Genomic DNA, 143,364 nt, shown 5'->3' on the forward strand with positions numbered 1-143,364 from the left:
CCTCACAATACTTAATTGTACATATTATGCCCTTGAATCATTGAACCTAATGATAACTTTCCTTACTGTATCGCAAAATTTCACCGATTTCAACCTAGCAGACGATAATAAATCATTATTTTTTTTAAAGACCACCAATTCGGATAATACGAAAAGATATTCAAAGGATATTCTGAGCCAGTAAAGAATATCGGAAACATGAAAAAGATAATCGATTGTACGCAATGCACTTAACGCCAATTTAAATAACTATATACTGTTAATTAACTCAAGCGTATCCTTGTTCATACTACTATCTACTATAACTGTTATGTAGGATATTTACCAATGTTTACATCTGCCTTACTTATCCTGTGTGGTATATGTAGTGTAATATGGATTGAAAGTTGTCCATTTTGCGGTGTTTATAAGTGTTATTTATTCAGGGAAAAAAGGATTTAAAATGAGCGAAAAGGAACGCTTACTAGGACTAGGTCCTGAGGAAGCTCCAGAGTACGGGGCTTCGGATTCTAGAGTAAACACCGCCCATAGGACGAGTTACGACGTGATAGGTATCCCGAGGGGTCCGCCTATACAAGTAGAGGAACTTACGTTTGAAATAGCGCCTCATCAAGTGCATATACCTACGTCACAAGCAGACACACACGTGAGTATGAATATTGTTATTATATATTACCCAAAGAAATTAGAAACGTATCCCCCACTCCCGCTGATATCGATTTATGTAAAATGTTAATATTGATTCATTTTGCCGATTCAGTCAATCTTACCATTTAATATATATACCGTCTGCACTTTTTGAAACTTATCCAATTCAACTGTTTAATGCATAACCTCATAGGGCTTCTCTCGAGGGAACCCTCTGTGATTCAACATATTCAATATTCTTAATAAAGGAATATATAGATTTTAAACCAGATAACAATATTATGCGACATATATAGTTAGAATTTATTAAAATCGTTTCAAAAGCGTTACAAACGGTTTACATCTTTTCGCCTTAATGAGCAGATCAGTATGTTTATGTATCAATAAGTAAGAAGGAATTCATATGCCTATACCCAATGTTGTGTAAAATATGTATTTCTTTTTTGTGTAGACTTTTTGTCTCAGTTATTCTTTCCTGTAATCACGCCCGTGTGAAAGTAAGTTACTTTAACAACATGCGAAGAAAACAATCCGAGCATAAGTAACATTCAATTCTTCCATTTCATTTGTTATTGTAGGAAAAACAAAACAGTAATATTGATCGATCTTAAAGTGTTATGTATAACATTAAAGACAATTCAAGAACAAATAAACCTAAATTATAAATCCTGATAATAATAAATAATTGGGATTTAATACAAAATAATCAAATCAAACATCACTCCGCGGCACATAGTCGCATAAACAACTTACTTGTAATCAAGTAAATAAATAAATAAATAAATAAATAAATAAATAAATAAATAAATAAATAAATAAAGAATGAATGAATGAATGAATGAATGAATGAATGAATGAATGAATAGAAAGAAAGAATGAATGAATGAATGAATGAATGAATGAATGAATGAATGAATGCAAGCAAGCAAGAAGAAAGAAAGAACAAACAAAGTAATATTTTCTTCTGGTTAGCAAAAAATGGAACAAATATAAATAATGTACGTTTTAACTGTTGGTTTTATTTAACGAAAGTACATGTTTTTTTTAAACATGTTGGACTATCGACATACATTTTAATTTTGATATATAATAATTACATTTTGATAACACGATAATTAATTTAATTTTATCAAAATATCTCATATTTACTCACCGCAAAGCATTGTTAATGTTGACCTGATATAAAATTTACTGAGATAATAAGAACTGGGTCAGTAAAACAATTATGTCACAATGAGATGTTTGGAAAGTGTGTTAGGATATGTGGGGATTGAATCTTCAAGAGTTATAAAACTTTCAACATTCAATTTGTGCAAGACAGACAAACAGAAAGACAGACAGACTGGCAATTTATTTCACTCAAATAAGGCTTATAATTATTCGAGTGAAATATAAGATCAGTATATATTTGGTAGTATCGGTGTTTCAATGTATCCTTCCAACACGTCCGTGGCCGAGTGGTAAAGGGCGTTGACTTCAAACCACTTGTCCCTTGCCCGCTGTGGGTTCGAATCCCGACAGGGACTTTGGATTCTTTCATGTGAGCTGGCTTAAGGAACGTCGGTGGCTCTACTCTGGTGTCCGAGTTCGTGCCTGAAATAATGCACGGAAGGGCACCTGAGGTCTTCCTCCACCAGTAAAGCTTTAAACCTTTTCTGTGTCGGTATGACGTAAAACCTTATAAAAATATCAAACTTTCATCAAAATTTATCCTCCCTGGAATGCTTCATAATTAGAGGTACAATAGGCAATAGACCTTACTGTAGTGGTTCAGAATATATATTTATGACAATGCAACACGTGATTTGAAATTTAAATCGTGATAATGCTACAATAAACTATTATTTATGCTATCTATAGCTCGATCATATATCATAAAATTATTTCCTTATTTCATAATAGCTATACTGTATTAGATAGAGTATATAATACACGTATTTCCGTTAAGTATTTCGTTTAGCAACCTAACTTGATTATTTTACTTCTCATTATCAATCTAAGTCAGGTTATGTAATTTTATTTTTCATTTGATAATCTATTATTAATTAGGCCGACCACTATTATAATAAAGTGGTAGGATTTTTTTTTATCACGCCACTATTTTATATGTCATACGGCCACTTTAAAGCTGAGATGCCTCTCCGCGTTACGACAAGTCCCCCACCTCATTTAAGTTAGCATGGTTGCTTATTACTCACACAAAAAGTCATAGTCACTTGTGTTATTGAAGGACACATCGGTGTGACGCAAGCAATTTAAATTGAAGTCAGTGATCTTAACCGCACCAACATGAGGCTCCTTATAAAATTTTAACCTTGAATACGATACAACAAAACAAGTAACCAACCTCAGGTAGTCTAGTACTGGTGTAACTCTCCAGGAACGATAGTTAGGAAACCGACCGCCTATATGACTGAAATACTGTTGGGAAAAGGCGTTAAATGAAACAAACAAACAAAACCAACCTTATAACTTACGAGAATATGCAGAGTGACTCCGGTGTGTACTTGAACTATTCTTTTTTGTACCACTTAAACCTATAACTCAATATTCCTACAATTAGGAAGCAGTTATTAAAAGGCTTAAATTTGCAGAATGTTATATAACTATCAAAAAAAATAATAATACATGACAGAAGAATACTTTTTTGTTTACAGTAGATAGAAATGTACAGTGGCACAAAGGTGACATGTTAGTGTGTTTTTTATCTAGTGCCCACGAGATACTATGTCGTGGTCACGAGTTAGTAACGACTTGGTATATCGTGCCCACAACTGAAATATTTTGTGGCCATGACTTAGTAACTCGTGCCCACGACATAGTATCTCGTTACCACGACTTAACTTTCTCGTGGCCACGACTTAGTAAATAGTGGTCACGACATTGTATCTCGTGCGCACGAGATAAATGAAAGCACACACATGTCACCTTTGAGCCACCGTAGAAATGACACTTATTTTATACAATGAAAAATGACACTCATGAAATTCAAGCTGGCAAATGACAAAAAGACTAACAGTCCAAATATTATAGATATTAATCTTTACCTTTCTGCACGTTAATAATCATAGCTTTTGTCACCAGTTAGGAACTAGATCAGTCTGCAACTCCGGGCAGTTTGGCCAGGCTCTATACTCCTGGCTGACAAACTTTAAATTTTGAATTTGATATCCCAAACAATTGATTAAGAACAGTTCTAAAAATTGAAGCTAGTCAAGTGCATTTTGGAAAATCAGTCAGTAAGGGGTTACTTGATTTTATTTCCCTAAATATTTTTGATTTGTTATGTACATATCGTCACTGAGGGCAAATAATACGTGCGAACTAGTAATTCGTACTTAAAATAGACATTGACCGACACGTCATAAAGTTAGAAATGGTGTTGATGGTATGGTGGTGGTGTTTGGGGAGGGGGCGTGGGCGATGAGTGGACGTTGATGCCTCCACCTTTATTGAAGGGCAGTAAACCACTGCACTAGACAGGGAAGGTTTACTTTAGCGTATTACTCGTTGCAGGACGTTGAAACATAGCCTTGCACAGTTAGGAACGCTTCTATGTCTGCAGCCCGGGCAGTCTTAGACTCTATATCTGTCTAACTAACTTTAAATTGAATGTGATATCCCATGATTGACGTTCTAAAGTTAAAGCTGGTCAAATATAACCCAATTAAAAGACATATAAACATTTAAAAATGATGCTTTTAATACCTTATAAACAGTATATAAAAAGCAGTTATCAATGTGTATGGAGCTAGAACTACGTCCACACAGCACCATCCAGATCATCACAAAAGAAAAGTACATTACATTGTCTTTCCATTTGATGAAAATATAAATAAAAATATTTTGCAACAAAGCAATGCATTTAAAATAGGCCCCGAAGTTTTAAGCTAATGCACGTGAATGTGTTAATAACTTGCATTTTATGGAGAACCTGCAAACTAGATAGTGCCGTTCCGCAAGAAATCATGTTTCTTGTTCAAAACTATATAAGGCTTTGCAGCCGAATAAAATATAATGTAAAAAACATCAAATCTCGTCTCGGAAAAGGTAGTATTACACTTTTTATTATTAAAATGATAATTTATAGATTCAGTATATGATTGACAAGCTGAAGAGGACAATGCGCATTTAGATAAAGATGTCTTGTGGACAATGTCCAATTATAATAATTATAATACATTATAATATATGATTAATATATACAAATAACTACTTGATATGTACAATGACCCATCGGTACAAACGCACTAAAATATACTATCTACATCACGTGGTCAATGATTGTGCTGTCAACAATAGTTTCATTGTGAATACACTATAACAGTGGTCCAAAGTCTTTATTTTGGATAAATATGATCATTACCACTCTACTATAGGATGTACTTTAAACACCACGATCCCCTCATATTTGCTTACGTCTAAAGTACTTTGAGTTCGTGTGAATCATATGTCACAGGGTGACCAAGACTTGAACCCGGGACCGAGGAAATACCGCTCCGCCGCTCCATGGACTGAGCTTTCTGGCTGCTTACACAATTTTCCCTCTAAATACCGTACAGTCAACCTTGTCGTGCTGCCCCGCTACATTGAAACTCGTCATCGAATTTGTATGGTGGCTGATTTGGTACACTTTGCGCGTTGCGTTGTCAATAGCAACAACACAACCTATATCGCTATCGCCTTTTTGTCTTGTCGCTAGCGAAGCACGCCAAACGGCGCCTTTTTGCACTGTCGTCTTGTCGTCCTGTCCAAAGCACGCCAAACGCCGCGTTGTCGTGCGGCGAGTTGTTCCTATGTCGCTTGGTTTATAAGCAAATCCTTCGATTTGAGCGGTGCGACAATGTAACATCGCGATTACACGCCGCACGACAATGTGCCGTTCGGCATGCATTGTTAGCGACAGGACGACATACGAAAGTCCGACAAATAGCCGTTTGGCGCTTTGTCGTGCTGTCGCTAGCGACAACAAGACGCACAAAAGCGTTCCAAATCAGCCACCGTACATTTTGCAATGTGAATGAAACTCTGTGCTGTATTCAGTCTCCTCCCCACCCGTTAGGATACACCATATGTCACTGGGTAAAAAGTTAAACTTAAACCCAGGACCCTCAGAATTCCGTCCGTTGCTCTACTGACTGTGCGGTCTGACCTGGACTCAAGCCCGGGATCCTAGGAATTCTGTTCCGCTGCTCTACCGACTGAGCTATCCTGCCGCTTACACATTTTCTCCCCTGAATAGTGCAATTCTGAATCGCGATACATGGATTAAGGCTCGTATTATTTTGAGTAACTTCGTCTCTTCTTGTGTCGAATATATGTTTGTAAAGCGCTTACTTGACAATATTTCAGATTGCTTCTTGTCTAAAAGACGTTGTTTTGATTGTTTAAGACATTGCTTATGGCGGAAAAAGGCCGAATATTACAAAATGATGGCGAATTTATTATCTTTAGTCGATATAGGCTGCAATCCGAATTGTAAACATTACATTTAATAGATAAGTCAGCGATGACCGGGCTACTTTAATGAAAAACTGACCCTTTTGCCCATCTGGTTACGTCATGTAATGATTGGCCGTATGTGTACAACCGTATCATTCTGAAATTGACGTGTTATGATATTTAAAGTATCTTTAATAGTTAACAAAAGAAATAATATTAAAGAAAAATAAATAAATAAATGCGTTAATTTATTTACTTATAACAAATATATGTGATTTAGATGTCCACCAAAGAGATCCTTATTTATAAAATAATGATAATGTCGCTGAATCGATTTGATTGTTCCCTCATTAGCTACTACTGGTGTATTTAAATATTGAAAATATTTATATAAACATAGAAAAAATAGGATTTTTTTTTTAAATATTAAATACAATTTTAGTCTTTTTTCTTAATTTAAAATACGTGTTAATTAGAATTCATTTACCAGCCGAGAACACAATCTGATTAAAATCAGCTCCTTAATAACGCTACGCATTAGGGAATAACAGATTTGAACTTTAGTCAGATTGAGGGAAACGATGAATAACATTACATGTTTAAACTAGTGCATACTACTTTGGTCAAATGACAGTGGACAATTCATTTGAACGGATTGTTTTTGTATAATATGACAGTGAAATAAACGGATATTAATATAGTATTGTAATGGACTTATCGAGCTTAAAGGATAATGAAGTAGTTCTTTCTAATATAAGTGAAGAGGTTGATCACGTGACGGAACATGAGGCTAGGAAAGTGTCACGTGATGATAAACCTGTCCTTATAGAAATACCAGCCAGTGAAAGAGTGAGTTACGCACGATTATACGTTTTGGCAGAGATATAGATAACAGAGTATATACTCCATTGAAATATCACTCATGCCTATCAAAAAAGTGAAAAATTAGGCATTTTGTAGCAAATAAAACTTAATGGATGTACATTTGATCCTTTTCTGTTATACACCATTTAAAGTTAAATCTTTTATCTATTGCTGTATGTTAAAATATTGGTAACTTTCCTTGCATTTCACTAAGAAAAACATAGCAGAACTGAGCAAGTTTTTTCGTCATACGAATAGTTATTAACAAAAATTAATAAGTAGTTTCCTTTAAAAATTGACGTTTCATTTATTTAAATGGGAACTGTAAATATTTTTACCTGCAGCCATAGAAAATTGCATAAGCTTTCAGAAAATGTATTATTTTAATGATTTTGATATCTGGTTAATAAGTTTTACTTGCTACAAGTTTTAAGTTGAACAAGCACGTGTGATATCTGAACTGGCTAGGAAGTTGCCTATCTCTGTTATCTATGTCTCTGGTTTTGGAGAACACGTTTTTCAAAGATGTTTTCCTTTTATTTTAAATGTCTGCATGAAAAATATGTCTTTTAAATAAATAAATAAAAAAAAAATAATAAACAAACAAATAAATAAATAAATAAATAAATAAATAAATAAATAAATAAATAAATAAATAAATAAATGCAATATTTAAGCTATATTTAAAAAATTACCATAATCATCAACTATTTATTAAATGTTTAAGAAATAAACAAGTAAGAGTGCAGATCGTCAATATCATAATCATGTTTATATAAGGGGTCAGAAATGATTACATGCTTATACAAAGGGGTCGAAATTATTATATTTTATATATAATTTACCTGTTCTCTTGTTTAACGTTAACTTTCAAGAAACATATTTCAGCATTGCTTTTATAGCACTTGCTGTAGTCTGTAAAATATGCATGATATTGCATCCTGATAGAATTTATATTGAACTATCTCATTGGTGGTAGATTGGAAGTTTATCTTTGGGGTCACGGTATTAAGCCATTTTGAATTCACCAGAGCACAGTTCATCCATCGTATTGTTCCTGGGCAAGCTGTCTACTAGTGCCTCCACGTTCACTAGGAACTGTTAACTTCTGTACATGCCAGAGTAGAGGTACAGTGCGAATGAGCGTAGAAAAGATTTCATGATCAATCACAACGAAGGTGACCTGCATCATTCGGAAATCGAACCCGGGCCGCCCGATTCACATCCCAACGCTCTGTCTGTTAAGCCAACCGAACAGTTTGAAGTATCTCAATGCAAACGAAAGCATGATTATTTTGTATTTACAAACAAGCGGGTGGCGCATGCGCGAAATTATTGTTTAAATATTCTTGAATATTTTGTAACGGTGTTCATTTTATTCCGGTTTCATATTTAATTCTTGTACAAGGAACAACAGGAACACCCCTCCCACCAAGTGTGACTGAAACAAACTTAAAGTACAGTAGAAAACCTAATAAATCCACCCCGCAAGTAAGACCAGCTTGGTTAAGACCCATTAGTTGTCTTAATAGAGGAGGGATTTTACTGTACACTTTTTGAACCTTAACAGTAATGTTTACAGTTATACCTTTTTTTACATCCTTTAAATATCATTATACGCGGTTTGTTTCAGACTGGGTTCAGTTTTAGGAAGTTATGGGCGTTCACTGGTCCTGGATTTTTAATGAGTATAGCATACCTGGATCCTGGGAACATAGAATCAGATCTACAAGCTGGGGCCATAGCAAAATACAAGGTAACTAGAACAACGACACCTTTGCCTATCTTGTAAAACGATTGTATATTCAACTTTTATTACATTGTATTACAACACTTCCTTATATGCGCATATGAATGAAAAGAAATAAAAAAATAAAAATGCTTTTAATTAGGTCGATGCTAGCGAAGGTAAAGGATGTCCAGTTTTCTACAGATCACTGTTTTATATACCCTTTTGACTCCATAAAATGATTTCAGTAAAGTTAAAATTAAGTTAATGATAATGGGGCGTCCGTGGCCGAGTGGTTAAGGCCGTTGACTTCAAATCACTTGCCCCTCACCGCTGTGGGTTCGAATCCCGACAGGGACTTTGGATTCTTTCATGTGAGGAAGCTATCGGTGGTTCTACTCAGGTACCCGTTCGTGCCTGAAATAATGCACGGAAGGGCACCTGAGGTCTTCCTCCACCAGTAAAGCTGGAACGTCGCCAAATGACCTATACTGTGTCGGTGTAACGTAAAACCCAATCACAAAAAAAGGTCGATCAAAAGAATCTGAAAGTTCGATCTCAATTGGACATCAACAATTCACATAACAGTTCGTATGATGTACATGCATATAGTAGCTCATTCTTATATTGAGCCTGGACCAGTAGTATACAAGTTGTCGTTTGAAATAGTATGCAGTTCCATGCACGTTTCTGGTTTGTACTGGTGGAAAGAAATTAACTAAAGCGCTCTCTAGTCAATATGTTTAAGGACAAACCAACCAACCAAATTGACATCCGTTTTACCATTATTCTGTCACAATTCTTCAAAGCAAACATCTAAGTCCATTTAAAAATGGAATGACAAATGACCATGCTCATTTTTTCACACAATCGAACAAATCCATTTATGAAATCTGTTATATATATGTTAAGATATCTTTTAAAACATTAACTGTTTACATTACTATTTCAGTTGCTATGGGTATTGATGGTATCTACGATTTTGGGACTGGTATTGCAGTTGCTAGCGGCAAGACTGGGTTGCGTCACTGGAATGAATTTAGCCGAGGTATGCCGACTAGAGTTTCCAAAAGTCCCTAGACTGGTATTATGGATCATGATGGAGATTGCTATCATTGGCAGTGATATTCAGGAAGTTGTTGGATCAGCTATTGCAATAAATCTCTTGTCGGCTGGAAAGTAAGTGTCTGTTTGTATAATTGGTGTCCCAGCAAAAGCTGGCAGCTTGATGCACTTGTTTGTACCGCAGTAATAGCGAGGGCAATATATATTAGTGAGAGTATTCTTTTTATTTTCAATTTCATTTTATCATGATCTTTTATTAAAATCATTAGTTTTAGCATGGCTATAATAGTTATATATTAAAAGTAGAGCTACCCTTCTTATCCCGGGGTAAGGGTCACACTTTTAAGATTTTAATGTTACCCTTCTTTTCTTCTATATCATTTGAGGTATTGCTTAGTTGCTGAAAGTCGTCATTCCCACTTCAACTCATGAAGACATAACTATGTCATGAATTATGACAACATTATGCTCCTTCCTTTTACATTGTATTTCGGTTACGGTTACGTTTCTATTTTCCTATACTGTATGAAGAAATGCTTTGAAACTTTGGATACTTGTTAGTGACAACAAATTCACTTCTATGTATATTTTTTTCTGGGTTTCATGATCTTATTTCCAACATGTCGCTTATGTTTTCAGAGTACCTATATGGGCAGGAGTTTTGATAACAGGGGCGGATACTTTCACATTCCTTTTCCTAGAAAATTACGGATTAAGAAAATTGGAGGCGTTCTTTGGTGTTCTTATAACCACGATGGCCTTGACCTTTATGTATATAGTAAGTGAAATATACAGTTAATTTACGTACTTATTCTTTTCTGGAGAAGCTTGATCATGTCTGTTGTTTTTATTATTGTCAAACGGCGCATATTCAACGTATAAGTGGGACATCAATACGACATGGTATGTTCATTTATTTTTTGTCTTTTCAATTTGAATGGTAGATACCACTTGCCCCTCACCGCTGTTGGTTCGAATCCCGACAGGGACTTTGGATTCTTTTATATATCAAGAAATTATCTAACTAGCTCACGGAACGTCAGGGATTATATATGTACTCAGGTGCCCGTTCTTACCTGAAATTATGAACAGACAATGTCCTAAGGTCTTTCTCAACCAGTACAGCAGGAACGCCCCTATATGATCTATACTGTGTCCGTGTGACATAAAACCCAATCAAGTAAACACATGCTAGGTACCCAGCAAACATAATATATACGATCCATATGCATAAAAAATGTTGCTGAAATTTCGTGAACAAAATACGTTTAAATTATTCATACAATCTTAAATTTGTTCGGTACTTTTCTGTAAAATATGACACTTATATGTTGTTTTTCAGTATATAACGGTTGTTCCAAACCAAGTGAGTATATTAGAAGGGTTATTTATACCATGGTGTGAAGACTGCAATAGAGACGAAATTCAACAGCTAGTTGGAATAGTAGGGGCTGTCATCATGCCGCATAATATATACCTTCACAGCGCCCTTGTTTTGGTAATAAAATATGTTTTTATTGGATTTAATTCACTGAAGTGTTGGAGCAGTAAATCAAGACGCTTGCAGAAATCATGATCACACAAAGCAGAAAAATATCGCTTTGAATTTTTCGCCGATTCTTACAAACCTAGATTTTAGCATGAAAGCGCACTGTCCGGTATATATCGGAATACGGTATTTAGTGTGGTGCTCCAACACTTTTTAAGTCTCGCTCTATTCTGTTTGATTATTGCATAATGTATGTGGTTTTATTGTTAAATATTGCACATTATGTTTATAATAGACATATGTGCATGTATGTCAAGACCATCGTTAATTTGTCATTTGACTGGGACAACCGGAAGTTAAAGATATTTGAGCCGCGTCACGACAAAACCAACATAATGGGTTTGCGACCAGCATGGATCCAGACCAGCCTGCGCATTCGCGCAGTCTGATCAGGATCCATGCTGTTCGCTTACAAATCTATAACAAGTAGAGAAACTAATAGCGAACAGCATGGATCCTGATCAGACTGCGCGGATGCGCAGGCTGGTCTGGATCCATGCTGGTCGCAAACCCATTATGTTGGTTTTGTCGTGACGCGGCTCATTTCTATTTAACGGCAGATTAAGCCTCAGAAAATGAATAAATTGTTACTACTTTAGCAAGGGGATCCATGACCTTTTTAACATTAAAATAATGATTTTAGAGCAAGTGAGATTCTTGTTACCTGAAGGAAGAAGCACTACATGTGAAATGTTTTATCACAAAAAATAGCTAAATGTAAACAAAGTAGTATTTTGCCTTCCATACATAATACTGAATCACTATAATTGTACAAATTACCTATGAGCGACAGAAGAAAAAGAATGGTTTAGGTAATTGGTAATAGGTAACTTTGCAGAAACTATAGAAGTGCAAAAAAGCTTTGTAAAAAACCTTAAGCACTTCTTGGACATTTACGTAATGAGATATAATATGCTTGGATTACTTTATGAAGTTATTTATATAATTATTGAATATACATTGTGCACAATGCGTTTTTTTTTAATAATAAAGGGTAATAATTCAGATGCCAGTTGTATAAAAATGTATAATTATTTTAGCATGTTTTGCTCAACTACTTCAAATATGTTCGAAATTTGGCCAGTCAACCATATGCATACGGATAGACATGAGACTATTAAAATAAAATGTTCATACTCATTTTATGATCATGACTTGCTTTATTACATCACAGCCTGCGTAACAATAGATCATAGAGAATGTCTACATTGTGTGTGTCTGTCCATACTTGCAGTATATTGTAATATGTTAATGTATATAATGTAAAAATGATTTTAAATATTTCAGTCAAGGGAGATAGACAGGCGAGATAAGACAGCTGTTAAAGAAGCAAACATGTATTATTCAATTGAATCAGGTATGAAAGAATTCAAACATATATTCTAATATAATAAAATAAACTAATACCAACATTATCTGTAAAAATTAGCATTCTCTTTATTATCCCCCCAAATCCCGCCAGATACGTTGTATTATTTCGTTGCAATGTATAATGTAAGGAACCTAACCATTAAGTTAAGAGAAACGGTGGCCTAGTGGTTAAGGTGTCTGCCTCTCAACCGATGGATCATGGGTTCGAGCCCTAATCGGGTCCCGACCATGTTTCTTCATATGACACCAGTACTGATTGGTACCAGGTAGCGGACTCGAAAGTGATTAATATAAGTTGTGAGACCTTGTTTCGAAATCAAGCTTTAATAGATATGTTTAAATTAAAAGGTTTATGGTTCTATGCTTAGGTTTACTTCTGTTTAAAATAATGCGTGGAGTAGCACATCAGGAAGAAAATCAACTTTTCCGTTAAGTCGGGAACATGTTTTTTTCCTTGATGATTTGAAATTCAGAAACTTTAAGTCCAAAGGTCTACCGTCCGTCTGTGTTTGTAGAAGAGGCAACATTTAGTTCAAAAGAGAGCTACATTTCAATTCCTGCAAAGATCAACATTAGAATGTCAATTAAGTAACATGCAAGTTTATGCTGAATAAGCAAAACAATATTTTAGCCATTGCCATGAGTACAGCGTCCAGTCACCTTGTACATTCACGCAACGTTGCCAGGCTCTATACTGTAATAGCGGCTTGTTTATTGTATTTGATATTAGAATTCCTTTAAAACAATATAAGAAACTATTCTAAATTCACAGCTAGGTAAATTCCTTTCACTAATTCAATATTTAATATGTTCGTTTATAATATTTTGCAGGTATAGCTCTGTTTGTGTCTTTCCTTATCAACTTATTTGTGATGGCAGTATTCGCGGAAGCTTTTTCGGGACCGGATTACTCGGATGCCAGTCTCCGAAAAGCTGTGAGTACTGATTTCTGTATATGCATGTAGATAGTAAATTTGTCGGAAAATTTGTTTGTAATGTTTCTAGTTAGCTCGACTATTCGAAGAATATGAGAGCTATTGTAGTCGCCCCGGCGTCGGCGTCGGCGTCGGCGTCAGCGTCCGCGTCGGCGTCTGCGTTGGTTAAAGTTTTTTGTAAAGTCAAATATCTCAATTATTGCTTGAGATATTCAATTGAAACTTACAATACTTATTTATAGTAACAAGGTGCATCAGATTGACAAGTTGGATAACTCTATCTACAATATTGCCAGAATTATGCCCCTTTTTAACTTAGAAATTTTGGTTAAAGTTTTTTATAAAGACAAATATCTCAATTATTGTTTGAGATATTCAATTGAAACTTACAATACTTATTAATAGTAATAAGGTACATCAGATTGACAAGTTGGATAACTCTGCCTACAATATTGACAGAATTATGCCCCTTTTTAACTTAGAAATTTTGGTTAAAGTTTTTTTATAAAGACAAATATCTCAATTATTGTTTGAGATATTCAATTGAAACTTACAATACTTATTAATAGTAATAAGGTACATCAGATTGACAAGTTGGATAACTCTGCGTACAATATTGACAGAATTATGCCCCTTTGAAACTTAGAAATTTTGGTTAAAGTTTTTTTGTAAAGTCAAATATCTCAATTATTGCTTTAATTTACAATACTTTTTTATAGTAACAATGTACATCATTTTGCTAAATTGCATATCTCTGTCTGCAATTTTTGCAGAATTATTTGCCCCTTTGAAACTTAGAGATTTTGGTTAAAGGTTTTCAAAGATATTTACTTGAAACTTTACACATGTACTTAGGGTTATAATTTGAGGGTCATAATTGTATGTCACTGACCAAGTTCCATAACTCTATCTTGCATTAAGGCTGATTCATATCTTCTTTTCTACTTAGTCTCTTGGTTAATGTTTACATGCAAGTTTTACATATCTCAATAACTATTAAAGATATTTATTTAAAACTTCACATATGCATTTAGGGTCAGAATTGTAGGTCACTGACAAAGATCCATAATTCTATCTTGCATTTAGGCTGATTTTTCTTCCCTTTTTCAACTTAAAAAATTCATGGTAAAGTTTTGCTTGTAAGCTGTTATCTCCATAACTACTGAAGGGTTTATGCCTTTTTTGGGACAATTTTATGCATTCGTAATAATAAAGCAGTGATTTACTTGATAAAACATCTTAATAACAAGCCTTTGTACCTAATTTCTGTCAATTTTATGTATTCATAGGTAATTAGTATTATTATACTCAATAAAGCACCCTTGTGACATTACCTTCCAAATATTCAAGGCAATACTGTATAATTAGACTCTCTCTAAGACCTATAACATGAATTTATAAAAAAAAATTAGCCCTTTTGTGAACTTAAAAAATTTAACATTATCAAGGCTCTTTTACTATCAAGCAATTAGAATAGTCGAGCGTGCTGTCCTACCGACAGCTCTTGTTTTAAGAATATAATTTATTATCGCCTCGGTCAATATGATTTTTACCGGTGAATATCATATTATATTCAATGATTCAGTAGTCAATAACTGTATACTGACGAATGATTTTTTTTCAGGGAACCTGGCTGTATGACAAATATGGTTTAACAATGAAAGTTATTTGGGGTATAGGTATACTTGCGGCCGGACAAAGCTCAACTATGACGGTATGTTAAGCAAAACATATTTAAACTTCAAATGTACTTACTGATAATTTCTACATGCTTCAAATCACTTGCCTTTTAACAAGTTAGGGCATGAATCCCGCCAGCGTCTCTGATTTCTTTTTTATATATAAAGGGATTGTCAAGCCGGCTTATCGGAGGTAAATGTATCAACTCAGATGTTTTGTTGTGTTTGATATAATACACGCTTTGCTATTTGACATCATCAATCACCATTCGAGCTTTTAATGTCCCAATATGACGTTGTTGACGGTGTCAATGTGAATAATTTCCATGCCAAAAAAGATAGACAGAAGAGGTATTTTAAATGTTAGGAAACGTGCATTACGTCTCCAATAGCTACATTATGTGAATCTGTTCCTGATTTTAGGTAAAGATTAAAAGCCATTTTACATGTAACACTGCCGATTCATAGTCAATACGTCACAGTTTATATCATATGATGTCATGGAACATATAATTTCAAAGCAGACATATTTTATCGCTTACATTTTCCTGAAATCCATGATATATTTTGCAGGGAACATATGCTGGCCAGTTTGTAATGCAAGGTTTTGTGAACATCCAGTGGCCGAAATGGAGAAGAGTTTTGCTGACCCGATCTATAGCAATGATCCCAACGATTGTCGTTGCTTTACTGGCAACAAAATACCTTGACCTTATGAACAATTGGCTAAATGTGTTACAAAGTGTACAGTTACCATTTGCTCTGTTACCAATACTGCACGCCACAAACAGCGAAAGAATTATGGGGGATTTTAAGAATGGAAAGTAAGTATCAAAATTGATATGTGATATATATCTATAGTTGTTATATTAATAATAATGCATAGAGGATATTCAAGTTTTTTCTATAAATACAGGCTATATTTTCATCGAGTGGTACAAAATTTAATATTTCATGAGTAGCGGTAGCCACAAGTAAAATATGATATTTTTCATACCACAAGATGAAAATTAGTCACGTATTTATAGAAAAAACTTGAATTTTCTTTTTATTATATCATTTTTCTCTTTTTTTGACCTTACAATTTGAAATCCTTTAATGCAAATCTGCAAGACACCAGTGAAAGTACGATAATACTGCTGTGAAAAATATTTTTTTTTTCAGTGAAAAAAAAACAAAAACAAACAAAAACAAGCAACAATAACAACAACAACAACAAACAAACAAACGGAAATGAAATGAAATTGAACGAATTCAATGGACAAACTATAATTTTAAACGCATAATAATTTTAAAGAAATAAATACTAAATCCAGCAAATAAGATATGTTAATATCTTATCGTATGCATGTTTTTCCATTCAATTTGCATTTCAGTGAAAAAAGTATTTTAAATGAATCATTATCTTTGTTACAGGATAATGAAAACTGTGGTATGGGGCCTAGCTGGTCTTGTTATGATTATTAACTTCTATCTTGTTATCCTATTTGTTGTAAGTATATGAATTTAATTTCTTGATAAACAATAAGGTATCCACAAAAGCCTGTACCTGACGGCACGGTGTTAAAGAAACTAAGTATTTAATTTCTTAAACAGCAATAAGGTATACAACACGGCTCGGTGTGAGGGTACACGTTTCCACCTAATGTTTTCGACTTGACATCAATTCTCCTAATTGATATTAACATTTCAGATTTTTTATCCTGTATAAATTGTATATTCCCCAGCAATAATAAACTGAACTTATATACAATTTGAGCTTTACACTGTGAAATTGGGGTAGCATTGAGTATACAAAAATGATATATTTTTGCTGGTTGTTTCAACATTTACTGATACGTCATCTGCTATTTATAAAATATGATACCACCGACAATCATAAATTCTCCCTTAATCATTGTGGTAATCAGATATATATCATATATAATATGTTTGATATGATTAGCGATTTTAATTGTCGTATTGCATTGAAAACGTTATAGTATAGTTTGGGGTATTTTACAATAAGAAAATACTTTTTCTTTCAGGGTAGCGGTGATGCGTGGTATATTTATTTCATCACGGCTATTGTGTTATTCGTCTACAGTTGTTTTGTGTTTTATATTGTAAGTGTTATCACTGTTTAGATATTAAACTGCTAGTATATGTTGCGTATCCATATTAGTACGATCCTAAAGTTTTGCTAAATCTACTGATACGGTACTCCCTTTTGCATTAGCATGTCATTCAGTGGATAATAACTTCAGAATTAGATTTGTTATTGAGCTTGAAAAAAACAAAACTTTATTATATTTTACATGTTATCAATATATTAAAAGTCAAATAGTTATTGACATTTATACATGGAATTCTTATAATATTTTTAGGATTTTTACTTAGTAAAAACACATAATATTTATAATGTGAGATAGTTTGTTTGCTCAGTGCTGAACATTTTGTATTTTCCAATTCAAAAGTAAGAAATTTGTTATCCCTGTCTTTCTTTGTACAGGCTGTAGGACCAAGCAGAGTTCTACAAATAAAGGTAAGATGCTGATCTTGCTAGTTATCATGCATTTAAAATTGTTGTATTAATACGACATTCAATTTTAACTCTTATCAGGGTATTTAAATAGAATTTTGAATGACCTTGCTCTTTTGTTGAGTTTCTCTTATTGATTGGTAAAATGTATAGTTAAATTATTGTTTTTGCGTAGTAATAATTTGCTTGCTAATTTTGTGCTCACCATATAAATAATTTATTTCAAATGACAGTATAACCTGGCTGGGTGGGGAGTCATATCAATATGTTTCCCTCATCCTCGGTAACCCGTACTCGTCGTGTACACACTTCATTCGCATTTTGAATGTAGTTCATCTAAATCACGTGGGTTACGACGATGATTTTCCGTAACTGTACAATACCATAACTGTCCATGACAATAAAACCGAAACAGAAGTTGTGCTAACTGCTTCAAAGAAACACCCGCAACTGACAACTTGTTGGGGAAAAACTCTAAAATCAACCGATACTCGAACTGTTTGTATTTGTTCTTTTAAATTACGTCACTATTTTGACGCCATACGACTGGTTTGGTTTCCATGTAATATTAGATCAATTGCTGTTTGTATTTCAGTTGGCTATATTATCAAGGATCCATAGTGATACAACTCATATAGAGCAAGAAATAGAGCATCGTAAACATCTAGAATATATACCTAAATGTAATGTTGACAATAAAGTAAACGAGCTAATGGAGGGAGACAATATGGCGATCAATCAGGAAGCGGTGTCTCACTAAACTACACGCGAGTTTTTGTAACAGATACTGATGCATTTGGTAGATGTACAAATACTTTGGAAGAAGCATTTGTCAGTGAGGAAAAAAACAGTATTTTGATGTTGAAAACTCGAGTAGCTTATTAAATATGAAACTTATACTGTGATATGCATTAGTTCCAGTTTTCAACTATTTCGAAGTGTGTGATATTTGTTGATAAATTAAATAACTATGGAATGCCGTGTGAAAGCAACACACTGCAATACCAAAGGTTACCAAACGGTAAAAGTAATAAGCATGCCATGACTATTAATTACAAACACACGATGGGAAAGTAATTTATTAGTTTCTTTATATATTGTGCAATATACATTTATATTTGTATATTTGTTATTCTATTTAATATTGTGCCATTGAAATACTTTCTTTTATACACGTTGAAAATTGTTGATATTTATAATTGATTTATAGAAATTAAACAAATTAATAAACACATATTAATTATGCTGTTGTTTAGTTAATTCGAGAACAGATCGACTTAATGGTTCATAAAAGCTTGTAATTATTGGGCTATTAATCAATATCATGGCATATTTCTAATTCGTATTCCGTAAACATCAAAATTGTTCTGTAACATTTGATATTAAATTAACTGTACTCCGAAATATTAAGAAGTGGACGTAACAATTCTCAACGCTTTCAAATAGAGTCGTACTTTCTCTACTCTGAAATAATAAGTTACGGAAAAATATACTCTAAAATCGTTCATTCAACATCAAATGTACTCCTCTCTGGAGACCCAGAGACGTTAAGACAGTATTAGGTGTTCTCCGTTTAACAATATGGCCATCCCGCGTGGCTTAATCGGTTGGAACGCGAGACTTGTAAACTCGACATTGTGGGTCTGATTGCCGGACTGGCCAACTAAAATAACTAATGCCTACGTCACATTACAAGCGGGGACCGGCCGGTATAGAAGGATCGATTAGACACCGTTTATAATTTGAGATCAGAGAGAAATATTTCAATCATGTCCGGGAAATAGTGGGCGGTCATTCGCACTCTGTGGTCCATAAGGTATTCGGACGGTTTCCGAAGGGTACTCGCCCGATCACCCGGTGAAAACCCTTAGCATCTTCTTTCCTGACACCGGTCGATATTCTAAAGGGAATCGACAGACTACCGTACGATAAATGGCCAATTGCCTTCCGTTATCTGGCCTATTCGCAACAATCGTACAATTTATCACAAGAATCAAGTATCACAATTGCAGTTTGTCACAAGAATCAAGTATCACAATTACAGTTTGTCACAAGAAATAAGTGTCACAATTACAGTTTGTCGCAAGAATCAAATGTCACAATAACAGTTTGTTACAAGAACTAAGTGTCGCGATTAAAGATTTTCACCAGAATCAAGTGTCACAATTACAGTTTGTCACAAGAGTCAAGTGTCACAATTACAGTTTTCGCAATTATCAAGTGTCACAATTACAGATTGTCACAATTATCAAGTGTCACAATTAAAGTTGGTCACAAGAATAAAATGTCACAATAACAGTTTTTACAAGAATAAAGTGTCACAATTACAGATTGTCACAAAAATTAAGTGTCACAATTACAGATTGTTACAAGAACCAAGTGTCACAATACAGATTGTCACAAGAATAAAGTGTCACATTTACAGATTGTTACAAGAATCAAGTGTCATAATTACAGATTGTCACAAAAATCAAGTGTCACAATTACAGATTGTCACAAGAATCAAGTATCACAATAATAGTTTGTCGCAAGAATCAATTGTCACAATTACAGTTTGTCGCAAGAATCAAATGTCACAGTTACAATTTGTCGCAAGAATAAAGTGTCGCAATAAAAGATTTTTACAAGAATCAAGTGTCACAATTACAGATTGTCGCAATTATCAAGTGTCACAATTACAGATTGTCACAAGAATCAAATGTCACAATTACAGTTTGTCACAAGAAGAAAATGTCACAATTACAGATGGTCACAAGAATAAAGTGTTACAATTACAGTTAGTTACAAGAATCAAGTGTCACAATTACAGATTGTCACAAGAATAAAGTGTTACAATTACAGTTAGTTACAAGAATCAAGTGTCACAATTACAGATTGTCACAAGAATCAAGTGTCACAATTACAGTTAGTTACAAGAATCAAGTGTCACAATTACAGATTGTCACAAGAATCAAGTGTCACAATTACAGTTAGTGACAAGAATCAAGTGTCACAATTACATTTTATCACAAGAATAAAGTGTCACAATTACATTTTGTCACAATAATCATGTGTCATAATTACAGTTTTTCACAAGAATCAAGTGTCACAATTATAGTTTATTACATGAATCAAGTGTCACATTTACAGTTTGTAACAAAACTCAAGTGTCACACTTACAGTTTGTCATAAAATATCAGGTGTCACAGTTACATTTACACAAGTTTCACAAAAAATCGCCTTTTCCTTTGCACAAGATCGATGTTTTTAACTGGATAAAGTGTACTATTAAAAATAAAAGGATGAATTGTTCTAGATTTCTTACGCATTGTTCAGTATATACGTGTCAACATTTTTTTATGAAAAAAAAACCCCAAAACCAAATAACTAAAAACAAAATTAATATATATACGTACTGAAAACGGGACAGTTCCATTGTCAAGATCCCAACCAACTGCAACATCTCCTGAAAACATGTTCCCATTTCCGGACATCCCTAAGCCTACCCATCCTAGCGAACACGAACAAATATTTAGGTAGATGTAAACAAACATGATCTTACCACACAATGGTTTCTCATATCACAATATATTCATCATAACAGTGACTACACAAACGTTTGCTTATTATTTCATCAATAAATTATTCAAAAAGGAAATAAAATAAATAATAATAATAATAATTATAAAAAATAAAAATAAAAAAATATAAAAAATTGAATAAAACAAACCGTAAGAATTTCCAAGAAGTTGTAAACTAAGAATTTGAAACGACAAAACTAAAGTCTAATTTTTTGACGTGTTTTACATACAGTGTGACAACTGCTGTATATGAAAACGGTTGTTTTCTGGTAGTTGTCTTCCTCGTATATAGTTCAGTATAATAAATATCCATTTTAAACGAGGGAATACATACTGAAAATTCGTTCAAATCGTCTCACTTGGCATTTTCCGTCTGCGGTAATTATTCGGAGTACGAACCATCATTAGACGCCGCGTGCACGTGACGGTTAGTAGATAATATTATGCTGTCGGCTATTCTGCACTGGGGGAAATTCTAGTTTTGCTTTTGTGTATATTTTTTGTACATGTATTAACAAAATCACACTGTTTTAAAATAAACGTTTGACTGAAGTAAAAGTGCCATGTTTAAATATCATATTCTTTTTATTATCTAATTTTATTTACCTAATAAATAATGTGTCAATGAGCCAGTCTATATTCTAATAACAAATTCGGACAGGGAAGAAGCGGTATGACTAAAATACGCAACTGGGATTTTTTTTGCGCTACGGGCACAACTGAAATGTTTTTTGCAAAACAGGCAAAACGTATGCTTATTCATGAAAATACGTAATTATTACGTTATAGTTATGGACCTGAAATATCACTAGGAAATTATTACAACCTAAGTAAACACGTTAATGCACATATTTTTAAGGTCAAAAAAGAGAAGTACATTAAACGTCTTATTCTTGTTTTTAGCCGGAACTTTAAAACATTGTTTATCAAACATTTTCCATCTTTGTTCATGATAATTGAAATATAACAAGACAACAAAAACCAGCAAAAAAGTCATGTTATCTCGATATCTCGAAAAAAATGCTCGAGCTATTTGCTTTAGTGATGATGTCGTTTACATTGCTGTTGCCGTCTACAAACTTCAAAAAGTGTCATTTTTTATTTCAAACATTCAATTACGGAACAAAAGAATATTTTAGACAAAACTGTTATGGTATTTCAAATAAAAACAAGTATACTTTTGATTTATAAATGACATTGACTGTCAAGTTAGTATGAAATGTTAATTAATTTTTCGGCCGGGGTTGCACAGGTTCAAACCCGGGTTATTGTATGCTAAATGTCGGGCTTCAGGGGGGTGGGTGGGGAAAATATTTCCGTAAGTTTTCTCAATCTGTCGCTCATCCACTTTCTGTTTACCGACTTAGTTTAATTTAAATTTAATGGTGAATGGTAGGAAATTTTCGTAACAGTTTTCTCAGCAACTATTTATCACAGCCTCTTGATATTAAGTATATAGCATTTACACACAGTCCCATACTGCGGTATTTGATTTCAGGTCTGTTGCTCATCCATTTTCTGTTTACCGACTTAGTTAAATTTTCAACATTGATGGAGAATGGTAGGAAATTTTCGTAACAGTTTTCTCAGCAACTACTTATGAAAGCCTCTTAATATTTAGTATACAACATTAGATGTGATTCCATACAGTGGGATTCGATTTCAGGTTTGTAGCTCATCCACTTACTGTCTACCGACTTAGTTCAACTTTTGACGTTAATTGTCAATGGTAAGAAATGTCTGTAACAGTTTTTTTCAACAACTATTTGTCAAAGCCTCTTGATATTTGGTATACAGCATTAACACGTAGTCCCATAATGTGTTATATGATTTAATATCTTTTGCTCATTCACTTTTTGTTTACTGACTTAGTTAAATTTCCTACAAATTTTCGACATAAATGGTAAATAGTAGAAACATTCATAACATCACAGCCTCATATTTGGTATACAAATGCAAACCGACCATTCTTTGACCCATTTTTATAAAAGAAGATGATTTTTTTTTAGAAAATCCATTGTAAACTACAATGTTCATCCTATATTGGCCCGCTTGCAGTTGCTTTTGTATTGACAATTGATGCTGGGTCTGAAAATGATGTGATTCAAAGGCTTTCAAAACGATGTTAGTTGCATTTAGACAAAACAGATGTTTTGATAAAATTTATCGAACGTTTCGTGTCATGATAAGTTTGTATGAAATCCAATAAAAACGTTAAGCGTAAACATCAGCGTCATCTACGTGTGCTAGAGGAGGGGGTATGAGGGATGTTGCACATTTATAATCCCTCATGTACAGACTCAATCAAATCGAATCTGCAGTTTTCGTGTGGTTTTGTTGTTTTTTATTCTTCCGAGGGATCACCCTTTTTCAAGATCTTTTCCCGATGTGTATCGTGACAAAGTCGATATCACCTAGTTATGTTCAAGACAAACACAAATTTCCAACATTTACCGATTTTTGAAGTTTTACATGTCCTTGTCATATAATAACGGACGTTAATGGAAATAATAATAAAATGCCATCAACCAAATTATATATAAAAGTCGAACGTTTACAATCTTTCTCATTATGATTCGAAATGTTGAATTCATTCATCGGTTCTATTTTATTGAAAATATATAATAAAGTCTTCATCACGTGAATAATTTGAAGTTAGAATGCACCGCATGACCTTTATAATTTACAAAAGTACAATATTATTTTTCCTCTCTGTCTATATTGATAAGACTGATTCTAATACTTCAGCCAGTTTTTGGGGCTGTCGCTTCTATCAGTACCTCTCATAAACAAAACATTATCAAACCTAATCTGAAATTTCCATCTTTTATTTTTTTGTATATTTTGCCCTTAGGAGACCTAACCTTTGTGAAATATTCTTTTCACAATAGCATAATACTTCCCTAATACATATGTACTTCATATCAGTGTTGCTATAGTCCGTTGTTCCTTCGGAATCTCTGATCGCAACATTTTCAGTAGTAAGACAACATATGCTAGGGGATTGATAGAGGTTTCCGATTTCATTTCCTCATTTCAAATGAATGAATGGCTTCATTTCATTATCATTATAATAAATCAGATAACACCAATGGTTAAATGCTGTTTGGCACCTGTACACGTATGAAATGTTTTATTCTTAAATGTTTGACATTATTTATGTATCAATGAAATCAGCGGTACTCGACCCTTAAGGCTTTGACATTAATAATATAAAACTCCATTGAATTAATTGTTTTTAAAATAAGCGCCTATCTTGTCCATCTGTTGCTTCAAATATCAGAATTAAGCACTAAAACTATGAATGTCTACTTCAAGTTTATTTACTATATTTCGTAGTTAAAGCAAAAGGACGAATATACAATTTGATTGTGATTTGTTCTGTTAAAATGCCAAATTTACTTTTTCTATTTTAAATTAGTAATGTAAGAGAGTAGGTTATACATTAAACACTAAATTTAATAAAAAAAAAAACATTTAAACAGTTTATGCTAAGTTTGTGTAAAAGACTAGTGGTATTGGTCTACTGCGCAATAATACATTCGACATATCTAAGCTCTAGGCCTCCCAGTTATTGACAAGAGGTATGAGGCTGTGTAAATTTAAGCGACCATCAAGCGACGTCAGCGTCAACTCTAGGTTTAATAAGTGAACAAACTATAAAGCTTAAGCTTTATGTCTTGTTGGTTTTGGAGAAGAAGATTTTCAAAAGTATCACTTACAAAATCCATTTTTATTGTCTGTGACCCAGAAATGCAATAAACCGGAATCATTTTCCGAAACACTTTGGCAGAGCCTCTTTCAAGGAATATAGGTGGGTTTAATAAATTTATGCCATGTGTTTAAAGAGAAAGTTTAATTTTAAACAATTGTAAATGGTGGTCTGGCGATGGACAACAGACAACCAACCGTGTAGCTGTGTTCGGTTGTAAGTCAGAATCACATAACGACTTGAGCCCAGCTAGAGTGTCGGAGGAGACAAAGGTAAAATATTTACATCAGTAAGCAAAGTATATTTGTCAAATCGCTACTAAGAATTCACAATAAAACAAAACTAATTTACAAAACATAATAAGATTATTATAGGGGCATGCAATAGTTTCATAATGATAAAAAACGAAAGCTGCATAAAAGAAATTGTTTAAACATGGTATGATCTTAGAATATATATATATAAAATAAAACAACAGAAACATTTTAAGCGTACACAATGTAGGTCATCGAGCTAACTTTGAATTATCTGCCCTAAAATTGGAAACTTTGAGTCGATATTTTAAATCTTAGGACATATTCTATACTAAAATAATTTATAATGTCAACGAATAACTTACATTTGTTTGGGTTCTTAACGTCACACCGACACAGTGTAGGTCATTTAGCGACGTTCCAGCTTTACTGGTGGAGGAAGACCTCCGGTGCCCTTCCTTGCATTATTTCAGGCACGGACGGGCACCTGAGTAGAACCACCGACGTTCCGGAAGCACGCTGGATAGCTTTCTTACATGAAAGAACCCAAAGTCCCTGTCGAGATTCGAACCCACAGCGGTCAGGGGCAAGTGGTTTGAAGTCAACGACCTTAACTTTTATTTATCTAACCTATAAATTCAATATCAGGATCAGTTAGAAGACCTTGATGTATATTATTATAAAAAGGGAAACTGTAAAAATAAAAACAAACGAACAAAGACTTAAAACAAATATTAAATAAGTTACGTGACCCTAATTTATACAGTGATAATAAAGTGTCATCAAAATTTTCCTTTAAATATTTTATATCAACAACAAACAAAAAAAAATAAAATAAACACAGACAATAAATACAAAAAAAAAACTATTAAGTAAATTTACATTACGAATAATCCAATAATACAAACACACATTATCGTTAATAGTAAAATCATGTAGGCGAATAGATTATTTAGATAAACGGACATATGAGATCTTTTCAAGCACGCAAGAACCGTCACTATAAAACGAACAAAATAATGACACCTTAAAGACTTGAACTATGATCAGTCTGTGACACCATTAGTAGTAATAAATACTCACAACAACATGGTTTAGAATAATCAAAAATAAGAATACGAGCAACAATACTAACTACGTTTATAACAACAAGACAACTTAAACAACACGTTTACTAACAATAATCTTAAAACAATAAGTTTTTTTTCTACATTTGTCAGCACTATACAGCATGTCATGATAGCTCGCACACTTAGTGTTAGCTTTATTTGATTTTTTAGGAAAGGTTCTTTTATTTCATTTCCTTAATCTTCAATATTAAGTATACTTCTATACTTCATTCAACAGACCTTTACATGTTATTCAAATATATCTTTCTTACAAACAATATACACACGTTTTTGTATTTTTGAACTTGTTCGGAAGCGTTTTAGTCTTTCGTTTTGCATCTTGCGACCATCTTTCGAAGCAGACATCCATATTGATATATATTCTCCGCTTTCTTTTTATCGTCGTCCACAAGGGTCATTTTCGTATCCAGAACAATAATTGGTCTTTTTGCCTGTGGCGATAAAGCAGATGATTTAATGATCTTAGTTTGTTTAATTGAAAGAAGACATCATAATGAAAGTTTTAGTAGTCTTAAAAACAATAATTCAAATGTAACGCATCGAGAAAATCAGTATACTGTTTGATTAATGTCTGATACACACATACATAAATACATACTTATCATTCGTCTATGCATCCATCAGAAGATACTCTTGTGAAGAAATAAAATGGCTCAATTTAATCTAGGAAAATTACAATAAATAATTCCTTTTACTTTAGACAGCTAAAGAAATATTTTCAACTCATTGCGTGTGTATGTGTTTACTTTTCGTTGAACAAAAACCTGCTCAACGTAACATTTTGTAATAAAAAGTACTATAATTTAGAACCCAAATGTTATCGCCTTACTAGGCTCTATACAACATGTTCTTGATGGCATTATGAGAAGAAAACGAAAGTAGAACCAAATAAGCATCAATTTGAAATGTGTATAAAAATATTGTATTATGAGATAGATTTGCATTAATTTTTACCCTTACCTTTTTGTTTCTGTATCGGATAAAAGTGTTGGTTTCTGAAAGATTCTCAACGGTAATAGATGAATTATGTAGAAGATCTAGATAATTGGCAAGTTGATAAGATATTGCAGTTACACTTGCTACAGACATGTTTTCATCAAGAACATCCTTGATCTTTCTTGTCTTCCCACCTGGCACAAGTTCTCGTTTAGTTCTAACCGATCGACTTACATCTGTGTACTGCAAGATAGCCGAACCTCTTTCTAAAAAAGAGATTTTTTAAAACATTTTTTTTTTAATCTTGTAAATAGGTTTTAACATTCCTCATGATCAAATCAAAATTGTGCAGACTTTCAGAAAAAGAAGTTGCTTATTTTCCTGATAGTTTTAAAGTTCTGAAGGAGCGGGTAAAAGAATGATACTGGTTGCAATCGTGCATTTCTAAATTCATAAAAATGAATTAAATTTGCCGAAAACGTATCTAACTTTAGCGCGACAGTTCGAAAAATTCCAAAACTATACGATAAAGTGATAAACGGTCAGTTTTTGAGTAGAATTTTAAATGACAATCATTTGTGTCCGGTTGTCTGGTTGTCGACGCAAACACTTGCTAGAAAAAACATTTAAACAAGCTTAAAAAGCTGGATAAATATACATGAGCAAACTGCGGAAAAAATATTTGTCTACAAAGGGTACGAGCGGTTCTGGTCGGAAGACCTCGCACGCAAGTCATTGTTTTAAGTACAGCTGTATGGAAATGTTAGATAACTGCAACAGATGAATGGTGTGATGCATTGCAGATTGACTATCTCTCTGATATTACACACTGCAGCTTATTCTTACATACATAAATTGGTACGTTTGCATAAAATGTGTGCGACCACAGTTAGTGATAAAGTCGAGAAACAGGACACTAGACTTTGGCAATAAGGTGACGCCACGTATGTTAACGTGCTTCAAGTACCACAGAGTACCGATGTTCAACGTTTTATTAAATTCTTCAATATGTCTAAGTAATATTTGATTTAAATGTCAGTTGTGAACAAATATATCTCCTGTACCTGCCAGTGTTATGTCTAGAAACATAGTTATTCAAATATAAATTACAGATCTTTTATTTTTTATCATTTTTAAAGATCTTGCTTTTTTATATCGCATTGTATGAACGTCGTCAGGACGTCTGTTATATTGATACTTTCTTTAAATAATTGCATGTGTTCAACTAAAAATTAAAAAAAAACTCTTTGAATTTCTATGAAGCATGACGATTATACTTATGTTCACGTATTTTATATTTTAAGTTTGTGCTTAAAAGTTAATAAAACGGGAATTCAATAATAATTCTTTAAATAAATCTACAATTATATAGAATTTACATCACTGTAGATGATATTCAATTGCTTTTGAGTAATGGCACATACAGAAAAATTAAGTGATGTGCACTTTAAAACATAGACTTAAAACTTCCCATAATATCTCACAAAAATAGAATCGAAATAATGTCTTCATAAAAGAGTAATTACCAATTTATTAGAGAAAAACAAACATTTTTCAAGTTACGCAAGCCTACCTCTTTCAATTTCAATTCTGCTCTGCTCCTCTATACTTGGATTAAAAGTCTGAAATACATCAGTAGTAATTTCAATGTTCAATACATACAAACTTGTAATTTATGACAAAAATCTGAATATTTGTCATACCTACATTTCATTCTTTAAGTCGAATCAATTTCCATATAAGCTCAAGATTCATAAGGGTAATGTGGTACGAATTCGGAACGTTTGTGACCTGTCAAATAAATCATCGTTTTGAAGTTTTCCAGCAGTTAAGTTTCAACAAAATGTATTTTTAAAAATCATTATGAATTAACACTACAAATAATAATATCTTATAAAATTGGTACCTTTTTCCCAATTATGGCCGAAAGTGTGTATAGAAAAGGATTTAACGCCGAGTTCAAAGGAAGTATGAACACTGCTGTCCATGCATAAACATCACCAGAGATTGAGTATCCATTCAATGAAATAATCCCTGGAATATAGAGATAATCCGTCGCATTCTCGTTGTTTTTTTATGAAAAGAAAAACATTTTACCAATCCTATCAAATATAGGTGATCAATATTTCGATTTTGATTCGTTACCGAAAACGAGATGTTATTTGTGAAAAAAATTGAAAAAAATTGAACATTTCTCCTACCTCGAACAGTTTTCGAAAAAAAACAACATTACATTTGAATTGACGACTTTAATAAAAGGTCATTAAAAAGTTTCGTAATAAAAAAAATTAATTCGGTTTTTGTGAATTAGATAAAGTGATATCACACTTCATTCAATCAATGCAAATTCATCTAAGAATTTTATGAATTATACCAATTGCATTCTCAAAATAACATATTTCGTTCAATTCGATAGGGTATATAGTTATATCGTCAATTTGAAAATAAATAACATATATGAAGTATTCTACCTTATTTGCATTAGTACGCTGTGCAGACATTTTAATTTGCATTGTGTGCAACTTACAAAGCAATTTATCAGACATTATGAAAACAAATACATGTTCTCCATATTACTGATTGATTAAGGTCGATATTATATATATTTTTATAATATACGTTATAACACATCATTTCATTTTCTAAACAGTAAATAGAAGTCAATTGGCATGCAGCTATTCTTCTTTAAGTAGGGTTCGCGATAAAACTGATTCTATGTTTAAGCAAATATTTAAAAAAAACTGTGTACAATTGACAGATCCCTACTCTGACCTTTTATTTTAATACCAACCACAAACATAGACATGGGCTCTATTGTTCACAAATATGTTGTGGTAAAATTCTTATTGCATCCACTAAATTGATAATAAGAGTTATACAGGTCAGGGACCTATTCATATCCGAACAAAAAAAATGATAGTTTCATAATTGTGAGAATAAGCATTTATTAACTGGCATAAAACAACGAGGTCGTTATATACTTATTACATTACCCATTAGTCCTATTGGGAACCAGCAAAGGAAATCGGTTGTTGCAACAAGGATTAGATTTTTGGCTACTTGCAGATCCCTTTTTCTTGATTGCTGTGTTTTCTTGACACCCATGCTAGATTTTCGAAGTTCCAAAAAGATTGACAACTGACCAAATGCAACAAGGATAAAGGTTCCGAAATTTAAGCCGACAAATATTGACACGGAATACATCCAGCCCGGAGGTTTATCACGTGACAAAGGTAGTGCAATGCATACTCCAGATCTGGAGTAGAACTTGTTTTTGAAATAGCTTGTGTAAAAAATAGGAATAGCCGCCAGAGTTGTTGCAATTAACCAGCAAATGCAACAGCAAATATGCGCGCTCTTTGGTGTAAACCTTACGTGTCCAAAAGGATATTTGATTACAAGAAGTCTATCAATTGTTATAAGACACAAGAAAAAGACGCTTGCTTCAGAAGAGACGGTTGACAAAAATCCGGTCAGGGTACACCATATGCTGTTTCTCCATTGGTCATCCATGTAAATATACCTGTTAAAAAGATATTTCAAATGAAAAACACTTTTTGACAGGGGAATATAAAAAACAATTTATACAAATAAAACATATCTTTTTCTATATCTTAGCTAGACAAACTTACAAAGAAAAGATATCAGTTACCTGCTTCGATAAACGGAATCAACACATGCTATCACTATAAGATATACACCCATTAAGAAATCAGCGGATGCCAAATTCGTCACAAATATTCCATAACCTATCTTTAGTCTTTGTCTGTCGTACACAATTCGATAAACAATTGATCCGAGATTTCCGAATAATGAAGCTAGCCCGACCAGCCATAAAACTGCCTGCAGAATTGGATGTCTCATCAGGTCATCGCAAGAAGAAAACTCATTTTTTGGAGGATAACAGTTTCTTTCTTTGACGTAACACGGACGTATGCAGCAAAATTTATACGCCGGTGTACGTAATTCGTTTAGTGAAAAAACATCTTTAAAAATGAGCTTATGAAATTTGATTATTTTGTTACCTTCAAAGTTAATCTTATTAACAGATGTATTGCTAAATGCGTAATTTTCAATTTCAAGAATGTTGTTGTTTGATATATCAATAGTTTGCAATTTCAAATTTGAGAATGTAAGTGTTGAAATTTTCTTCAGTTTAGTTCCCGATATTCTTAATGCTTTAATACTTTGTAAACCTTGAAATGCTAAAGAAGATATCTCCATTAATTCGGAATTTCCATCGAGATCTAGCTCGACGAGATGACGAAGATCTCCAAACACATTATTCGCAAGTGCTTTTATAAAATTGTAGCTCAAGTTGAGTTTCAATAAATTATTTATGTCTGAAAATGCCATATTGCTTACAAGTTCTATATTACAATATGAGACATCTAAATTCAACATGAAAGGAAAATGAAGATTTTCCGTGGATAAAACATCCTTGATTCTAATGTTATGACTTAGGTCTGCACTTCGGGTTCTTCTTGACAGAGCATGTATCTCTAAAATAGTTAAATTAACCTCTCGACATTCCACAACTCCGCCTCCACACTTGCATTTTTGATGACATTCAAAATCGCACATGTGTTCATCGTCGCGATTGATACATTGAGCTATTCCGTCACATACTTGGTTCAGCGGGATACATTGCTTACTGGAGTAACATCTAAATCCACCAGCACATGGCACATATGACGCTTCTGTACAAAAGAATAAAAATATATCTATAAAAATTCATTTCTTCAAAACAATAACTAATTCATTTTTGCTAAAATAAATATTTTAGATGTTTTAATGGGCATGAAGTTATATTGGATCGTAATTGATACTTGGGATTTATATCTTTATCTTCAGAATTTACTATTAGAGTAACTTAGTTGAAAGAGTGTTGATTGTTAAGGAACGTGTAATTTTGTTTCCTTGTATGGTTCTTTGCTTTTTAATTATTGTGAAATTAATGTGAAATCTATCTGAAGTAAAATTCGTAATTCCCCCTTTTTCACTCTGATATGAAAGTTGACAGTCTTTGAGTTTATGTTTGATATGAATTTCTTTCTTAAAAGAAATACCGCGCTATAACAGAAAACTAATAAAAATCACGAGCACGTGATAAGTGGTTACAGTATCTAAATTTATATTTACCGGAAATACTTACTATATATAAAGAAGCTAGTAAGGATACCTGTTATAAATAAGCTTTTATCTTTTGACAGTGATATAATGGAAAATGCCCATATTTTAACAAATCTACCAACCTTTGCATATTTCTGGGAAAAGCCTATATCCTACAGCATGTAATGCATTCCATCTGGAAATGCGAACATCATTCACAGAATCATATGTTCTTTTATTGTCAACTGAATAACTGAAGTTTTTAATGACACGATACATTTTGAAAGCTTGATTAGATATATTAGAAAACATGATCTTAGCGACAGTAGATGACTCTATGCTATCTTCTATGAATACGATAGCCTTCGTTTCTCGTTTTGAAAATTGTAAAGATGGAAGTATATTACGAGCCATTGTTTTATAGGTACAGTCAGAACTTATTGCGTCGAAGTCCAACATATACTTTTCACGTATTTCTAAAAGTCGGTGTATAAGAGGAAATTTGTGTATTCTGGGTTTCCCTTTAAAATACAGTAACCTAACTTCACTGTTTCCAGACGAAAATTGCTTGGCCAATAGTTCAGCGGCTGTTTGACTATGTGTCGGTCTCTTTGTATCCTCTATCATTATAATGATGTCTCTATCTTTACTGTCACATGCTGAAAATTATATAACAATAAGCATTGTACAAGTTATATTATATTTGTGGGTTGAACAGTCTCTCATAAATAAACAAAACAATCTTGCTGGCTGCTTATATTTATTATGTTATCTATATAAATAACTTTAAGGGAAAGGCAATGTAAGGATGAACAAATGATATCAGAAAAAGAATACTTTTAATAATAAATCTGCAAATTTACTGCGTTCAAATAATAATATTAAAACAAAATTTAAATCGCTAAATCTCCTATTTCTACAAATCTGTAGGCGCTGCAATGTTTGTGCTTTGGCCTTATAAAAACAGATGCGCATGATGTCATAAACCCACATATTTAAATTTTTGATAAATAATGGTCGAATCGTAGCAACAGATAAAGATATCATTAAGTATTGACCAGACAAATTAATTTTAAAAAAAGTTTGCAGAGATGAAGATTTTTGGTTCAAAATTCGTAACAATATCCAAGAATAAAACAATCAATGATCTACTTAAGCATCGGTCGCACCACTTCAGACCGAGTGATGCGCGTTACTTCAAACAATGCTATGTTTATTGAAGTCTCGTTTTAATGTAATTAAACACTTTTTCACAGTTTTAATAAATGCATGTGTTATTATTTAACAAAGTCTTGCACTCAATTGATGCAATTAAAGAAACAAAGGAACCAACGAATAATGGCCTGTTAATGATTGAATGGCAATAATAATAATTATTATCATAGAAATCTTACCAAAAAAAATTCAAAAAAAAGGGACTCCACTGAGGTTTATAAGCCTAAAACATAACATTTTAATTTTTCACATAGATAAACGCTTTTCAATTTTGGGCCATTTTCCACTATAATAATAATTATTCTGGAAAAACGGAGCATGCTTATGATCTGAAATTTTGCACATAAGTTATAAGTATAGATCTAAATCAAATAGAGTAATAATCTCAAAAAAAATATTTCCAGTCCCGTCTTGTCCCTTTAATAGTAAAATATTAAATTATTGCAGTTTGATTCTGAACTTCAATTAAAAAGGTGTGAATATAGAGTAAATTGATGAACACATTTAAACAATATAAGCTACTCTTTTGAAAAATAAATTGTGCACAAGTATGTCGTTGCTGCGTGATATTTATTAGCATCAGAAACTTTTCATTGTTATCGATGATATTTATAATTATGTTTCTTAACACTGTTATTATGTTGTTAATTGTAGTTAATGACATAGCATGACAAAGGTTATGTATTTGATATATATTAATGGATTTATACACTGAAAAAAGATACATAACCGGTGACGTACCTGAACACGCATACAAAGGACAGCTTGTCTCGCGAAAATTAAGTTCAAAATAAAAGCATTTATTGTCAATTTGAAGGAGTTTCTCTCTCATTTTAATTGCAGTACCCAAATTAAATCGACCAAATAAATAAAATGGTTTATCTTTGCAAATAAAGCCTAAATCATGTGGTCAGAAAACATCGGCAAGTTTGATCATCGGACAAATGATATAATTCATGTCGAGGCGTATTCAATAAATTGATTAAAGCATTTCTGTTTAATACGATATTTTCATATACTTTATTGATTATAATATATAAAGGAAAAAAATGACTTGAAATACTTGTAATGGTAAAGTAAACGTAACAACCATCCATTATCGGAGAAAAAAGCATCCATATTACATGTATGTCCTAAAATGCGTTTTTTTCAATATCGGTATCTATGTCAACTTCTTAGTTATACTTTTGGAGTCAACAAACTTGTCAACGCATTTTTTGTAAAATCATTTTTATACATTCATGGTTATGAATGAAATTTATGTAATAAGAATCAAGTGGGGGTAATAGTCATAATCTCGGTCTCGTCTGTCTCGTGAGAGTGAGAGAACACCAAAATGGCGGCGCCCATGACGTTATTTCTCAGCTAAAAAATACTGACTTTAAACACAAATTTCTCTGTCATACGGTTGATTTCAACAGATAAACTGTCATTGTACCTCTGTTTAAAGGATTAATATTGATATAAGACAGTCATCAATCTATCCGTTCCTATTCCTTTAAATTAGGTATGTTTACATGTATAATTATTCGCATTACTTACTACAATTATGTTCATCTTGCCCACCAGGGCACTGGAACCTCCCATCACAAACAAACCTTAGGGAAATACAGTAACTATTTGGACATTTTACTGTATTTCTAGGACAGTCAAAGTCGTCTGAAATCACATAGTACTTAATCTTAATGACAAATACAGAAAACTAAAAAATACGAGTACACAAAGCTGGAAACGGTATTGTATACATATATACGCCAATTGAATTTGCAAGTGTTGGTAAATCTATAAAGGTTTAACAGGAAAATCATTTGTGGTTAGTTATTTTCAGATATCAGATTTTAAAAACAGTGTATCTATTTGAAGACATAAAAAATGTCTTTGTATGCTTTCGTTGTTGATCTTGTAAATCATATTGTGTAACATATGGTATAGAAAACAAGTTTTGTACTGCATGCAATTTTACGAAACAGATCACTTATTAAGGAAACAATAAAACATTAATCAAATAGATAATCATGTTCTGTTTGTTTTCGTCCTTTTCTTTCTTCAGGCTAAATATAGAATTATATTTCGACTTCTTACAGTTTCTGTTGTCCGTTTACATGCAGAGTCAATCAAGTCTGATTGCCTCTATTGGTCTTTTAAAAGATGAAATGGATAGTTACCGCAGTCCTTTACACTCTACAGTTCTATAAAAGGGATAAGATGTTTACTGATATTTTGTATCTTATTTAGACCTATAGATGACCATAGATTTCTTGTATAGCTGTTTTCACACGTATTTATCTAGAGGTAATATTTTGATAGGTATTTACTTATTGTAGATTGACTATAATTTTTGTCATAAAGTTTATTATATAGTGTACATTAGTACATCAACAATATTAACGACATAGTTCTGCAGATCCACCCGATATTTTATTGACCATTTTGTTTCCAGATCTACGGGAGATTATAATGTTAGTTGCCGTCTGTTTCTTACAGGAGTTCAAAAGAAGATGCATTTTTTCTGATCCAATTTCTGTCATAGGCTTACTGAATTCATCTTCTTTTCTCTCTATATTTTCTCCACTCCGTTCTTTTCTGCAGTAGTAAGATAACTACTGCTATCATAGCTTTTTAATATAATTCTGAAATACGGGCTCGATGTCTTGGTTGTATGTCTATATATTCTATACCTAATGAGGGTCTACAGGCCTTTAAAATACAAAAGGTACGACTCCGGACATGTTGACCTTAAGGAGCACAAATTGTGAAAATTCACCACCGTGTTATATCTTATGAGTATTTCACAACAGATAAATTTTTGGCCGAAAAATGTCACATTACATAGGCTGAGAAGACCTACATCGAAAATAACCTGTAATAACAATGGAAAAAAGTGTAGCCTGAAAAGGGTTAATATACCAGTTTATGTCATGTCTTTGAAGTCATTTTTGCGTTCTAAGACCTCGCGCATTTTTTCGTCATTCTGTCTTTTTTGTAGTCAGTACAACCCCATTCCCCGGCCTGGATCACTACAACAGCAGATAGTGCAAAGGATGCAACCTTAGATTTCTTTTCTCGCCTTTTCGAGTCATCTATGTCTTCTCCTGATGCAAGTGCCTCTCCACGTGAAAGCAGAGAGAGAAAATGACTACCAATAGTCCTTAATGAGCTAAATATATTCAAATAAAATCGACGTCCATTTCGATGTTTTACTTACCGCAATTTTGCAGATGCATCCCCGACCTACATCCTATTATATAACCTGTTGCATCTTCATCATATATACACAATTGAGATTTTCTTATCTTCGTGTTATCTCCGTTGCAATCATAAAAGTCTTCATCAATTGCCACGGAGTAATCTGTTTTTCGGCAATTTGTTTGTTATAATAATATAATTTATTCTTTTTTTTTATATTACAATATAAGTATTTAACAAAGATAATATTTTTATTGTAAATGGCATATAAACGTTGTCGTTGTAGAAAATTTGTAAATTGATCAAAGCGTTTTAATTAGAATTATTTTTCAGATGTGAAAGGCATGTATGACTGTTCTTTTATAATGTAATCTTTAAATTGGTAATCTAGATATTTTTACATTAATTTTGATGGTTAGAAAAAGATTGTGGAAGCGAAATGTCTATTGACAAAATCCTTTGATAATTCCTAAAATTTGGTAAGTTAGAAAAGTTTAAAAACATTTTATATATCCAAAAACAAAACATACTATAAGCGCACGAAATCTGGTTTAATCTGATGTCAATCGGAACTGTTCCCTCCGCCACGCTTGGATCAACATATAATACATTTTTATCCAAATTAAATGCGTAGAAGGTAAGGTCATAACGAACCGTTTCATTTCCATTGCAAGATGCCAGTTGTTTGTGCTCCGTATCGTGGTCTACTAAACTTCTAATTCTACAAAAATAAGTTAATTTATTCATGACATTAATATATTTCTCATAAAAATCTTTACTGTTTTAAGAAAAATTAATTGAAAATATCAATCTCGACAGGCTTACTCGACAGGCTAAGTATGATCATAAGAGATATGTTAGGTGTAACATTGCTGACTCCCTTTTAACGTTCATATTAAGTATTAAAATCAAAAATCTTGAATAACAAAAATGATATAACAGCACATAGCTAACGATTATGCACCTTTTAACAAGAAATATATAGCATGATACTTAATTTGCCTGAGGTCATCAGATGATTTAATATAATCTCCAGTTTGACCTGTAGAAACATCCTATTTTCTCCGATAAAACCTTAAGATAATTCATGTGACAAATGTTCTGTTTTATTTGAAAGAACAATTATAAACAATTGCAAACACATACACGCTTGCGGGCTCGCGCGCGCAAACACACACGCACACTCACGCACGCAATCACTCCCACTCACATGACTTGGGACATTAAATAGTTCTTTTTTATTTCAAACTCATTAAAAAACGTAAGATTAATCTAAATCTTCTAGTGTTTGATAGCTATATAGGCCGTTTTGTTTAATACTTTTTTTCTGTTATAAACGAGAGTGTTAATATGTTCTATTTAAAAAAATTGCAAATGTCACGATCGCTTATCTTTCTTTGCAGTTGTACAATGTTTCCTTTACATCATACACGAATGCGAACAAGGTTTTTCCGTGGAGAGATTGCTCTGAATCGAAGTCTTCTAGGTGTTATATTTAATATAATGTAAGTCTAAAATGTAAAAACAAAAATACCCTAAATTCTTTCCAACGAAGCTACGATAGTGTCCTTCGACACCAAAGGTAATGTTGGCTAACATAAATGTCTCGATTAAGCATTGACAAGTTATATTAGTAGCTTGTTTATATTTCAAGTCGTAAATTGATGCAGCGTATTCTGATAGGTGACATGTACTTTGGACCTATACAATGACAAAAATGAAAATATTGTCCGTAAAATTGTAAAAAGAAATCAAGTGAAATATACCGAATTCTTTTAAAAAGGATTAACATGATATATTTGATATAGTCACATATCTTCTCGTTTTTATTTTAAAAATATTTGATCTTTCAAAAAATAAATTAAAGGTAGACCGACGTTTAAACACATATATTTTGCTTTTCGAAAACATGTAATTTCAGAGACACTGTAATTTTATACTTTTGATAATTGATCTTTTAAATTAAACAAATGATCGAAATTTATTAAATAGATGGATACTAGTATCATTTTCATTATTTTTAAAAAAGTAATATATGTATTTTTAAAACAATTTTAATTTTTGAAATGATTGTTTATGATGAACTTAGCAAATCAAAGAAAGGGTACAATGTTTGTCATAAGAAGCTAGAAAAGCAAATCACGAAAAAAACCTTTAACTCACATCCATCGTGCAAATACTGTTGTTCCTAAAAAACAAATCGTTGAATAAACCCCGTAAAGTTAAATACAACGGAAACGTTTCCTCGGAAGTAAATGTGTGTATAGCAGCATATCTGGGATCCCAATCTAAATTTTTGATTTCCATTGTGATTGATCTAGATGTCACTCCTGTTAATCTATAGTCACAGTACACATTTATACCGTCTGAAAAAAGTATTGCTTTTTAAGTTTATGTTACATTAAGATTAAATGGCATTTACTTTTACTCGATGTGTTATTTATGTTTGCATAAAACGTCAGATACAACAAGTCAATTCTTCATAATATCTGGTATATAGATACGGTTTATTTCAGTACTTTAAGAATGAAGAATGAACGCCACTGAAAATTTTCTGAATATGTAACCGGCGCCACGGTAGGTCCGAAGCCCGAATGAGGACAGGCAACTATTCCCTGCAATGCTTACACTTGCGACGGAGACGACTTCAAGGAACAATTGTGAGATTAACAAGCCGACAGCAAACCTTCTGTGATCAAAACTAATTTTACGAGTTGGCTGCTTTTCGTCGGACCGAGTCTGCAGATTTAATGTTATTTTATTGTGATAACTGCTTCCGAGGGATCACACTTTGGTTAAACGAAAGGTCAGCTACCTTATACTGAAAAAATGTCAAGGAGGTTATGATTTCTGCGAGACAAGCAAGAGCATTTACACTTGGCAAATTGGTACAGAAGGTTGATTAACAAAAATAAATAAAAACCGTCAAAATATAACAAATACAGTGCTAGGTTATCATGGACCAAACCAAGATCTTGATGAAAAAAGTCACAAGACGGTGCACTAATAACAGAAATGAATGTAAAACCGGAGAGATGGAAGATGGAGGTTTTTTGAAAGGATCCTTAACCGAACTGATCCATAAACACTCGTTGACATGAGGCAGAAACAGACCGCACACTCCAAAACAACTGCAGCGTATCCTTCAAGATATATAAGACAACAAGGATATGAAATATCGTCAATATGACCTCGCAAAGAAATTGATTCATATTATCCAATACCTCTTCAAACTATTTTATAATCGTGTGGCATTAAGCAATCAGCTAACTGACCCCCTTAACGTTTAAATAGAATATATCCAGGCTGTATCGTTCGCCCTTTCATCTGTCCAATCAACTGGACTAGGAGGAAATTGACACAAAAATACAGGGTTTACAAAGAACATTGATGACTAAGACTATGCCCTTTGTCTCCTAGCAAAACGTCACCAAGACATTCAACAGTAGTAGTCAGAGTTCTTCAGTAAATAAACAAGCTAGGTTTCACAATTGTTATGTTGTATGGATAATAACAAGATTCAAACTATTCTACTATTTATTATAACCATTTAATACATGTTGTTAAGACCAGAGTTCAAGTGAGAATGACCAGGTATCAGAGAGGCATGATCATATATATAAAATAGCACTAATGAATATCAAGTAAAGGGAAGTACATTTGTAGTCCCATTAACAGCACAACTAAACATGTAAAGAGTTATCTGATCTTGATATCATAACAACAAACAATCAAAACCAAAAAAAACACAGGTCATAAGGATAAAAGCAAACAACAGCAACAATCTAGTTTTGATAAGAAAGCACAAGAAAAAGACAAAGAAATAGATACTAGGATGGATTACCGAGTCAAACCAGGCATTGACAATTTTAAGTCCATATGAAGGTTTGCATCACCAGAAGGACTTTTAGATCATACTTTGATATTCATCATGAACTCCTAAGGTCGTGCTCTTTAATAGATTTTTTTCAGTGCCTTTCTGTACGAATCAGAGTGCAGGAATACCTCATTTTCGATTGAAAATGAATCCTTTCCACGAATTCCCAAGATTTATCTTTTGGCACAATATTATTTCAAACGAAGAGGTGCACAACTAAACATAGATTTCAACCATATCAGAAGCCATCCAGACAAGACGCTTGTAATGGTTGAACAGGTACAACACATGCTTTATAACTCGCTGCCTACGCTTGCTCTTCCATAGAAAGTTCCCAAGGCAAAACGAACAAAGTCTTACCAAGAGAGTCGTTGACGTGAACCAATCAAAAGAAATAGCACACTTAGTCGATCAAAATCGCTGATAAATATCAAAATATAATCAAATAGTCCTTATTTTGAACTATTGTTTACGCACTTATGTCCTACAAAGAGTTTTGAGCACATTAAATAAAAAATAATATGTAAATGTATGCGTATTTTATACAATAACACAACATTTTATTTTATCATAACAAAATAAACTAAACAAATGTTTCTATACTGCATACTAAATTAATAAAGAATAAAAATAATTAACAATATTAATAAAATTGTGCATAAAAAATGAAAAACATTTCTTAAAGGACCTTCACATGAAAAAAGCAACAAAGGATGATATCTATAAGTCAGATTTAAAGTAATACGTATAAAGTATTCATTACATTTTATTATCCTTTCTTAATATTTGTTCTTAGCTTGAAAAATCAATAAAATAGGGGAAAGGTTAATTTCTGTATTTTCTAAATGTTTTACAAGCATGAATATAAAACAATCTAAATTTGCCTATTTTATATGAGGCAGATTTGAAAAGTAAAAAATAATAATAAACCGATTAATATTAAGTTAAAAATTTCATCAGAATGGCAGGTTAATGTATTCAAGGCTTCAGCAAGTTATCTGTGACAACAACATATTTTCTCTTGTAAACTACTAAATTGTAAATGAATGATAATTGCTACATAATAAGATTACTGACACTATACAGACCAGCATCTGAGAGGGCAATGATATCTTTAGTCTGGTATTTCTTAGAACGACATGATGACCTGACAACTGAGCAAAACTGCTTGAGTTTCGAGTTTCCTTCATATCACCAACAAGTCGGCATTGCTACATATCTTTTATAAACACTAATAAATCGTTAATATGTGACAACGTTACCAAACTAGACTGAAAATGACAGAACCGTTGGGTCAACTATCATTTCTAACCAGATTTTTACATTTCCGTGTTTAACTATTTCCTTTACGATGACACTAATTAAAATTGATTTTCTCATCAAATAGGCACACATGAGGTTTGCGACAGGTTTAAACTCCCCAGAAGTGTTTTTTCTGCCTACTATTTCAAAGCATTGTAATTCTGTGCTTCTTGGCGTATGCTTTGTTTTCTATAATATTTATGTTGTAATAGGTGACACCTTTTGTTGTTTTTTGTTTATCCAATATTGCATATGTCGTCAACCTTAAGTATTTCATGTCGCTCCCCGACTTAGTATCCATCTTTGTCCCAGCCACATTCAATTCCATGCCCTTTAACCCAGTCCTTATTTCTTTATTTTAACAATCTGTCCTTGTTAAGACACCCTTTGTTGGTCTCATTTGACTTCCTCAATTTTTTTAATCAATATTAACAAATGATTCAATCCTACCCATCCTCTTGTGCACACCCCAAACTTTTCCAAACCCTGCTGAATGATATACCGATGATTTGCTCAAAATCAGCTAATTTGGTTACGGTCGGTTACTAAGATAATGTAATAATGTCACTTTTTTTAATCCAACTCCCGACCATAGATACCATTCGCTTTGTCTTTGCACGGGACAAAAAGAAACAATGTTTGATGAATAATTATGAAATTATATCGTAACATATAGTTTACAAATCAGAGGAATATAAATAATTTTACGTACCTATAAGGTATTGACCTGACTCATGATATCCTCTCTCCCACAAATCCCCGCATGTTAAAACGTGGTTATCCGTACAATCACTTTCGTCACTACCGTCTTGACAGTCACGCACTTTGTCACAAACCAGTATATTACTTATACATCTATCAACATCGCAATGGAAAGAGTCTCTACAAGACGCTTAAAAAGAAATATGCCAGCTTTTAATATAAGTCTTTAACTTTGATAAGTGTGGGAGCAAAGATTATGCATTCATGAGCACGTTTGTGAAACTCTAAAATCGCATGATGACTTACCACATTTTATTTCGTCGCTACCATCTATACAGTGCGGCACTGCATCGCAACTCTTGTTGTAAGGAATACATTGCTTGTTATCGCATACATATTCATTCAGTCCACAATTCCGAAGCTCTACGCATGTAACAATAAAAACATGTATGTAAAACAATTAAATATTACATATTTACTACGGTGTTAAGAACAATAAGTTATAACATCGTGACTCTCTAAGGCCCTTGATGTGCAAATACATAGTTACGATATAGATATAGCTGGATAATTCAAAATGTCTTAGCTAGCATTTGAACGCTTAGTTAATATTTCAAAAGGGAAAACTCAGAAAACTCTTTCATCAATGACCTTTAATATGTCAACAATACAATTTCAAATGGATTTTCATATTAAACGTTATGCCAATTTTATACATCGATCTACTTAATCGTTATTCATCAATTGTCAAGTTGGGCTGAATTAATTATAAATTTCAAAAGATTTACTGTTATAATTGTTATTGACCAACAATTGATATTATAATATTTAAAATAAAGCATAGATCTGTCAAAAATAAAACCACGCCACTGGACAATTTGATTATCTAAAACCGATATGGGGAAACATTATCATAGATTTACGTTACCAAGTGAGAGAACATCACATTTGTAAAATGCATACCGTATAAATAAAGTTTATGTGTTCGTTTTTAAAAGATGTCAAACTCTTAAAAGATTTCCCTTATAGTTGTTTAATACCAAATATCCACGTTTTAACCTTTAGCTATGAAACCGAATTTCAAGTCAAAATAAATTTCACCTTAGGAGAGTAATCATTCACATTAATACTTTTACTTTTTTGTCACATTCGACATTTAATGTTTTAGTTCATTGTACAGAAACTGCATTCGATTAAAATGAGACATTTTCTTTTTGAACTACATATAAATTCATCAAGCAAAACACTTGATACAATAAAAAAGAATATGATAAGGTTTGCCAACTTTACCACAGAATTCATCATCTGCATTAGTGCAATCTGGTTTAAAATCGCAGACTTGACCTTGTTTTATACAGCTTCCATCAGCACAAGCAAATTCGTTTTTGTTGCATCCTAGTATATTAAAAATCAATGTATAATACTTTATAAGTATTAAAGTAACAACATTAAATATACAAATCAGAGAAAGTCCGTGTTTTTGAGTTTTAAAAAGGAGTGCGTCATTTCGTTATTCTCTTGAATCAGAACCTATGAAATAACCATTCAAAATTTAGGTGTTGTCATAAACACATAACAAGTTAAATATTTATACACCGGCAGTAGAATTTTTGTTAAAGTCAGTTATTGAAGTTACACAACTTGTGAAATATGTATACAGGAAGGGCCATATCTAATGCAAGAAAAAAGGAATTCTAACTTCCTTTGATCTTGCATAGTTACGTGTTGTGGCGATCATACATGAACATTTTATGTACACGAGGTCTCGAAAATTGCACTGTGTGTATATTATGAACAAAATTTCGAAACACGAAATATTCCCCCTCTTCATACATTATGTGACCTTTGACCTACTGATCTTAAAACCAATAGTGGTCATCTGTGAATGGTGATCAACTTCCCTACCAACTTAAATGATCATAGGACAAAACATACTGAAGCTATCATCCAAAATGGTCTTGACATTGTATAACCATGTAGATTATCTTGCTTGATTATTTACGTACAAACACGTGTTGTCATTAAATATTCGCACCCACTTTTATTGACAGTAATCACGCGTTAATCCCTTGTGTATTGTGTTTAATTGCGATGAAAGAAAACTTCAAAGTCAGTGTTCAGTTTATTAAATTTTAAAAATTCAATTTTCTTTCTACATCTATATAATTTTATAACACGAACAAAAATCATAAAACTAAAATCAAAATTGATTTTGCGTTATTTATTTTCTTTTTTGGACTTATTTGTGTGTTGTGTTATTTGTGATTCCTACCTTTATAAACGTCATATAAACTTAATTCATATTTTTTCCGAAAGAAACAAGTAATCTACGAACATTTCTAATGATAATGTACTGAATGAATCGGTTTAGTTTAATGGGGAAATCTTTTAGTTAGGCATTTTTCTATATTATTCGCAAGACATTTTCATCATCACCATTATAAATGTAAATTCTTTGAAATAAATTAATACTTAAACATAAATTTGTCGATAAAATGAACGCAATGTCACTTAAATATATATCTGATACATTATTGATACATTTACTTTGACTTTGACTTCACAGTGACGTGGATATTTCAGTCATTTTCAAAGTTATATGAAATTCGACCCTAAATGTTTCTTCATCTTTTTTGTTGACAACTTTCCAAATGCAATTTAAAGATTCTACATGTTTATTGTATAATTGAATTGATAAGTTCTTTAAAAGAACGGCTTGCTGTAATCGAAGGACTATTAAACAAATCATAATTACTGAATAAACAAACAAAAAAAAGGTGGGGGCCATGGAAGAGTTTCTTCACGAGGTGTGGCCTGGATGCAGATGGGATATTGAAAATGAATACCAAACCGTCTGTAATTGAACGTTCTTGAACACAACACATATAATTGGATAAATCACTATTTTTTAAAGTTTTACTTTTAATTAAATACTATAAATTTTGGATAATATATGTCTACAAACTAAATACAAATTTTAATTAAAATGCTATATTTAATAGTTTTACAGTCACTTCCGCTTCCTCTTGCATAAGTCACTTTCGTATTGTCTGATGTGAGCGAAAATAAGATATCTGAACTTGTATATGGAAATACATGGATGTTAAACCATTATAATGATTATTTTCTAAAGCATCTTTTATTCTTGCCTGAAAATATGCATCTACAATTTGCTTTATTAATCTAAATTCGATAAAATCCTATTTTTGATATTTTTAAAGTCACTTTCGTATTTTTCAATGTGAGCGAAGATCTCAGAACTTGTGTATAGAAATTATGCAAATAAATGGGATATAAATCATCATTATGATTATTTTTGACAATAAATATTATGAATTTCTGACAATATATGTCTACAAAATGCAATTTTAGTATAAATTTCAATTTCAACGCAATAGCTAATATTTTATAAATCACTTTCGTATTCAAGTACTTGTGTATAGAAATTATGCAAATAAATGGCGATTAAATCAATATTATGATTATTTTTTATAATAAATATAATAACTTTCTAATATTATTCGTCTGCAAACTGTAATTTTATTGTAAAATTATATTAAAACGCTACAATTCATATTTCTAACGTCAATTTCGCTCCCTTTCGTTAATAAGTCGGCAAACTCCGCCACATGGTTTTAATAACGCATTTTCATTGGATGTTGTTTTTCTTGAGCGAGAACTTAAGTCATGTGTCTAAATCAAAGCAATTCTTTTTCATTTTAAATTATTTCATCACGTTTTTTTTTCTCAAATAACAATTATAACTTAATGATATACTGATATTCGTTCATGTTTAAAAAAAAAGACATTTTTTTCATTCACATGAGATTAGGCAAAAAAAATGATCTTCCAGTACCCTGACAACCCTGTATTTCCGCACCTATCCTCGAACATTTTATTGCAAAAATGGAGTATCCTTTAGTGTATATATATCTGAAATACATTAAAATTTGATAAATTCTAGATAATTTTTTTTCCCGACCTACCTACTCTATTATTTTTCAGCATATTACCAGAACCTCAAGATCATTTTGTTTTGGCCATATGATGCCAAACACCCAGACCAATTTTTCGCCATGTTTTTTTTTATTTTATGTATACCATATCACACGCCGGCCTCGAGGCGTGTAATAATGCTAAAAAATCATGTAACGAATATTGCTTTACTATTCAACAGGATCACCAAAATAAAAACATAAACATAGTTACTTTGGCAATATTTAGATGTGCAAAAGTTAAGATGGACACATTTCGTGACAAAATTTTAGATATCTCAATACTTTCGATGCTTCAGGAAATAACATATTACATTCATGACATACCCGTGGCGCTTTTACGACTCCGTTAAAATGATAATGCATGGCGTGCATATATTTTGACCTGAAGTCATTTGCTTTATACCAATATAGCGTTCAGTCGCGCTACTTGTTAGCGTTATATTATAGGTGCGCCAATGAAATGTTTCTTCTTCAATTAAAACGGTCTGTACGTACTATTGGTATGTGATACAAATGAGTATTGCATTCGTGTAAGTTCATTACTGAATTTGTAAAACTCGTCGAAAAAAATAATATTATGAACGCCAGAGGCGTAACATGATTTTATCCAACTCATTAAAAAAATTTAGTATTTATTTTACAGTCCTCTATATGAACCTTTCTTATGAATTTTAAGAATAGTAGAAATTAAATTAATCTGATTTCTAACGGACGCCTTTGGCAATGCTGTTGCATTATTTTGCACTATAATTCTAACATACTTGCTAATTTGTGTTCTAACTAATGTATAGTAAATTTAATTGGGCGAAAAATCTACTAATACACAAAAAATAATTATTTCATTTACGCCAACCTCCAATGTTTTAAAACGTTTACGACTATAATGAATCAGCACGTTGAAATAAATTTTATTTTTAATTTCTTGCGTTTCAAGCAGTTGAAAGAAATATGAATTAGTTATGCTTATTTTAATAAATTTTATGATAATTAATCAATAGTTTACTTTCCTTTTTACCATTTATCACTTAAAATTGACTTTAAAAGGTTCAGCCAATCACAGAACACAATCTTACATGATTTACATATGTACAATGATATTAAAAAAATTCTGGGAAGGCTCAAATTACCTGCATTATTTCGCAAACAATAAATTTCATCAGATGCATCTAAACAGTCTATTACAGTATCACATTTTGCAGCTATTGAAATCCATTCCTTACTTCCACATTGGAAATAGGATCCTTCCTCAAGTCTCTCAGGAAAAATTGTCGGGAACAATTCAACGTCCTGCACAAGGCCATGTTCTAAATAGGAGTAAATGATTAAATAGATTCTTTGTTATTATTTAAACTTTTCAAACATATTCGTCATCACAGTTCGAGTTTAAATGTTTAGTGCGTTCTTCAGTATCTTATAATATTATGTCAGTGTATAAATAAATACGTGTACAAAACAACAACAACAAAAACATTAAATAACAACAACAAAAACAAAATACAGCATCATGTTTTTCAATGGAGTTAATTAAGCATGAAATGGTAATCACATGACAGATATGTGATTTTACAATAATGACTGTTTAAATAACTTAAAATTAAAAAAGGAGCTTTTACATTTGGTCCAAAAAATCGTGAAATTCCGTCCGTAAATCAAATTCAGGTTGTCACTTATGAAACTTCTTGCATTGTTATTGTTTCTTTCTTTTTTTCGTCAGTGAATACTTGTTTATTTTTTCTTTTATAAAACATCTATAAAATTTTAGATAAGTTTTAAAGTGCCGCATCATGCATGTTTCACACAAAATTAATTATGAAGAATCTGAATCTCAATAAAAATAAATGCATATAACATTACTTATTTTTAAAACATCACGCATGAAAAATACAAAAACACTGATTCATAATGTAGTTCTTACCGTTCATAGTGCAATTCATTTCGTCGGTTTTGTCTTCACAATGGAACGATTTATCACATTTATTCACCAGTGGTATATGGCGTCTCGTAGAGTTGCATGAAAAATGGTCACCAAAACTCTCTGTTATCACAGACACGGGATCGGCTTCTTGAAACATTATAAATATTGGTGAATTTACATGAAATGGTTTGTTAATGTTTAAAAGATACAGTTTTGTTCATCAATTGATTTTTAATCAATAATAGAAAATTTATCTTTTGATTTGTTTCTTAAATTTAAATCACACTGTTTACCAAGTTAATTTAAATATATATCTTAATGTTTAAGAGAGAGGGAGAAAGAGAGAGAGAGAGAGGGAGAGAGAGAGAGAGAGAGAGAGAGAGTGTGTGTGTGTGAGAGAGAGAGAGAGAGCAAATTCATTTAAGAGAATTTAAAAAAAAACATGAAATGAAAATCAAATAAAGAATGTTACAGGGTGACATCTTCCAGTGTGACATCATTGTGCATTATGAAGACTAAAACAGACATATTTTTCAAAAAAAATAACCAGATATTTTGATCTACTCATACAAAAAAGAAACTGTATTCTACAGTAAGATAAAATGTTTATGTCCATTCAATACAATACGTGAAGTGATTATAGAGTAGGCCATTCAGTCACTTTATATTTGCTATTGTGAAACTAAGGAACACATAGAAGTCGTTCCATATCATCTTACTAACAATTAATTATGTTTCTTGACGACGCCATGTTTGGTCCAGCTTAATATCTTTAAGTCGTGATGATTACCTTCTCTATATTTGTTTTGCAGCGTTTTAAATAGAAACAGAGTCGCTTTCAAAATTATGAAAGGTCGCCCATGATCGGCTGTTTGTAGAATTGACTCCGTATTTTGTGATGGTCAGATCTAAATGCGGAGCGTTATTTAGAGTTGATTTTAATCAGATTGCAATGAAATATAATAACAATGGGCACGAATGAAATTAAAGATGCCTGTAAGTATGTTAAAAAAAGCTTCATAGTTACTGCCAAAAGTTAATAAAGTCAATTTTCTCACTGACAAAAATGCCAGGCTTTATTAACCCTGATAACCATATCACAATGATATCAAAAGGGTCATCTTATACAATTCTGCGAAATGGACGAATAACTGCCAGATGGATACCTTCTTTGAACGAGTTAAATGCGCTAAAAAAACTGAAAATGTTTTTGCAATATGACTGTCACCATTTTTTTATATTTTTATAAAGGAGATTTTACTCATTTCAATTCAATTCAATATGTTATTCGACAAAAACATTTTAATGTTCATCGCCAATTTAACATATATACAATTGCATACAATAACAAACACAAAGAGAAAAGCATGAAGTCTTATTAATTATTTAAAGAGATTCGTGTCGAAAATAGCAAAACAATAAGATACTAAAGATGATCTATAGCATAAATAAAAAAATATATAATACTAGTTTACGCCAATTCGCAATTGCGAAGCAATTACCAAGTGTCATCGATACAAGTGCAGAAATGGATTATGTTGGGAGATATATCAAAAGAGGACTAAGTTGAAACATTTAAAAATTGGATTAAACATCAGAAACGTTGTATTTTAGTAGGAGATTTCGAAGGGTTATGGTAAAAAAAATGTAGAAAATATTTTTTCTTTTGTTATTTTGTTTTGGCCATATTGCATTACATAGTGACCGATCCTCGTTTATCCCTAACAATACGTACGTGAGAAGAAGCATGGTTCCCACGATATCACAGTGTTATTCACATTGCAACCAAATATTCCAGAGTCAGAGGGGTCTTCACAAAAATCAGAATTTATGTTAAATAAATCCTTGTCTTTATCAACTATCAAATGGTTATTTTCTGTTAAATTACTCCATCTTTGACAAGCCTTTCCAGAGTAGGAGTAACTGATTTTAATTTTGTTTTTCTTTGACAATGAGTTGCACATTCCTTTGTTGAAAACGTTTACTGTAGAAGAAAGAAAAAAGTTGCATTTATAACAAATTTATCAAAGAGTAGTAGTCTGGACAAGCTACCGTGTAGCTGGCAACACAAAAATCATTAACAGACCAAAACACCCTTTTCATTCAATGACCTTAACCCAACCAAACATTATTCAAGCAGTACGAATGTAAGTTTATCTGTATTATGAGAACGTTAGCATATTGCTTTTATAAGAATGCGTCATTTTTCTTTCGTACATATTTGTTTTACCAGAGTCATGTAATTTCTTATACTAGAATGCGTGCACAATTTGTTTTATTAGAATTCGTACATAATGTTTTTAACCAAAATTTCATTTTCTAGAATGCATGCAAATATCTTTTAAAAATGTTAGTACAATGAATGCGTGACCATTTACTTAACAAAAATGCATATATCTATTTAATAATGAATACATAGCTCTTTTCAATTTCACCGATTGTAAACACATTCATTTAAGCCAAATGTTGGCTTATGTCTATCAGAATGTCTGCATACCTTTTCCATTTTTTTCGACTGGCATTGAGAAAAAAACATTATAGAAAGTTGAAAAAGATTTGTGCTGAAGATATTACATTTTCCTTTTTCTTCTTCAGTCTGGCAGATAAAATAGTCTGCAAGTTCATTTTTACAATCTTCTGTCTCCCATGTTCTGTCCGTATTAAATGACCGGAAGTTTGTCCGAGTGCAGTCTCCAACTGATGGCTGACCAACTGCCCTGAAATGTTTTGAATTTTTTTTAATGAATGAAATGGGAACGTCAATAAATTAAACATCGATCGTCAAAACTAATTACTTTGAATTTTAAAACTTAAACAAAATATTTATGAATAAAAAGTAAATAAGAAAAGAAAATAACAACTTTTCTTTTTCACACAAAACCTTTTATCCGAAGTTTGGGTTGCATTGCGGAATGTAAGTCCAGTGTAGCATTGTCAGGTGAGTATAACGGGTGACGAACTTCATCGATCTCAAATATGGCTTATCTGTCAGCGGTATGACGCGTTTTTTCTGGTGGAATGTTTAATTCTCGATGTTGTTGTACAGGGATGAGCACTTTTGCGAAATGTGTTCGCGAGGTCGAGCAGTAATGCCTGTTTTTTCACACATTTAATATCTGCTTGTTGTCGTTTCAAAGTAATCTTACAGGTCTCGTCTGTGGTGTTGAAAGAGTTCAGAAATGTGCTGTTACTTTCAACAATACAAAGAAATGTCTTTGTGGCTGAAATTCGTACCTGTTTTTCTTCTTCCATTTAGAACCAAACTAGGGCTCACATTCGATATTTTCTAAAGATCAGTTAGCATCAACTAATCGCTTGTTTTACTTATCCCATTCTACTAAGATACTTTTCTCATTTGTGTTACGAATATCTCTCTCAATTACCTCTTTTGTTGTCTAACGGTATGCGTTTTAAGTCTAAAATCACACAATTGAAAAAAAACAAGGCTTCTCAAGACAAAGCTGTATCTGTTAGTAAATTTAAGTTTCTTGCAAGTGACTGTCGGACTGCACACCGCACTTCATCGAATTTTTTCTTCTTCTTACGCCGTCATTTTCAATAAGTTGTAAATAAAGCCATTCTTCAAAATGCGTCTGATCAAATGACATTTTTAAATTTAAAATCTTCTTAAATAACGTTTTCCCATCGTTGCACACAGACGAAACATTTCAGCACTTAACGTTTAAGTGACAGAAATATTGTTTATTGGGCAGTTTATGCACACATCGTACATAAATGATGCACAAACTAGGACTATTAAAGGAGGCTTATATGACATATACTTAGAATAAACTTGAAATGTTTTAACCGGCTATAAAATATGTTTCAAGTTTTGGAAAAAATAATTTGAAATATTCCTTAAGTTAATTAATCCGATTTGCCTGCAATAACATGCATGCATTAAAAGCTTCCTCTTCAAAGTGATCCTAATTACACCAACTTGACATCAAACCACAATGTCCCCACCTATATGTTAAAACGTTTAAATTGCAATATGCATCTGTTGGAAAACGGTAAATATGTCCAATTTAGGAAGAACTTCTCATATCTTCCACATTCAGAAATGAAATTCAAGCATGGAGAGATGTGGCGGAAATTACCAACTAATAAATATATCTCAAGATGATTTAAAAACGAATCTGTTTAATAAATAAATAAGATAACTGATTGAATTTTATGGAATTTTCATACATTGCTGAGTACAATACTGACTTCTTTTGGACAAGCACACAACTGATAAACCAATATTGGACAAGGCCCTAGTCGATCATGATATGTTTTGCATCTGTGTAGCAGTTTAATAGAATCAATATTGTTCTAGACCATATCTAATTATCTCTTTTTGTACATCACTATATTCTATCTTTGTTACCAAATTACAATTATAAAATTATATGGATTATGTTCTCTTAAGAAAATGAATATAAGGCTAGATAGGGTGCGATATGGACTTTATATGAACGTTTAAAACTATGGAAATAACAACAAAGCTAAATGGAGTGTAATATGGACTGTATATGGACATTGTGGACACTGAAATTCAAACCAAAGCTAAATTGATAAGATTGGACCAATAATATATTTTACTGGAACATCACGTGGTGTAAATGCAGAAAATGCATTTGTTATATTTGATAAGGCGCAAAATAAAAAGAAATAGTTCACGCTTGTTGATTATATCATTTCTCATAATGTAAATGTTTAAATGTTACCTACCATGCAGTAAAAGTGACTTCATGACTGTTTACCCAATAAAATCCATTTTTTTTATCCGTATCAATGCTCCGCAATAACCCTTTAAACAAATGTTTTATATATTAATTTTAAAATATTAGCAATTATATCAGATCAATATGATGTCAGTGCATCTCTTTCCTAAAATATAAACGAATGATTTTGTTAATTCATCAAACCCCTTGACGCCCCACCCATTCTGTATCTGAAAGGAAATTTAAGATTATACATATCAACGTAATAAGTAGCTTATCAAGTCAAACTTGTATATTTTAAACTTTAAGGGCTTCATTGAAGTAATCTTAAATTTTGCTACTTTCGAAAAGCGTAGTATCATTACCAAACCCATTGCAGGTAGTTTATTCTATCATGCGGAGAAAATATCCAGTTGCTAACATGAGGTTTTATCGAAATGGTGCGTAGATCTCGGTCATCCAGTAGAAATGACCAAAACAAAATAAATAAAAAAATAAACGAACATTAAACAAAACAATTTAAAAGAGCATTTATTAAATCTAAGTGTCTGCTACCAATTTTAGTTTGCATTTATTGAATGAGCAATGCAAAACCTTATGTTAAATCTCGAGAGTTGAAATTTTGTTTAATGTCTGTGACTAACCTACTAGTAGAAATTCCGTGATGAACTGACTCATTTCGTGCTTTCTCGGGTAAAGGACATACCAAAAAATAATTGCAGGTCTAACCAAAGCTTTACAAAGAGTACTTATGAGACAATTTTTAACCCACGTTGTAGTCTATGATATGGCCACATAGGTACATTCACGTACAATTAAAAAGATATCTAATTTTAACAGCGCCACTTAGTTGTGAAAAAATAACATTTGTGACAATAATTGACACAAATAAAATGTGTTAAAAGTAAAACAAAACAAAACAAAGCAAACTGAATCAATGTTGTTGGTTACTGCTTAGTATTCTAATGGAACAAATTTGCAACACACATTTAACACATGAGTCATGTTTCAGAAATTGTTTTAAAAACTGACGAAAACATTTCCAAATATAGAAATATTTCCTTGTGCCCTCACAACTCAAGGTTTCTTTCGACACAATTATAGATCTGAGCAATGCTTGTTAGTTTGTCTGGTTTTATGGTCTGAGCGAAATATCATAAGGTTTGAAATGGGTAATGAATTAATAATTTCACTAATTATTACCCATTTCATATACATTTCTAGAAACAGAATAATGCGCTTATTCTTTTAGTTTAATTTTGGAATCACATGTATTTGCACCCAATAAAATATGGATAAATCGAATCCCTAAAGAACGTTCAAAACAACAAAATTGAAAATCTTGCAGGCTCGGTTTGATTGAGCCTGTCCAAAAGCCTTTCTGTCTTGAAAAAATCAACATTATGTCCCTTATGCGTGTGATATGAAAATTGATTCGCATATGTGCTTTGTGGTTAAAACAATTTTGATAATTTCAATTATTATGAAAAAACTGAAAAAGTAATGTGTTCATTATAAGAAAGAAAGAACATCTTTGTTCAGCTTGAAAAACGATCATTGTGAAAATTATAATTTCTAACGTTTAACATGCTTTTGAATTACTTCAAAACTAAACATATTCGCTTAAACACTCACCTATGTGTGCCTTGAAACTTTTTGAATCATATATGCCATTTCTTTGATCTTTGTATCTTTGTTCTCGAAGAAGGTAATTTATATACAGTAATTCTTTTTGTGATTGTATTGTTATAAGATGCTCATTCCGTTGCCAGCAGACATACCTTGCCTCATACCAGGATATTGATGATTGAAATACAGTGTAGCACTTTCTGAATTTCTTCGAACAAACTGTTAATTTAAAAAATACATAAGTTTCTTTATCCAGTTTCCTTTTCTTGCCTTAGGATCAATTTTTTTTTTCTTCAAAAGTATGAAGGAAAATTAATCGTTATTGACGACGTTATCAAAATCAGTTGATACCTTATAATTATAACTGCACCATGCGATAATTTGATGACAGTATAAATCACACGTATTACGACATTTAATATTTTTCCAAGTAGCTTTATCATTAATGCATCAATGGTGTTTAACTTTCAAGCAAAGATGAGGTATTGTCTTCCACACTTTGTCAAATTTGTTTTTAGTCATACATGTCAACAAAATATTATACTATCATTTGAAGAATTCATAGAAATAAATAAACGCACTCTGTAAGCTACGATACGTTTAAGATAATCATATTTTCATTCATATTTATTTTCAAAGAATAAAATTGGTCTATAAATTCTTGCAATGATAATATCTAATATCGGTTCTAAAACACAGGAGTTGAGCTTATATTAGTTACTTTAGAGAGCCAGAAAAGATACGTATTTCTTTATAAAGGATCGGCTTTTGCTACAGGCACAATATGCCTTCGAAACGAATACATTTTTCCTTCTTTAAGTCTTATTTCTGAGTCTTATTACTATAGAAAAAGTTAGATGCTTATCACACGAGGAAAATAGCACCGAATGAGAAATAATTTTGTCATTAGAATAGATCAAAATAAATCAAAGAAGTATTTAAGCTTCCGTACATAATACTAAATTACTATAATTGGTCTTATTGCGATAAAGCAACAGAAGCAAAATATAAATCAGGTAGTTGAAAAATAAGTTTCTTTTTAAAACCTTAAACAGGACACCGAAATAAAAAATCTTTGAGAAAAGAAAATAGCAATATAAATGAGGCACGATGGGTCTTGAATGCTATACAGACCAAACAAAATCTAAGTATTATTGTGATCATGAACAATGTAAAGACAATTTCGTAATAAATATGTGGCTTTTATAAAGCAGAGATAAATCCCTTCATATGGGTGTCCGTATTCAGATTTATGAATAATGACAATTGTTTACCTTGTGTAGCCCTCATCGATTTTTGCAGAGAATTGACATCTAAAAAGAAGCACCATTTTAATCAGCATTTTATCAAATAATAATCTAAAAAACATACTTTATAGATTTTTACAGAAATCGTCGTTCTTTTTTGTGATGACAAAAACGTTGTTATAACTATTTCGTGTGCTATACTCTATACACCATTTATTTGTATCGCAGCAAAAGGAAACGAAACAAAGGTTTTTAAAAGTCGTCACGTTCACCTGTTAGAAAACAACAACAACAAACAATGTAGCATCAGGGCAATCCAATATCATAGAGAAAATAAGAATTCCTAAAGAATGTCCAAAACGGTAAAACTGAAAATGTTGCAGGCTCGGTTTGATTGAGCCTGTTCATGGACCGTACTGTCAAGTGCAAACTACCATCCACATCCCTAGCATCGGCTTAAGCAGAACATGAAATGGCCAAATTTTGAACTTAGAAACATCCGAAGATGTGTTCATACGGCGGTTACCAATGTGACACAGTAATGTCATTCCATGAAAAGCGGCGTATGGTCCCAAAGTAAAAGAACAATGTGGCCATACCACGTGACTTTTCGGGTACGGAACACGCCGATTTTTCCCCCGATTCAGATATGTTTTTTATTCATAACTTATTTATTACTCAACCGATTTTGATCAGATAAGGTGCAGAGTACCCGTAATTATATCAGCTATCCACGGTATATCAAAATTCTGAAAACCCCTGAATGGGTTTTGAGAACATTCGAGTACAGTTTTCTTTTCATAGCCTGGGCCGAGGGGAACGGTACACACTCATTTGACATAACAGGCGATTTCTAGCAAGTTATATGTTTTTTGACACTATTTCATAGAAAAATACATGTTAAATCTGATATATTTACTATGTCCAATGTATTTAGTGAATACAGTGATGTTTTAGCATATTTTCGTAAAGTTATGTTGAAATGATACGGAACACACAGTTATTTCAAAAGATACGGTACACACACAATTTCTGTCTTTGAAACAATTCTAAACTAAAATATGTAAAAAAATTAATTTAAATTATAATGTGAGTGATTTTTTTCATAGTTATACATTTTATTAATTTAAACGAGAACCCTGGGACCTGTTTTGCAAAGTATCATTATGCCTACAGTTTTATGTAAACAGGATTATTCAAAAAATAAAAGAACATTTTGAGCAAAATTCGATTTTATATGTTGACCAATTAATATTTGGCTATAAAATGTTAAAATTTTAGGGAGGGATACGGAAGACATTCAAAATTTTGTTTTGTTTTGATTTTCATTTGAAACAATTAGGTTTATTCTTTTGGATTATAAAACGAATTGTGAAATTCATGGACATCTGTTATGTGCGATTATTATTTCTTTTAATTTGTTTGTTCGAATATAAAAATGACTGTCTAAACATAGTATGAATATATAAACAAACAAGAAGTTAGGAGTAAGTTGGAAATATATGTTCCTTGCAAAATGTTGTTTAAATAATAGAATTTGGAGAAAAAAACGCTGGTTTTGATGTAAGTGGATTTTTTTAAATCACGGAAAGTGTAAAGTTTTTTCCGGCCACATGATATTTGGTATGAATCATCTGCCAGGGTCCCAAACTAACTGCATGTATCTTAATTATCAAATTATCTACATATGGACAAATATATTTCGCATCAAAATTAATAATTTGATAATTTGAAGAACCCATATGGGAACAATGCCTGTTATATAACGTAACGTAGTTTATACAAGGTAACCTTGTTACATATACATGATATACATGTTAGGAAATTTGGTGAAATTATGCCTATCTTGGACTTTCATTTCAAGATGCATTTAACACTTGAGTTCATGGATATGTGTGCTTGCGTGTTTGTGTTAAAAATAAAATGATATTTTAATAATACCCATTTTGTCAATCAAATGCTATGGATTTTGGAGACTGCGTTCTGTTTTATATACTACATGAAGTAGGTACGAGACCACAAGTGACTTCGATGTTTTGATTTTTTATGTGAGAAAGTTTTCTTACTACCGTACAGAATGTCGGTCGTTTTACTCAGGTGCCCGTTCGTTCCTTTACTGATACCCAAAGGGGCACTTGTAAAACTCGAAAGTCGCCACATAATAATGTCAGTTTTATGAGACGTAAAACCAAACCAAAAATGACCTAATTACCTGAATTAAAAGTTATTTTTAAAGATTCATGCCTTTAAACATTAAAAATTTAAGCAATGGCGACTACAGTTTTATTTGTTTGGGTCGTCAGACCAAACAAATAATGGTAGCGAAATTTCAGGCTCTGATATGCTTATTTGCAAAATAAGAAAGTAGTCCGAACCCCTGGAAGCGGTTACTTACCTTTATATGTACTCTAACGCTGAAAAAATAAGGGGGATCACTGTGTTAAGATTGTCAAATGACGGGCGCATTAATTTTCAAGCCTTCTCGAGAGAAGAAAAAGTAGTTTCCGATTGGTCAAAGATTTCAAATATTGTGTAATTCTTTACAGATATACATGTAATATTAAGCTCCATGATTATTTACATCAGTGTCAAACTAAATTAATAAGGGTTCCAAACCCTAATTTAGAATGATATGGTTTTCTTCAGGCTGTTATCTTATAACTTCCCCGTGGTCGAGGGGTTACACACTCGTTTAGGAAGAGAGCTGTCCTGAGTTCAAATCCAAGTTAAGGCAACTCATGTTGTTTTTGTTTTTTTAATTTTTTAAGCAAAATAAACAATGAATTACATATCAGTGTTGCAATAAGCCTTATAGCCAATTTACTACAGTTATGACACTAGAAACAATTTGATTTAATTAAACATGACCATGATATTGCAAAACTGTACCTAATGACTTGCTTATTATTAATAAAATATAAATATATATAAATTGTTATCAAGTAATGATACTTTTCAGCGATTTAGGTCATTTTTTCAGGATGAAGCAAAAAGACATATCTTACTTTACTTAAACTAAAAGAAATAAATAAAAAAAATAAACAACAATAAACACAGCATTTTATAACAACATTTTCTTTCTATAGAGCGCGACTACCTGATTCTGTGAAGATCGAAGTGTTTAACATACCCTAGGTGATTTTAAATAGGACAATTACATGGAGGTTGTAAATGTTAAGCGTGATCTCTTGAAATATAGTGCACAAATACATGTAAACATTAAAAGTAAGCATTATGATACATTGCAAAACAGGTCCTGGGTTCTCGTTTTAAATTAATAAAATGTATAACTATGAAAAAAATCACTCACATTATAATTGAAATTAAATTTTAATATATTTTATTTTAGAATTATTACAAAGACAGAAATTGTGTGTGTACCGTATCTTTTGAAATAACAGTGTGTTCCGTACCATTTCAACATAACTTTATGAAAATATGCTAAAACATCACTGCATTCACTCGATACATTGGGACATAGTAAATATATCAGATTTAACATGTATTTTTCTATTGAAATAGTGTCAAAAAACATATGACTTGCTAGAAATTGCTTGTAATGACAAATGAGTGTGTACCGTTCCCCTCGGCCCAGGCTATGAAAAGAAAACTGTACTCGAATGTTCTCAAAAACCATTCAGGGGTTTTCAGAATTTTGATATACCGTGGATAGCTGATATAATTACGTGTACTCTGCGCCTTATCTGATCAAAATCGGTTGAGTAATAAATAAGTTGTGAATAAAAACATACCTGAATCGGGGGAAAAATCGGCGTGTTCCGTACCCGAAAAGTCAAGTGGTATGGCCACATTGAGAATGCGAGTACCCAAGACGAGAAAACAATGGGCGCAACTAAATAAAATTTATTTTGAAAGGGGATCTGAGGTTATGAACAGAAGCCTGCATATTACAAACAAGACGTAAAAAGACAAATTTAAAAAGCAGGCAACATAACCTAAGGATGTTTCAACATTATTCAAGTAGGAAAATTGGAACCAACCAAGTCGAAAAAAACAAATAGTTGAAACTAAAAATAATATCACAAATACAACAATAATGTAAATAAAGTTGACTTAATGACTGTAGTCATGATATTTGCAAATGTAATAACGTGTTGTACTGATCATGCGCTAGAAAACAACAAAATATCTTTATAGTAAAAGATCGCATAATTTTCAATATCATTTTCTTTATAAAATTCCATACAACACACAATTTAATACATATCCATTTTCACATTTGTGGAAAATAAAAAAGAGGCATCACATCATTTTGTTACAATTTCATTTTATGGTATATGTTTACATGTTTTATAATTAAAATTAACTGGTTATTTTCATTACATTTTCTAAAACCTGACTGTTCTACCCCATCCGTCATCAGTTATCAGAATTTGCGGCAGACCGCCTTAGTTACTACACACATTCTTAACGACAGAGATGTTTCTGAGCCAATTTTACGCTTTGTTTAACTTATGGGCCATACGTAATGGCATTTACGCGTCACATTCAAGGTTCCATGATAACCGCGGTATGAACACATCTGCGCTTGTTTTTAAATTCAAAATAATATTATTTCACCATGTTTAAATGTTGAATTCTGCTGTAGGGGGCGTGGACGGTGGTTTGCACTTGACAGTACCGTCCATGAACAGGCTCAATTCATATCTACACTCTAATTTATTTAGTTAATATAATGGCTAGGGTGGAAAGTTTTGGGGGTATCTGGTGTGTGAAGTGTCTTTGGGAAAATTTTCTATAATCACCGGCGATGTGTCCCAATAATTGCTTGGCATCATTCTTTTTGCTAAGTGACATTTTGAGTGTCTATCATTCAAAATCGATTGATTAATAGACTTCAATTTCCGTACAAAAAGGATGTGCTAAACAGGCAATTTTAATTCATTATTAGTCGGCCGTTTCGGATCTTATATCAAGTCGGAAAATGAACACCAAAAGCTTTTTAAAACGTTCAACTTATTTTTATATTTATCTTAATTTTTGATCATATATAAATGTATAATGCAACGACATACAAAAGTTTTTAAACCATTATGTTATTAAGAAGAATTCATTCCGAATTTTGTTCTCTTCGCACGCATTTTGTACTCAATAATTTCGTACCAAATAATGGACAATTAACTTGCCGGAACGTTTCGTAGGTAATCCATCTTTTAAACCGATTACATTTTTAAAATAAGTAAAATGTCTTTAATTATCTTGATTGACCATATACAGTTGATTGAATTTGATATTAATTTCAAAATTTCACTATTGTAAAGTAAGAGATATGAATTGTCAACACCATATTTAAATCACTTATTGTAACTGAAATATGTAACGACGTTTTCCTATCATCTTTTAATATTCCTTTAAGTTAGAATTGCAAACAAAATGTGTTCTCCCGTGTACTTAAATTGTTGTTGTTGTAATTTCGCTTTGATTTTTCTTTTGAATTCTATTTACAATCGGACAATGCAACGACGAGCTGTAAAGTGAGTGTCTCTTTTTTATTATGTTTTTAACAGTATTTATGTAACACGGGGTTGTCGCTAATAGCACTGACATTGCTCTTGTCGGAAAAAACTGAGTGAAATTTAACAAGGTAATTCAGTTGAAATATGAAGCAAACTGAATCATAGCTTCAACTATTAAATTAGAAAGGAAGAAGACACACAAAGCATATAAAACTTCATTTCTAATCAACGATTTTATTTAAAAAAGAGAGACCTTGTTTACTGTAAATTTGATATGTATAATGCATAAAACTCATAAAAATCTAGAGCATTTGTTTCTTTGATGCTAAAACTCTGTACGCATTTTGTTAGATCTGTTTAAATTGAAATAAACAGTTAAATGTATAAAATATCAAAACTTAGATCATGCCTGTACAACAGTATCCCGATAGTCATAATTATACTTTGTAAAACATTATAAAACGATTGATATATTTTGACATGAGAATATTTTTATATTTTGACTTTACATAAATGTATTTGAAAGAATTACTCACTTGTATCCGTCCATTTTTCTAACGTAAAACTTTTTGTCCTGAATTGCAACCTAAAACCTTCCCGTCCTAAGAAAATCTGGCTGGGTTCATCATATCTTCGAAACACAATATGGATATAATTTTCCTCCGAGTAGACAATCTTCGGAGGTTTATTTGCGTTGCAGTATTCTTTTTTACCATTTCCTTCAATCATTGCGAATTTTGAGCGAATGTCCGATGTTCCTAGGATTTCAAATATACTGTTAAACAATTTAGAACGAGTGACAGACAAAAAGGGCATTTTTGTTATTTCAGACTGCAGTAGGTAAGTGAATATATTCACCCAAGAGATAAGATAACTGTGTTTAGGAATAAGGGATTTTTTCTTGTATTAAAATGACGTTTGATACCAGACAAAACTAGTATACAGCTATTTCAGTGGTGTTTGTCGAACAGTCCAAACTGTTACCTCGAGGTATCAGGGATGACATTTGGAACTACTGCCAGAGGCCGTCAACAGGGATTTAACAGTTAAAAAATATTGACCGGTCAACAGTTCATTTCATCACTGTGCATGCACCGGATTTGAGCGGTTTCATAAAAAGGCATAAGATAAGACTTGCTTTTATTATTAAACAAGTTGTTGAACGGTTATAATACAAGTATATGTAATAGGCTTTCAACGATGTCGAAGAAAAAACTGACAAATAAAAACCATATGTTTTCAAAACAAATACTTAAATGAAACTGATATGTATTATTCCAGAGATTTCGCTACCGTATATAGAGGATATTTGTTTGTTTTGCATATAAGATTGAAATATATTTCACTCATTAAACACCAGATGCAATATTTTCACGAGTGACGTAGCCACGAGTGACGTAGCCACGAGTGAAAATATAATAGATGGTGTTCACGAATGAAATATATTTCAATCTTATATATAAAAACAAATAAATCTTTCTTTTTTTCATGTTTTTTTCAGTGACTTTAAGTATTTTTGTACTGATTTTGCCCGTAACGTAGCGCATTCTCCTTTATGACGTCATCACATCATGACGTATCATCACTAATTTTGAAATATAGTTGTAACACTTTTAACATGATGCATGATATGTATCAACTTTATTTTCCTTAAGAAGCAAAATTTACGTATTACGGTATTTATTTTTGCAAGTTATTCCTTTTAGTTATGATATTCTCTTAATCCGCATTCAGATATAGTCCGGCTACAGAGAAAATTATATTTTATAAATTTCACTAGTGGTTAATCAGAATATAATCATCTGATATAATTACAGTAAATCACTGGGGGCATTAAATAAGGATTACTTAATGCATACTCTGTACAATTTAATACTGTTTTTGAATATTCTCCTTTTGCCTTTATTGTATGTTGATACTCCGTTTTGCTCCTTTGGTTTGCGTGCCAAAGTCTTAAAATATTACTTTGTTCCCGATAATTTGTCCGCCATTTAATTCCCGCCACGCACATATTTATGCGCTTTTCGTGATATGATTAAAATATTAACACAGGTAAACTGCAAGTGATTATCCAAATTATGACCATGAAGGTTTATACTTTATGAGATTTTATCTTCGTTTGACTTTATAGCACAGTAAGTAAGACCGCTTATTGATATGAAAGTGAATTCAGCCAGTAGGTTCGAAACCTTGTGGAAACTGTTCCATTTTATTCAAGTTTAAATTCTTTATTACATTACTTACCGTTTGACAAACAATATATGGTTACGCATATAAACTAAAAGATATTGTTTTTTGTCTATTTTTTGTTTCTGCTCGCCCATATAGTTCCTATCAGGCGGCGAGGGTAAACAAACGCAAACACACACAATCACACATTTGGTCTCTTTTAAAATTTGTAAAAACTATTTATACGTTTATAATAATAACAATAGAAGAAAAAATGTGACAGTGAAATGAATGAGAGAATATTCTCGGAACATAGATAACAACAAATCAAAAAAAAAACTAGAAATGTGTCCATAGGACACGGGTGCCCCCACCGCGCCACTGTTCTTTCAATCTTATGACTCTAGGTCAAATAATTTTTGAAAACTAAAAATCTTTTACTAAGTAAAGGGCAAGAAATTTACAAATACTGAATAAATCCACAAGCAAACCCCAAGGTGCATAAGTACACATGCTGACCAACATTCTTGTAAACTTTCAGGCCTACAAGTGAAATATTTTTTGAGCTATGCATGAAAAAGTTGAAAATTGCAAGTTTTTACTACTGTAAGTCAATGGCAAAACTGAAAAAATCTACATGCAAAGTCCTGGGTGCATAGCTTCACAGTGATGTGAATCATTATTCCTGTATTTTAGTGATGTTGATCATAATTCCTGTACAGTTGGTTGATTCTAACTCAAGCACTCAAGGAACAAATAACAACATAATGAAACAGTTTTTACTAAGTCAAGGGCAAAAACTCTACAAATACTGGATAAATACACAAGCGAAACCCCAGGTGCAAAACTTAATATGCTGAGCAACCTTCCCGTAAGGTTTAATGACTCTATGACAAATCCTTTTTGAGTTACATGCGACACAAGTTGAAAATTGCTAAAATTTTCTAAGTCAAGGGCAATAACTCTAAAATTACTAAAAATATCCAGACGAAAATACCCAGGTGCACAACTACACATGCTGATCAACATTCCTGTAAAGTTTCATGATTCTATGTCAAATCCTTTACATGCGACCCAAGTTGAAAATTGCAAAATTTTACTAAGTCAAGGGCAATAACTCTTAAAATACTAAAATATCCAGACGAAAATACCCAGGTTCACAACTACACATGCTGATCAACATTTCTGTAACGTTTCATGACTCTATGTCAAATCCTTTTTGAGTTACATGCGACACAAGTTGAAAATTGCAAAATTTAACTAAATCAAGGGCAATAACTCTAAAAATGCAAAAAATATCCAGACGAAAATACCTAGGTGCACAACTACACATGCTGATCAACATTCCTGTAAAGTTTCATGACTCTAGGTCAAATCCTTTTTGAGTTACATGCGACACAAGTTGAAAATTGCAAAATTTTACTAAGTCAAGGGCAATGACTCTAAAAATACTAAAAATATCCAGACGAAATTACCCAGGTGCACAACAACACATGCTGATCAACATTCCTGTAAAGTTTCATGACTCTAGGTCAAATCCTTTTTGAGTTACATGCGACACAAGTTGAAAATTGCAAAATTTTACTAGATCAAGGGCAATAACTCTAAAAATACAAAAAATATCCAGACAAAAATACCCAGGTGCACAAGTACACATGTTTATCAACATTCCTGTAAGAGAACTTGATAGATAGCTGCATATTAGGGTATTGTAATCAGAAAAATAGTTGTTATTAGTATTTCAAAATTGCTTTGTCTTTTTAAAGCTTTTACATTTAACATATTTCATTATTTCTGTTTGTCATTAGTTTTCACGACCCCGGAAATCAGATGAAATAAAATATTGTAGAGGTCTGTCATCGCTATTTTCTAAAAATGTTAAGACATCATTTTTTACAACATTCCTTTTTGTTTACAATAATAATTTATCACAAGGAAATACTTATCAAACAGATTTAACAAAAGTATTTTAAAATTATAGCATAACTCAGCAAACAGAAACTAAATATCTACCCGTCAAGTCAGGTGTACGCCTTACAATTTTATCTTGTTGATAGCTGAGGGGATTAAGCAAAGAAGGTGTGACAAAATTTTAACAGTCAATTGGTATTTGAATTGTTATATCATAAAAATATGAAACTTTATAAAAGTGCATTTTTTAGAATATGTGAAAGAAAAAAAAACGAAAACCTGGCAGACATATATAATATACATTTTGTCAAAGCAGAGATGTAGATGTTATCTTTGTCTCTGGTCAAAGTATGCGTTACAGAAAATAAATTCATTCTAAACTATCACTTTTCTTCATGACTGTCCATTTGTTGTATAAAAATGGAATGGTAATTTTGTAGAAATTTGCAGTTTACAGACTCAGATTTTGACACACCTTTAATGAAATAACTCCTTTTGAACACTTCATATTGTTTTTCGATTGATTAACTGCTAACTTGACACCAACTTTTAAGACTAATCTAGTTAGAAGTTACACTAACTCATTTTTGTAAATAACATCCACCTTTCTTTACCTTCGAGATGTATCAAAAATTGATAAAATACACCTCTTCCTTCTTTAATTCCACCACCACCCTTAATTATATGTCAAATTCCATTTTAGTGTCCTTAAGGGTACCCTGTGCCACATAATATTATATTTAGTTGCTGGATCTCATGACTTTTGACCTCCGTTTGCAATCATGTTTTCTCATATTTTCAAACAAAATTCCAAAAGGCATGTTCTTACAATTTTTTATTTTAGACATTACAAAGTCAACAGCCCTTTATATGAAGACTCGGCATTTCCGCGCTATAATCAGATCAAGGAAAACAACGGACAAACATGCTAGATACTTTGCCATATCTTGCCACTGTTTTTCTTCTGAGGGCCTCAAATGTTTGTAAGATTCAAGATACGTAACCAAGTCTAAGGTTTAGAACGAATGGGACATTGAAAATAATATAAGTACGCCTTGCTGCCCATAAAACATCAGATACCTAGGGTATTTCTCTCTTAATTCTGACAGCTCTTGATCATGTTAATGAGAACAGACTTTGTGATGAATGTGTTGTTTGTTATTATTGAGAGTCTTAGTTAGTATTTTGTGCTGAGTTTTGTTGTTACAGCTCAGCTGTTTCCAGACTTGACGACAACAAATTCCAAATTTTCGTTGACATGCTTAAACAAGACAAGAGTAAAAAATATTGATTTTCATCATCAAGATCAAAAACGTAAATTCCAAAATAGGCTTTAAAAGCAGGTTTTGTTCCTTTGTGACAGATTTGATCTGACAGGTGCAATTCTTTTTATGATATGTGACGTATTTACGAACAATTCAATTGAATGAGAATGATGGTTGAGATTTAGTACAGTTTCGAAGCTCAAATAGGATAAACATAATGGTTATCTTGTTTGCAGTTAGAAATGTCCAAAAGAGCAACTTTACAAAGATAAAGAGCAAATATCCTAACTAAGGCTCTTTGTTACCAATCCCAGTTTTGTAATTTTGTTCTAGAACATTGACATTGCTTCTAGATATCTTAATAGCAATCCATAGCTGAATCTTAATATAAGCTACCCACACAGCAAGTTTAGAGTCAATAGATGAAAGCAAACTCAAATTATTACGTGAAAACTGAGTTTCTTTTTAAGCGACAGTGATCTTGGCCTTGTGCACACACACCTTGGTAGCATTACAAAGGTGCATCTTGATATAAGCTACCCACATACTAAATTTGATGTCAATAGGTCGAAGCAAACTTAAGTGATTGAGCGGAAACTGAATTCTATTTTTGTGCAACAGTGACCTTGCGTTTGACCTTAATCACAGACACCAAGGTACAACCCAAAGATGCCTCTTGGTAAAGCTATCCATACACGAAAGTTTGTTGTCAATAGGCAAAAGCAAACTCAAATTATTACGTGAAAACTGAGTTTCTTTTTAGTGACAGTGATCTTGACCTTGTGCACACACACATTGGTAGCAGTACAAAGTTGCACCTTGATATAAGCTACCCACAACCACAACGTTTGGTGTCTATAGGCAAAAAACTCAAGTTGAGCGGAAACTTAAAGTTGACGTCCGCTCACCTGCCCGCCTGCCGACTTCGGCATAACAATTTCCGGTTTTCGTTGAAACCTGATTCACAAATGATATGACTCTTAACATTTGTTTTTAGGATACTTCCATATCGCATGTATCCTTTGGTCTTTGTTGTATTCATATATGTTGACGATTCCTGTATGATGGTGAATTAACGCTCCCTGGTTTAAGATTCCACCGTTGTAATTTTGTTAAAATCCCAAGTTAACGGCGGTTTCAAACCTTCAAGGACACTATATTTAACGTTAAAAACTTCCTTCAGATAAAGGATCTATTTCCCCCAGATAGACTTCCGTCAACTAGAAAGATACTTGATATCATTATAATACATGAAATAGGACACTCAGCATCACCCATAGAATTTCAATATGCATAGAGCTTGCAAAGCGCAAAACTACACACTCTTTAAATATCCTCCTTATTGAACGTAAATGATGAACCTTAAAAAAATAAACCTTTTAAAGGAATACGCAGGCAAATTAATGAAAATACCAAAATTATCTTATGTACTCAAATCACTCTATAATGACATTTGTAAAAGTCCAAGCATGAATTTTGGTATCAATTCTATTTATTTTGAGTTTGAAGCGTAAATATAAATGAAATTTAGCCGCTGACAGAATCACCGATGACTGTCAAGTGTATATATTTTGAGGATTTAAAGATTAATGAATGAAAAATTCCAAACGAAGAAATGAAAATGTTGCCAGTGTATCCCTTTAAAACATGAAAATAAATATTTGGGTTATATCTTTAAAGTTGCAATCACTCTCAAACTGAATACATGAAAGTGCTGTTACATTTGATAGATCTGAGAGCTCAATGCCTACAGGACCGTGTGTGTATCCTATCCCTTAATGAGGGTCAATCCATCCTTTCAAGCACTATATAGTACCTTGGATACATACGCTTTTGTTCTTTCATTTTCATAGTATCATAAGATTTGTTTAACATAAAAAATATAGGAAATGTTTGGTGCTAGCAAAATATTGTTGATTAAGCTGAAGGAAATATAAATACTTCCAGCTTTCCTTGCATTTACAGAAATGGAATATGTTAAGACATTCTATTCTGTTTGTATACTATGTAAATTCAGACATTACAATTTTAATACTTCTCAATGGTAAATTGCTCACAATCTACACATGAAGCATTTTAAGGCATTATAGCTCATAGTTATTCGACATGATCGTCTACTTAGTATTACAACAAATAAATTGAATATGAGAAAATAATCAAAAAATATTTCAAAGTACTGAAATAGACTGTTTCTTAATTTCAGTAATTTGTTACCATAGAAACAGAAACAATTAATAGCATTACTAGTATTAGTAATGCAAATCTCTCATGTTAAGTGTAAACTGGGGTAATTTCCAGTATAATGGTAACTATCAATAGCCTCTACTGGAAAAGAAAGGTGAAAATTCCATGTAATGGCGGCCATTTTAAAAAATGGCTGCCATGACAACCATCTTGGCATATATAAAATGAGTCCCATGCAAAAAATGTTTCTTTTGCCTTTTATAACATATGTGCCAAGTTTCATGCTTTTCCCATTTCCTGAAGTATTTTAGCATATTTTGTTACAAATTGACTGGACTATAATTTCCTATTATATATTGCGCAACAAAAAAAAAATAAAATAAAAAACTTACAAAGTGCTAATTTGCTCTACCCGCAACCAACTGATCTACTTACAACCAGTTAACGGTAGTGTTTATAATTAAAGTCAATATTTACAAAATAAAAAGTAGCAACAGTTTAAAATGACATCTAGATAAGCATCACCAATACTTTACTAAGATGATTTTGTCGGACAAGACATGTATTAATCATCTAGTTCCATTTGAATGTACAAGCCTATGTTGAAATTTTATCTTTTGATGAAAATTTTATTTAAAAAAAAACGACAAAATACAATGTGTGGGATAGTAGCGTTTAACATCATCCATTTCATCAATACCTCATGTTCAAATTCTTATATTATTTTTAACGAAAAATATATATGGAAGTATTGCCAGTTTATCCTGACATTAACTGAATTCTCAATGCTTCCTCGCATCTATAAATAAAAAAATATTATCAATGCATATTTTACTAAAATGATACGAAACAATGATGGTAACCTCATAAATGATTAAAACATCACATACCTCTTTGACAGACAATATAAAAGTCTATAAATTCAATCTGGATTCCGTGATGATTGCGAGCTTGAATTTTAAATCTTTCTTCAAAATTTTCAAATGGAATATTTAATATCGACATTGACGTAAGTATCATTTCTGGATTTGTGCACGCTTCATTCCTGCCCCGGCTCCAATCTACACTTGAAGCGATGGACAAACACGCTGGGATATCTAGGAAAAAAGAAATTCGAGCTAATCTTAGAAACAAGTTCGTTAAGATATAAATATTCTTCAAAATTTGCAACAAATAAAAAAAAACTCATGAAACAGTTCTTTTTTAATTTAAGTTTCCTTCAAATACCTGTTTATTCTTTAAAACAACTTAAAGATAAAGATCTTTAGCAGAACTTATTTTACGAAACAACTGAGTATTTATTTGACATTATCTACCAACTAAATTGCATTGTGTCAGTGAGACAACCATGTTGTCAATTTATTCAACAGTAATACAAAAAAAAATGCATTTAAATAATTATATAATTATACAATATACAAATTGTAAAAAATTTTTTCATGTTTAATTAATGTCGCCGAAAATGGCCGAAGGAATGAAAGCTCCAGTAAACTAAAAAAGCAAAATCAAAATGATTTATAGAATAATTCTTTATGATTCAACTTTTTTATATTTGCCAATGTTGTTATAATAAATCTATAAACGACACACTTAAGCTCTAAACCATATCACATACATTAGAACCAACAAAAACTTTAACTGAATATAAAATGCTTGACGAGAGGCTTTGATAATTAAAATAATCGATATATAGACACGTTTGCTGTGAAAGAATGTCTACAATACCTACCTTCTTGATTAACAACTGCACGAAATGAACTTCCCCTAAATGTATTAAAGCACGGCTGAAAGGTGACTAGAACAAGAGTCCTATTTGTTTCAACAATAAATATTCTTTCGTTAAAATTTGTATTGATTTGAACGCCCTTCAATCGCTCAAGTAAGTGTGTCCCTATAACAAGCATATCTTCACAACCATTGTCATTATTTTGCTTCTAGAAAGAGAATAATTTGATATTTGTGTATACTTTTGTTGCACTAACATCAAGTTTTTTTTTCTATCGAATTAACAAGTTACTTAAAAAAAATACACAATACATTTATGATAAATAAATCTAAGTTACTAAACATTGAAAAAAAGATTCATAAATGATTACAAATAGTATTTATTCAAACATTATATGTATACGTTTTTCATTGTATCTATGGTGTATGTAAGATAATTAAAAGACCTTTTTAAAATATAGCATATACTTTACGCCTTTTGCCCATGCGCTTTCAAACAAACGAAGGTTTACATGCAAACCCTAACCTTGCCTATGCAATTGTTATATTTCAGTGCTATCAAATTACAAAAGGTCAAAGTGGAACAAATCTTAAATAATTTCTGGGTTTAGATAAGGAGTGTTGAAGAGAAAAAAAATGTTTTAATATACTTGAATCGAATGAATTATCATTTATACTTAAAAATTCTTACTATTTGGTTTAACGTGACGTTTGTGAAGATTAGTCTCACATAGTGCTCATATTTAAAATCTATTATCCATGTATAACTGTAGCCACTTCCTGTCAGAAAAGGATAGCCTATAGACATTATTACTGCAGCCTTTTGGACATACAAAGCGTTCGTTGTTATCGCCACCCGATTACTTTTAAAACTCGGAAAGAGTTCTATTGAATCTAAAAAAAAGGCATTTTTTATTACATATTTTATGTATTGCCTACAGAGTCTATATATAAGGGTTTCAAAGCTAACGGCAAACATGCTTTCAAAGTATCGTTAGAAGCGGGGTTTCCTCTTTAAAAATTTCATTTTTAATTAAATTTACAGTATTTTTTATATTTGACTTTATGTGCAGATAGAAAAAGTCTCATCTATTAAGTTTTCATTTATTCTAAACTAGTACACGGTATATGATTTCCTTGTAAGTGTCAACTGACATAAAACTACTCCTTATATACATTGTAACAGCAAATGAAGTAATAATTTGATATGCAGAAAATGACCATTAGTCTGGGATTCATAACTTGAGTGCCACTCTTCCTTGTTGATCTTTGATTCCATATTCCATATTTTAGTTGGGAAATAGTTAAGTAAATCAAATATAAACAAGAATGCATTTGTGAAAAAATGCTATGCCACCGCATTAATATAACAGAAGTAGATTATTTTGTTACTATACAATTGAACTTCTCAATAATGCAGTAGTGTCCAGTGAATTTTGGGGTAAAGGTCATATTTCAGCATGTCAAATCATTAGACACATGTGCAGATGTGTCTTATGTTAATATACAAAGGCCATAGTGCGATATTTGATTAAAAAATAAAATATTTTTTTACTGAAAACATAGGTATCCCGGCACAACCACAATTCGGCAACAACCCGTTTCCGGCGGCCCTAGAAAGTTTTAGTTTTTTTACCTTCTTTACATCACATCCGGGTCAAGTGCGCGCGTTTTGTTTACAAACATCACAGAAATGTCACGCAAATTTATCTGACGCAAAATGGAGATAAGAACCGTAAGTATACGTAAAAATAAGTATGCACATACATTTTTGTATATTTTCACTATTCCCAAAATTTCAGCTTTTAAAAGTTCATATTTTTTACATAAAGACTGAATGTTTGTAAAAACGAATAGGCTCGTCTGCAGAAGTAGGTCAATATCTAAGCTCCGCCCCCTGTCAATGATTCGTAAAGTATACTTCACAGAAAAAATAACGTGACAACATAACCATAGTTCCTTATTAATAGATAGGTTAATTGTTTACTAATTGAATTTTAATTGAATAAATGCTAATAGATGTTGTTTTGATTTTTTCAGCATCATGTGCCAGACAGGGGGTCTTATAGAACCTATGATCCTGACAACTTGTCAAAAGCTTATTTTGCTGTCAAAGAAGGCAAAATGTCAACAAATAAAGCTTCAAAAGTATTTAATGTACCTAGAACAACCCTACAGGATAGACTATATGGCAAAGTTGATATAGAGACAATCAAATCAGGTCCTCAGCCTCTGTTTAACCAGGAGCAAGAAGCACTTCTAGTTGGTCATTTGAAGACAATGGATGACGTGGGTTATGGCTATAGCCGCCAGGAAACTTTAAATTTAGCATCTGACTATGCTGTTCATTTAGGCCTTAGAGATAAAGATCACCCACTCACTGATAGATGGTTGTATAAGTTTTTAAGCAGGTGGCCTGAAATTGGTGTCAAGAAGCCACGTAGTTTAGAAATTGCAAGGGCAAAGTCTGCCACAAGGGGGGCTGTAGATGCATATTTTGAGGAACTTGGTCATATCCTTTCAAAGTACAACCTTCTTAACAAACCTCATAGGATTTATAACATTGATGAAAAAGGTCTTAGCACAGAACATAAGCCACCTAAAGTGATTGGGGGGAAATTTTCAAAATCTCAAGCTGTAACATCTGGCAGAGGCAAAACGGTTACTTTGATAGGCTGTGCTAATGGTGTTGGCCAAGTAATACCCCCCTACTTTGTTTTCCCTGGAGCCAGGATGCTTGATTCCTTGCTGGATGGAGCAACTGCTGGTGCAGATGGTGATGTTTCTGAGTCTGGATGGTCTAACTCCCAAATATTTTGCAATTACATTCAGGAGCATCTTATCAAGTTTTTGCCTCCAAGAGATGATGATGATATTCTTTTACTCTATGATGGACATAAGAGTCACATAACCATACCGATTATTGAGTGGGCCAAATCTCATCATATTCACTTGTTTGTGTTACCACCACATTGTAGCCATCTTCTCCAACCACTAGATGTTAGCTGCTTTGGTCCATTTGAGATTGCATGGAATTCTGCATGTCACAGTTTTATTCGTGAATCTGGTGGAAATGTAATTACACGATATGAAGTCTGCAAAATAGCCTGCAAAGTGTATGCCAGCACTTTAAATCCTGGAAACATCCAGTCTGCATTTAGGAAAAGTGGAATTTATCCCTTTGACAAGTCTGTAATTGAAGATGCCAAAGTTGCTCCAGCCACATCTTTTGATAGGGATTCTATATCTGCCACTGATGCCCCTGATCCTACATCACATACACCAGTAAATGAAACATCTAAGTCTGCCGAGTCATTCTTATTGAACCGTGGGGGGAAAATTCTGCAAAATGTAAAGAAAGCAAAAATAAGAAATACTTTGAGTAAAATAGTTGGTGGTAAATGCATCACAGAAAATGAAGTATTTGACAAAATTATTGATCATGACACAAAACAAAGCTCAAAGAACAAACAAACAAAAAAAACAAACAAAGCAAATCCAGTTAAAGGTAAAAGGAAAAAAAATATAGAGCCCTCTACATCTGGAATTCAAACAAAAAAAATGACACTTAACGAGAATTTCTCAAGCTCTGAATCTGAAATTGATGAAGAAACCGACAAATGTATAGTTTGTAAGAGTTTTTACCCAGATTCATCAAAGAAACCACAACTATTAATAGTCAACTGGGGACAATGTGATACATGTAAAGGCTGGGTACACTTGTCATTTTGTTCATCAGTAAGGGTTATAAGAAGAGGTGACAAATTCCTCTGCCCTTTCTGTAGTGACACCAGCAACTAAACTTTTGATAAAAAAAAAAACAATTGTAAATATGTTTCTAACAGTTAAAAGTGTTATAACAGTTAAAATATTACTTACAGTTTAAGTTGTGAATGTTAGTTAACTTATGTGACGCATAATTTTTCGTGAAGTATACTTTTACTACAATTGCCGGAAACAGGTTGTGCTACTTCCGTATTTGGGACATTGGATCGGCCATATTGAATATGGATAACTAAAACAAAAAATGCCGTAAGTAGATTTTATTTGTATCATGAATCAGCGGGAAGACGATTTTATAATATCCATGACAAATATTTACTTTCTTCAACATAAATAGTAGTTTACGCTCCGATATCTTGTTGAGTTGCCGGAAACGGGTTGTACCGGGATATTAACTGTATAACATAGCTGTATAAACTTTGAAATGCAAGTACCACCTTTTCAATTAAGCATTATCAATTTCTAAAAACATAGTCATTATTATAAACGTGGAGTGAATCATAGTGTCCTTAAAATGTGCTAAAAAAATTTCATTTAATATATCTACAAAGCACACAAGAGTTCATTTCCTGAATCATTTCATAAATATCTCTGAAAACATGACCTTTACTCCCAGCTATTGAATATTTTACATAAAAATTGCATAACATATATTAGAAATTCCTAATGTTTCCTTTCACACAAAAGATTGTTTAAGTTTTTACTATATGTACATTATGAAAATCAATGACCCCGGGGCGGGGCTAATTTTGACCCCAGGTCTACAATTTGAACAATTTTGGTAGAGGTCCACTACACAATGTTTCATGCCAACTATCTAACCTCTAGCCTTTGTCAAATCAGAGAAGAAGTTATTTTGAAAAATTAACTATATACATATATGGCAAACCTATGACACCCCGGGGACCGGGCCAGTTTTGATACTAGAGGCAAAATTTGAACAATTTTGGAAGAGGACCTATAGATGATATACTATACTAAATATCAAATCTCTAAGCCTTGTACCTACAAACAAACAGATTTTTTAAGATTTGACTATAATTATTTACATAGTGGAAAACAATGACCCTAAGGGGGGAGGGGGGGATCTTGGTAGAGATCTACTACATAATGATTCATGTCAAATATCTTACCTCTAGCCTTTGTCAATTCAGAGAAGAAGATTTCTTAAGATTTTACTATATGTACATAATGAAATTCAATGATCCCGGGGCGGGGCCAATTTTGACCCAGGAGCTAAAATTTGAATAACTTTGGTAGAAATCTACTACACATTGTTTCATGCCAAATATTTAATCTCTAGCCTTTGTCAATTGCAAATTATAGCATGATATCATAAGCCACTGTCGCAGGAGCAATTACAAAAAAATTAAAATTAATAAATACATATTTGATTATCTACTACACAAACTTTTCGAATCTCCAACGTTTCAAGTGGTTGAATCCCGCTTTTTCAAGGAGTTTCTGTTTATTTTTATAAATAACTTATTTATCTTATTATCTTACACTATGTTATGTATACAGGAAATGAAGTTGTTGACGTCAACATAAAAAATACGCAAAACATGATGATAACGTTTTCCGTCAAAAATGTTCCACTGCATACCGTTGTTCCCCTTACTCACTGTTTGTAATAATATTATATACATAGCAAGCAATGTGAAACTGATTTCATTGTATTTCATTGAGAATACATTAATAATAAAATAATTATAATAATAATAATAATAATAATATTATTATTATTATTATTATTATTATTATTATAAATAATAATAAATTAAATAAATATTAAAATAAATACTTAACAATTTTAATAAAAGTAATAATATTAATAATAGCAAATAATAATAATAATAATAACAATAAAATATTTACCTGATAGTTTACATCCATGGATTTCGAATCGTAGACATGATTGATTTACCCCAATACTTCCATTTAAACGTAGCATTATAAAACGAGTTGTAACTGCATTTTGAAGAAAGAATGACAGGTGCTGTTCAGACGTAAATGTGCGACATCAATTGTAAACTGTTAAAGGTATGAACTTTTAATTAATATACTAAAGCAAACCATCACTGACATCAACGACAAAAACCTATATTGAAGGCTAATTACTACACATCATAACAATAATGATGATGCAATTACTATGATTTCAGAGATAATCTATGACTTCTGTAATTTACAACAATTATAGAATGGTTCGGCATACTTACGTACATATTTAAGTACGAGAAACAATTGACAACAAAATTTAGCACTTGAAGTTTTTTTTTGTAAAACCAATAACATCTTTACCTAAATGACTAACAGTGGAAATATTTGATGAATTGCAATCCTAATTATATTTGTTGCTATGTAAACTGCTTTTGTACCATTCTTTCTTATATTTTGCTTGCCTACAATGATACATTTTTTGCATGAACTATCTCCGAAATTTTTGCCCAACTTCATTACCTTCAAGTCAGTTAAATTGTCCGTCTGATTTCCATATAAAAGATGAAAAGACTCCCAAATGTCATTTGAAAAAGTATGTACATCTTCTTTCATGAGGATTAAAGTCATCCCTTCAATTTTTGTTTTTGATTTCATATCAACCTAAAGTAACAAATATATTTAATGTTCCAATCATATGTTTAGCAATACATTATTGTAAAGTTTTACCATTTAATGCACCGACTTTATGTAAGAAAATATAATTTAATAGTAGCTTTGTCTTCAATGGTTCAAACATGGACTTTCATTTACTGTTTAAATTGTGGAAAATAATCCAACATGTAGCTTTGCTAATCTTAAGAAAGCTGGCGGCTTGATTTCATTGCAAAACCAAAAGATGTATTATTATGATTATTATGCTACGATACACAATTTAATTTATAAATCTACGCATTTTTGTTTCTGCTTCGTATAATCCCAGCTTGGATGTAACGAAATGAACTCTTTTGAAAATACATTAATCTTGATTAATTGAATATGATTTTCAAACCATAATCCAAGGATTTGCATCCATCGTTTTGTCAATGCACCAACCAGTAGAGGAAGGCCGTGCTAAGAACGGTGGGTTGCGTTTTGAGAATGATGAGGCTAATATTTGGTCATTTTGAATGCTCCCGTCTCTCATTCCAAGATCTTCATTACACATTTCTCCATCCACTGTCAATATGAATATTGTGTCCATGTGATAAAATATAAAATCCCATTTACATTATCAAATCATTATGTCTTGTGCTTGTAAATGAAGGACGCATTGTCCGCCAAATAGTTATTAAGATTTGATACAATGCATGAATAATAGACGATAGTCAATAAAAATAACTGAGTATCGATTAGTATATGGTTTTAACCGGTTGACACACCTTTATTTTGACACACAGCTACCTTATCCTTTCCCGAGTTCCAAAATTTTGAAGTAACGTTTTGTTCTATGCATGTAAATATGCTATCATTTTAAAAACAATAATAAAGAAAAAAGGAAGAACTCTTTGTCATGTATTAAAATTGTCTGTTTGCAGAAGGAAGGAGAACGATCAAAGAACACAGTGTCCTGTAACATATGGTAGTCTATTCAAGTTGCAGAAGAAACATTGTTAAACGTGAAAAATGATTGTGATTTTAAGCGTGATAAAAAAAAAAACACACAGGGTAAATACAAACGTTTGTTTTGATGTAACATGTTTAATACTTTTTAGCAAAAGAAAATACAAAAATTAATTTTCTTAAGGTAATCTTTACAAGGAAATTATTATGAATTTAGACTACTTACAAGATTCAATAGCAGATGTGTATATCTGGAATAATTCTTTGTGTAACCATATTTTGGGATTTTCAAAGCGCAATAAAATATAACGGGCACGGAACTGACTGTAATAAAATGGTACATTTGATATATATAATACTTACAAACATTACATGGTTGTTAATATGGCTAGTGCATATGTAACATACAAACCTGTGTATAATTAATGAGATGCGTACAATAGAATACGTAGAAACAACAAGCTTGACACTTTGTTGTAAAGAAATGAATTTATGGCACAAACAATTAAATTAATTTGATTTTAGTCAGAACGTTTTATTTTATCACTGTATATCCAAAAACTTATTTCCTTCAATGACGACCTTAATTGGCTTTTAAATCGTGTTCAAATTTGATAAATTGTATCTTTTCCTTCATCTTGATCTGTTTTGTGATCAAAATATCTAACTGACACCTAAATGATTGTATGTGTTTAAGTGCAGTCGGCATGATTTTGGACCAGCTCCATGAGCTCTGTCAATGATGTCACACTGTCATCATTATTATTATCATCATCATCGTCATCATCATCATGATAATTATTATTATTATTATTATTATTCATGTACAAAATATTTTCTACAGCTCGTCAAAGACATATGTACGAAGCTTGTATGTAGCTCCGTAAATATGAACTAAGCCTGTAGTTCGTTTGAACAAAAAAAGCCAATAATTACGTCACCCCACTATTTTTGTCAGTACACTGAACATACTGATTTAGGCCTGAATTTGTAGGCGACGTTTAGATGTTTTGCTAACTGAATACACCTATCGCCGATGATATTTGTTTTTGTAAATGCAAATGTGATGTTTCTTTTACATAGGGACCTGGAGAGATCATTCTTACATGGAGCCTTTTTTAATGAATCAATATATACATAAATCAAAAAATATAAACTAGAATTTGTTCGACTACGTTGATTTATAAATATAAATAATAGATATGTGATTGTAAGAAAAAACAGTACCTGGCAAAACGTAGTTTTTCAAATAGAGAATTCGCAATTACAATAGAATAAATACACTTTAATCTTTTGTCAAATAGAAATTCCATTCTTTTTTCGTCGTAGAAGCATTCTGACACACTCGTCTGGAATGAAAAACTTCTTTGAATAAAAAATTACCTTCATTTTGTATATAATCTTATTTAGAACGTACTGCACCACAAATGTGAATACAGGGAAAACATTTGAACACTTTATTCAAGTGACGAGATATTCATGACAGAATTAACTTTTGATAAATATAGCGTTTTATGGTTGCGTTGCCATTAAACCTTTCAATGTCGTGACATATTCTATTCTTTATAAATGTTTTCAAGTAAGGAAGATATAAGTAAATGTAAGCAGTAGTTCTTTTCAATGTAAGGTATGACACTATCTGTAATCTGATGTCCTTTAGATTGTTTGTGCGATTAATATCATACAAAACATTTATCTGATAAGATTTAACTATGGAATTTTAAAGATCGTCTTTTAATAAAGGCAAACTAATATCATTTTAAAAGTTTATAATTTCTAAAATATTCTAAATATTTTAAATTTCGTTTATGCATTTACAGATGCGTAAATTCAATTATCTCACCTGATAACTGAAATCAGGTTTATAAATTATGACACTAGACACCTTTGTTGATCGTCGCAGATCAAAGTGATAGAAAGCTTCTTTTACTTGATTTGGATTTACTGAAATACAAACTAAATTGTAAATATATCGTTTATACAAATTATGATATTAAACTCGATTATATTATTTCAATCTCTTTCCCGAAACGAAATAAAATACAACACATGAAAATTTTAAAAATAACAATAAAAAAAATTCAAACGATTCTACTTATACTTTTGTTTTGAAGAGCACTAAAGAGTTCATATTTGGCCTTTACCGAATGTGTGTTTAACTGCTAAGATATTTTCCTTAAATCTGTATTTGAAATTCAACTGTTTGCTGTCCTATATCGGAATGTTTCCATGTAAGATATTTTGCATTTGTGTACTTATTGTACTAATCACGCATGTTTTACATCAGTAATTTAAAGTCATACCACTGACATCCGAGTTAATTTGAAAATCAAAGTCCAACATCAGATCTGTAAAACAATGGGTAACATAAATATTACTTTGTTTTCCATGCTCTCTAATATTTTGACACACAAGAAAACGCATTCATAACATAATTGCAAGGTATAAAAATAGGAAATCAAAATGTGACGAAGACAGACTAAGATGTCAATGACAAGGCTGTCCAAAATACAATGTTTTTTATCTTATCAGTTCACTAGAAAAAAGAAGCATTTTCTCGTCGAAAGAAGCAAGGTTCATGGTCTTTAATAATGTCTCTGCTGTAACGCTAGATAGGTGAATGTTATACAATGTTAGGCAAACAACGAAATTAATGCACACACAGTAATGGTACATCCTTGTTGAACATTGTACATGTTATACCTTCTATAAAATGCATATACAACGGTGTCCCTTAAGTGACATCCTTGACACTTTTTCCGAACGAAGGCCAGTCTAAAATCCGTTAACCTAAATATTCTGTCTGTCCGTCCATCTGTCTGTCTATCAAAAAACTCGTCAGGAAAACTCCACAAAAACTACTTGAGCAATTTCATTCTACGTTTACGGAAATCATTAGTAGCAAATCCTATAGTGCATAACGTTTGTATTTTCGGGTTCTTTGATCTTTGTAACTGTAATGACCCTTAACTGTAGGGATATTCGCCCTTGAGGCCAATTTGCCCTAAGGTCGAACAACTTTTACCCAAAGTTTCAATAGCAATCGGTCCTGTATGTCACGTTAAGACATCATTTTCGTGTTTTTTTTTAACTTTCCGGTATTTTGAAGAACCAGTCTAGCCGCCTCGGCGTCATCCAATCTCTTTCATGTGGACGCTTTTACCTGTAGTTTTGAAGTGTACCAAGAAGCGGGAAATTTGAATTTTTGTTTGCCGGGAAAATTCAATAACTGTGAAAATTAGTAAAAAGAAAAGAGTTGTCGAAAGTAAGCGTTATCATCAGTTATGACACCATTCTCTTTGCTTTTTAATAAAAAATATATTTCAGATATCCACCAAAAATGCAAATTAATGTCTAATCTATGTAATATAGATGTTTGCCCATGACACGAACAGGATCCGCCCTTGAGTCGTACAGTTGTTCAGTCCCTGTGGCTCATTGAATTTATGATCAGTGAGGATTTTAATAATATGAAAGTGCTGATTTCGAACCAACTCACAAACTTTTCATTATTAAACATCAGAAACGCCGAATCAAATGTTGCTATGTTGTTTTCTTATAATATAAATTTATGGACTAAAAGTATTTTAGCTCATTTTTGGGTAACAGCTTCAAGTCATAATAGTATCAACGCAGGTTTGCTTGACGGGTGTTTACATGTATAAGCACTCTTTCAGTTCATCCTCTCTGAAATTAAACTCGGCTTTATGATTTTGTTATCATTTCTTCTTATTGAAACTTTTATGAGAAACAGTCACTCTATTTAAATTGAATTGTAAAGAGATAAAAAAGAAAAAACGTTTTATAACAAAAGAAACTTAGATCGACTTTAACGTTTCAGATGCCAAAGTCGTACTCGGAGGAAGCGTTAAGTAGCGCTTTTGAAGAAGTGAAGAACGGGACTTTAGGTCTCCGTGCAGCTGCTAAGAAGTACAATGTTCCCGTGACGACGCTGCACGACAGGTTATCTGGAAAAGTCCAGGCCGGTTCCAAATGGGGCAAGATATCCTTGCTTCCTAGGGAAAAGGAAGAGGAGCTAATAGCCTTCGGACTTAAAAGAGCTGAGCTTGGAATAGGCTTTTCTAAGCAATCATTTCTAAGATTTCCCGGAATCTTTTGCAGCTTCTGAGGGAGTAATTTTCCCGAAAGGTTTCGATACCGAAAAGTGGTGGAGAGGCATTTTTCCGTAAGGGTCCCGGAAGTGACAACAGCTGGTAGGCATATGGCTATGACGAGGTTGCGTATTACACGCTATTTTTCTGCTTTAATGTCTCTGTTTGTAGAAAATAATTTGTTTGACAAGTGTCAGTACATCTGAAATATGGACGAAACTGGTTTGACTCTTTCACCAAAGCCTCCTAAAATCATTGCACATAAAGGTAGCAAAGTAATTCACGCTAAGTCATCCAACTCAAAGGAGCTGATCACCTTACTTGCCTGTGGTAATGTATCAGGAAGAGTGATACCGCCCCATGTTATTATTCCCGGCAAGACCAAAAGAACTCTTTTGAGTTTTGACACCGCAAATGCTCCTGCTGGTAATGCCTTAATTAAGTACCCTTACCACGGCACTGTAAAAATCATTCCTGTTAAAAAAATTACGTTTTGTATACCTCAAAATTAAAAACCCAGTTAATCATTTTAGTTCAGCATATTAAATGCACATGGCTATATATTTGATTGTATGTGCGAAATGAAAATTTCCACTTTGATACATTTATAATAATAAACTTATTTTGTTCGGAAAGCGTCAGTTTCAATAGTAAAGTTTGTCCGAACTGCTTTTTCTTAAATAGAATTCAATGTTACAGGATAAATCGGTACCTCAAGTTCTTGTGCACATTACAAGACTTTTTTCGGTTGAATGATTTTTGGCTGAGTCATGGCCATTTATTTATGGCCAGTGATTTTTGTGTCCCTGTAAAACAGTAGCTGCGACATTCCGCAATGTAGCATCATACAACTTGCTTGTCCAGGAGAGTTGTGGTTAATCGTCGGTATTTTCTAGATCAAACAATTATGGCTGTGTTTATAATTTAAAAGTTTATACTTAATGCTTCTGTTTTACTTTAAATGAAATTTGATATATTAAATGTTACAAGAGTGAATAGTCAATACCACCGTTGACTTTGAATGATTTTTTCTGTGAAAAAATCCTAATTGTTTGGCATGTTAACTATTTATGTGTCGCCTGCTTCACAGTAACGTTTGGTGCATTTTCATACAAATTCATCGTCAGAATGTGTACCCTTTGACATATAGGGAGCACTCCTCCGTTGTTTGTTTGTCGTCCGTCTCAAAACTTGTCCAGACAGCTCTTCAGTTACTTCAGTTTCAGTTTTACCCAAAATTTACTTCAATGATAAGTGCCTTTTCTAGTTGTACATATTGTCGGATTTTTTTATGTCAGAGTTATGGCCCTTCAATGTTCTTTCAAAGTTTGTCAGGACTACTTCTGTTAACCTACTAACCCAAGTTTGTATTTTATATTTAAATAATTGATGCAAAAGGATCATATCTATAGATGTACATTCACACATTGTTGTTTACAAAACAGAAGTTTAGTGGACAAGTACACAACTAGTTAGCATTAAAATAAGACGAGGTGAAAGCCGACTCATATATAGATTTTGCAACTGTATATAAGTTTTCATGCCCACTTTGTTTCAGAAATGATTCTATTTTCATAGCTTATTTCTTATATATTTATACATTATAACCAACTTTTTCACCTGTTTCCGTTTGGCATTGGTGAAAACTTGAAAGTGCTAGTTTTCATTTTAAATCAAATTGCGCGATGTTGTCAGCCAATTTTCCAAAAGACTTAGAATATTGGTGAATTAAGCGGAGACAAACATTTGCTCAAAACTGCCTCAGGCAAAATCAAAAAAGATTTCGAGCTTTACTCCAAATCTAAACGTTATCTCTTCCGATCAGTGTTGTGAACGTTATTTTAGATTAAAACATTCCATGCAACTCTTATGTATATGTACCTTTGAAAAGACACAGAGTGCAAAACGCCGATTAAAGCAAGAAAATGATATAAATCGAGAAAACCAAAGTGTGTTTATTGCACTTCTCAATTCGTTTTTAAATTAGTTATGTATAAAGAAAATAAGATTGGATTATATGAATTGGTATCGGTATGTTTATGTGTGCTGCTATTCAACTCATTATTATTTCTGATGTCATAAGTAATGTTGTATGGCCATGAACTTTCTCTCAACCTGAATCAGTCAGATAAAGCATTTTCTGAACACTTTTCAGCTTGAATTTCACGGCATTTTATCATGTATTTACATATAAATAATCGTTACAAAATTAATTTTTACAACGCTACATATATTATATGGCATTGTTCATTTTTTAGTGTGGAGAAACCATTCTTCATATTTTTCTGTTTTTTAAACAAAATGTACAAACAGAATATCTTACAGTGGAATCAATGGGTTTGATGGCATATCTTGAACTACACTTGTTGCATGGGTGAAATCAGTTGTTTAACTCATTACTGCATGAGCATTACGTGAAAAAAGGCCGTTTTCATTGAAAAGTCTCCCGTTACAAGTTCAAATTGTTATAAAACTATAAAAACTGATTCAATACTAATCAAACTTGACACAAATGTTGACTGGACCATTGCCTGCCTTTGTAACAACTTGTTCAGTCCTAAATTTCCTGTAACCATGGCAACGAAGGGACATCTCAAAATTGCCACAATCACTATTTTGGGTTGATTTTTTCCATCAAAATTGATTTCGAAGTGCTGCAACTTCTCAATGGTTTCAGATAGGTCAAAGGCTTTTCAGTGTTGGTTACACGTTACCCTATGATCAACCTGAGGTTACTTTTAGCCTCTCACAAGTCCAAAATTTTCTTGGCGATGAGGGGGACTGCCACCCTCTTCAAACCCCCTAATTATAAGGGGGCCAGCCCCCTTCTGGCAACCCCGTGATGTACCTTATTGGTGGGATCGGCGCCGAAAAAGTGATCACTTTTTTGATCAACATTTATCAAGCGAAAACATGTGTTAAGGGCCCAAACAGGACGTTTTTTCACTATTTGAGGCCTAAAAGAGGGTGGGGGTGGGGGAAGTTTCGAAAGTGCGTTATTTCGCGTATATAGGAGGTAGAGAATTTGCTATGTGGTAAATCGTAGGAAATAAACAATTTACTTACGTGTTCCAAATCCCTTAGCCTCTGAAATAATTAAAACAAAGTATTAGATGTCGGAAATCTGCATGAATCTCAAAAATATATATAATTTAAATCTAAAATACATATAAATGATCATTAAGTTTGAAGTACCTATTAATAACGAAAATGACTTTAATTTGAACGTTGTTTAAATACTTAAAGTATAATAAGAATTACACTAGATTCACAAAAAGCGAAAAATGTCTAACAATGTCGATTAATATGTAAAATGAAATATCATGAGTTGTATTACATAAATAGGCAAAAATAGAAAATCATACGAGAAGGTTAGCATTATTTTATTATGAAATGAATATTTACTTTGGAAGTGTTGTTGTAGAATTACGTACGAATGTCCGAGTTCAGATGTAAGATTTTTCCATGACGATAGGAAGAGCCGAATGATTAATAACGCATCATAATTCATCATTATTTACGAAAACAACAAAACCTTGACAAGAATACTAGATATATAATTAAGCGGATTGGTAATTTCATGATGCCGTTTTATTCAATGACGTCATATCTCTTTGTTTGTTGTGTTAACGTTAATTGAGCCGCGCCATGACAAAACCAACATAATGGGTTTGCGACCAGCATGGATCCAGACCAGCCTGCGCATCCGCGCAGTTTGATCAGGATCCATGCTGTTCGCTTTCAGTTTCTCTACTTGTTATACCGTTTGTAGCATTGATCCTGATCAGACTGCGCGGATGCGCAGGCTGGTCTGGATCCATGCTGGTCGCAAACCCACTATATTGGTTTTGTCGTGACGCGGCTCAATTATTGTTCTATGGATAAGCATGTGGCAAAATAATTCTCATATTATTTTTGTATCGTAAAAAATAAGTCATTTCAATATTAATTTAACAAGCCATAGGCATATATTTTTTAAAAAATTCTGAAATCAAGCGATAAAATGTCGCACACTTTACCCTAACGCATAATAGGTATTTGCGATTTACTTAGTTTCAGGCTTTCATATGTATTAATTTCTGAATACTTTTAGCAATGTTATTTGGCGATGCATATTTAACTTCATATTGCAATGCTGTCTACAAGAATCAATTAGGTTCAATCTAACTGACTAATTACAAAACTGACTAATTACATTGTTTATGTACCAAAATAGTTCTATCAAACCTGGTTTAATGCCGCAATAGTTCTTTTCTTGGAGATAGTTTAATTCCTTTGGGCAAGGTCTAGAATTTTTCTGTAAAATTAATGATTGATAGTTACTCAACAACTGTACATATGCTGTTTTTTAAGTTTGAATATATATATGTATCGTAACTTTATATATACTGTAAGCAATAGAGCATAATTTAACCCATACACTCTGTTATTTAATATGGAAATCTATGAAATAGAGAAAAACCGAATCCCTAAAGAAAGCCCAACACGGCAAAATTGAAAATGGTGCAGGCCCGGTTTAATTGAGCTTGTTCATGGAAGGTACTGGAAAGAAGTGCAAGTTACCATACACGCAGCACCGGCTGAAGCAGAAAAATGGTTAAATTTGGAATAAAGAAACATTTGCAGATGTCTTCATAAGGCGGTTACTATGAAACCTTCAATGTGACACAGAAGTGTCATTCCATGAATAGCGGCGTATGGTCCCCAAGTAAAGGAATGCGTGTGCTCTAAACAAGAAAACATAGGACATAGGACGGAACTAAATAAAATGGAATTCTGAAAGGTAATCTGAGTTTATGAAGCCTGCATACCAAAATAAGACATCAAAAGACAAATTTAAAAAGCAGTCAACATATCCTAAGGGTGATTATACTGTTTTCAAGTAGGAATACTGGAACCACCCAAGTTGAAAAAAAAAATTAAGAAACTAAAAATGCAACATAACATGTATGCACAACAATAATGTCGTGCTGAACGATCTTCAAGGATAAAAAATACTACATCTTTAATTAAATGTACGGGGATACTTTCTTTTACAAAAGTCACACGGCACAAATTACGCTGATAGAGAAAAACAGACTCCCTAAAGAAAATCAACACGGGAAAACTGAAGATGATGCTGGCTCGGTTTGATTGAGCCTGTTCAAGTTTGCTGATCACTTGCCCCTTACAACTGTTAGTCCTAATGTGGCCAAGAACATTGGATATTTCAATATGGGATTGCTACCGCAATGTCGGTGGTTATACTCAGGTGCTAGCTTGGGTCTTCCTCCACCAGTAAAGCTGGAAAGTCGCCATATGACTTATCTGTCTTGGTGCGATGTAAAACCCGACAAAAAAAAAAAAAAAACACCAGAAAAAAAACACCAAAAAAAAAAATGGTTCGATATAAATACGATAGCCTGTTAAACACCCCTAACTATGTTTCAATATCAGCATAATTAATCATTTAATTCTTATATTGCTATTTAGTTATCGAAGAATATGCAAAATTTGAATAAAATTTACCGCGTGGCTTATGAGTTATGGATATATTTCTGAACTAAAACTTTGCTATCAGACATGAGGAAACTATAAATAATCTATAATATAATGTTTTCCTATTGCTCATTGTTAAGAAACAAAAACTAACGTTTAGGTAACAAATTACAGGCAAAATGATTGTTTGTAAACAAAATGTTTTTCATGCATATAAAAATGTTACCCTACCCCACCCACTTTAAACACTAATTTGACAATTTCCCTTTATAAAAAGCCTTAATCAAAATATCTCTAAAATTGACTCCAATGAGGGGCTGTTTTCAAAGTTTGCTTACATTTTTTTAAAGGTATATTGGTTGAACCTGCCAAAAATAAAATACTTGTATTGTGTAGTTTTATTTTTATTTAACTTTGAAAATATCTGGTATCATATTTGCTATTAAATTTGACACTAATTAGCAAATAAGTACTTCCAATAATTATATAATTAAAATCAAACACTTTTGTCTTCCATACGGGATCTGAGAGATGCAAAAATGATGTTAAAAAGAAAAAAAGAAAGAAAGAAAAAGTTGACCCATTTGGGGTTTGAACCCTCGCCCCTGCATTTCAATGTAATTGACAAGTGATTCTATCCTATTAGTGGATGTAATGCATTACCCATGGTCTACCTTAAGTTTATCGTCGTTTGAAAGTATTGAATGGATGGATTTTAGAAGTATAGGAATCGAGGAGCGGCGGTAAACGGATTTGTTGTCAAATTAATCTGGCACGACTGAAAACAAATTTTGAAATTTACACCGTGAATAGTATCAATGAAGTAAGTAATTAGGCAACATAAATGGTTCATGATGTGAGAATACGTAAAATATTTTTCAATCGTTTGGTCATTATCTTTGAAACATTTTGCTCTGCTGACAAGCCGATCCGAAAACATTTAGTTCTGTTCATAAGATCCTGATTAACCATTTCTTGTGCATGCTTCATATTCTATTTTTACTCGAAGTGCTTTTAGCATCTTGTCACAATTCCAATTTGAAATGGTTAAAATTGTTTCACTTATCACTTTTTTGCGTTTTTATAAATAACATACAATCGATGAAAATGTTGTTCTTCTTTTAAGAAAAGTTTAAAAGCTATTGTTTTTTAAGTTTCTACTATAATTATTATTTGTTAAACCCTGATTATATCAAATACATTAAACAAAACTATGTATGATTTTCTTGCATTACTGTAAGGTAACTTTAGAAGTGAGCTTCAAATACATGTATATAAGCACTGTCCCAGAAAAAAAGAATTCCAATTTGTCAATTTGTTAACTCTGAATTATTCTTTTAGTTTTTTCTCTGATTTACAAACAATTTTATATGCTTCACGATTTTTGTTCGATAATTAATATTTAAATCTTATTTTTCAGTATTTAATTTATTGCACTGAATTCTTTTCTTAATTATTAATATTTGTTTAAAGTTTTAATATGTTGATAAAGTGCACGCGTAAAATTTAACTTATGTACAATCAATTAGAAGATGGACTTAATTTACATTATCATTACCTTTAAAACAACAAAGGGTGTTTCTAGCATTCTGTATGTAATCTCATTGACCCTTTTGTTTTCCTTTGATATATTACCGATCTTTTCGCAAGTGCCTATTCTTAATATCTTTTTCGTTGATGTCCCTGAAATATAAATGTTTTTGTTGTTGTTTTTTTTCCGAAAAAGTATATATTGACATGATTATGCCCCTTTCAAACATTGACCTTATAGTTAAAAAAAATTCCTTTCAATAAATAAAGAACGCTAAGAACTACAAACTTGGTATGGTGATTGTTCATGATCAGGAAATGACCCTATCTATTTTGGGGTCAAGGGGTCAATGTCATATTGATCTTGTAGGTAAAAACGTTTTCCGATCGATAACTTTGATAAATCATAGGTTGTTGGTTCCCAAACTTCGCAAGTGCATTGGACTTGGCAAGTAGTTGACAACTATTGATTTGGGTCAAGCGGTCAAAGGCATACTGACCTTGAAATCATAAAAACAGTTTCCGGTCAATAACTTGACAACCCATGGACCCTTGACATTCAAACTTCACAAATACATTGCTTTTGGTCAGAAGATGACCTCAATAGATTTTTGGGGTCAAGGGTTCTGAGGTCAAGATCAGATTGAACTTATAGGTAAAAATACTTTCTGGTCAATATCTCAACAACTCATAACCCCTAACCTTCAAACTTTACAGGTTCATTGGTCTGTGCCAGTAGATAACATCTATTGATTTAAGGGTCAAAGGTCAAAGTTACATTGACCTTGTACGTAAAAAAGGTTTCCGACCAATAATTAAACAACTCAAGTTGCCTTGGTTGATATTATTTATCAAACTTAAAATTATTTTAGTATAATCATTTCAAGGTCATAAGTAATATAACAAATTGTCAATCATCATTAAGGAGGCCTACACGATTCAAAACATTCAGCATATATTATTTGGTAAGATTTGTGATACTTTGTCATAAAATTGCTGCAAACAATCTTTGCAGTCACAATTACCTACTGTCTAGTCATTACAAATACTAGGTAATTCCTATCAATTTTGGTCCAGTCATAATAACCGCAGAGAGGGGGCATACATGCTTTACAAACATATCTTGTTATACACTTGATTGAAAGCTAATAAATGTCATTATTATGGCACTAAGTACTACAAATGAACATAATTGTAGTGATAAGTATTCTTGCATAGAAACTGCAGATACACCAAAACGCAGCAGAAATAATTAACGAATAAAAGAACGCGAGTACACACCGTACGTTTTTATTACATTTACAATTTTGACAATATTTTAGCGTGATTGGTGGGCGGTTTATCGTTCAGGCGGGCGTCAAACATGCGGTTTCTGAACGATAACTGAATTTGGGAATGAAAAATTGAATCAAACTTGTTATATACCTAGTTTTACAACTGTTTTAGTTAACACTACATTTAATATTTTCTACTGAAAACGTTATTTAACATGAGAAGTAACTGTGATATAAATGTTTTTGTAAGTTATGTCTAAAATAACGAGACAACCAATAACGATTACAAATTTGGAAACTCATATAAATAAAATACGGAAACTCCCCACATAAGAAACTCCGAATTCATCTTCATTATTCATAATGTAATACGATGGCTGTTCGAAAAGAATTGCTTATTGTCCTCTATCTCGTGATCTACGTGGGGCACGATAAAAACCAATACATACCTGTATAGGGTATTCAATACCTACACAACGGTGTATGAATGTACATGTTAGACTAAGTGTAAGATATACAATTTAAATACACGCAGTCATTGACCACTGTAGTAAAATTGATTGGTGAAAGCGTCGACAAAAAAGATGAAATACGGGCTTACATCAAAGTTCGCTCAAAACTGGGATGCTCTTTGAGGCAGTTGAACTCCCGACTGCTTATGGGCCTTCTTTTGTGTCTTATGACACAGGCGATGGAAAAAGAAATTTAAGTCTGGCGTAGAGAGCATCAAAAATGCACCAAAATCAGATAGGCAAAATCTGCATCTCGTTACGAAATTGTTTCCAAAATAAAGGATATCATTTGAGGAGATGAAGGAGATACCAGATTTACAGTTCGTGATATTGCACGAAAGGTAGGCACATCACTATCAACGGTTTACTTTATTTTCAAGAAGCATTTGAAAGTCAGAAGATTTCGGCTAGATGTGTGCCACATCTGTTGACCGATGAGCAAAAGAGGCAACGGGTAAAGGTGACCAAAAAGCTGTTTCAAATGTTTCCAAAATATGACAAAAAAAAAACAGTTTGCCAATATCGTCACAGGTGATGAAACTTGAGTCCATTATTTAGAGCCCGTCAGAAAAGTTAGCGACAAAATCTAGGCCACTAAACACAACAAACGCCCAATAATTGCCAAACGGTCTTTGAGTGCAAATAAGGTTTTGCATGCAATTTTCTTAATTGGTGAAGGAGTCGCAATTAAAGTGCCGGTGAAAAAGTATCACTGGGAAGTATAACAAAGAAACTGAAAAAGTATTATAAGAAACGACGCCCTGTCACTGGTTTTATGCATATCCGTCTTCTACATGACAATGCCCCCGCTCATACCTCCGCAATAGTTTCGGCGTTTTTATAAAAAGAAAACGTAACTGTTTTGCCTCACCGCCCGTATTCTCCAGACCTTGCCCAATGTGATTTCTTTTTGTATCCGAAATTGAAATCCTTCCTTGTTGGGCGGAAATACAAGTACCGACAGGCACTTGGATCTACCATTCATCAGGATCTTATTCCTGTGCCCAAATCAGCGTACCATGACGCCATCAAGAAGTGGATACATCGGCTGAAACTTTGCATTTCTCGCCACGGGGAGTACTTCGAGGGCATGAAATGAACACTTTGGAGCTAACTTGAAATTTGAAGTCTCCAGATAGAAATAGGCAATACATTTCGAACATACCTCGTATAACTATTGATGTATTCAATTAGTTTGAATTTAATGGTTTTATAAAAAATTTTAATGTATCTTTGCATATTAACAAAGTGCATATAAATATGTACATAAATACGTCATTGTAAGGTACAATACAGTTTCATTTAGACACGTATCTTACAGTGTGTCCGGGATCTAACCATAAAACGCTATGTCAATTGTAGTGAAATATTTTAAGCATCTGAAAATTTGCACAGGTAATAAGTCATACAGTATTTATTAAAGAAGCGCTGCGCTAACATTTCTAGTCCAAAATAACCTAAGTATCCAATTAAACGCATGTTATTTTTGGCATTAAGATACTTCCTGTTTATCCTGTAATCAATTACTTCACAATATACGATATATCCTATATCATACAAATTTGTGTCTATAAAAATGGCATAAAAAGAGGAATTTATCTTGTAAGTTTTATCTACAAAGAGCTGTTTTATTCGCCACGGGTTAACCGATGTGATAAACAGCGGTGTTGATATCTCAAGTGAGGCATAACAGGTCACACTTATCTAATAGCTAATTTTACAATTATAAATAACTATATAGCTGTTTGAGATCCGTTTTGTATAGGAGAGCATCTATATTATACATAACTCAAATAGCTAACTCTAATGGCGTCCCCGGTATTTGCAAAATCAAATCAAAACTTACAAATTGCATCGCATTAACAAGTGAAAATGTATGACGAAAGCAATTTCTTTATACAAAAATAAATAACGAAACGCTGAATTACCTAATGAAACGGGGCGTCCGTGGCCGAGTGGTTAAGGTCGTTGACTTCAAATCACTTGCCCCTCACCGCTGTGGGTTCAATTCCCAAAAGGGACTTTGGATTCTTTCATGCGAGGAAGCTATCCAGCTAGCTTACGGAACGTCGGTGGTTCGACTCAGGTGCCCGTTCGTTCCTGAAATAATGCACGGAAGGGCACCTGAGTTCTTCCTCCACCAGTAAAGCTGGAACGTCGCGATATGACTTATACTGTGTCGATGTGACGTTAAACCCAAAACAAACAAAGAACCTAATGAAACGTTTACTTTTATGCAAAAATTGGGCTACGTACTGCATGTTTGTTCGTGCTTTCACATCTGCAGACGCCTTTGGACTTATTTAATCCTCCAAACTGCGGATTTAGGCTTTAAATGTGCCCAATATTCTGCAGATGTTAATCAAGGAAGAAGGTGCATTTACTCTATAATGTAAACCCCGTTTAAAGAGTTATCCGGTTTTCGACAATTGTCGGCTTTCCCAGCTTATATCCGACAAACTTCTTACAAACAATATTAAAAGTTTATTTGTTACGTGATCAGATAAAGTTAAGAAATAAAAATAGTCTTTATTATTTGGTAAACATTATGATCTGTAAATAACATTTATCAGCCGTTGTCTATAACAAAATTTGTGTACATTAACTGCAAATTTCTTATTATGTCATAAACTTACTATGATTATAAGACATACCAATTTCTGTAATATTTGGAATAGGTCCAAATGAATCATATTCAAGACAGGATTCTTGTATTGCGTCTTTTCTAAAACCTGAAATAAAATAATGTAATCACATATTTTGAATTGTATATTTTCTATCCGTATCTAATAAACTTCTAACAAGAGATATACCTGTCATTTTACAGGTTAAGTATACATCGATAAATAAAAAACAAATCTGCGAATAAAGATCATCTGCGAGGGATACAGATCATAGCCTTTAAAAGCACATTGGCTTTTTGGTGTTGTTTTGAAAAGTATTTTTGTTTAACACACTTGAAGACATTGCTTATTTCAAGGATCATTTCTGATATTCTTTTAATGCAAGAAAAACTTATATCACTCTAAATTCCCAGGTGTGAGACAGATATATGCTCTGAAAAAAAAGGCCTGTAACTAATACAAGTATTGCAGTCACTTACTCATGATGGCCAACATCTACGAGGTTGTGTCAATATGTCATGCAAAATGGTCAATAAAGTAAACAAGCAAGCAAATATTTTACACTTTTCTATTTCAGCACTGCAAATAATCTCTTCCAACAAAAATAAAAAAGTTTTAGACTTATAATACAATTTTAAATGCTTTGATATAGTCCTCCTTTAACTGAATAAAATTGCCGACCCAGGCCAATTTCTACTATTGTAGTGATGACCTCCAAATTTTTATCAGTCTATGAAGTAGGAAAAAGTCTCAGAGTGAAATATTGTGATTGTTAATGATAAAACCCTCCTTTATTCGAACATAATCAATTAAAGTATGTAGCCCCTTTGTTTACCAGGAGCATTGTTTATGAAGAACCAGAGAGACCTTTCATATCAGTCGAATGAGGTTCTTCAACAAAGTGTTTCTCAATTTTTCTAAACATAATATCTTACAATGCTTTGATATGACGGATTGGTATCTAGTAAAAGGGACCTGGACAACACTGCCAGGGTAATGAAATCAATAACGTACATATTTCATGACAATTGACAATCGCTTGCCTATGCAAGGTCGACGAACGTGTTTAGTTGAATAAATCTAATCGTGACACTTAAGAATTCACGTAAAATAATTCAACCAGCATTTATCACCGGTCATAAGAAACATTTGTAATATTTAGGAAACATTTCAAGAAATTTTCGACGCATTTAACTCGCTCCTTCTTCTGGTCAGATGTTATCAAAAGGGACAGTTTTTCGCTTAACTTTCAATACAGCAATACACAAAATGTTTAAGAAAAAAAACCGAATGGCGCGATTAATTGACGGATAAGATAATTTCATTTGAATGTTTGCACTGCGAAATTCTCTAGTTCGCTATTCATTGTTCGCGACATTTCATTTTTGATAATCAAACACCCTCATACCAATCGGAATGATCGGCTATTATGACCGACGAAAAGGCTCGAGAAGTTGCTGTTGCCCTTTCACAAAATCTGATTTCATTCCATAAGGGGCGTCGCGATTCGGCGCGGACGCAAATAAACCTTAAATTGGTTCGCTCATTTTTGAATTTGTGTTTCCACCTGCAAGAGCTGCATAAGATACTTCATTGTTCTCTTAAATATATTAAATATTAATTATAGTGTACAGTTATAGTAGATTTCCCTGGTTTTTGTTCAAGCTTTTATAAATGCCAGCTTTTCAGCACTTTTTACATTAGCGTTTGCCAGTCATTTTGTATATGGAGATAGTCGTGTAAGGTATATTTTAATGTGATAAAATACTTAATCGGTTGACTACACACATGATTTTGGTACCATTTACAAGCAGATGCTTTGAAGCAAAGCGTCATGTACACAACAAGAATAACATGAGCTTAATTAGAGACAAGGAGGTACTTTTTTCACAAAAGACATACGTCTCCCACGTACAGTTTGGAACAGGCATGTAAATCCAACCAGCAGTTTGACTTGCGAAATCCAGATAGTGTTTTTTCTATTTTTATCTCTGGTGGTCATTTTGTGCAGTGGAGCAGATCGTACAAGCGATATGCACAGCAAGGTTTCGCACCAACCATATGCCAAAAAGGGTTGGTAATGATCAAACCTGTGATGTTTTGTCGAATTTTCTCTGGCATTTTGACCTGAGAAAGGCGGAAAGATTTCTATTTTTAGCTATGCTGGCAATTGTGTGAAGAGAAACAAAACGTGCCGGCGAAATGCACAACAAGAGTTTATACTGATTACTACCTTGCAGTTTCGTCAAATTACCGCCATGCGTTTGATCTGTGAAAGCAAGACAAGATTAATGCGGAGGGACGGACAGACGGACAACCGGCGTAGGCGAATACAAAATGTCTCCCAAAAATTTTAAAAGACGTAAATGTACTTTAAAATACATAACAAATTGATCCCCTCTCGTAATTAAGGCTGTGATTCACCTTGCTAAATCAATATCTTTACTAATCATATTTTATATTATACGGCAAGGTTTCACATGATGTTTAGCAAGACTATGAAGCCAGTTCAGGTGTTGAACAACTTGCAAGTAAGAGGTAACGAATTTGGCACTCATTTGGGCATTTTATTGGCAAATGGATTCAGGATTCTGCATACTCTATTTGGGGGTATACGTTGGATATTTAAAGATATATTATGCTCAAAATCGAGATTTGGAAATAGTTATAATTTCTATACAGATTTTTAGTAATGTAATAACACACACGAAAGATATGCTATGTTTTTAACACTTTTTAACGCAAACACAGTATGAATACATATGTCAATAAAAAAACTGTTAGCTTTGTTTAAGAAAAGGCTTAATCAAATTTACCAGTCATATAAAATAAAGCTTTCCAAACATAGTTCGTTCATTCTCTTTTTCAAATGAGACATGTTCAGTAAGAATGTCCGATATTTGCTGAAATTCTGCTATGAAAGTATTTTACATAACTCGTGACGTACCTAGAAAATATAAAGTATTATGAATATTTGCAAAAGAAGGCCACATAAAAGGTTTAATTTCATTTTTCACTTTTTTTCATGTTTAAATTCTTTAATATTCTATTTGAAGATAGCTAATAAAACAAACCTTCTGGACACTCCTCTCCAATCATATAAATTTTAAAAAGTTTCCCGGGGAAACCCAAATTTTTGGGATTCCCGGTCTTATTATTTCGTATTTTAAAACAAAAATTTTTATTTTCCCAAATTTTAAATTTTAACCCTTTTTTTTTCTTATTTGTCTTCCCAGGTTTTTTTTGGAGAACCCTCTTTTTCACAAAAGATTAATTTTAACCGGATTTTTGCCCTAGGGATTTGCAAATGGGCCCGCTGGCCAGGGCGGCTTTTCCCTGAACCTTTAAAATAAAAAAGGTTTTGGGTTTTCAAAATTAAATTTTAAAAAAACCCGGGTGAAAAGAGGTTTTTTTAAAATTTTTTAAATATAAAAACAAAAAATATCATTCTAAAATGCAATAAATTTTAACCCTTTTTTTAAAACCCCTTCAAAAAAACCAAATTTCCAAGGGTGACAAAATTTCTTCCTTTTAAAAAATTTGGGCAACTTATTTTGGAAATTGTTTAGTTTCCCCAGGGGTGAAAAAAGGGAAAAAGACAGATAGTCCAATATCTCGCTTTTAAACCATGTTTTGCAAGAACTTTGTACATGTTATCGCATAGATGGCTGTGTAAGATCTCAATTGATAAATACATGAGTGAATCAGTTCAGTCTAGCTTTGACAATAGCTCGATTAACGCTATCGACTCGTGCAATCTAAACCAAACGATCTCCTTTTCACTAACCAAAATACGGTCCTATATCGTGAAACCGCTGTATTCTTGGTACACAGACTAAAAAGACATAATTAATGAAATATGTCGTGTTTATGGGAACAATTAACTATCTTTTTCATCTGCCACACGGTAATATAAGAAATTTAAAAGTGGTGTGTCAGAAAAGGAGCACCTCGTGCACCTGCCGTCCGGAAAAACTGTAACGTCGCCAAAAATGGAAAGGGAAAAGATTTCAAAAGGATTTGTTTTGCTACTTATCAAGATTTAATAACTTAGGTATAGTACTTCCGTAGCTAAAATTGCATTTGGTATATTTGTGGAGCCTGCCTCTATTCAATTGAAAAGTAAGTATACCCCATCTCCTTACAAAAGAAGCAAAACCACGCACCCGTGATAAAAATCTTTCCCAAACAATCGTTGTTAAAAGTTCCCGTGACATACAACAAGTGAACTTGCTATTCAAATTATCATTCACCTGGCGATGATGAATAGTTTGGGGTTCACTTTATGACCCCAAACGCGATAGAGTAACAAAAGTTACTTTGCAACTAGACGGTGTTTTAAGTATACCATTACCATAGCAAAAATTTGCTCCCCCTGACGTTTTTAAAACATAAAATTAAATGTAAAATTTTCCCTTTACCTATAAAAAGGTCAGCTATTCAAAATTTCCGTAACCAAAGTATAAACTGTATAAAAGCAAGGTCCGGATCTTAAATTAAAGAGAATACTTCAACACCCCGAACCAGCAATTGATCACTTGGTATTCAGTGTTTGGTTTTGCTGCACAATGCTTCGTATCAATAGGCCCCAATTGTTCGAGTATCTTGAAACAGGATAATAGGTTGTGGAGCTTTTCCTCACCCTCCGTATTTCGCCAAAATGTTTCACCCTTGTGTGATTTTGCTTATTTCCGAGGTTAAAAAACACCTTGCTGAAAATATCAAACGCGAAAAAAATTCGCATGGGCTATTTTCCAGTGTCTGGAGAATATACATGTACCTCGAAAAGATTATGAAAATCTAGAAATAAAGTGATCCCTCGGAAGCACTTATCAGAAAAAAAAATACATGAAAATTGCAGACTATGTTTGATTGAGTCTGTACATTGAGTCTGTAAATGAGGGATAATAAACAAATGCAACCCCTCAAGCCCCCTAGGACCGGCTTGAGCGGTACGAAATCGCATTTAAAAAACACTGGATTAAAGACAAAAACTTTGTATATCACATGGTGGTGAGTATTTTGAAGGATATTATTTTTTGGCACTATAGTTAAGCACTTCAGTTGCATTTATATTTGAACACCCCTCTTAATGTCGAGAATGTTGTGTTGTGCTTAAATGAATTTCAAAATTACAAAAATCATGCGTTTAATATAGGAATATTCGAATTTTTATTTTGTGTTTTCCTTTTTTTACCTCTACTTATGTTAAGTGCCTTGCAATATACTCTTTCCAACTTCTGTTCACATTCCGAGTACTGAAAATTTGTAATTTCTTCAACATATTCTTTTTGTGTCAATACTGAAAAAGAAACATTCAAGTCAGAACACAACATAAATGAAATTATATTCAGACGAGATCTTAACAGTTCATGTTTAATCAATGAAATATGAGTATTCGAAAATCATAGTATCCATATTTTATAGCTATCATAACGTCATGATCCACCTTTTAATCTGTTTGTCTAACATATATGTCTTATTAGTATTAGATTTGATTTAGGGGCGTCCGTGGGCCGAGTGGTTAAGATCGTTGACTTCAAACCACTTGCCCTTCACCTCTGTGGGTTCGAATCCCGACAAGGACTTTGGATTCTTTCATGTGAAGAAGCTATCCAGCTAGCTTACAGAACGTCGGTGGTTCTACTCAGGTGCCCGTTAGTACCTGAAATAATGCACGGAAGGGCACCTTAGGTCTTCCTCCACCAGTAAAGCTGGAACGTTGCGATATAACCTATACTGCGTCGATGTGACGTATACCCCAAACAAACAAAAATTAGATTGATTTAATGAAGTAAGAACAAGAGCACCGCAAATGCGGGTGAACATACCCCCAAATGCAAATTAATTTGTTTGAGTAATCAAACATAATTTTTTCAATAAAGTGACCCAATCAAGAAAAAAATTAAACTTTACGATCCTATTTGATTTCCATGGTCGAGGCATTTTTAATCCCAAAATGCATTAATGTTTTTGTTCCTCGCCGTTTCGAAGAAAAAAGGGGACATAGAAATAGACTCCGTCCTTCTGTCCGTCCGTCACACTTTCGTGTCCGGTCCATAACTTTGTCATTTATTAAAGGAATCTGAAATAACTTGACACAAATGTTTGTTATAATAAGACGATGTGTCGTGCGCAACAACCAGACCACTAACTCCACGGTCATGGTCGCACTTGCTCATTCAAGGTCAACATTGTCTATTTGAGGGTATATCTCGTATCTGGTCCATAACTTTCTTATCTTTGAAAGGATTTTGTAAATTCTTGCCACATTTTTTCACAATAAAGAGACAATGTGTCATGCGCAACAACCGGTCACCTACCTCCAAGGTCAAGGTCACCCTTGGAGGTCCAGGATTAACATAGTCTGTTATAGAGTATATTTTGTGTCCGGTCCATAACTGTTTCACAGATCAAAGGATTTTGTAAATACTTGCCACAAATAGTCACTATAATAAGACGATGTGTCATGCGCAACACCTGCATCCCTACCTCCAAGTTCAATGTCACACTTAGAGGTCAAAAATAATAAAAGTCTGGGTATATTTTTAGGGTATATTTTGTGTCCGATCTAGAACTTCTTCGGAATTTTGAAATAACTTTGCACAAATTGTCACAATAATAAGAGGATATGTCAAGTACAACACTTGCACCCCTACCTCCAAGGTCAAGGTCACAATTAGAGAACAAATGTGAACAGAGTCTGTTATGTAGTATATTTTGTGTCCCGTACATTACTTCTTCACAGATCAAGGGATTTTTAATAGACTTGGCACAAATAGTTACAATGATATGATAAGATAATATGTCATGCGTAGCACATGTGTCCCTACCCCCAAGGTAAAGGTCACATGTAGAGGTCAAAAATTAACATAGTCTGTTATAGGGTATATTTTGTGTCCAGTCCATACTTTTTTCATAGATCAAGGGATTTTTAAAAATACTTTGCGCAAATAATTACAATAATAAGACGATATGTCATGCGCAAAACATGGGTCCCAACCTCAAAGGTCACATAAAGATTAACATAGTCTGTAATAGGGTATATTTTGTATTCGATCTAAAACTTCTTCATAGTTTAAGGGATTTTGAAAAAAAACTTGGCAAAATAGTTGCAATAATAGGACAATATGTCATGCACAACACCTGCACCCCTACCTACAAGGTCAAAGTCACACTAAGAGGTCAAAGCTTAACATGATAGATTTTTAAATTCCGTGTTTCATTTTATTTCTTTAATAAATTTAGTGTTGCATTTGCAGGTCTAGCATTTATCATAATTTTGGACTGAAAGTCCTGAGATCCATAACTCAATCTGAAATAACACAATTTTATGCTTCATATAAAACTTCCCCGAGGCGGGGGACGTTGGTAACTCTGTTACAAATTCCTGTTCCATATAAGTTTATATATTAAATCAAGTGATCCCGAGCGGGGCAAGTGGCATGCTTTATAACACTTTGTAAAGAACAATCAGGCAGACTACATGCAATATATCTAAGCTCGCTCTAGGCATTGTAGTTTCACACAATAAAAATAAAATGTGTATTCATTTAAAAGTCTGTATGAATCAAGTCATCTCATGAAGCCTAAACTTGTGCCCTGCACATCACCTCATGATAAGTTATATGTCTTTTCATCGGTTCAAAAGATACAGAGTAGACACGAAATTTTAGAATTGATACAAAATGGCCGTGACCTGATGATGATCAAACCCACGCTATGCACATCATCTTGTTATGATTAACATTTCTGCAAAGTACACGAAGTAGTACCGATTCAAAAGGTACAGACCAAACACCGAACCTACTAATAGACGTATGACCAGGTGATAATATTTTACGCACAAATTTTTTCGGGCATATCTAATCATTCTTCAGGCAAGAAAAAAAGTTACCTTAACAGCTGCGGAAGCTATGCATATGTTTGTCTCCACATGCATCGATTTAAAAGTGATGCATCGCTTCCCTAATCAAGATGGTTCAAACAACGACGTAGTCATTCGTACCACGACAATGTTGCCTGACGCAAAAAGGAAAGAAATTTTGCACTGTGTTCTAACTTCTTTTGTTCATGTGGAATCTTTAAAATATTTTGGATATTCATCCGCCAACATAATGCAGTGTTTCGGTCAAAGATAGCCGCCACAATTTCACTGTAAATATGTTTCAATTTCTGATATGTCTTTTTTATATGTCCACCTCTCCTATTAATTTAAAGAAATGATTCCCGACTTTTTGTAACGTCGAATGACGTAACTTGGAATAGCATTCTATTATTGAACAAGGGCAAGTGTAAGGTCACAAATTTAATGTTGTTAAAAACGTGATTTTTTCTTCCACCAAGATTCAGATTCAACTCGGCCATGGTAGCACATTAACGTTGTGTCTAGCGAGGTGTGTGATTTGGCATTATCGTGCATCCGTTTAAGATCCTGTACACATTTGTTATTGTTTTATATGAAAAATATGATGCTCAAATTAAGATTTATCAATATTGTAAGTTCCAAAAAGATTATATATAAAGATATTACCGAATTTAATATTTCATGAAAAAAGAGGAGGTAATTAGAAATTTGTTTTCTATAGATTTTAAGTCAAATTTTCAAACGAAAAATGATTGCATATAATTTAATGATTACATTTAATATGAACATATTTTAGATATTCTTCGATGTTTGAAAATTGTTTTATTAGCATAATTATATACATATATAGTTTCAGGCAAGTGTGGTATACAACCACAATTATAAAAACTACCTCAATATATTTGATATAACTTATTATATAAGAACAACATAGCTACAGACATACCCCAAAAATGACAAACCAATATACTCACCTCATGAGATTATCATTTTAAACTAAGATGAACTTGATTAAATAATAGTCTAATACCATTTTGTCTAGCATTTATAATTCAACAGACCTTATTGTGAATCAGCTTCAACCAAATTTTATACTTACCTCTAAAAGAGCATCCTTATAAACTTACACACTTATCTCATCAAAGTTACCTCATGCAAACCTCGTTTTAGATAAAAATAAAAAAAATACCTTCATACTTACCTAAATCTATCCAGCCCAATATTTTACAGACTTGTCCTATCGGACTTCCATTTCAAACAACAAATAACTTCCTATATACTTCTTAAATGTTCCTTAAAATCCCTCCTACACATTACTTACTAATGATACTTGTACTTTCTTTTTCTTTTGCTTTCCTAACTATTTTTTTTTATCTGTCTCATATCCAAATTTCTTTTTAGTTGTCCATCACTCTGCATACGTATGGTTTTCTGTCCCTTGTACATACACGTTGTCAATGTTGGCTTTGCAATAGTTTTTACTCGCTATAATAGCTATATCATAAAATACTTGCGAATCCTTCACGAAATCATACAAAATATATAGGTCACTTAATTTTCCAATCACTTTTCATGTTTTACTTTTGGTATTTATCTGTAGTATCCCATTGTTTGAGTTTTCAATACATTATTGGCTATCCTGAAATAAACTGTTTATCGTCAGATTCTCTTCAAAAAAGGTAATGACATTCACACACTAGAGTTTATAATAACATACAATTTACCAGTATACTTTTAACTTTGCTATTTGTATTGCTGTACTATTCCTGGCTAGCAGTATTCTTGCATGTATTTTGAGACATTCATCCGAATCCTGGTCCAATCTCAGCTACTTCTTCAATTTCATCAATGACCTCTACACCATCCGAAATTAATCATATTCATAATCATCTTTCTTTCGTACATTTAAATATTCAGAGTATTGAACATAAACTCGATATCCTTTTTTCAGAACTCTGCGATTTTGATATTCTTGCTTTCTCCAAAACTTGGCTTCAACAGAAGACTTATTGCTTTCCTCATATCGTTCCCCTGAACTCAAAGATCGCATTGGGGATGCTCATTGTGGTGTTTGTTTTTGTTTGAAAGACTATATACACTACAAACGTAAAACAGATCTAGAATTAACAGGTTAGAACGTATTTGGATCGAGTTGATTCTTTGTAACAATCGACACATTCTCTTTAGTATCTTCTATCGCCCGCCAAACTCAGATGCAAAATACAACAATCTATTTGAAAATTCTATTGGTCTATACACTAATATACCTGACATCATCATTACGGGTGATTTCAATCTAAATGTTAACTGTTATTCATCAAACCGCAAAATTACATCCACCACTTAACAATTCAATCTAGAACAACTAATTGATGAACCGACACATTGCACTGAACATTCAAATTCGTTGATCGACCTTATATTAGTTTCAAACAATAACAATGTTATTCACTCTGGTGTTGGCGATCACTTTCTAGAATAAGAACTAAGGTTCCATGTTCCTATATTGGTTTTATGAAATTCTGTAAACCGCTACAATTGTGTTTTGACCACATTGTTTGGGAATATCAACATGCTGACTATGAAGCATAAAATGAAGATATAACTACCTTTGCATGGGAAAACTGCTCTGATGCAGATGTTAACATGTATGCGAATAACGTAATCAATCAGATACAAACAATTGCTAAAAATAACACCCCTAACAAATTAATTAAAGTAAGACCATTAGATGTTCCATGGATGACAAATTCAATCAGAGTTAATATTGTAAACAAAAACGTCTGTATAAAAAAGCTAGAATGACAAATTCACAATATTACTGGCAAAGATTCAAATCCATCCGTAATGAAACAATATCATTGATACGGGAAGCCAATTCAAACTATTTTTGTAAATTCTCAAATAAACTGAAAAATGAATCATTTCGTCGAAAGACTGGTGGAAGACTCTGAAATCTTTTATTTCATGAACAAATAATAGTAGCATGCTACCACTGATAGATCCCTTAAACAGAATTATTGTTTACACAAATTAATAACGATAAGGCAAATCTTCTGAATAACTTCTTCCTAGAACAAATGTCTATTATTGATGAGAACAGAGAAACACATTACCTTAGTTCACCACATTCCTGTCTCAACGATATTGTGCTAAGCCCTCATGAAGGAAAAGATATTCTACTTTCGGTACAAGTTGACATAGCAGTAGGTCCAGATAGTATAAGTAATAGAATATTACGCGAGGCTTCCCACTCATGAACTATCTTTCCCCTTGAGTGACTTATTCAATGCTTCTTTACGATGTTGTGAAGTTCAAATCACATTGAAAGAGGCAAATGTCGCTGCAGTTCACAAAAAAGGCGATACATCTCTCCTAAATAACTACAGACCAATATGACTTTTGAACCTTACAGAAAAAGTATTTGAGCGACTTGTATTTAAACACATCTTTAACTTTCTTAATAATTTTCGGTCTACTGCTCAGTCTGTCTTTATTCCTGGTGATTCTACTTTTAATCATCTGGCCTTCATTTATGGTACCCTTTGTAGATCACTTGACAATGGTCTTGAAGTTTGTGTGGTTTTCTTTGATATCAGTAAAGGGTTTGACACGGTTTGGCATAAAGGCCTCCTTTCGAAACTAAAGCACGCAGGTATTTCTATATGTTTGTGATCTTAGTTCAATTGTTACCTTACTAATAGAAAACAAAAGGTCATTCTACCTGGCGCCTACTCATCATGGGCTTTTGTCCAAGCAGGAGTCACTCAAGACTCTATACTTGGTCCCCTATTATTTTTTATCTTTATAAATGATATTGTTAATGAAATCGAATCTTTCATAAACTTCTTTACTGATGAAACCAGTCTTTATGTTATGGTTGAACATCCTAACACAGCAGCCACACTTCTTCAGTCTGAAATCCAAAAAATCTCTTTATGGGCAGAAAGGTGGTAAGTCACCTTCAGTCCTTCAAAATCGGAATCCCTACTTGTAACCAAAAAGCGAAATCGTCAATCACCCTTCATTGCATATGTTAAAGCAACAAATTCAAGAAGTTTCTGAACACAAACATTTGGCCCCTTTCTTTCTTCTGACTGCACATGGCACACACATATTGAATACATAACTGATAAAGCTTGGAAAAGGGTAAACTGAAAATCTCTCTGGATCGTAACTCTTTTGAAATTATCTCTATAGCATTCATTAAACCTGTTTTGGAATACGGTGATGTTATTTGGTGTAATTGTACCCAATATGAACTCAAACAGCTTAATAGGATTCAAAATGAATGTGCACGCGTTGCAACTGGTGCAACCAAGCTTATCTCACTAGAAACTCTGCAGAAAGAAATTAATTGGGAATCGTTATCCGAAAGACGATATAAACACAAACTTATTATGTTTTACAATATGCAGTTGAACAAAACTCCAGATTATATCTCATCATTAATACCAAATCCAGATCAATCCCGATACAGCTTACGAAACTGGCATATCAGAGGAATTTTGAAACTTGAAAAACTTGAAACTTGAAAACTTGATTTAACGCCTATTTCTACATATAGAATACATATTCAATGGCGTTGTACAGCTATATACCTTACATGTGCTACTCGCAGTGCTACCATACACAATACTCCCAGCAGTGCGACGGTCACAGTGATTGGGTCAATCCCCACCAACATGTAACAATCTACACCCCTGCACCCCTGCACATGATAACACATGGGCTAGACTTTATTATATTATTGTACAATGAAAATAATAAAAACTGATAGAAATATACAAACATGCACAAAACAATTAGGAACAGACAATGCCTTCGGCGTCACTTAAAAAAGTGCAAAAAAGTCCTTGAAGTAAAATGATTTCATTTGTCTTTTGAAAATTTCAACAGATTCACATTTTCTCATATTAATAGGTAGTTCATTCCACAATTTTGGTACTATCGTGCTAAAGGCTCTGTCAGAAAAAGTCCTCTTCTTATTAAAAGGAACAACATAACAACCAACAGAGGATTCAGATGATCTTAAGGTTCGTTTTGACACTTGATGAGACAAAAGCTCTATTAAATATGATGGTGCGTTTCCTACCGAACAGTTATACATGTATGTCAGTATCTTGAAACTGATTCGTGCTTTAATCGGAAGCCAGTGCAGATCGAATAATGCCTGTTTAGAACTATCATACTTGGAACGACCTAACACCAGTTTGGCACACATATTTTGAATACGTTGAAGTTTGGCTAGTTCATTTTGAGATATGCCGTATAGAATGATGTTGCAATAATCTAAATGGGATATTACTAAAGATAAAACAGGTGTTTCAGCGGCTCCCTTTGTCAGATACTTTCGAATACTCTTGATCTTGAAATAGTTTAACATAGCAGTTCTACACTTTCTTTTAATGTGATCTTTGAAATTTAGAGACTCATCCAAAAAAGCACCAAGATACCGTATACAATGTTGTGATTCAATAACATTACCACATATATTGATTTCTTTGGTGTTACACTTATTCAGCTGTGGACGACTTCCGAAAAGAATAAACTCTGTCTTTGTATTGTTCATTTTTAACTTGTTGCTGTTCATCCAATCATTTATATGCACTGCACAGTCCTGGAGGTCCTGAATTGCGCTTGCTTCTGCGGTAGGTGATGGTTTAAAACGTTTATTTGCAACGTGGTCGTCGGCAAATCCGTGCACGGAAATGGAGGGAGGTACAATGTCAAAGATAGTTCCTGCGTACGTCAAGTAGAGCCAAGGGCCCAAACAGCTTCCCTGGGGGACACTACAGTCAAGTTCCCGTTCTGATGACACATTCGAGTTAACACTCACTCGACAGCTACGCGGCCTCAAATATGAATCTATCCATTCCAGCGCAGATCCAAAGACGCCATATTGACTTTCAAGAACATTTGACAGTATGAGGAATTACATCAAGGACAACTCTGTACCACAATTCTTTCTTGCCATCAGTTATTCGTGATTGGAACAACTTGCATGTTATAATACGAAACAACCCTACAATATCTTCATTTAAAATTTTCTTAAACAGGGACAGAAAATATACACCTAAATACTTTTATACAGGTAGTCGTAAACTGCAGGTCCTTCACGCATCGCATTAAATCACTACCTGTTTTTGAAAAACATTTCTCTTACCCTTTTGTGTAATTGTGGGCAAATTGAAACTATCCAACATTTCTTTTTCGAGTGCTATGCATACAATGCCGTCCGCAGAACACTCCTCCTTAACTTGCAAGACTTTAGCATTAACCTTCAAAACTTCTCTATGGTGACCCATCTCTTACATACCAGGACAACGTTATTATATTTACAAATGTACAAAATTATATAGAAAAAAAAACAACGAAAAAATACACTTTAATCCATTCTTATTGAGACTATAATCCTCTCTCAGCCTCTTTCTTCTCTTCTCCACTATTTTGTTTTCTTCTTTTATATATATTCTTACATTTTAGACATCTACTTGTAGCTAGTCTATTCTATATAAGTTTATATATAAATATATATTTATGTGTGTGTATAATTAATACTTATTCCCTTGTCTAAGATATACTAACTATTAACTTATTTAAGAAAAAAACCATATAGTTCGCCAAAGGAGAAGAATTCTATAGGACTTGACTTTCATTCTCATCCTTTTCCATTGTGTAAAAATATTTTGTTTGTTATAAATTTGTATGTACATTATATATACTTTCGGGAATAAATATATTTAAACCAACCACAGTTACAAGACATACAGGATCTTTAACATTGACGCTGACGCAGAAAAGGACAACTGGACGGAGTCAATATTACTTTTGACATTTAGATTGCCAGGAATGACGACGAAAAATGATTTCTTTTTGTGTGTTTGTTTCCGTTCACCCGTCCTCCAACCCGAAATAGATAGCCGTTCATCAAGCAAGTATCTTCAAAACGCTCACCTCGTCGGCTAAAAAAGGCGTACTATACCATCTGCAACACTCAAATTTTAATTTGACTCGTCGCTAAACAGTACTCTTGCCCAGTGTCTCAGTTTTAAACATTTAACGTAGATGACATAAACCTGAACGAACTCCATGTCCTAGGCTTCCAGATTGGCTAAAATGCCACTGCAGATTAATAATGTTGATAGCAGTAAACTGTTATACAACGTTAGCGACGCTTCTTTCCGATGTAAGAAGCACAAGAGTTTGTGATTAACGTTTTTTTTATAACCGTGGCATCATGTTGCCCAGTTAAATACAATTTAAAATGTAATGTTTAAGTGCGTAAAGGTTCACTAAATAAGTCAGTGACAAATAAAACATGAAAAAAATATCGCTCGATGTGCATGCGCGAAAAGTTTTACAACAGCGTTCAAGCCATCTTGAGGTAAAATATCCGTTAAAATTTTGATCATTCGATCAATATAGTGCGCTGTATATAGTGTAGGCAAGTGGGCCAGTACTCGGATGAGAAATCTTACACAATTTATAAAATATTCCGTGTATGTTATAAATAACGCGTTAAGTATTTCCCCCAACTTTTGATATTAATTGATACTATTAAGTATTTATTTACAATTTTATTCAGACGTTTTCAGTATACAAAAAAAAGAAAGAAAAAAATATATTTACAAAAGTAACATCATTTTCAAATATTCGATATCGTCAACTCATTCGTCTGCAGTTTATAACCGCCCAATCAGATACTAAAACATTGTTTGTGTATATGTACCGAAGGCGATAGTCGAAAATTCCATAACGCGATTGCGACAATACCATAGTGTGTTGACGACAATGCGATTACGTGATGATGACAGTGCAAAAATAAGATGACGACAATGGCGACAGCACGATACAGTGGTAACGACAATCCGATTTGTTCAATTGTCGCCCTCAGTGATTATTGCGTTAAACAACGATGGCCCTTACCGTATTCCAAGATTTATATCATGTATATGGCCCAAAATATTTACAACTGCTGGGCTTCTCGTATACAATCTATTATTTATTATCTTCATTTTACTAATAAACGATTTAATTTTGATAACAGATGTTAAAATTTATTTCAGCAATCGATTTTTGCAAGATTGGCCAATATCTATCCGTTTTAATTTAAAAACTGTCTTTATATAATTGCAAATGACATTCTTAAGAACTTTTAGCTGGTTTTAGGTTTAGTTTTCATTAAATGGAAATTGAGACCGGTTGTTCAGAGTTAAGATATCCAGAGTTCATTTAACATATCAAACGTAATTATAACTTAACTATGTTTAAAGATGATTATTGTACGAATGAATTTAGCTTACCTGTTGTAAAGAAGAAAATTACAAATATATACACTTTAAGATTGCCATCCATTTTGAATTTATACTTGAAATCTCGTTCTGAAAAGTGCTAACATTATGTGTCCAATGCAGTCTGTTTGAATAATATCACCCGACTAAATAACTCATGTTCTGGGAAACTGTCTGGGACAAAGCAGGATATCCCATGTGTCGCCTCATTAATGATCATTGAATAAATAAATATGGAATAAGTTTAAGCGGTTAGGTTGACATTTTCATAATATTTTCTCATAATATTCATTCCTCAATTTTGTTATTATCTCGGTGTATATTTTCCGATCTGGGAGCTAAAAAAATGAAATTCAAAAGGTTGGATTGCTATTCGAGTGGTGCAATTAAGATAATTGTATGCGGACAATTTTGCAATGTTTTCTACCTACTTTCCTTGGTTATTTTATTAACGAATGAATAAACATTGAGGTGTAATGATTTCGAGAAATGAAACATAGTACTCTTATACTTTCGTATAGATAAATATACTTTTGTGCTTATTGTTGCTGTTGTAAAATTCTGTTATCCTATCTTTACTTATAGTCGTTGCTATTTATTTGTACCACGTGGCAATCAGTATTGAACGCTCATGGTTCAATAAATCCTGGATTACATGACAATATTTTCCATTTACCATCTTCGAAGCTTATAATTAATGGTTTTTTACATATTATGATAGCCAAAGCTTTTACTTCAGTATTCTTCACTTGAATACTATTGAATCACCCTAAGGATATGTGGCATGCTTTTTAAATTTGTCTTTTGACGTACTATATGTGATATACAGGCTTCATAACCTCTGATCCCCTTTCAAAATCCCATTTATATAGTTCCGTTCATATAGGTCAAACGCATTTTTTACTTGGGGACCATGGCACTTACGTGTCACATTGAAGGTTCCATGATAATCGCCATATGAATACATCTGCGGATGTTTCAAAATTCTAAATTTCACCAGGTCATGTTATTTTTCTTAATTGTTGAATACTTAAGCCGGTTCTAGGGGAGCGTGGACGGTAACTTGCATATTCCAGTACCGTCCATGAACAGGCTCAATCAAACCGAGCCTGTAACATTGTAAATTTTGTCGTTTTGTACGTTCTTTAGGGATTCTTTATTTCTGTATATTGATTATGTTTAATACTTTATCAATTTTTTTATTAATTCTGCTGGGTCGTTTTATCATTTGCTATGAATCTGTTCAAAGCCGCAGTCTCAGATCTGTTGTATTTTACCCTTTCTACGCTCAATATCTTAAATGGGGTTGTCCATCTTTCTATCCGGACAAATTAATCTATCACTATAATTGAAAATTATTTTAAAAAAGGAAACTTGATAACGCACAGTGTAGACAAAAATTAAGGTATTACCTGGCCACATGAAGAGATGTTGACGCAAGCAGATTAAAAGTCGATTTGTCGTTCTTCATATTTCATTAAAGCACCGGTTATCAATATCAAAACTGGTAAAACTTTAATAATTTTATTTCTATTTATTTATTTATTAATTTACTTATATTTATTTATTTACATTTATCTTTTTATTTTATATGATTATTTATCTATTTCATTTATTTTATTTTTTTCATCAATTTAGATAAAATATAACACCGATTACTCTATATTAATTTTAAGTTTTATTTACACTTCAAAACCTTGAAAAGCCAAAATAATTTATCTTACGATTGATATAAGATTAGAATTTAAAAATTTAAAATCTAAAATGATTTTGTAAATAATTTATAGTTTAGGCATTAAGAATAGTTCAAACTATCAAAACAGACAATTCCAAGATCAAAGATCACAATCAATAGTGTGTCTATTTACTATTCCTTTTCTTTCTAAATCATAAAGGATCTACTCAAAGTTGTCTATTGATATTATATCGTGTTTTTAACCATAACTCATAATGTGTATTCTATCCGAAATTCAATCACATTATTTTTTACTAAAAGTCTTTTAAAATTGGGCGTCAACAGTCAAATTTACTTTAATTTTCGAGGTTTATCCATTTATCTGAGAAATAAAAGAAAAAAAAATATTGATATAAGGAAAGAAATTTGTATCACTCGTGCATGCGACATGAATGTTTATATATTTTAATTAAAGATGAATTTGTGGTACCAATTTACGGCGGCAACAATAATCAGTTGATTAGCCACCAAAGAGGTACCCGAGAGCCGAATGTAACAACAAAGCAACATATCAACATATTTAATACAGTTAGTTATAGTGAGAAAATGTATTATTTCCTTATAGTGTCATTGTTGACATTTGTACAAATAAATGATTTGCACTATGAATGACGAAATTATCAAAATGTCCTTTAATGGAACATGACATATTTCCTGCGTCTGGTTCTGCACAACATTTAAAGCAATGCTTCATCAATACCGCATTTATCTAATTATCACAGCGTTTATACATGCGTTTTTATAATTTTTCCAAACGATGTTTGACATTTTATCAAGATATTGTAAATGTCAAAACCATAGAACAAATTATTTAATAAAGGGGACATATAATAATAAAGAAAAAAATGGAAATTCAATGAAATCAATAATGCATTCAATAACGACCTTATAAATATATCTATCAGAATAAGTAACAAAACTCTGATTGTACATGAAGACAAATTCTCCCTCCGCGTCTTCACTTTTGTATGTGTTTCTGTACGTGCGCACGCGTATATGGTGTTTAGTTCAACATTAATTTTGAACACATTAATCAGGCCTCGGATGGTAAAATAATTATTAAGTATTAATGGATCCTGGGGCTGCACACATTTAGATATATTTAATTGTATGAATTATTATTAACTTAATCATATAAGTGAAAGTTCTTCATTAAATTTTTGAATAAACTTGATCACCATCTGAAATATAAATTTTGACTTTGTGATATATATATTATATATATCTCTTTCTACATTATATGGTCTGTTTATATTGCGTTTTGATTATGCATTTTAAGTGGACTAAGGGCTATGCTTAAGTATTGTACTTTGGGTGAACAGATTAACCTCTTAATCTAGTGCAAAAAAATCCTCAGAATACAAAAGATGGGATCGCATTTTTAAGAGTTTGTTTCTGTTTATACAAACAACACCAGATAAATAATTTCTCTGTTTATAATGATGTATAAGATGCGTGTGGAAAAGCAGATCAGCATGTTCTTATCAAGAAGACATTTTTATAGAATTTTTTCATCTTCGGCCCTTACGAACACTTTAAACAGACATAGAGTTTAGAATATATGTCATTATACATTGTAAATATTTATTTTCGTGGTTTATTCATTGGCAAACAAAGTCTAATCACGTGTTTACATGTAACCATGTGATAAGTGGGTATTCGGAAGGCACTATACTCAATTCAGATACATTTTTTTCCATGCGTTTGAGTCTTTAATTCATATACTAGTATTGATTCCAAGCCAGTTTTAGAACAGAAACCTTTTAATGTCATACATTTAATTCTTTGATATTAACTTTGCCTGTAAATGATGCATATGATATTATGACATTTTGGTACTGGTAGCAGACACCAACGATATTTGCGGGGGTAATATTCAAGATCAGTTATTAAGCACATTGGGGAAAATGATGTCGTTTCCGCCTAAAACAATTGTCCAAATGTTGACATTATGTTGTCATGTGATATTCTGTTCATAGTTTTATCGTCAAATTTAACTGAATCAATACACATTTCAGAAGATTGACTGCTATAATGGTGACTGACCAACCGCTGATATTGAAAATCTAAGAAAAAACAAAACAAAACAAAAAAACTGACAAACTCTTTTAAATTTTTAAATTGATCGTTTCAGGTAAATTCTGATGGATATTTACAGAAATATCATTGGGTCATGACAGTTTTTATCGTTCATACGAAGTAAATTCATAAAATTGAAATGACCCACTAACTATTTAAATTTTAAGACGCAAATGCTAAGAAATAATGTCGATTGATCTAGTTATTCAAAATACTTAAGTATTTAACTGTTAATCGTAAGTCAAAACTAACGAGAAAATATAGATGTACTCAATTCTTCAAAATGCTAAATAATGTTGTAGATTTGTTCAATAATTCAAAACGCAGGTTATAAGACTTAACGTTATTTTTCCTGATTTTCAAATAGCAAAAAAAATAGAAATTTGTCAAATTTTATTACACAAAAATCACAGATACCGTATTGAATTATCGATATAGAGAATAAAATAAAGGTTATGCTCAGCAATATTTGCATCCTGAAACCGTTCACCTCGTCTTCTCCAGACTCTAGCACGGCTTTCTGTGAAGTGAAGGCAGAACCTGGACTCATCAGTGAAGAGAACGTGTTTCCAGTGTTGCATTGTCCACCGTGTTTGCTCCATGGTTCATCGCAAACGGGCCTGGCGATGTCGACGCGTCAAGGTGGATACGTAAGGTCTTCTCTTGAGCAAACTACCTGCATACAGTCTTCTACGTACCGTCTGCTTGCAGTATTAGCAAGGTCATTTCAAAGAGAAGTTGCTGTCGAAAACCTTGCACGACGTGCCTGAACGACCAAACACCGATCCTGAGCTGGTGTTATGACCCTTTGCCGACCTCCGGCATGCCTCCTGGCCGGTGTACCATGTAGCTGGTATCTCTCCCAGGCTCTGGTGATGACGGTGTGGTGTACACTAAGCGCCGCACCAACCTGGCGAAAGGTGGCCATAGCTGACTGGCTTAAATCAAACAAATTAACAAAATGATCCAAAGTAGCACTTCAAGTGTATATATACCTGTTCTTTAAATAGGGTCGAGGCGCCACCGTCTATCACCGTTGTATAACCGAGACTTGCCGGCAATATACGGGACATGGTCTAACCGGAGCATTGCTGCAAATAACCGCAATGAAACCTGGCTCTACCGCAGCTCTGCCTGTTTTTACTGTGGTGACATTGTCTCATCACCAGGGCTTTGCCGTGTGGACATTGATTAACACGCAGTCCAGTTTACTACGGTTTGTCACGGTATGAATGTGGTATAAATATGGGGTTCCCCGGCGATTCCAAGCCGATAGAACACGGTTCTTAGCTTCCCTCCTGGTGAGTGCCTGTGAGCCCCGGTTGTATTAAACATTTTAATACAACTGTGGTGATCTCCCGGTCTGCCCTGGTTCACCACGGTTTGTCCCGGTACTTCACGGAATCACTACAGCCATTTGCCGGTTATCCACGGTTGGTCCCGGTGGACTTAACCGTGGCGAACCAGGACGCCAAACCAGGACTGTGTAAATGGGGCTTCAGAAACGTCATGTTTATGTTACCAAATGAAATATTTTGAATCTTGAATCTATAAACAGTTGTGTTGAAATATCTTAATTTAAGGTTTTGTTTGTTTTTATAAAATACTGCATGCTCAGTTTGGTAAGGCCAATTGGAAGGTAGTGGTGATAATTATGGGTCAAAATAAATCAAATGTTTAAAAGATGTCATTTACAAGGGATTTTTCTGATATGATTTACTTTTAATAATGGGTCAGTATCAATGAATGTTTCTTTGATTTATATGCCCACGCATAGTATATATAATAGATAAATGACATGCCAGCTAGATAGCTCAGTCAGTACAGCCCACATACATTTATAATATTCTGAGGATCCCAGGTTTGATTCTGGTCAAACGGCACATTTTCCTTACCGTGTGATATTTGGTGTAAAATGTGATATATAGCTTATAAGAAGTATACTCTGTTATTCATGAAATAAATTGTGGAAAATTGCAATATGGTAGGGATGTCACAGTATATTTAGCTGTTCAATGATATGTAATTAAGAAACCTTATATCTCAGTTTGTAGAGCTGTGGAATGGTATTATATGCATGGCAGGTTTGAGGTCCAGTCACGTTGCACTTTTTTACCCTGTTTCTTTAAGGGTTCAATATGAAGCTATGGTGGTCAATTCACTTTGTCACTAAAGTGTTCCAATGAAAAAGGACACTTTTCAATATAGTGTGGGTTATATCAATGCATAGATGAGAGCAAATGTTTAAGCTGAAGACCTGCAGTATGGTATTCCAAGGGTTCTGGGATTTTTGGTAGTGCTGAGGTATGGTACATGTTATCTGAGGGTCGTTGGATTGAGTCTTAGTTAGGCTGCATTTTTTATGACCTTAGTTGTGATATTAATAAATATTTCCTGCATATATTAATGATTTATGATGTTTTAAGTCAATATTGTTCAATATTTTATTATTGTCTATGTGACTTTATTTTTTATAAGAAATTGTAACAGTACAAATTCTTAATTTGAGCTTTTTGTATGAGGGAGAGAAACCCTTAATTTACTCCTCACCAGTGAGTTTTATTTTGCATGATGATGATAGCTTAAAAGGATTTTAATCAAGATTATTAAAATGCCACATAAATACTAAGACAGGCATTTACCCCTATTGGATTGTAAAAATATTTATGGTTTGTCAAAAAACTATATGGAGTCCTCCTAAGTGACATTAAACAGTCCCAACTGGTCCTTGCAGACCATGAGGAGGACCGGAAGTCAAAACAGGGAGACCCGTGAAGGCACTGTAATATTCAGCTCCCCCACTCAGTAAGGAAGTGCACTCAAGGTCCTAGTTTTCAATAACTTAATTTGTTTATTTGGAGTAGAGGTGCCAGAAGGATTACTGGCACAGTGTATGGTGTCACTAAAAGCACAGACTGTAAAAAAAGTTTTAACTATAAAAATAAACAGTTGAGTGGTACTATCATTTTGTTTGGCTGAGGCAGTGTATTATTTGGTGATATTGGGATTTTGACCCAGCACATTGTATCTCGGACTCAACAGAATGACATTTAACCATGAATATCAGTCATTCTACACATAAGACAGTACTGGCGTTCCATAGAATTAGCATACTTTGTCAGCGGTTACATACTTTAAACATGCATCTAAATTAGAATACTTAGTTTACGGGAAGTACTTTCAATAGAATACTTGACTTGCAGTTACATAATTAGAATACTTTCGGAACATGTTTTTGAATTAACGGTAATGAAAGTATGTACATGTATCTGATTTAGCGGTTATAAATTGTGTGTGTATTGAACTGTCAATTATCAATACATTATAGCACTCACTTAACCCACTCCGGTTCTAAAACTTCCGTGAAATTTATGAGAATTTAATATTGACGATATCACTAATATCTTTAAAAGTCACACAAGGTTAAAGTACAAGCAATTTAGCCCAGCTGGTTAAGTGATTGCGGTTCGAAACCTTCATTTTTAACCTTTTGAAAAGTATTTTTTAAGAGAAATGGTCCATTTCTTGCAAACATTGACACATGGGTGTGGATCAACTCAAATGCACTATTTTGTTTTGTAGTGCTTTTTTGAATTAATGGATTTAGATGATATTTATTGATTTTATATCGGCTGAATTTTATATATTTATTCTTAACGATGTTATTGTTAAAAAAGGACTTGCCAAAATAAGTGCAAAACATTTTATAACGAAAAAAAGAACAACATGTAAACAATCATATTTCAAAGATAAAAAAGAAAAAAAACCTTGGATCTGCTACAACACGTAAGGACATGTTACCGTAGTTAACATGATACATGTATGTTATTCAGGCAAATTTAATTTCACATCTCACAAAACTCGTAGATTTATATACGCAATTGTCAAACGATAAGTACTTTGAACATGTCTAATGAAATAAGCAATTTTTCTTACACATGTTCTAGATTTCACCACGTCGGGCGCCATTGTCGCGGGTCAGCTCAGCCAGGTAGTAGCAGTATCAATTGGAAATTTGGGGTTGAAGTGAAATGAACGCAACGAAAGATACGATCCTGTAATTATATAAACATGCAATTTATGGTACATATACAAAAGTCATTATTTAATTAAATGCATAATATTACAATTACTGGCATACATGATTCATGAGAGTATATATTAATAAATACAAATACACATGTACATTTATACCTGTAATTATATATAAATGAATAAATACAGAAATGGAAATATATTTTATAGCACAAAATGGCTTTGTTATTGTTTAACCTACAGTTAAATAAAGCAAATTTAAAACGAAACAGAATTTATATAAATTTTATATGATCTAGAATATGATACTTTTACATTTATTTCTCAAAGTATTTCTAATATACGAGAGTATATTAGTTTTGTAACATAGGACAGTAGGACAGAGACTTTTATTACAGAGGGATAAGAAGTTCTTTAAATATAGCTCTGTACATATGGTAAACAGTGTAACAATAACAGTGCAACTATAAAATTCAAAACTAAGTTGGTGAACGTTGGTGAACGACTACATGAAAAGGTGCAACGTACGAATGATGCATCGTAATACTTGAATATAGCATAAGCCTTTTATTCTAGAGATCTAAACGGCCAGTAATAATCTATAAAGAAACAAGTAAAATGGTTTCCTGCGGTGAACATTTTAATGATATAAAGATATTTCATTTAACTATTTTTAACATTATTTTTTTTTTGGGGGGGGGGGGGGGGGTAAATAAACGTTTGTATCAGGAATATAGTTGACAATTGAATAAACGATAATTATAGAAGAATATAGGTCTTTGGAAAATGGTGACCGTTGAAGACCGGAGAAGGTCGAACATAAAACAATTATTTCTTTTTAAGAAAATGATTAAATAGGCCTACCATTTTATGAATAATTCCGAGCAAAAAATAAATAAAGTAAACACCCAAGTTTACGCAGCAAATATCTCTATTTATTATGGCAGATGCCACTACGAATATTTTGATTTTGTAGATTTTCAGTATAAACAATTTATTGTTTGTAAAATTTGAGATAGATATTAACGAAACATTGATAAATTTCAAACACATCATTCAAGTTTTTCCACCTTAAACGGTAAAATAGTTATAGAAAATTAGAAATATCACGTAATAGTTTTTTGTTCTTAATTAGGTGTAATTCGGACTAATTCCCTACAGGTAAATCCGTAACGTACCGGCAAACGGTATTTAGCTAGGTTTTCGAAAAGGTCAATTAACCAATCATGTACGGTTTACAGATCACATGCTCCTCCATGTACCGAAAACAGGTCACGTGCTCCTCCATGCCTCAAAAGTTAAACGCGTACCAATACCCTGCGGTCTCCAGACCGCAGGGAATGACATGTACATGTTTAGACACTATGAACATACATGCCATTTTATAAAATGTATATTATATTGTTTATTTCAAACATGGTACGTTTCTAACCACGTTCATATCTACTGTGACAGATCTCGCGAATGCTAAGAAAATTCAACATGTAAATTTTTGGTTCTTCTTTTTGAATTGTAAATAGAAAATAAAACAAAATGAACTTACTGTTATAATTTTTTATTTAAAGAAATCATTTATCTTCTAAATATATACATGTACTAGCTAAAATTCACATGGTTTAATTCTCAACCGCCAGCGTCCATTAACCACGAAAAGTCAATCTCGTGACGACGATGTTGCCGAGATGGCGGAGAAGTGCTAAACTTTCAAATGCTTTTTTTTTGTTTATGCTCAAATTTAAGGCTTTATTGTTGATACTTTGCTTATTAAAACTTTATTCCTCGTTAAATGGGGATATACTTTGTTAATGTCCAAGGCATGATGATTAAACTGATACAAGCGTGGTATCACTGTCTTTATATGAGCCGCGTCACGACAAAACCAACGTAATGGGTTTGCGACCAACATGGATCCAGACCAGCCTGCTCATCCGCGCAGTCTGATCAGGATCCATGCTGTTCGCTATCAGTTTCTCTACTTGTTATAGGGTTTGTAAGCGAACAGCATTGATCCTGATCAGACTGCGCGGATGCGCAGGCTGGTCTGGATCCATGCTGGTCGCAAACCCATTATGTTGTTTTGTCGTGACGCGGCTCATATAAACAACACACGTAGTGTCAGATTCCTGGCACAGTTATAATTAATTGGTTAGCATTCCCTACGGCATTGTCCTAAGCGTACCCGTCCTGTCACAGTATATCTAATGAACGCTTGTATGAATGTCCCGTGTCATAACGGCTTCCAGTTAGCCTAACTCCAATATTTTTCAACTGCGCAGTTCTAAAAAGACATTCCGTCGCTTGAAAACTGTAATGTTCTACCTCCAAATTTTTCAAAAACGAGTTAAATACACAATTTTGTCCGTAATGGACTGTTCTATCTCCTTAGCATGTTATATTAGTGCTCTAGAGCTTCATAAATGAATTACAGCAAAACCATCCTGTTATAACTCCACAAATTCAATATGTTTCGATAAAAAGACTGTTCTAACTTACTGGACCAATCATATCATCGATAAATGTCACGTGATCTGTGTGTGGGGGGGGGGGCATGTACTGTATTAAATCATGTGATGGCAGGACACCCGCCATGTTAAACGAAACATTTTGAGCTAGCTGGTTATACAACGTTTGCTGTTTATTTCATATATTCGTACTAAATGTAAGTATTGAATGAAATAATGTATAATTCATAAATTTACTCCAATCATTGACATTTTATTCTTAAGTCATATGAATAAACTGAATGTGATTAAACAGCAAATAAAACTCATGATTTGCAAGTAATTTCGGATGTGTATTTTTTTTGATAGAAACAACTGTGATCATACAATTTCAACAAGCAAATTCGTAAATAGAAATTATTTATATGTTCTAAAGTTTCTTTAATTAAAGGCACATAATGTCTCAGAAACCATTTTTTACTTTAAAACAGGCAAATATGAGTTTTAGAAATTATAAGTAATAATAAACAGCATGCTAGATACTTTTCGCCTGAATTATACTTATGAATGCTAAATTCTCTTTATAATAAAAGTAGCAAAATGTCAACAAAGTAGTATTTTGACTTCCATTCAAAATACTAAATGACTGTAACTGTACTACTTGCAAATAAGAAACAAAATCATAAGATTGTTTAGGTTACTGGCCAATGTGGAACTTCTTTTGGAAACTATATCAGAACTGTAAATATAAAGCTTTTGAGAGATAAAGATAGAAGCAATTTTGGGACACAACGGGCCTGTTAGAAAATTTATAGATATTAAGCATTTATATAAAATTTATGTTTTAGAATGCATTAATGTTTTATAACTAATAAATATTACTTTAAAGTAAAAACATTTTACACCAAAGTCAGAAGGAAGAAAAATATTCTTATAGTTTCTTTAGTTTGTCTTGTAATTTGTCTTTGTATTTCTGACATTATGTTTGTAATGTTTTGTACATGGACAATCTTTAAATATGACATTTTTTAATTATAAGTAATGCCTTCTACTACCTTTAAGGTCTTTTCCACGGTGCATATCCATATCGGTACCCTCTTTGCGAAATCTGCTCAAAAACGGTACCCTCTCTGCACATGCACAGGCCATTCTCTGCTAAAAACTAACCAGCGATGGATAACAATCCAGTAAAATTTCAATGTAATAAGGAAAGGAGGTATGACACGTAGAAAGATGTATACCACGGAACACTAGAACATTTTATTTATGTGCTGATTTGTCATGTGCCCGTTTTTCATGTACTGCAACTTCACAATAAGCTACAAAAAATCGACATGTCTTGCCTCGCCCATCACCTCGACATACTTTTCGGGCTGCAATGAACCTGTGGCTTGATCATATATGCATCATACATATTTAATATGTTCATTTACATATCATCTTCGGACAAATGGGAAATTGGAACATGTAGACGATTAAAGCATACAACAAAGGATTATTTAATAATTTTAACCAGCGAACGTTACAGATAGAGTTGATGGACAGTCATCTGTAGGATATCATCGTTATTTTGTCAAAAACCATGCGAAGAATATTGTGGATACAGAAGAATCAGATTTCACAGATCATAACCCTTTGAATGGGTTAGTGTTTTGTTTTCTAAATAAAACACAGCTTATTGTATGTTTATGACTGGTAGATATCATCACTTGCTTAAAGAATAAAAGAAAAAAACAGCTTCTCAAGTAGGCCTATAGTACACTTAAAATTTGCAAGGTATGGACAGTTTAGTCATTGCTACTCTTTGTTTATTTTTGTTACAGTTAGATTTAGTTTACAAATTCAGATCATTACAGTATTTGTTCGGGTAATAAAATAAATAACACATGGTTTTGTGGGTAACATACGGAAGCGTCCTGGTGCCAATTTAACATGTTCTATAAAAAAGATAACTCCTACGTAGGACTTTGAAACTCCTACGTAGGACTTTATAACTTCTACGTAGGAGATAAAAAAAGCCCAATTAGGAGTTTATAACTCCTACGTAGGAGTTTGTAAGTCCTACGTAGGGCTTTATTAGTCCTACGTAGGACTTTATAACTCCTACGTAGGAGATATAAAAACCTAATTAGGAGTTTTAAAGTCCTACGTAGGACTTACAAACTCCTACGTAGGACTTTATAACTCCTACGTAGGAGATAAAAAAAAGACCAATTGGGAGTTTATAACTCCTACGTAGGACTTTAAAACTCCTACGTAGAGGAACACTTATAAAGTCCAACTCCTACGTAGGATTATAAAACTAATAATTAGTTTTTTTATCTCCTACGTAGGAATTATAAATTCCTACGTAGGACTTATAAAGTTATAAACTCCTACTTAGGACTTATAAAATCCGACGTAGGAGTTATAAACTCCTTATTAGGCTTTTTTAACTCCTACGTAGGAGTTATAAAGTCCTATGTAGGAGTTTGTAAGTCCTACGTAGGACTTTTAAACTTCTAATTAGGTTTTTATATCTCCTACGTAGGAGATATAAAGTCCTACGTAGGACTAATAAAGTCCTTCGTAGGACTTACAAACTCCCACGTAGGAGTTATAAACTCCTAATTAGGCTTTTATCTCCTACGTAGGAGTTATAAAGTCCTACGTAGGAGTTATCTTTTTTATAGAATATGTTAAATTGGCACCAGGACACTGCCGTAGCTTTATGTAGAGGTCAGAGCACATCGTTTTAATTTTAATTTAAATGTCACTTAAGCACTACAGTGTTTAGTTGTCCCTTTCAATTTCACACTTAATTCCAGTTTCAACTTGTTTACCTTTCACAATTGTATTAAATTTCTTAAAATATTGCCTGTAAACAAAGTAAGTATCCGCTTATTTATTACATGTATAATGTGTACTGTCCGAAAGTCAGCACAGGTGATGTAGTGGTGATTGTTTTGTGCTTTGTTGCATTGTTTAAGTAATTCAGGAGTTGTTGCCCCTGTTTGTGACTCTCTTCCAAGACATCTAAAATATCAAGAAGAATATGTGTACTTTCCTTTTTTTTATTTTAAAGAATAAAACACATGTAAAGTGACTTTACTAAGGAAAGACACACTTTTTAAGGAAAGACCAAAAAAGATTTGAACCAATAACCATTGACGTTACAAAAAAAAAAAAAACAACCAATCAAAAATTATATATCGAAATATCCCGAACCACTGCCGGCTGCTTATGCCGAAAAAAGGTGCTAGAACACTTTTTGTTCGCCTTATCAAACAAATATGGCTTAAGCCGGAATGGCTGTCTTAAGCCGGAATGTATGTCTTCTATTTCAATAAAGACTTATCACCAGAATTTGTACAACAAATATGCATTTTTTAGATTGCTCAACATCCAATTGAGAAATGAATGACACCTTAGCCTGTGGCAACCAAATGTGTTTTTTTAGAATTTGAGAAAAATATGTTTCAATACAAAAATGACAATTACAAAAATGTACAAAGATTATTTCAATGAGAAAGATTTTGCAAATTTTCATCGCATAACAATTTCCCCTCCTTTATTTTACTTTATTCCTATAAAGTAAGCTAAGATATTCATATTGTAGTACACAATACACTTTCAATTGAAATAATGCTTCATATGAAGTAAAAAAAAACATGATATATACAAGTTATGCATGTTCACATATAAAATGTTGACAAAAATACAATAATATTACAGATGGCATTTAATACAGCTATGATTAATGACATACATAGTACTGCATTTTAATAAAATGTTTACAAGTTTGAACATTTACAAAAAGAAGTTACATTTGAACAATGTTAATAAACATTATATATACAGGTATATCATAGTAACACACAGTCATGAATCATATAGTACATTTTGTACTTTGTTTATAGGTGCAATCCTCTAAAATTGCAAAGCAATAGGCTTTCAATTGTCTCATTAAAACTGTGGTATTACCAGATTTTTATGTTTAACATAAAAATGCACTTAATATGTAGTTTTCATAATATTTCTCAAACGTTTAGATTTTAGACAATTTTTAATGTAAGGTGAAATGTGAAAAACTTGTTCATTTAGGATATTTTGTATCTTGAAAACATCCCAAGAGAATGTAACAATTGGGTTCCATAACCCTTGAACCTGAATACAGGAGATTTCCTGTGGCACAGTTATTTTCCTGTAGTTTGGACACAATGATAAGTTATGCAATGGAAAATTAATGCATGTTTTTCCATTGGTTATTTCAGCTATAATTTGTGTGGATCTGTTACTAATTGTGCATTTTTTTAATACCAAAATGAACACTAAAATCATGGTAAGGACAGTAAATGTAAGTAGATAATGTTCTAGCCTAATGTCTAAATTTTGCAAAAAATAACTGTCTGGACTTTGGGTTGTTGTTGGTTTCTTATACACAAAAGATGGTATAGTGGCTGCATGAGCTGTTTTAACTGTGGATTTTTGCAAAATAGATAAAGTGATGAGAACTTTTCTCAGTTTCAAGGAAAGGACAACAATAATAATTAAACAAAAAGAAGTTACAGCTGTTGTACAATACAGCAGTATGTCATCTGAAGAAGGCCAGTCATTTTGTAAAGCAATATCTCCATATAACAGTGGATCAGTCATTGTTTGAAATATTAGAGCATCATTTTTTGCAGCTTTGGCCATTTTTTCCAGATTTAAATGATTTTTCCTATCATCAGCAAGTATATTTTGCATAGAATGGTTGTAAATTTTAAATTGTGGCACATCCACAGACATTGGATTTTCAAACAGTAAATTACTTCCTATGTTTTGTAATTCAGTATCATTGAAAAATTGCTGAAGTAAAGCCAAGTTAACTGGGTGTAGCATACTGGTTGTGTTTTTATGACAAGCAGATAGCCTGGGTGGTAAATATAGTGTATCTGTTGCTAATGAACATTCACAAGGTACATTTATAATACCAAATGTACAGCCTTTGTTTACTTTAGTGTTTCCTTTAGAATTCATATGAAATGTGTCTACATTATATAGTAAAACATAAGTATGAGACAATTGAACCATGTTAGCTGACAAATGATAAACCAAAAACCTAAAGTTACATTTTCTTTTAATCAGAAGTGTGTCACCTTTGAATAAGGCTGAAACACAAGTATCATCAGACATAACTGACAAAACTTTACTATTTTTGCATAGGTAAATTTTACCATAGTTACAGTTATTCAAATCTATCAAGTCAAGAGTTGTATAAAGCTTTAAATCATTTGTTACTGCAAAAATCTGAGGTAAATCCAACAATTGTGTGGCATGATCTGATGTTTTATTAATTGGAACCGGAAAAGATAATACCTTATAAAGTAACATAGGCTGTTGAAATGCAGATATAGGAAATTTGACAGATATATACAATTTTGAGCCTTTTCGTGCAAAAATAAATTGTACTATTTTGTATATTTCATTTAGATTTTCTGAAATTAAATAATGTCCTTGAAATTTTTGATGTAAAATAACTTGTATTTTTGACATAGTATTTTGCATGACAGATACTGGAATTATATGTGGAGATAACTTTCCCTCAGCTAAATTATAAACTCCCATTAATAATTCATTAAAACTATGCTCTAACATTCTAGACTTTTCAATTTGTTTAGCCATCAATAATTCATTGTTGCAAAAGATTGTTCAGGATTTTCAAATGAATCATATTTATAATTGTGTCTGAATATGCTGAATGGTTATTTCATTTTCTTTCATCCCTTTAACAATGTTAGATACTCTAGTATCCATTGTGTGCATATAAGAGGCTAAATTATTTTCATGTTGTTCAATATTGTGAGTCATTGTTCTGGAAAGTTTGTTCAAGGCATTTACATGTTTTGCTAACAGTTCTACATCTTCAGAAGTTGCAGTTCCAAACAATGATTTTGACAATTTGCCGATAAATGGTAACAAGGACCTGCGTGACCTTGATTTACTCATAGCAATTTTAGTTTCAGGAACCAGTTGGTATATAGAATCCATTGTAGCATTTAGCTTGATTTCTGTTGTTTGCCTGATTTGATTTATCTCTAACAAAACTTCATTTACAACTTAGCAAGTATTTGGACTTAAAGTACATCCTGTTAAATCTATAAAGGAGGTCTTTTGGTAACTCCAAAGCAAAGGTGTGGATCCAACTTTCAGTTGCCATGTGCATGCGGTTCCATGGTTCGAAAACAACACCATAGTTCAGTCGTTGCAATTCATTTGGTAGACTACCAGATACCATATTGACACACAAAACAATGGAGATCAGAAACAGCATCAGTTTACTCCAGTCAACTAAAAATATAAGGATTTGATTGCTATGCAAAGATGGTGACGAGATTTGGCGCGCAACAATATTGTACCGATCAGGAATTGCAGTTGATAAAAAAATTAAATAAAGGAATCACACATCACATTCATACAACTAACATACTTCAACATGCACTTCACTGATATATGGATATTGGTTTAGTTTACAAACTTAAGTAGTTTGATAGATGAGAATACACCTTACTATAGTTTCTAACACTCCCACTTACAATAATGTATTAATTTTGTGGTAACAAACATACTGTATATACATGCTTTAAAGTTAACCCCAAATCAGTTGTAGAAACAAGGGCTAAGTATGTACAGAAAAAGTATCTTTGAATTCTTAACAGCTTAGAACTTAATGTATTGGATTTAAAAGTCTATAGCAGTGCTTAATTAACTAAAATTGAATTTACATCTAATTCGCATTCATTATTGGGCTTGGCTCAACTCTTCTAAGAAATCTATATTTTTGCCTCTATCTCCTTTTTTCAGTTTTTGTATGTGTTACATGGAACAACCTTTTAAGTTCTGGAGAAACGTCATTTTCATCTTGCCAAGATGATGTATACCTTTGGTTTTGCCATTCTAACAAATATTGCATTTTTCCATTTCTAAACCTCTGTTTCAATATTTTATTTACTGCATACCATCTATTTTGTGGTTTGGACTGTTTGATTTCCTTTGGAGATTCTGGAATGATGCTTTTTGTTATCTCGTTGTTTTGTTCCTGTGTATTATCAGATTTGTTTTCAGTTTCATCAGTAATTGCTTCATTTGAAATGGTTGTTTCAGGCTGGTCTTTTTTTGTATTTTGTTTTTCTTGTGATTCCGTTGTAGTTGTCCCTGGGAAGTTTTCGTCAGTTTCACTTTCCACAGGGTCATCATTATCAATCTCAGGATCATTGTCAGTTTGTTCAGACATAAGATTATATATAAAAACGTCTGGTTGGTAGTACCGTTTCAGGTTTCGAGAAGTGTCAAATGATTTTCCAACTTTGTTAGTTTTACAATTGGCCAATTTGTATGTATCATTAAGTCCCTTTGCAACTATATAAGAAGGTCCATCCCAATTTTCTTCAAGTTTGCCAGATAATCCTGAAGTATGTTTATGAACTTTCTTAAGTACTAATTCTAAAAGCATAAAGTCTGAATTTTTGACTTTAATGTCATGTTTTTCCTTACTTTCATTTTGAGTTATTTCAGTGTTTGTTTTTGCTGTACTATGACTAATTTTAAAGTTTCTAACAATTCACTCACAATGACTTTGTCTTGGGGTTTTAAATTTTCCCTAGGTACTAAGGTGGTGTCAAAAGGTAACCTCATTTCTCCCCAAAGAGCATTTTGTATGAACTAAAGGCTGATGTTTCAGTGTTTGGTTGTGACCCCATGCCCATTAGAACAACAGGAAGGATGCTATGCCAATTCTTTTGGTCTTTTTGCACATATTTTGCTATAGTTTTACTTATAGTAGCATTTTGTCTTTCTACACAGCCATTGGCCTGTGGATTGTAACTTGCAGTCTTATGACGACTCACTTGATAAATTTCGCATATGGCATTGACAAGTTTGGATAAAAAGTTACGTCCTCTATCAGTAACTATTGTATTACTAGCTCCGTATCTACAAAAAAATTCATCATGCAATATTTGTGCAATTTCTGAAGCAGACTGGGTTTTCAAAAGAAATGCTTCTACCCATCTAGTAAAGCTACAAACACAAACAAGAATGTATAAATGACCTTCAGACGTTTTTGTTAGAGGACCGATGATGTCCATATGGAGTCTTTCAAAAGCTCCTACCACAGGAAGAGGATTTAACGGGGTACAAGAAGCAGTTGGGTCTCTATTTACTCTTTGACATTTTTCACATGATCTAACATAGTCTGCAATTTCTTGATACATATGAGGCCAAAAGTATTTTGTTTGAATAGCTCCAAAAGTTTTCTTAAGCTCAAAATGACCATTATTATCATGAACTTGTTCCAAGACTTTAATCTTAATTTTCTAGGTAAGGCTATTTGCATACTGAAACGTTCATCAGTAGGCTTTTTCTTAGCTCTGTTTTGAAAGTGATGAATTAAAATGCCATCAAGTAGATGAAAAAAATCTTTGTGAATTTCTAACTTTTTACTAAGTTTAGGATCATCAGGTAATTTGTTTTCAGCTAAATATTCATAAATGTATTTAAAGTCTAAGCATTGTTTTTGAAGTTCAATTAGATCTAACAAAGGTTCTTCAGTTGTATGGTTTGATTGTTGCTGTGAGGAATCAGTTTCAGCTAAACAGACATTGGTTCCTTCATCATATTCAATAGTTGCTTCAAGCCATTCCCTTTGTTCAGTCTGAACAGAGTAAGATGATGGAATTTCTTCCACTGAACAGGCTCAATCAAACCGAGCCTGCAACATTTTCAATTTTGCCGTGTTGGGCTTTCTTTAGGGATTCTGTATTTATCTATTTTATGATCACATCCGTGTTATTTGTGCCGTGTGGCGGCTGTAAAAAGTATCCCCGTACATTTAATCAATGATGTTATATTTTCGATCCTTGAAGATCGTTCAGCACGACATTGTTGTGCTTGTGGTATTTTTAGTTTCAACTTTTCGGCATTTTCTAGTTGGTTCCAGTATTCCTACTTGAATAATGTTGAATCACCCTTAGGATATGTTGCCTGGTTTTTAAATTTGTCTTTTGACGTCTTATCTGTGATATGCAGGCTTCATAACCTCTGATCCCCTTTCAAAATTCCATTTTATTTAGTTCTGCCCATTGTTTTCTCGTTTAGGGCACACGCTTTATATTACTTGGGGACCATACGCCGCTTTTAATGGAATGGCACGGAAGTGTCACATTGAAGGTTCCATGATAACCGCCGTATGAACACATATGCGGATGTTTCTAAATTCAAAATTTTACTATTCCATGTTTAAATGTTGAAGTCTGCTTAAGCCGGTGCTAGGGGGCGTGGACGGTAACTTTCACTTTCCAGTACCGTCCATGAACAGGCTCAATCAAACCGAGCCTGCAACATTTTCAATTTTGCCGTGTTGGGCTTTCTTTAGGAATTCTGTATTTATCTATTTTACCCCATTCATACTTTCTTTTGATGAGTCTGAGCAATGGAAGCATGAGAACTTGCTGACTCGACATCTTGTAAAGGTATTACTGTGTCTGGTGTACTGTTGTCTGACAAAGTCATGGAAAACTGTTTGTTTTTCAGTCCTTCATAGCTCATCAGACCAGTGTCTGTTGCTCCTGATCCTTTAGAGACGTCGATTTCTTGAGTGTAATGAGATATGGGATCTGCATTATTGTTTTCGCCTTTACGATAAACAACTTCATATCTGTATCCCACAAGTAACATATGCCATCTCGCTATCCTACCATTTGTTGATTTATTCATAGTATTAAGTGTTTTTAATGCTTTATGGTCAGTCACAATAGTGAATTTCCTTCCAGTTGACAAATATGCTTTATATGCCTTAATTCCCTCAACAATAGCCAAACATTCCAATTCTGTAGCTGAATAATTTATTTCAGCTCAGTGCCTGTAAAGCCCTACCATTGTATTCAATGACCATTTCCCTGCCTTGATCATCAAGTTGTCCTAAAATATAACCTAACCCGGACCTCGAAGCATCGCATGTCAGTATAAAAGGTTTTTCCATATTAGGGAAAGCAAGTACTGGTGCTGTTGTAAGTGCATCTTTTAGTGTTTGCAAGACTTGTTGGTATTGTTCAGACCAAATAAAGGGCTTATCGTTTTTTAATATTTCAAAAAGTGGAGCACAAATTTTACTATACCCTAAAATGATTTTTTATAGTAATTTGTAAGACGAAGTAAACTTTTAACTCCTTTTTGAGTTGTGGGTGCAATTAAATTTTGTATTTTTTCAATTTTTCTAGAGTCAGTTTCTATACCTGCCTTACTGATAACATTACCTAAGTAATGCAATTTGTCTTGAGCAAATTTACATTTATTTGGTGAAAGTTTCAGACCAGCTTCTGCAAGGCGTTTAAGTATTTCTGCAAAATGATCTAAATGCTCTTTCAAATTTGTTGCATCATTTACATAGCAAAGAGCAAATTTCCAAGAAATACCCTTAAGGACTTTCATAATTAATGACTGAAAAGTGGCTGGAGCCCCTGACAAACCAAATGGCATTGTTTGAAACTCGAATATGCCATTCTGAGTAATAATAGCAGCTTTTTCCTTACTTGATTCACTTAAAGGGACTTGCCAGAAGGCTTTACCAAGATCTAATGAGGTAAAATATTTTGGTTTTGCCTCTGCAATTGCATCAAACATATCTGAAAGTCTAGGTAGTGGATGAGCTATAGGTTTAGTAACTTTATTTAGTTTTCTATAGTCTACAGCAAAACGATATTCCCCAGTTTTAGAAGTGTCTGATTTTTTCACTAAAACTACAGGCGAGTGCCAACTTGAATTGCTTTCCTTAAGAACACCTTTGTCTACCATATCTGAAATCATTTCATCTTGTTTTCTACGCATTTCGGGTGTTTGTTTATAAAATTGAGTACTAACTGGTTTTTCATCTCCAGTATCGATTTTATGAGCTTGAAGATGAGTTTTGCCTAGATCATAAGGACCATCAGAAAAAACTTTAATGTTTCCCTTCAGTACATTTAACAATTTTGTTTTCTGTTCTTCAGTTAAATTTGAATCTGACAAATCAAATGTAATTTTGCTATTATTTCCCCTTACTAATTTTTATTTTGATTCAAAATTTGTATTGTCTGTTCTAAACACAACACACTATCTTGATTGAAGGCTGATACTATAGCTACAATTTTGTTTACTTTTAGGTAAACATTTTTGTCATTTGGGTTAGCAACCCTTATTACTGATTTTCCATTTATAACAGTAACAAGACTTTTTGCACCTACTATGTTGAGTTTTGTTAAATTATGTAAAGGTTCTAGTAAAACTTCAGTACCTAAACTAACTCGGCCAATTTTTATAGGGAGTAGAACCTCTGACTCTGCTTTAATGCGTACTGGCTTTATAGTTCTAGCATACCCTTGATCAGTCTTTAGACTACAAACTGTAACATCAGCTATTCTCAATAATTTTGCAGGAATATCAACAATACAATTGGATTTATTCAAAAAATCATGACCTTGTATCAAGGAGTGATGAAGATCTTCCACAACTAAAAAATGGTGTGGACATATCAGATTACCAAATTTAATGTCAAGTTTCACTGCACCAGAAACACTATGAATTGTTCCACCTACACCTTTGATTGAATTAAAAATATTGGAAACATAGTGCGGTTTGTCATCTGGGAAAATTCTGTCTAAAAATGATTTACTTATACAAGAGACATTAGCACCCGTGTCACATAAGGCCGGAGTTTTTCTCTAATTGACAGAAACAACAACAGTATTTCTCAGTAACTCCGCAGAAAAGTTGGCATTTACTTCAGCTTCTTTTACAGTTTTATCACAATTATTTGTTAAAAAAGATTTTCTTTTGTTGCTTTTGGCAGCACTATTACCTAAATCATGGTCAACTTTTTTAGAAGAGTAGTCTTAATCTTTTGGGTTTTTATGGTTTTTTTTGAAAATTTGCATCATTGTGGGTTTTATATAGCGATTCACCTGTGTGTTTGTGTGTGTGTGTGTGTGTGTGCGTGTGCGCGTGCGCGTGCGTGTGCGTGTGCGTGTGTGTGTGTGTGTTATATAGATTATATAGTGAACTTAAAAAATCTTCTTGTGAAAAACCACTAGTCCAATTTCAACCAAACTTGGCAGGATTGTTCCTTGGGTGAAGGGCTTCCAAAGTTGTTCAAAGAATTTCATTCCATGCAGAAATCTGGTTGCTATGGCAACGAAAAGGAATTATAAGAATAAATTAAAAAAATCTTCTTGTAAAGACCCAAAAGGCCTAGAGCTTACATATTTTGCATAAGGCATCATCTGGTAGACCCTTACCAAGATTGTTCAAATTATAGCCCTTGGGTCAAAATCGGCCCCGCCCCGGGGTCATTGATTTTCGCTATATGTACATATAGTAAAAACTTAAAACACCTTCTTGTAAAGACCCAAAAGGCCTAGAGCTTAGATATTTTGCATAAGGCATTGTCTGGTAGACCTCTACCCAGATTGTTCAAGTTATAGCCCTGGGGTCAAAATCGGCCCCGCCCCAGGGGTCATTGGTTTTCCTTATATATGTATATAGTAAAAACTTAAAAAATAATCTTTTAGCAAATTAAAAAAATTAAAAAATCTTATTGTCTGAAGGTACAAGGCTTAGAGCTTTAATATTTGTTAAATAGGTACTCTACCAAAGTTGTTCAAATTTTGCCTCTTGTGTTAAAATTAGCCCCGCCCCTGGGAGCCATAGGTTTATCTTATATGTATAAAGTTAAAACTTAAAAAATCATCTAAAATCTCTAAATTTACAAAGGATAGAGTTAAGATATTTTGCATGAAACATAGTGTAGTGAACCTCTACCAAGATTGTTCAAATTATAGCCCTGGAGTCAAAATTGGTTCCGCCCCGGGGTCATTGATTTTCATTATGTACATATAGTGAAAAAAAATTTTTGTCTGAAGGTTCAAGGCATAGAGCTTTGATGTTTGATATATAATATCATCTATAGGTCCTCTACCAAAGTTGTTCAAATGTCAAAAATTGGCCCTGCCCAGGGGCAGTGATTCTCATTATGTACACATAGTAAAAACAGAAAATAAAACAAATGTTTTCTGAATGGGAGAAAGCTATAGCTTAAATATTTGACTTGAAATCTGTATCAAGATTGTTATTAAACCCTTGGGTCAAAATTATGCCTTGCCCAAGGGGACAGTGACCTACCTTTTTGTCCTTTGATGTACAGCAATGACATTTTGACCATGTGCACAGTTTTAGTTGTAAAATTGAACTTTGACCTAGATTTTGATGATGTGACCTACTTTCTTGTCCTTTGATGTACAGCTATGAAATTTGAACCATGCGGTGGCATAGCATTTTTCTCAAATGCAATCTTGTTTTTTTTGTATTTGTATCATTGTGCCCATCTACTGGTTTGATAGACTCACACCTGCTGATAGGCGCGAGTCCCTAGCTGGAATTTACCCGATAGTTTTTGCGAGCAGTCTTACATTTAGATTTGAAGTAATTGTTAAGACCACATAAGTAACAAGTTTTGCCGATTGCTCGCTCTACAAAATTTATAGGAAGTGCACCTATCTCCACAACGTGGACATGCTTCTCTTTCCTTCTCCAAATGAGGTTGGTGTCTTGTTTGTGGTTGGCGGTGATGAGGACTGTAATTCCTAGAAGGCGGTTCTGTGTCATAACAGTTGTTAATTGAGCAACTGCTGCCGTTAAAATGTTCACTGTATCTTCAAAGGAATTATTGGCAGCAGCTACTGGTGCTGAATGTCTTACATTTGTTAAGCGACGCGTAAGATTGCGTACTTCTGACAATGTCTTTGGTCTATCAGTTGAAATGGCAGAACTTACACTTGGTGAAGACCATTGAGTGCGATCTGGACTTGTAAGTCATCATTTATTTTAGTTTTGAAAGTTTCTGCCTCTAATCGCGATAGAAATTGTTCTGCATTTTCCGAAACTTCCTGCTTCATACTGAAAATGTTCAGACTCACAGGTTTTTCTTTGTAATATTTTGTCACTAATAACTCTTTTAATTCAACAAGTGTGGTTGGAGCCGGTGATTGATTTTCAATATAGAGTCTAGCAATTCCATCCAAATGCCAGGCAAGTTGAGCAAAAGCTTGTCCCTCTCTAAAATTCATACAGGCACAGTACTGGTCAAAACGTCTAAAAAACTTTTCAATATCTTCACCACACTCTCCCTTGAATGGTTCTAACCGAAGGGTTCCAGCCATGTTGGTAAAGTGAGAGATATTTTCAATATCTGCACTAGGAGCAGTACTGGTTGATGTAGAGGCGTTTACCGTAACGGGACTTGATAGTGTGTTTGCTTCAATAAGGATGTGATGTAAAATAGAAAATGAACTATGTGTCTGGTTCTGTTTCGAAGACCGAGTTTGTACAATGTCTGCAGATGGTTTTGTATTAAGCACCATTCCTTCTCGCTTGCTAATCTGTGAGGTCAGGAAAGATCCCTACCCACCAGTTTTGTGCTTTGTTGCACGGTCTCTATTGTTTAAGTAATTCAGGAGTTGTTGCCCCTGTTTGTGACTCTCTTCCAAGACATCTAAAATATCAAGAAGAATATGTGTACTTTCCTTTTTTTATTTTAAAGAATAAAACACAGGTAAAGTCCAACATAAAGTGCAAATGATAACATCAAACATATGGAATGAAATATAAAACATGTTAAAATGACATAATTAATTATAAAACGTGTTAAAATGAAATATAAAACATGTTGCAATTAATTATAAAACATGTTGCAATTAATAATAAAACATTATTTAGTTTAAACTACTTGTGTTATAAACCTTAGATTTCTTTTATTTCCAGTGACAAGAACAATTAACAAGTAAATGCAAATATATAAGATAAATGCTAAATTTAATGTTCTTCGTTTTACCACAAATTATCAACAGTCCATATTTTCGGATAGTAAGAGATAATCAAAAGCATAAATTATAACTTTGTCAATGCGTTTCATTGAACTAGCTAAAATTAAATACATGTACATACAATTTAATAATTTAATAAATGCAACAAGCATAAATACCCGCATATAACACTGAACTTAAATGACATTGATTCACGACAGTAAACAAATTATGCAAAGCATAGGATGCACATCAATTGATTTTTAAACTATTAACAATAAATTAAATAAAGAAATAATTATTAAAACAAAATATGAAATGAAATAAATATGAAAGACAAATTAACAACATGAACATATGAATGTAAAAACAAAACGAAAAAAAAAATAAATAAATAAATAATAATAATAAAACAACTACATAAATGGGTTTGTTGAAGGGCGGGCGGGCAAAAATGTTGTTCAAACAGTGACGCTTACAAACAAAAAATCAAGAAGTGGCGCGAATAACTGGCAGTGTCGTTAAATAAACTATACGACCAATCAAAAAACGAGATATGAATATCCAATAAGAAAACTTGTTAAATATTAGGCTAGAAGAAAATACTGACGAATACATAACAGAGAAGCTGTCGTCAATAATTAAATATTTTAAAAATATTTAAAATAGTCCAATTTTTATTCTTGCTAAATAACGACTCAAACCAAAGTAATAATTAAATTTTAATGAATGAATGTGCGTCACTGTAAGACTATTCTATTAACAAATAAATATACAAGCAATACATGTAAGACTATTCAATTATCAGATAAGTAAGCAAACATGCAATACAAGAAGACAATTCAATTATCAGATAATTAAACAAACATGCAATACAGGTAAAGTAGAACATAAATGCAACAAGCATAAATACCCGCCAAACAACAGCCAAAATAAGCAAAGGCAAAGCAAACATAAATAAAGCACAAATTAACATGCAAACGATGTTAAACAGAAGTAACCTCTTACCTAATAATCTTATACAGCCTAATATTTTAATTCTACAACAAACAAAAATAAAATTGTCAAATTATAATATGATACAAAAAGACAAAGTATCATGTAATCCTAAGAATTTTAACTGATCAACTAATGTGGTAAAGTGGAAATCACACGTAACAAAAATTGCCTAAGACGATTGGAACCTTCTGTGTTCAAATGAAGCCCATCATATAATTTAGCGAACAAACATCTTTTAACCTGACCTTTAAAACAAAATGGACGGTATGATCTTATGAATTTAAAATTCAGATTTGAAGCCAAAACATCTTCAAGAAAATTATTTAATTCTTTGATTTTAATGTCTGTATCAGAATGATCCACCGGTCGAGGGAGAACAGAAGAAACAATAATCTTAATTGAATGATTTTCCTGCCTAATAGCACACCGTACAATCAAATGGGCAGACAGCTGTTCCAGCGTCCACAGCTGTACCAGTATATACATGTCGGCGCGGAGAATACAGTTGACGTACGGTAAGTATTCATCTATTTTTAACATATCCCAACTGTGTTCGAGTAAATCAATGTTATGGATTCATAGTCAACATCAGAGAAGCATGCTAACAAATTTCTGGCCCTGTGCAAGCTTAACTTCACATGAATTTTGACTGAAAATAACCACACTATCCGATGAGATGCGGTATTTTTAGTTTGAAGTCACAAAAACTTATATTTTCTCATGATAATTAATCCTTTTTTTCATACGATTCGTAAACGTCAACATTTTGTCATTAAACATTCCAAACCACACCTTCAAAAAAGCTTTTCTGTTAAAGTTATAAGGTATTTAAGTGTGTGTATCATCAAAATTTTAGTAACGTCATCAGCTGTTCGCCTCTTTTTAATGATAACATCGACAACAATTTATCGGCAAGAACGAATTACGCTGAAAGCTGTTCAAAGAAACAATTACATGTATTAACAACAGCGTTTTTGTCCTACAGTAACTAGGAAGAGTAAAACTTTTTTGTTAATTTAGAATATTACTTTATCCATGATACTTTCTAATTATATTATTTTTATAATTACTTTCTATTATTTGTTATATCTTAGGTTAGAGACCTTGATCTCCATTTACCTCACTGTATTTCAATATAAAAAGGTAGCAAAACCTATTAAATGGACTCCACTAAGGTTTTTTGACATGACGGGACTGGAAATAATTTTTTGAGATTATTTCTCCATTTGATGTAGATCTATTCTAATAACTTATATGCAAAATTTCCGATCATTAGCTTGCTCCGTTTTTCCAGAATATTATAATAGTGAAAAAATGACCCAAAATTGAATAGTTTAAACGCTTTTCACTCAAATCGGACTGAGAATAGCACAAACATATGATTTTCAATGTATTTCTCCTATATTTCTTGGTTATATTTTATTAATATTTATGTTTTAGTGCTCATGTTTTTATGTGAAAAAATAAAATTTCATGTTTTTAGGCTTATAAACCTCAGTGGAGTTCCTGTAATAGGTTTATGAAATGTTTAAGTCGAAAGGCAAAGGCAAATTTAACGCTTAATATGAATATTCAGTCTTGTAAATGAAGGCATCCATCATGTGTTATTATAAATAAAGGCATATAATGGACAAGTCCTATGCAGTGAATGCCTGTGAAACCCGAGATATGAAAGTGCATGGAAAAACATGTTGTTATTTATCCTTGAAATCTGTTTTAATGTACAGTGCAATAGCCAATAACCATTCTTAAAAATTATTTAAATTTTTATTTTTTAAATAAATCATTTTATATGGCAGACATCTCGGGTTACACATCCATTTACTGCATGGGACATGTCTACTATACGTCATTATTTATAAGTTATAATACAGAGTATTCATATAAAGCGTTAAATTTGCCTTTACTTTCTTTGAATTTAACATTTCAGAAACATATTAATAGATCTTGCTACCTTTTTATATAGAGGATATTTGTTTGTTTGTGTGTAAGATGAAATTTTATTTCATCGAGTGAGCTTTAAAAACAGTATTCTCGTAGCCACGAGTGAGAATACTGTTTTTAAAGTTCACAAGATGAAATAAAATTACATCTTACACAACAAACAGACAAATTTTCTTTTTATTTTATGCTTAAAAACAAGTTAAAACAAAATTTCCATAATTTTAACGTTAATATTAAAATCTGTTTCCCCCATTGAGAGCCCCATTTAGACGGAATTTCTCGTTTAAAACAAGAAGTCTTGAGCTGAAAAAAAAGTCCGCCAATCAAGGTTAAATGACGGTGATATTTATTCCTTTTTATTAAAAAAATATAAATGATCGCTTGTTTTGATAATAAAAACAAACAATTCTTGCAGGAGAAAATTCCAACCATCCATCCATATTTCTGTTACTTACTGCGAATTTATATTAGACCTGGCTTTCTAAAATGTAAACGGCAGCCATTTTTTAAAGTTGTGTATTTCATGGGAGGAAAATAATTGTGTAAGATTCAGAAGGATATAATTTGGATTTGTTAGTCATACACCTTTTTAAAAGAAAGAAAACTTATTTGAGGATTGTAACAGACAAAAAATAAGTGTTGACAGAAGTGAAAACATTCAGAAAATAAGCTAGGAAAATGGAAAACTTGGAAGCTTGCTGAAGGAACGCTGGGTTGTTTTACTTATTTTACGAGTGATGGCTGTCAATGCTTTTCAATTTTTCATAAAGCATACGGCAGTTATTGCTCGTAGGATACTTTAATATGCCCAAATGTCATCAAGAGCAGTTTTGCATGGGGAAGGAATGTATTTTTCAGACTGTAAAAACGAAACAAAAAAAATTTAGAGACGAAATTTGGTGATTGGAATTTGAAGGAATAGAAGTAAGTTTTCTCTCTGTGTTACTTTTGACATTTAAGTTATTTATCTATATCAGCTTTGCTATTTCTTTTAACAGCCTGACATTGTCAGAATTGTCCGTGAAAATAAAATTGAGGTACCACATGGGGAAAATCTTAAAAAAGTAGTTTCGTCATTGAAAAAAGTGAAATTATATTTTGATAATTTTCACTGTGAAATTATCAAATATAATTTTCACGGATAAATCAGTAATCCACTGAAAAGCATAAAATAAATAATAATAATAATAATAATAATAATAATAATATCTTTATTTAAAGAAGGTTATACATTAATAACATACAATAACAATCATATATATCTTATTTCCAATGCGGCCTTCTGAAATAGAAAACAACAACAACAACAGGACATGCATAGGAAGAAAAATGAATGTATACTATGTAATTTTTAGAATATTACAACTCATATACTTTCTACAGACAATTTGTTTTAACATATACGTATATTGCATCATTCGTTCGTTCGGTCATTCGTTCGTTCATTAATTAATTGATTAATTAATTAATTAATTAATTAATTAATTAATTAATTAATTAATTAATTAACTCACTCACTCATTCATATGAACAATATCAATATTGAAATACAGTGCGGTAAATGGAGATATAGGCCTCTCAGCTAAGATATAACAAATGACAGAAAGTAATAATAAAAACAATATAATTAGAAAGTATCATGAATAAAGAAATATTTCAAATGAACAAAAACGTTTTACTTTTTCCTAGTTACTGTAGCACAAACGCGCTGAAAATTGTTTCTTTGAACAGCTTTCAGCGTTATTCATCCTTGCCGATGAATTGCTGTCGATGTTATCATTAAAAAGAGGCGAACAGCTGATGACGTTATTAAAATTTTGATGACACACAAACTTTAATACCTTATAACTTTAATAGAAAAGCTTTTTTGAAGGTATGGTTTGGAATATTTAATGACAAAATGTTGACGATTACGAATCGTATGTAAAAAGGATTAATTATCATGAGAAAATATAAGTTTTTGTGACTTCAAACTAAAAATACCGCATCCCATCGGATACTGTAGTTATTTTCAGTCAAAATTCATGTGAAGTTAAGCTTGCACAGGGCCAGAAATTTGTTAGCATGCTTCTTTGGATGTTGACTATGAATCCATAACATTGATTTACTCGAACACAGTTGGGATATGTTAAAAATAGATGAATACTTACCGTACGTCAACTGTATTCTCCGCGCCGACATGTATATACTGATACAGCTGTGGACGCTGGAACAGCTGTCTGCCCATTTGATTGTACGGTGTGATAGATGCAATCAAATCGGCAAAATCTGAGCCGATAGAATGAATTGAATGCCGATTACTTATATTATTAGTGCCAACATGAACAATAATAAAGCTTTTGTCATACAAATCAATTTTGTGTTGACTAACCAAATAAGCTAATCTGCCAATAGTTGCACCAGGAAAGGACTGGATCTTGACTCCCTCGATCGGAGAAATATTTTTAATGATGGAATCTCCTATTATAACAACAGGACGAATATCTGCAAGAAAAACAAAAAATATAAATAATCAAAGCACAGAAGGCGCTGAATTTGTTTGGGTCTCAGAATGTAAGAAAGGTGGAGGTTGTGAGATTATACGTATAGTGCCACCAATGCTTTCCAGCGTTTTAATTGTAGTAAATTGGCTATAAGACTAATTGCAACACTGATATTCAATCCAATGTTTATTTGACTAAAACAATTTGAAAAAAAAAAAAATGAGTTGCCTTTACTGGGATTTGAACTCCAGACCTCTCGCTTCCAAAGCAAGCGCGAAAACCCTTCAGCCACGGTGAATTTATATGTAAACGGCCTGAAGAAAACCATATTATTCTAAATTAGGGCTTGTAACGACTTAAACTGTTGTTTAACACAGATGTCAATAATCCTGGAGCTTACTATAAGCATGTACATGTATATTTATAAAGAATCAAAGGGCTGCAAGTTCTGTGGTATGTTCTGATCTTTGCAATCTAAATCGTACTGTATATCTGTCTGTATTTTCCTGTATAAGTTTATTTTTATGTATTATAATTAATTTTGCAAGGCACCAGAGTTTGATACATACGGAATTCTGCATAACTAGAGTTGCATCAAAAAATCATTTATGTTCATTTGTTACGACAGCCACACTTTATCCTTGCATATCATGGCTACTTCCTTAACAAAGACACTTAAAAACATTTTTAAAAAAAGTTTCCTCGACTGGGATTTGAACTGCAGACCTCTCACTCACTAAGCGAGCGCGTTACCACTGCACCACGGAGAAGTTATACAAACAAAGTCTGAATAACATCAAGTGATTCTAAATTTAGAACTTCCATTGCATTTCGGGTTTGTAATCCTTATTAATTTGTTCAGGATAAACCTGTTGTTTAAAATTGAAGTAAATAATTTAGCGAAAATCTTCTCGCCCAAACAGTCCGACATGTAGAATCTATATATTCCACTACTCGGTTTGTGTAGTATTCGGTAATCGACATCGCTAAAAATAGTATTTTCATTGATAAAATCATATTCATCCGCGTTATTTGTGATTGTGCATTTATTGACAATTCTATAAGCCAACGCTATTTTTAAACTTTGAATGCGTTGTAATTTGTTGGATACTTGTAACAAAATAAAAATATTTCTTTCTTTTAAATCGCTTGTTTTAAGCTGTTTTGAGAACTGCTTGTTGGACTACTTTCGGCATTTGCAATTAACAGCATTAGACTCTGAAATTTCGCTACCATTATTTGTTTGGTCTGACGACCCAAACAAATAAAAATGATATAAAATAGAAAAATAAAATTGAGAAGAAAAACAAGACTAATAACAAAGAATAGGTGATGAAAACAAATAAAAAGTGTAGACATAGAAGCAAAAAAAATGATATGCTGATATTTGAATATCAAATCTATCCGGAAGGTTAAGACATCCTACCGACAATAGACAAGTTTCTCCGCAAGACCGAAACGCATAATCAATATTCTTTGCAATTCTACACAATATCGCATTAAACTGTTAAAGCAACCTAAACATACTACAATCTGAGAAAATAATTAAACTTTTTCTTTATAACTTAACAGGTTTTTACTAACAAAACGAGAAACTTTAATTTTATCTTTAATGTCATATTGAATATATCTCTTGTAAGCATCAGAACGCCAATCACCCATTAGTTGGATCAAATCTGGTGAAATTTCCAGTCTTAATGCCAGAGTTGCAAAAAATGTTGTTCAAACAGTGACGCTTACAAACAAAAAATCAAGAAGTGGCGCGAATAACTGGCAGTGTCGTTAAATAAACTACATTTGTACTACGACCAATCAAAAACGAGATATGAATATCCAATAAGAAAGCTTGTTAAATATTAGGCTTGAAGAAAATACTGACGAATACATAACAGAGAAGCTGTCGTCAATAATTAAATATTTTAAAAACCCCTCCAAGTTACAAGTTATCCATATCACAAAAAGGAAATATCAGACTAGATTATGGTCAGACCTTCAGCTTCGCGGACATGCTTCACCCCCTTAAAGCAGCTATCCCACACATTGTACATATTTTGAGCATTTTTAAAATAAATGTCATCAAAAGATAAAAATCCACCAAAGGTTTGTACATTTATATGGTACAAGATGATTAGTACAATTCTTGTCCGAAAAAAAACAAACTTAAAAGTCAAAGTTATCACAATATTTATGATGCTTTAATTTTAACCGTTATATTTGTAAAAAATGATTTAAATTATACACACACCTGTTAAGTGGTTGCAAGCAGATCCGTTTGTTGCAGGTAGAATAGTTGTACGATTGGTATTGTTTTAATCCTGCAATTGATTGCTGCACAATATAAAATAGAAAATTATGTATATAAAAAGAGACAAAAAAGAAGAACATATATCGGTAATAAGGATTAAAACTGACAATTATATAGATTGTTCTACCTGCATCAAGCTGTCGTACTCGAAACATGTTAACGGCTGTGATAGAAGAGTTGTTTATATCTGTGACAAGTGAAACATAATGTTAGTTCCTTTGAAAAGTGCAAATTTTATTTAATGTAACTTCTATGCATATTAAGTAACTGTAAACAAATATGTTGTAGACTGTTTTGTGTGGGAGAGTAGCTTTGAAAACTGGAATTCAATTGATAGGTACCTTATCCTTTTTCTATAAGATTCACCGTGTTCTGGTTGCTATCCCCATAGAAAAATATGTGACACTCCTCTCCCAAACATCACGTCATGTCCATCCCCTTCAGACTATTAAAAGT

The 143,364-nt window shown here is 32.7% G+C and overlaps 4 protein-coding genes across 4 annotated transcripts; 2 read left to right on the top strand and 2 right to left on the bottom strand.

Annotated features, from left to right (window-relative positions):
* Positions 1 to 309: 309 nt before the first annotated feature.
* Positions 310 to 19,046, top strand: LOC132742199 (uncharacterized). The gene is made up of 13 exons (XM_060730531.1): positions 310 to 646; positions 8,588 to 8,710; positions 9,636 to 9,862; positions 10,388 to 10,526; positions 11,091 to 11,246; positions 12,585 to 12,654; positions 13,500 to 13,603; positions 15,228 to 15,317; positions 15,856 to 16,106; positions 16,699 to 16,774; positions 17,310 to 17,387; positions 17,774 to 17,806; positions 18,399 to 19,046. The coding sequence occupies exons 1-13, from the start codon at positions 443 to 445 to the stop codon at positions 18,561 to 18,563; spliced, it is 1,716 nt and encodes a 571-aa protein (XP_060586514.1). The 5' UTR covers positions 310 to 442; the 3' UTR covers positions 18,564 to 19,046.
* Positions 19,047 to 24,859: 5,813 nt separating this feature from the next.
* On the bottom strand, positions 24,860 to 76,813 carry LOC132742201 (uncharacterized). Its single transcript, XM_060730533.1, has 27 exons — positions 76,680 to 76,813; positions 71,710 to 71,912; positions 71,023 to 71,227; positions 70,184 to 70,390; positions 62,301 to 62,522; positions 56,315 to 56,353; positions 55,047 to 55,259; positions 53,419 to 53,497; positions 51,277 to 51,419; positions 50,438 to 50,686; positions 48,703 to 48,849; positions 47,915 to 48,091; positions 44,080 to 44,184; positions 43,096 to 43,212; positions 42,800 to 42,979; positions 39,072 to 39,274; positions 38,443 to 38,609; positions 37,439 to 37,629; positions 36,928 to 37,071; positions 35,265 to 35,381; positions 32,651 to 33,166; positions 31,048 to 32,095; positions 30,389 to 30,918; positions 29,302 to 29,429; positions 28,969 to 29,017; positions 27,420 to 27,661; positions 24,860 to 26,890 (listed from the first exon to the last, which is right to left on the bottom strand). The coding sequence occupies exons 1-27, from the start codon at positions 76,753 to 76,755 to the stop codon at positions 26,759 to 26,761; spliced, it is 5,829 nt and encodes a 1,942-aa protein (XP_060586516.1). The 5' UTR covers positions 76,756 to 76,813; the 3' UTR covers positions 24,860 to 26,758.
* On the top strand, positions 72,565 to 74,904 carry LOC132742200 (uncharacterized). Its single transcript, XM_060730532.1, has 2 exons — positions 72,565 to 72,753; positions 73,059 to 74,904. Exons 1-2 carry the CDS (start codon positions 72,739 to 72,741, stop codon positions 74,817 to 74,819), a joined length of 1,776 nt encoding a protein of 591 aa, XP_060586515.1. The 5' UTR covers positions 72,565 to 72,738; the 3' UTR covers positions 74,820 to 74,904.
* Positions 76,814 to 86,365: 9,552 nt separating the features above from the next.
* LOC132742188 (uncharacterized) lies at positions 86,366 to 96,974 on the bottom strand. The gene is made up of 4 exons (XM_060730513.1): positions 96,949 to 96,974; positions 93,905 to 93,982; positions 89,493 to 89,617; positions 86,366 to 86,753 (listed from the first exon to the last, which is right to left on the bottom strand). The coding sequence occupies exons 1-4, from the start codon at positions 96,971 to 96,973 to the stop codon at positions 86,628 to 86,630; spliced, it is 354 nt and encodes a 117-aa protein (XP_060586496.1). The 5' UTR covers position 96,974; the 3' UTR covers positions 86,366 to 86,627.
* Between the last annotated feature and the right edge of the window lie 46,390 nt (positions 96,975 to 143,364).

Source organism: Ruditapes philippinarum, unplaced genomic scaffold, assembly GCF_026571515.1.
Source record: "Ruditapes philippinarum isolate M1 unplaced genomic scaffold, ASM2657151v2 ctg236_1_1_1_1, whole genome shotgun sequence".
Lineage (NCBI taxonomy): Eukaryota > Metazoa > Mollusca > Bivalvia > Venerida > Veneridae > Ruditapes > Ruditapes philippinarum.

Excerpts from the sequence above, each read along its gene's own strand:
- LOC132742188 (XM_060730513.1), bottom strand. The coding sequence starts at position 96,973 with ATGATTGGAGAGGAGTGTCCAGAAG. Across the intron at positions 93,983-96,948 it reads TGGAGAGGAGTGTCCAGAAG|GTTTTAGAAAAGACGCAATA; the intron begins GTTTGTTTTATT and ends ATTTTATTTCAG. Across the intron at positions 86,754-89,492 it reads CACCCTTTGTTGTTTTAAAG|AAAAATTCTAGACCTTGCCC; the intron begins GTAATGATAATG and ends TTAATTTTACAG.
- LOC132742199 (XM_060730531.1), top strand. The coding sequence starts at position 443 with ATGAGCGAAAAGGAACGCTTACTAGGACTAGGTCCTGAGGAAGCTCCA. Across the intron at positions 16,775-17,309 it reads ATCTTGTTATCCTATTTGTT|GGTAGCGGTGATGCGTGGTA; the intron begins GTAAGTATATGA and ends TTTTTCTTTCAG. Across the intron at positions 17,388-17,773 it reads GTTGTTTTGTGTTTTATATT|GCTGTAGGACCAAGCAGAGT; the intron begins GTAAGTGTTATC and ends TTCTTTGTACAG.
- LOC132742201 (XM_060730533.1), bottom strand. The coding sequence starts at position 76,755 with ATGCTACGTTTAAATGGAAGTATTGGGGTAAATCAATCATGTCTACGA. Across the intron at positions 48,850-50,437 it reads GGAACCATGCTTCTTCTCAC|AAGCCGATCCCGTGTCTGTG; the intron begins GTACGTATTGTT and ends TAATGTTTCAAG. Across the intron at positions 29,430-30,388 it reads GTTCCCAATAGGACTAATGG|GGATTATTTCATTGAATGGA; the intron begins GTAATGTAATAA and ends TCTATATTCCAG.